The 141299-nt window shown below is 40.1% G+C and overlaps 9 protein-coding genes across 21 annotated transcripts in view; 4 read left to right on the forward strand and 5 right to left on the reverse strand.

Moving 5' to 3' along the window:
• neurod4 (neuronal differentiation 4) overlaps positions 1–2001 on the reverse strand; it is a 3215-nt gene extending 1214 nt beyond the window's left edge. Inside the window, exons 1-2 of the mRNA XM_067528608.1 lie at positions 1691–2001; positions 1–884 (exon numbers count right to left, since the gene is read on the reverse strand). The exon at positions 1–884 is cut by the window's left edge and continues 1214 nt beyond it. Of these exons, the coding sequence (XP_067384709.1) occupies positions 1–878 (878 nt within the window). The 5' untranslated portion in view covers positions 879–884; positions 1691–2001. The remainder of the gene's footprint in view (positions 885–1690) is intronic.
• A 6937-nt stretch (positions 2002–8938) lies between these two features.
• zgc:153867 (uncharacterized protein LOC337226 homolog) lies at positions 8939–16517 on the forward strand. 6 transcript variants are annotated; one of them, XM_067527584.1, is made up of 7 exons: positions 8939–9121; positions 12186–12213; positions 13574–13717; positions 13828–14001; positions 14178–14255; positions 14728–14776; positions 15846–16517. In XM_067527584.1, the coding sequence occupies exons 1-6, from the start codon at positions 8945–8947 to the stop codon at positions 14754–14756; spliced, it is 630 nt and encodes a 209-aa protein (XP_067383685.1). In that variant the 5' UTR covers positions 8939–8944; the 3' UTR covers positions 14757–14776; positions 15846–16517. The 6 variants fall into 6 exon arrangements, with proteins under 6 accessions (XP_067383685.1, XP_067383686.1, XP_067383688.1 ...); XM_067527585.1 differs by having other exon boundaries at positions 14728–14762; XM_067527587.1 differs by having other exon boundaries at positions 14728–14758.
• A 1799-nt stretch (positions 16518–18316) lies between these two features.
• Positions 18317–26266, reverse strand: c1ql4a (complement component 1, q subcomponent-like 4). Its single transcript, XM_067528545.1, has 2 exons — positions 25584–26266; positions 18317–19714 (listed from the first exon to the last, which is right to left on the reverse strand). The coding sequence occupies exons 1-2, from the start codon at positions 26127–26129 to the stop codon at positions 19535–19537; spliced, it is 726 nt and encodes a 241-aa protein (XP_067384646.1). The 5' UTR covers positions 26130–26266; the 3' UTR covers positions 18317–19534.
• Positions 26267–43791: 17525 nt separating this feature from the next.
• tmem9 (transmembrane protein 9) lies at positions 43792–46973 on the forward strand. Of its 2 annotated transcripts, XM_067528346.1 has the most exons (6): positions 43792–43918; positions 44034–44177; positions 45015–45106; positions 45252–45360; positions 45591–45722; positions 45829–46973. In XM_067528346.1, exons 2-6 carry the CDS (start codon positions 44085–44087, stop codon positions 45967–45969), a joined length of 567 nt encoding a protein of 188 aa, XP_067384447.1. In that variant the 5' UTR covers positions 43792–43918; positions 44034–44084; the 3' UTR covers positions 45970–46973. The 2 variants fall into 2 exon arrangements, with proteins under 2 accessions (XP_067384447.1, XP_067384448.1); XM_067528347.1 differs by lacking the exon at positions 44034–44177 and having other exon boundaries at positions 43807–43918.
• Positions 46974–47395: 422 nt separating this feature from the next.
• LOC137140175 (dihydropyridine-sensitive L-type skeletal muscle calcium channel subunit alpha-1-like) lies at positions 47396–67473 on the forward strand. Its single transcript, XM_067528344.1, has 45 exons — positions 47396–48376; positions 49753–49858; positions 52244–52383; positions 52605–52738; positions 53107–53259; positions 53360–53565; positions 53701–53804; positions 53901–54046; positions 54126–54207; positions 54294–54454; positions 54550–54775; positions 54893–55100; positions 55254–55374; positions 55485–55599; positions 55692–55791; positions 55899–55968; positions 56365–56497; positions 56582–56711; positions 56808–56867; positions 57257–57363; positions 57492–57579; positions 58205–58312; positions 58450–58502; positions 58593–58739; positions 59003–59204; positions 59320–59478; positions 60072–60182; positions 60258–60341; positions 60938–60985; positions 62151–62177; positions 62273–62398; positions 62480–62545; positions 62662–62753; positions 62857–63016; positions 63172–63299; positions 63384–63480; positions 63706–63808; positions 63890–63991; positions 64084–64217; positions 64402–64527; positions 64759–64958; positions 65038–65102; positions 65739–65785; positions 65872–65946; positions 66270–67473. Exons 1-45 carry the CDS (start codon positions 48192–48194, stop codon positions 66579–66581), a joined length of 5547 nt encoding a protein of 1848 aa, XP_067384445.1. The 5' UTR covers positions 47396–48191; the 3' UTR covers positions 66582–67473.
• A 784-nt stretch (positions 67474–68257) lies between these two features.
• On the reverse strand, positions 68258–78683 carry smc1a (structural maintenance of chromosomes 1A). The gene is made up of 26 exons (XM_067528345.1): positions 78279–78683; positions 77455–77643; positions 77066–77178; positions 76727–76930; positions 76112–76350; positions 75775–76033; positions 75207–75347; positions 75029–75111; positions 74820–74919; positions 74381–74488; positions 74078–74263; positions 73565–73744; positions 73293–73439; positions 72889–73026; positions 72681–72797; positions 72484–72590; positions 72226–72367; positions 71976–72121; positions 71708–71861; positions 71516–71623; positions 71089–71245; positions 70796–70950; positions 70527–70678; positions 70353–70422; positions 70117–70227; positions 68258–69167 (listed from the first exon to the last, which is right to left on the reverse strand). Exons 1-26 carry the CDS (start codon positions 78385–78387, stop codon positions 69087–69089), a joined length of 3696 nt encoding a protein of 1231 aa, XP_067384446.1. The 5' UTR covers positions 78388–78683; the 3' UTR covers positions 68258–69086.
• Positions 78684–78922: 239 nt separating this feature from the next.
• On the forward strand, positions 78923–83432 carry ribc1 (RIB43A domain with coiled-coils 1). Its single transcript, XM_067528357.1, has 8 exons — positions 78923–79061; positions 80004–80222; positions 80448–80665; positions 80772–80886; positions 81185–81303; positions 81887–82114; positions 82685–82851; positions 83009–83432. Exons 2-8 carry the CDS (start codon positions 80024–80026, stop codon positions 83088–83090), a joined length of 1128 nt encoding a protein of 375 aa, XP_067384458.1. The 5' UTR covers positions 78923–79061; positions 80004–80023; the 3' UTR covers positions 83091–83432.
• Positions 83433–84164: 732 nt separating this feature from the next.
• On the reverse strand, positions 84165–121399 carry l1cama (L1 cell adhesion molecule, paralog a). 4 transcript variants are annotated; one of them, XM_067528353.1, is made up of 29 exons: positions 121196–121388; positions 101621–101962; positions 100351–100365; positions 98712–98814; positions 98006–98208; positions 97048–97170; positions 96666–96836; positions 95289–95403; positions 94809–94993; positions 94110–94241; positions 93885–94031; positions 93695–93806; positions 93203–93363; positions 92950–93109; positions 92505–92629; positions 92270–92371; positions 91718–91915; positions 91564–91634; positions 91237–91462; positions 91012–91127; positions 90495–90711; positions 90271–90393; positions 89827–90003; positions 89612–89725; positions 89365–89514; positions 87450–87581; positions 86599–86671; positions 86419–86430; positions 84165–86159 (listed from the first exon to the last, which is right to left on the reverse strand). In XM_067528353.1, exons 2-29 carry the CDS (start codon positions 101748–101750, stop codon positions 85898–85900), a joined length of 3855 nt encoding a protein of 1284 aa, XP_067384454.1. In that variant the 5' UTR covers positions 101751–101962; positions 121196–121388; the 3' UTR covers positions 84165–85897. The 4 variants fall into 4 exon arrangements, with proteins under 4 accessions (XP_067384454.1, XP_067384456.1, XP_067384455.1 ...); XM_067528355.1 differs by lacking the exon at positions 100351–100365 and having other exon boundaries at positions 121196–121390; XM_067528354.1 differs by lacking the exon at positions 86419–86430 and having other exon boundaries at positions 121196–121386.
• Positions 121400–128515: 7116 nt separating this feature from the next.
• Positions 128516–141299, reverse strand: part of huwe1 (HECT, UBA and WWE domain containing E3 ubiquitin protein ligase 1) — a 54573-nt gene continuing 41789 nt past the window's right edge. For all 4 annotated transcript variants that reach the window (XM_067528352.1, XM_067528350.1, XM_067528351.1 and 1 more), the window contains exons 60-82: positions 140623–140991; positions 140207–140417; positions 139671–139795; positions 139366–139586; positions 138856–139247; positions 138031–138685; positions 137210–137924; positions 137003–137085; positions 135456–135612; positions 135227–135359; positions 134562–134764; positions 134225–134460; positions 133376–133478; positions 132816–132965; positions 132103–132348; positions 131900–132017; positions 131685–131825; positions 131308–131595; positions 131094–131199; positions 130805–130922; positions 130328–130509; positions 129480–129670; positions 128516–129367 (exon numbers count right to left, since the gene is read on the reverse strand). In XM_067528352.1, the coding sequence (XP_067384453.1) occupies positions 129265–129367; positions 129480–129670; positions 130328–130509; positions 130805–130922; positions 131094–131199; positions 131308–131595; positions 131685–131825; positions 131900–132017; positions 132103–132348; positions 132816–132965; positions 133376–133478; positions 134225–134460; positions 134562–134764; positions 135227–135359; positions 135456–135612; positions 137003–137085; positions 137210–137924; positions 138031–138685; positions 138856–139247; positions 139366–139586; positions 139671–139795; positions 140207–140417; positions 140623–140991 (5246 nt within the window). In that variant the 3' untranslated portion in view covers positions 128516–129264. The remainder of the gene's footprint in view (positions 129368–129479; positions 129671–130327; positions 130510–130804; positions 130923–131093; positions 131200–131307; positions 131596–131684; positions 131826–131899; positions 132018–132102; positions 132349–132815; positions 132966–133375; positions 133479–134224; positions 134461–134561; positions 134765–135226; positions 135360–135455; positions 135613–137002; positions 137086–137209; positions 137925–138030; positions 138686–138855; positions 139248–139365; positions 139587–139670; positions 139796–140206; positions 140418–140622; positions 140992–141299) is intronic.

Genomic DNA, 141299 nt, shown 5'->3' on the forward strand with positions numbered 1-141299 from the left:
GGTGTGTAGTTCCTCTCTGACTCATGGGGTGAGGCCTCCTGCTTCAAGGCAAAGGTGCCACTGATGCTAAGAGGGGGAGTGAGTGGGCCGTCGTATGGTGGGGTTCCACTGCTGCACTCGTTAGGGGATGGGTTGTCATATACAGGACCCTTAAAACTCTTCATGTGTAGGAGGTGGGATGCCTCTAGGGAGCCATAGGGGGGGCTGGGAAGGCCTGGGGATGGGTAGCTGAGGGCATGACCAGCCTGACCCCCCACACCCGAGCTGCCACACTTGTCTTCCAACTTGTTGAGCATCACTGGACTTGGTCCCAGCTGCAGGGAGCCAGCCACAAGGTTACTGGTGGGCTGAGAAAGCCCTTTACACAGCATCTCCACAAAGCCATGGCTCTCTGGGGACTGGCCACTCTCAAGCACCTCTGACAGAGCCCAGATGTAGTTGCGTGCCAGCCGTAAAGTCTCAATCTTTGATAGCTTCTGTGTTTTAGAGTAACAGGGCATCACTCTACGCAGATTATCCAGGGCATCGTTCAGACCGTGCATTCGAGAACGTTCTCTGGCATTAGCCTTCATCCGCCGGGCACGAAACCTCTCCTGTCTAGCTTTGGTCATTTTTTTCTTCTTAGGGCCTCTCCTTTTGGGAGCCTTTTCTCCATTTGGTCCAATCTCCTCTTCATCCTCCTCTTCCTCTTCCTCGTCCATGTCTTCACTGCCCAGTTCTGTGCAGGAGAGGATCCGGCCACCTACAGTCAGGCCATGATGCCCCCTCATTTCTGGGCTTTCCTCTCCATCTTGTGAGCTGCCATCCTCTTCCAGCCAGCCAAGGGAGCTCACCAGCTCACTCACATCTCCAGTTTTCCCAAAAGGTTTGGTCATCATTGTGATCTAAGGAAACATCGTATTAAATATCAGTCAGTACCTCCATACAACGTTTAATGTGTGTAAATGCATCATGCTCCTCCCTAAAATGTAAATGTACAATTTTGTATTGTAGCCACAAGAATTATGAACAGTGCCTGATCCAGTGACGGTAAACTGTGGCATGACATACTGAATGAGCTCTCTCGTTTCAGCACTGCAGTGTGGACAGCTCACTCATGTCACTTAGGTAGCTGTCCAAACATACCAAGTATTTGGTAACAAAAGTCTTATTACTTAAAATGTATTGTTTTGTGATATTATGAATAGATAGGTGGTTTTAGACGGTGGCTCTCCTGCTGTTTTGCTGTAGTGGTTTTAGAGACGCTGACAATCTGGGACACGACAGGATTTACCCAGCATTCAAAGCTCAAAGATTAAATAGACAACATGTAAAAAAATCACCAAACATGTAGACAAGTCGATTTAACGTTAGACAAAGTGGATTTCTTATTTATTTTTAAGTGATTTTTTTTTTTTATAAATGCAAACAGTATAAATCATGTAAGAATTTAAAGTTATTTTAAGTAAAACTGTCCCAGTTAATTACGGTGACTTAGAGCGTAAAAGTGGAACAGATTATTGTAATTTATGAATTCAGAACTTCAGATTCACAACTTTGCTAATGTGCTACGGAGCCTCATTAATAGTGTTTTATATTATAAATGTGTTTTATATTATTTTACTATATATATGCTTGTGTATATGTTTAGTAGATATATTTTTTTATATACAGAACCTAAAGCTAAAAATTACAATAAAATTAAACTCACCTGCCTGGATTCAGCGCTCACTCTTTGTGACGGAGAAGTAAAAACGGACTAATTTACAAAGATCAGCAACTGAATAAGTCCAGAGTTGCTGCGTTTCTTGCTTTACCCCTGTCAAAACTCTTCTGCTCCCTCAGATATCCATGAGCGTGCATGGAACTTTCATCTCCAAATGGCACGATCCGGCTGATTTTTTTGCCTTTACCACAGTAAGCCCCTCCCCCTGGCGCCCCACCCACCGTCAATTCGTCCAAACACGCGTGGCGGGCTCGTGGCCAGAAGCTTGAGCCATGTTAAATGTGATGTGGCCCATAGAGAGAACGCGCCCCAGCATCCACTGGGTACCAATTCCTTAAGTATAAATCAGGACTTCCAAAAAACATTAAGCAGGCTATGACGAGTCAGAACGGAAAATGCACCCACGTTGGTAACCACGTCATAAATATGGCCTAAATCATCTTAAACCATCAGTTGGAACAGTTTCTTCAACAACAACAGGCAGATTCTTCTCCCCACAAACACCAACTTGCGCACTTTTAAGGTCTCACTTGTAAAATTTTAATTTCACATTATATTAATTAAGTTAATTAAAAACATTAATTATCAATATTATGGTTTTCTTTGGGGCTATAAAGCTCGCCTCATCTCACACTGTTTTTGTGCATTGTCACTTCAGACCTTTGAATAGTTGTTGCATGGAGGTCAGTTGGCTGCTGTATGTAAGTCTCCCTCGTGTTTGTATTTTTCTAGTAAACCAGTTCTCTTCATGTAATAGAGTCTTGGGCGTGGGGTAAATATTTGAGATTTCAGTGTAATGTGCAGGGTTGCTGCCAGTCAATTTCAGCGTGTAACCCGCATTAAAAACTTAAAGCTCTATTTTAGCCCGTGGATGATAAATATTTGCAAATGTGGGACAAACCACAAACACACACAAAAACACTATTCTGTTGTGATGGCGTGTGTTTACAATCTTAATCGATTGTCTATCTCTTCATTAGTCGGTTGGATTAGGAATTTTCCACTTAATTAAACACAATGTTGTCCTGGTCTTCGCTAAGCAAAGAGACGCTCTTCCATGTGTTCTTATGTAAGTGATTTTGACAGCTTGGTGGGCAGAGAGCAGGTGTGTGCGTTGTTCAACCAGTCATTCAGTTGTTTTCTTCCATTTTTAGCGTCGTATTTCTGTCCGCAATCTGATTATCTGATCATTCAATCGATTGATGCAGTGATGAAGAGCTTTACTGCCAGGCTTTAGACCCACGAAGATAATGTGATCTTCAAACTTAGTTACTTATTTAGGGTTATAGTCACTGCAGGAGTAGTCTGTTGTATGTTAGGGATTTTATGTCTGTATAGGCTCAGTTGTTTCTTTATTGTTTTTTTTTTATTGTTTGTTTTCCTTTCTTGTCTTTTTGAGATTAACAGTGAGGAGTATTACTTGACTTTTTAACACTCGGCACAACTCATGGAGCGCCTTGAAACCTTTAGGTGGCTTTTGATGTTTATGCACTAATGGTATCTCAATATTGAGTGTTTTGCCCTGCTTTGATTACAAATGCCACGGCATAATAAACGCCCGCCAGTCCTCGTGCGTGGCGAGCCGCAGCGCAGTGGGGGTCTATTGTCATCACTGGCCATTGACAACTGGGGACTCGCGAGTCGCACGTGCCCCCGCATCGATCCCATTGTGTGCGCGACTGCGCACAGCTGCGCTGGAGACGGAGACTGAACTTTGTCAACTGCACTGTGGGCTATATCCGTGTTTCTTATTAGTCTGCGGTGTATTTCCACGTCCAGGAAATAGGATATGGTCACGTGGCCAATCGTGCAACATCGCGTTAACACAGGCACTTATCCAACGATTTATTGAACAGGGGCTAACAGATGGCTGCGTATAGGGAGCGCTGGGGGTGGGGGCATCTGTTGCTTGGATGCTCACGCGCCACTCGCCTGCTCAAGATGATGTCTCGTGCTGAACCAGCATTTATCCACCTCCTTAACGACCCTAATCTCTCCTGGTCAGCGCATTGGCTATAAAGGCATGTGGACAGAGTCAGAGAGGAACCGTGAGGTTATCCTGTGTCTTGCTTCGTGTGAACTAGATATTCTGTGTACAGCAACAACTCTAGACTAATGTGATGTCCCTAAAACTCCCCAGGTACATGCGCCTCTAACCCCCAAACACACATATACTACTTTACTGTCCCACGAGTTTAAGCGTGGCCTCCATCACACCTGCAGCCTACATGGGGAATTAGAGGCTCTCAGTCTCCCACAATTCCCGTCGGCTTAACAAATGACTGACTGACTAACGGAAAGGGAATTGTCCTGCTCCCATTTAATCCGTAACACAGATAGTCAGCCTGCTGGAAGAGGTCACAATGAACATATCTAATCTGGACCAACTTTTGATGAGTTTGTATGATTTCAATATTTAACTTTTTTTTTTTTTATCTTGTTGTGTAGTGGCTGTATTTGTTCCTAAAGATGTTTGTTTCTGGTGAAGAATTGGACAGCAATGATCTGTCCAAAACAAGTTTCTATTTGATTTGTCCCAGAAAATGCTACCAGTCCTATATTAGCTATTTGAGGACTGTTGTTGCTATCAATGGGGGTAACCCCTTCCTTACAAAAAACACTGCCACAAGTGAGTTGACTCTCACTCTTTTCCCCAGGGACTCAGAGTGGAATGGGAGGGATTTGTGCACTGTGCTGACAGATGGGTCCTTGTTCCTGTCTTTTTCTTCATTTCTATCTCCCTCTCCCTCTTTTGCTAAAACACAGACACACTCACACACACTAAGACTGCACGAATACAATAGGAATTAAATCTCGACACACATGCTCCCTGGTCTGCTTCTGAAAGCTGAGCCCCTTGTAGTGATCATAAAAGATGGAGAAGCGTGGATTTGTGAGAGGATCTAGCATGCTAAGGGGTGGGGGTAATGTGGCACATGGGGCTAGAGAGATGAAATTGTATTGCTGTTTCACTAAAATGTAGTTCGATATATATCCTTTTTTTTATAAGTTTTATATTTAGGATACTTCAGCATCAGCAACTTGCAACTTTATTGCTTGCAGTAATGGTGTGTGTGTGTTGAAGTCCCAAGGCCCAGTCCACTCTACTTGCTGCTAACTGAGGCTGAATATGCATTGCAGACTTTCCTGAGGGAGAGACTGATAGCCCCACTGTCTCTGGGCTGCACACTGGGGAACCACATTGGTCTGACACAGTCACACCTTTATGAATCATAAACTTTTAACCTCATTTAAATCTCTAAATTATAACGGCTCAAACATTTGTTCATTCTTTAATGTAAAACATTTGAAGACGACATTTTAGATATGTCAGAAGAATGTAAAAGTGCGTTTTTATTCATGTGTGATTTGTGTGATGGAGCCCATAAATGCAAGTCTGCAAATGTTTAAAAAAAAAAAGTTGACAAAAGAGCTGCACGCTGGAATATTCAATTTATCAACCAGGTGTTTTATAACCTAAAGGACAAAAAGTCAAACTACTATTTGGGCAGAACAGAACTGGACCGTCTCATGAGCACAAGGCCACTTAAAGTACATTGTATGCACATCAACACATAAGAAACACGATAACCAGACTGACAAAAGACAGTATATGTGTAATGTCTGACCACAGACAGGTGGGCATTTATCGTTGGGTGCTTGTGTAGGAATATAATCTCCTTAGTGACTTCAGCCCACCACACATGCCTTTGGAAAATGGGTTGTCATGTCCTTAAAACTATGATGTCAACAACTTGGAGTGTCTTGGATCACAAAGTGAGTTTTGATAAGATCTAGCAGCATTTCATCCAGGCAATATGAGCAGATTGTGTGCAGCTTATTCCTCTTCCTTTGGGCTAATGGATTTGGAACACATTCCAATCGGGCAGAAATGTAGCTACAGAATGGGAATCAGGCCTGAGGGCAATTCTCACTAAGTGGGGAGAGAGCCATTAAACAAAGGTGCCTGTGGTTTCATATTCAGGATACTTTACAACCTCCGTCCCAGGACATCATCAGTGTTTTTGGGTGTGCTGTTAGAGGGGGCAGAAGAGGGGGAGGAGGATCCATCTGCCATGCTGCTGGTCCTGAGGGAGACAGGCATATCCCAGGGGTGTTTTGCAGAGAGAGGGACTGAAAGGATTACACCCAACCACTAATCAACGGCAGTAATCTGTGGGCCCCCATACAAAATCCCCTACGATCCAAACAACAATTTGGGACAGGAGATAAAACCTCAGAATACAAGGATACAAGGAATACAACTGATGTTGAACGACCTAACAAACACAAGGACAAATACAGGTGATTTTTAATTGGGAGAATAAACTGTGGAGGTGTGATTGGCAAAGAGCCATGGTGTCTCTGTGATCAGGTGCAAGTGTCCCACAAGTGGCCTAGTCTGATTCCCAGTGTGACCATTATGCAAATACAGCAACTAGTCAAGCCGGCAACATATATTAGTCCAACGGATGAAAGCACTTTTCTAATCAAATCAGATTGCAAAAGGTTTTTCTTATATTGCATATCTACATTTAAAAATATTCACAAGTGTTTCACATGTGTTTTTTTTTAAAACTGGAGATTTGAGTTTTTTTCTGTAGACAGGAATGAAATTGAACTTTTATCCTGTCAGTCATTACAAGGTGTGCCCTAAAAAAAACATTTTCCCTGAGCCTCAGCCAAAGATTTCACAGCAGCTACCCACGCAAGGTGCAGCTGTTGAGCTGCTGTGGTGGCAAGTCTCTCCATCTGGAGAAAATAAAAGCAGGGAATCAAGTTGCCACTAGTTTCATCGTCCCTTGTCAGTATGTTTTTTATGTCCGTGGCCTGGGTGGGGTCTGGATCTGGTATTGGTCGGTTTAAAGCTCCACAGGACTATAGAAGAAGCTCTCTAATGATGGTGCCAGTCCTCCAGGGTATAGGGAACTGGAGCATCCTGGCCTGCACCTCCTCTACCTCCTGCAGTATGCCCATTGGCTAAGCAGCCTCTAAGCTGCCTATCCCCGCAGCCTCATTGTTTAGTGGGCCCGGCACTGTCAATATTAAGCCTGGCTAATGTGATCTAGAGGCAGCTGGAGCAGCCACGATTATTACCATGACACAGTTGACTGAGGGGTGTAATATCATTAAAAATAAATCAGGTGGTTTGGAGATTTGCTGTAGTGTGTGTTGGGGGGGGACTCTGAATGACACTGGGTGGGAGAATTGCCATAATTTCATTAGTCAGTTGGGGCACCTCAGAGGATCTGTTGAAACATTTCCTTTAAGCTGGAACAATTGAATTTGCTTTCAAAACACTGCACACGAAATGAAAGATTGGCGAATCTTCCAATTAAGTGTCAAATAATTTTTGAAAATCAATTTCAGATATGTTAAGAAATAGACAGGTGTCTGTCGCAAATAGTTCAATTTTCTAATTACAGCAAAAATTACAGATAATCTCGTTGAAACCGGACATAGGATATTTCAGTTGTTATTAGCTTTTTGCAGTGGATGATTATTGCAAATGATGAGAAAAACGTGAGGCGGTGCTAATCCCCTTAAACTGTTTCACACTGAGCTGTCTGCTCGGCCGACTCATCAGTAATCAGCTGGCTAGTGAACACAATAAATAAAATAATAACACAAGAAATAAAATAAACTCCTTTATTATGCCATAATTTGTGTTTTGTATTCCTTTTTATTGTTATTTTGATAATGGGCTTGATATGAGGGACATTTTTATTCTTTTTTCATCTTTTTAGTTTTTCCCCCTCATTTTGAATGTTCGATCTGCTATTAAAGCACCAGAAGCGCAGTTGGTCTCGCAGCAAGGGTCTCATGTCGCTATTGTTTTGACGCTGGAACCGCATAAACGGTGATTTCAAGGTCCATTGAACTTGCGATGGATTGTGACCAGAATCCGCTGAAAAGTGGAGAGCATCGATTTTTAGAGGAGAGGGGAGATTGAGGCCAGAAGTTGCAAATCTGTGTTACAGTGACGTTGCACTCAACCCTTCAGCAACCAAAATTGCCTGTTGTTATTATTATTATTATTATTATTATTATTATTATTATTATTATTATTATTATTATTATTATTATTATTATTATTATTATTATTATTATTATTATTATTATTTTATTGTTATTATTATTATTATTATGCTATATAACAACTTCACTCCACACAGACTTGCGATTCCATTTGTTTCTTGGTATGATCCAACGACCGTTTCTGTTGTTGAATACTGACCTCTAGTGGTTCCCTTTAAGACCACGTTCTCCAGAAGGCTGACCAGATGAAAAATCTCACTTACATTTACATTTAAATTGAATCATTTAGCAGTAGCACTTCCAACAATGCAGTATATTTTAATTTCATACAAAAGCTTACATTTTAAGACAATATTTAACCTTGCACTAGAAGTATAAAGATTCATAAAATGTAAAACTAATTAAAATATCAGTTTCTTGAAATTAAGCAAACAGTAAACTACCTAAATAATTAAAAAATGTTGCTCTCTATGCCACCCTAGAAGCTTGACATTTCTGTTTTGAATACAGATTTATGTTTAATGCCCAAATGCAACAAAACCAATAATAATAACCAATACAATTTTCCAAAATCAGTTACATGTTTACATCACTGCACTGATTAATATCACCAGCTATTTACTGCCTTGACAGAGAAATATCAGTTCCAGGGACTATGTTTGCCTGAGATTATAGTATTATGGTCATATTCATATGTTTCTGGGCATCAATGTCAGGAACTCTACAGGAAGCAGGAGGAAGGGGGTGTCTGGGGAGACGGAAAAATAGAACATGGATTTAGATCATAATCCAAAATAGAAGCACCCATTGTTAGCTGCACTGTCGATCATTCACAAGCCAAAACATTTGTTTATCATATTGGGACACCTGTTATAACACATTTTCATAGAATGATAAGAGTCCAACAACTCAAAACCTGCTCATTCCAGTCCCATCTAATGCATACATTCCTGACCCAAATAAAAGCATGTGCTATTTCTATCTCCCTCTTTATTCTACACACAAGCCTCCTACACTTTGCTTCATTAAACCACCCATATGCTATTCCATATTCCATATTCTGCCACTCCCTGAGCATCATCAGCATCATCAACCTCCTCTCTCCTTCACCCACCCTTCACAGGCTCATAGTTTCACATCTCCTTTCAGCAGCTACACCAGCATCTGGTACTGGGATCTAATACACTGTGCCTGTTCAGGATGCAAGGAATGGCTCCTAAGAGAGAATCCTCTATTAAGAAATCTCCTTCACCAGTGATCCAACCCAGACTGGGTCCCCCTTACCCCTGCCTACCTGAAGCTCCAAAACCAGCTCCAGAGCAGAAACCCAGGATGCTGCGTTCCTCAGACTCACCATTTGACCCAACTACTTTGGAGGTGAGTGAGGAAATATAATTTTTGAGACAAACCTAATGTGGGACATTCATAAAGGACTACTAGAAATAAATAATAATAATGTTATATAAATGCATGGCAAGTGTCAGGGAAAGATGCACAGTATTAATTATTAAAAAATATTATTTGCTAGCGTAAAAACATATATAGCTTTCTATGATTCTGGAGCTAACAAGAAACAGCAAACTTTCAGCATCAACCTGGAATCTTAGCGAAATGAGGTAGTGAGAATGAGGCTGTCAGTCAATGGCCTCCTTAGGGGACTGCCACAGTATGTGCTATTTCTTTAATAATTCCTTTAATAGCTTAGTTTTTTTTTACTTAAGTCAATAACTATTTAAAAATAAATAACACTGACTGTAAAGACTATAGACATATTTCTGAATCATCATACAATTGGGCACAGTATTAAAAAAAAAAATGGTGATTTAATGTGGACAGGAGGCAGCAGGTTACAAAATTCTATGCTGGTCCTGATCAACAGGTATTCAATTAGACAGTGCAACCTTACAATATAATTTGAATGATCCCTACAAAACATACATACATATAAATCATATAATTCTTTGAATGACTGGACTTATTGTAACTTCCAGTAAACATGTTTTTATAAACCCAATATCTCAAATGACTGGTGCCCACATTAGAGTTTGCACTAATGTGATTTAGCTTTGTTGGTGCTTCTGCTTTGCTTCCATTATCATATGCTTGTTAAGCTAAGTATGCTGCATGATTTTATAGAGTTAGACTGTCCCATTTATCCTGTGAGGATATGTGGGTCATGTTAGATTCCCACTTCTACTCACAGTGGGATCACAGCTATGACAGTCCAGAGCTATGTCTTGTTCAAAACAGTGCTTTAACAAAGCTGTTAGGAGATCAGTCGATGATCTTAAAAGTAATCCTGAATGGCCAGAAAAGCCAGGCAGACCTAGACTGTAATCACGCATTAGTTTCCCTAAAGTAAGGTCAAACACATCCACTACACAGGGACAAATATAATCACTTGAAAACAATGTTAGAATTAACCCTTAACATTGGGTTAAGGGCAAGTTGATGAAATATAACTTTAAACATATTTTAGCTTATGTTGCTAGCTATTTTATTTATATGCTGCTGTATTTAATTTATTTTATGGTTCTCTTTTTTCCTATTTATCTTATCATACATACGCTGCACTATTTTTCATTATTACTTGTTTTTTTTACTTATTCAATATTTTAACTACTTATCCGAGACCTGAGTACTGCATTTTGTTCCCTCATGTTTACATGCACGAGTGACAATAAAGAATCCTTTAATCCTTGAACTCTTGAGGTCTTAGTGTAAATCCATAAACACTCTACAATTTAAAAAAATAATGAATGTAAATGTTTAAGTAGTTCACAAAACATGTCTCCTACTTTACTGAAAAGTAAATTCTTAGTTTATTTGAATATTGAACTAGTGTGGTAATATTACAATATCAGTGAAACTATATCTCAGTCTGTAAATAAGCATCGAGATATGAAAATGTAGACCCAAAGACTGGGGCAGTTAACAACAATTATTGGTATCTAACATGACATAACAGTATGCCTTTTTTAATTGTATAGTTTGAACTTCATCTGCTCATCTACTCCATCATGCACTTATTTCAGCCAGACTACAATACTAGCACTGTAAAATGCATGTGAAGTGTGAATAATACAGCAATAAAGACCTTTTTCAAAATGCATTCTAAATCACAAACATAAAATTCTACTCAGTATTGTTTGAGATTAGCCTACAGTTTCTCTATGCACACTTGCAATTAATACTATTGCTTGTACAGTTTAAATATTACTTCATGGAGTGGACAACATAGTAAAAAGTTTCTGCAGAAACGTTTTAATGGACTGTCATTACTGTCCATTTGGGACAGTAATGTCCATAAAGGAGGTGACCCACTTGGGGTGTATCTGTCTATCTACATGTAAATTCCACACTTTAACTTAAAACTGTAAACTGAGCAGCATAACCTTTTTTTTTTTTGCTTTAGGTCTGTCTGCTTGATTCAAATCAAACTTTAAATGTTAATATAATTTAACACGCACACACACACACACACGCACATATATATATATATATATATATATATATATATATATATATATATGTAGGTGTCACCTTAGTCATAACATAAATCTTTTAAGGAGTTTTAAATTATATTTGTAATAGCTGAATTGTAAACCATGCCGAGCTTTGTTGCCATATATGGATGTTCGCTTAGCCTCCTTCCTGGACGTCGTGCGTGTTGTACGTCCTGACGCAGCTTGGCTACAGTTTTCTCACTCTGCCCCTCCCTTGGAGCCGTCACATTCTTTGGGTTGCCGACGCCTCAACACGTCCCTTCAAATTCAGTCATGGTGGGTTTTCTGTTCTGCTCGAACTGAGTAGTTTAAATGCCATTTTTGTATATTTAGTTTTGAGGTTCATTTTTAAGAAACAAATCTTCTAGATTTCTAAAGATATTAGGTTGCATTTGAATGTCTGACATGGCTCTATGTTCACTAGCGGAAGTGCAACTTTGAGAAGCTAACATTAACGTTAGCTAGGAGAAGATAAAGTTAACGATCACATTGTAAGATAATTAATACTGCTAAAATACTCGTGTGTACATTAGTGATTGCTGGTTGTGCTGCAGTATGGCATTATTTACTTTGGATATATCCAAGTTATTAAAAAATAGTTTTAAATCCAAAACCTTTGGGACTAACCAGTGCTAGTTAGCTTTTGGCAGTCAAAGGAACCATTTTCATGAACCTAATCTCTCTTTGAACAGTCTGACTTCTCGGAGGATCAAATCAGTGGTGAGTTTTGAGTTTGTATTTGACATTTTCCAAACCCTGATTGTTTAGCATGTTTTCATTCTTGCTTATTTTCGACGCTTTGCCTTGTATCTCTATCATCCTGCTCTATGCCCGCCTCGCATAGTTGTCTCTGCTAAGTTTTCCTATCCTTTTACATTTTCTATATTTTCCTATTATTTCATCACTTTCCACTTGCAACTCCTTGTCCTTTGCAGATTGAATTTAACCAGGATCAGATTCATGGTAAGTCAGTGAAGAGGGACTGCCTTTAGTCCAAATTTGTAGCTGATGGCTCGTGGCAGTCTCACAGTGTGATCTGCATGCTGGTTTTTCATAAAACGAATTGTTTTACGAGTGAATTAAAGTTGCTTGGCATGTCAAAATCAGTCATATAATGTTCTAACCCTATTTCAGGGTGTCTTGAAGTGTTTATGTATGTGGTTTGCCATGCATTACCAGCAACTGCAAATCCAAACATACCCCAAGTCCGTATCGGTTTTCATAAGTCTAGTTCTGCTGGATTGTCGTCATCTTTGGTTGTGTTACCTTGTCTTAAACTTTGCCTGTTATCTTTCAAACTGTGCATCTTCACAACTGTGTCCTTTTTTGGTGCTGGATGCAGTAGTGAATGGTTTTTGTCTGGGAGCTGCTTTGTTTAATCGTGGTTGACATAATAGTCTATAGCTAAGATCACTCTCCTCCTACTTTCCTCCACTCCTCTAATACCAAATATGGTGTTGGGAAAAGTGCTCACATGCATGAAGAGAAGAGGCACATTCCTCAGAGCAGGAAAAGCTCCAATACAGATCTTGAGCATTTTGGGGGGGATAAGTTGTTTCATAACATTAGAAACCGGAACTTGTGTAATCCAGCTCTGTCCCATTGATTGCTAAATTTTAGGTTTTTAGTGTGTTTGTTTGCTTAGCTTTTAGGTTTAATTAGAATGCCTTTTAGATTAAAGTTAAACTAATCAGGTTTGTAATCAATGCCAACATTGCATCATTACTGATAACTGTTTGAACATTGATATTCCACTTAAGAAAAATACTTGCGAATACCTTTGAAGGCTAGGGTCACTTACAGGTTTATTGACTATCCAACAGCATTTTAACATATTGCTTCAAAATAGAGTTGGGAAGCTGTATGTGGGTGTCAGGTGAAGTCTTTTAAAGCTTTTAAAGACCTGCAGTGCTGTAATTCACTGATTTTTATTTTTTTATTTTTTAACAATATAGGTTTAGGATACAAATTCTTGTTTTGGTATTTGTGTGGGATTTGTTGACAATAACTTAAATATTCCATACTTTAGATACATGACATAAGGTTTTTTAATAGAGTTGTACAGTTTATCAATCCTTGTCTGGACTATCACAGGTTCGTCAGAAAACCAGATTATAGATGAGATTAATATCTTGTTATAATTTGTGCTTCCCTTTTTTTCACAAATTGTGCTGTTTGTTTTTTTTGTTTTTTTTTTGGTTTCCATTAATTGCAAATTTACTTCCAGTCTCTGCATTGTTCCTCAAGATATCTGTAGATCTCTTTATTTCTACAATAGTCGTTTTTCCCACTCTAATTTGTTATGTGCCTCTGTATCCTGCAGAGTTTAAGGAGGCATTCCTGCTGTTTGACAGGACAGGAGATGGGAAGATCACCTATTCCCAGTGTGGGGATGTCATGCGGGCCCTTGGCCAGAACCCAGTAAACGCTGAGGTGCTGAAGGTCCTGGGCAACCCTAAGGCAGAGGGTGAGTGGGAGAACTAACTTGGTGGCTGTGATGTTCAGGCAAGACATTAAGTTGTCAATGTGGTAAAAAAAATGTTGCCTCATTTATTCGGTTTCTTTGCCTTTTTTCAGAGATGAACACCAAGATGCTTGACTTTGAGCAGTTCCTGCCCATGTTCCAGGCCATCGCTAAGAATAAAGATCAGGGCTGCATGGAAGATTTTGTGGAGGGACTGCGTGTCTTTGACAAGGAGGGCAATGGCACAGTAATGGGAGCAGAGCTACGTCATGTCCTCACTACACTAGGCAAGTTCTATTTTTAATTCGCCATGAATAGGTATTTATATAGAAACACCAATGTCAGAGGATTAATGGTTTCTTCAATTATTCTGACTTATCTTTTATTTTGGGTAATTTTATTTTTTTAATTGAAATTCTAAAATCATAGTAATATTAATAAATATTTTGCTTTACATTTTCAGGTGAGAAAATGACAGAGGAAGAAGTGGAGACGCTCTTGGCAGGCCATGAAGATTCAAATGGCTGCATCAATTACGAGGGTGAGAACATAATAAATTGAATACAGCAAGAACTGCTTCTGTGTGCGCTTTAGTTCGTTTGTCATTGTCATAAAGCTACGCAGTATTTGTTGTGACTGTCATATCCAGTCGGCAATTTGACTTGGTCATTCATTACGATGTACACCCACTGGCCGCTACACAATTATGCAGGTTTACGTTATGAGGTGCCCAGTGAATATATGTTTGTTTTGTTGATGTAAAATCTTTGCCTTTGAAGTCATTTGAGGAAAACAATTTGAACTTCCTTAAAGTGTTGATTTTCTGGTTTATAAAGGCAGTCACTAAGAATTTTCAGTTCTAAACATGTGGTCACTGTTTGAGTTAGTCTAGTAAAGACCCTCTTTATGTTATTGATTACTGTCTGCTGTATGTTCTAAATGTGTTTTCTCATTTTAGAGGCCCTATATAAATCTCATCCGCTGACACTGTGTTAACTGTTCTTCCTCCACAGCATTTGTTCGCCACATCATGTCAGGCTGAGGGCTGGTACGGGGCATTGGGTATACAATGAACTGGGAACTCCAGGCTTTCCATCCTTCCTATCTTCTTTATTTATTTATTTATTCTTGTTACACAATCCTTCCCCCATCAGGCAGTCCTTACACTAATCAGCTATAGTTGTGCTCTTCATATTGGCAAATGGAAACAATGTGCTGTTGCAAAGTAGATGTGCCTATAAGTTCCTGTGGGTAAGCCTGGTGGTCCCTGTCAGCTCTAGTCCTGAGGCTTTTACCCATGTGTAGCCTCCCACTGTTCTGTCTCTCTCACCTGCAGCCCTCTTCCTTGGCCCTTGGCTGCAGCATGCCCCTCTGCATGTGTCTGGAACTCCCCTCAGTTTCTAAGGGGATTGTGGACACACAGAGAAGAGACTGGTCTCATTCAGGGAAACCTTGGTGGCCACTGTTGAGTTGTTTGAGCTGATTGGTGTGGTGGTCCTGACGCAGCTTTTCTAATCTCATTTGCATGTTACTGGTGCTATTAAAATAGGCCTTTCCCTCTGTGTCATAGGCGCAGTTCTTTTGATAGACACAGAATTAGAGGTGACAGTTAGGTATATTTTTACATGTGATAAGAATGTAGCCACCAGCTTTGGGAGAGTGGACCAGTCCCTTTTTCTACTAACCAGAGAGTTGCAATGAGTTGCTTATATGCTGATTGTTTTCTCCTCTGTACTGATGGAAGCTGAGTTTTTTTTTAAGCTGGCCGTTCTTATTGGATTGTAGCTCCCTGTGTCTTTTTTTTTTTCCCTTTCTTTGCTTCTCAACTAGAGGAAAGCATAAAACGAGGATGGCTTGTCTAACCAGCTCTTCTTGGATCATAGACATGGCCAAATGCTTTGGCTGAATTGGGAGATGATTACCTCACCTCCTTCTCTCTGTTCCCACTTTAACCCTTCTTTCCTCTGGGTGAGCAGAATATAGGAGATCTGCCTCCAAATGCAGCATCCCAGGCCCACTAAAGATGGATGAGGAGTGGGGCTCAGCTCTGCATGCTGTACTTGGAGTAGGTCTCTGCCAGCATCTAGAGCATGAAATTTATATTTGTCTTCTTCTTGTGTCTCTTTTGCAGAACTCGTGAGGATGGTGATGAGTGGGTGAAGACGAGGAGCATCCCTTTGGTTTTGTTTTTTTTCCTTTTCACATGTACTGTCTTTTTGCAGCTGGCTTTTACAGTACCCCACCAACATTTTCAATGGATTAGTTTTCCACATTTAATTTAAGAAGTGCCTTTACATTACCTACAAAAGACCACCAATAATTATTTGCTTCCAGTCCATTCACATATGTGACCAATCTTTATGCATTCAGTTTTTGTGCTTGCATTTTTTGCAAAAACCTTCCAAGATGCAGCACTGGAGAAGACACAAATTGATAATGATACGCTGTAACTATTGATACTACTGTGTCAATGTTGTATGGGACTTTAATATATATATATATATATATATATATATATATATATATATATATATATATATATATATATATATATATATATATATATATATATATATATATATATATATATATATATATATATATATGATAATTTCAGCAACATACTATACTGTATCATTGGCTAAGACTTGCTTTGGCTGAGGAAAATATTCTGATTTTGCAGTAAATCAAGAAGGTCAAAGCCATTAATGTTATAAGGTAGAAAGAAACAGCTGTGTTCCCATGTTTTTAATTCTCCCCTTAATGTTGCTGCCTTTAAATAAATAAATTTCCTGAAAATGTCTTTTTTTTTTTTTCTCTCTCTCCTTAATGGATTTGTTTCACAGCAATAATGTATAATCTAAGAAGTTTCTGTGCTGGGTTTCCATTGACACAAGAGGGCAGTGTGGCTTCTTAAATCTACGTGAAAATAGGATTTTTATGCTGAAAATATAGTGTATAAAGCAATATATAATTACCTTGCTTTCTTAAGCCATATAAACACTTTCAAATCTATTATAAAGAACGGGTTTTGAAATTCCAATTCAATAAAGATTATCATTGGCTGTTACAATTTAAGTTTTCTACTGTTCATTTAAATTTGTAATAACTTTATGAAATATCACATTAAAATGTTTGTTGGTTTTTATTGTGACCATGCTATATATTTTCATTAAATCTATTTGGCAACAAAGCCCCACTACATGAATTCTAGCAGCCTGTTTGGTGCCTTCCTGACCTTTTCTTCACAACCCGCAACAACTATTTCACCTCATTAGGCACCACGGCTATCAGAGTGTGCAGCCTATGTGTGTGGGGTAAGGTTCGGGGGGGTGTCATAGTCCAGTGCTGAATAGGTTGTCCACTAATTACTCTGTGTGTGTGTGTGTAGTCGATGTAAGTCAAGGCTATTGATTATTTTAATCCTCCTATTTGTGAGTCTGTGATCCTCATGGCTCTGCATTCGACAGGGGAATCACTAATGGGCCTCAGCGCAGCCTGTCTCAGACCTCACCCCGTCCAATTAACTTTCAACTGGAATCGTCCAGGAGAGAGAGCCAAGGGCTGGGCCAAGGCACGGTGCAGCTACATCCCTCTTTCTCAGTTCAGGCACAACAGATTCGCCAAATCCTTTAAGTCTAGAATGCCATCAGTTCTCTCTAATTAGATATTTACCTTTTCAACAGTAATATAGTAACTATTTGAGATTCATGCTCTGCAACATGAAGATGTACCTCCTTCACTTAGGAACTGTGGCAATTTGAATAAAGTCCTGAAATTTACTGTATATCTTGAAATATACGATACAATGCCAGTAAATACTACATTTAGATTTACACCCTAGTATCATTTCAGGCCTGGTGTAACAAGGTATAGTTTTTAAACCAAAATTGTGTTAGTATCACACATAAACAAAGCGCATCATCTTGATACTTTGTCATATAGCCATGCTATATTAGATGATTTAGATTATTAGCATATGGACAGAGAAACAGAGCCAGATCTTAAAATGTGCATTTTGCTGCTTTGTTTGATTTAAAGTACGCTGTGTATCCTTCACATTTTGGCTGTAGGTGGATATAACTAAACATCTGATTGTGTTACTTGGAGATTTCACATTTCATAGACCAAACAATTTGCCAGTGAATCAAAAATATAATCCAGAATTTAATCGTTAATGAAAATAATTGTTAATGCCAAGCCTAGTTTACTTTTTGAAATTCTAGAAGTAATAAAGTTGGGAATTTGCTGTATAAGCCAGACAAAGGGAATTAACATGACTTTTATTAAATCTCTGTAGGATTATTGAATGAAAAATGTATCAATACAATTTATGGAAAATTTTAACCTATTTCTTAAATATATCTTTGTTTAATTATTTGTGGGCCTTCTAACATATTACATGGCACAATGTAAACACAGCACCAATTTAGTGTGTTTGCACAATTGATCTATATATTGTTATATTTAAAAAGCACATATTGGCTGGATTTTGTAGTCCTGGGTGTATTAAATAATAAAATCAATATAGAAGTATTAATGTTTGTATCTTAGCCAGTGTCTTAAGACATATTGGAAATCCATGTTAAAGCAGGCCTTGATCTCAGCTCTAAGTCCACGTAGCCGTGTCATGTATGTATGCACCTTTATTCAGGCCCTCACCATGCCGAAACAACACAGACAAAATAGGTATAGATGTTTTAATAGCAATATTGTCTACTCAACCTATGCAACATACCAGACTGGCCATCTCAAGATTACTGTGTTTATACATATGATGAAACTTTGATAGGGTCTCTCAAAAATAAAGAACTAATGAGGTATGGAAGTGTAATTACAGCAATGTCTCTGTAATTTATTTTACAACATTTAATGTAAATAAAACACTGCAGCATTCATTGAATTTCACTGTTCACACTGCCCCAGCATTTTACAGTATCTATATATCCACTCATACCCAGCAACACTCACACACAAACATACACACACAATATTGCCAATAAATGCACTTGGCAATTAAACTTTCATCAAACACAGGTGCCATCCATGAAACGTGTCTTTATATGATGCTTTGTAACATAAATGTTTTGTTTATCTTGCCACCTGAAATTCTGTGTCATGATGGGAAAAGGAAAGGAAGTTCAAACATCTGTGTTTATTCAGATATCATTATTTAATCAGAAGTTTACTGGTTCAGAATCAATCACAAGTGTGATTTAATTAATTTAGACTTGTTGCTTTGAAACATGGGGCAAAATATTTCACAAAGATGATCTTTAAACAGGCATTTTGACCCAAGGTCATTAGAATGGAGAGCGTGTATGAGGTAAATACTGTTTAGGCAACGGGCTGAATATATTAAGTGTGCATTTGTCTCAGTTTAGTCATCTTGATTATTGGCACCATCAACACTATTATTTTAGTGAAAACAATCGCACTGATGGTGTTTTTTATTTTCTAGTTCTCACAATATTAATTAATACAGAACACATTATAATATTTTAGATATTTCAGAGCGACAACGTGCAATTGTTATGTGCACTTATACTGTACATAATCTAAAATTCATATTTGCAGATGATGGGCGCCATTGAATGTGGGGTGGATCAAGATGACTGACTTAATATCACACAATTAATCCCACTTCTAATTTTCACTTGAACTAGTCTGTTGGGATCACAGAATGTCTGTATATGTGGATATTTTTGTGTGTTCATGTCTCTGCATTAATTTGCATACATACATGTATATAAGTGAGCGTATCTTAGTGTATCTTGGTCTTTTTCTAACCACTCCTCTCTCAGTGAATAGGGATTAGATTCAGTCTGGGTAGATGAGGAAGCCAGAGAAGGTGCTGTACTTGTTTGTGTTCCCTCCATGGACCTTCCCTCCATCCAGCTGCACACACACCTCATCACCCACATCCAAATGCAGGATCACACTGTTGGAGGCGTAGTCGTAATTCTGATCAGCGTCCTGAGCGATGGCGCTGGCTCTTACCTGTCAGCCACAGAGGACATATGCATTGACAATTAGAACATGGACAAAACTGAACAAACATTTACAAATGTCACTGCCACTTACTAAAAAGCTCAAAATCCTCAGCATCTCTTTAAAAAGAAAAACCAAAACATCACATTCTTATCCTTTATCACATACATTTTTGTCAGGCTTGGTGAAAATTTATTATTAACAGTCTTTACATGAGACACCCTCAAGTATGACACCTACAACACAACATACAATGTGGATAAACAACAACTGTGACCCTAAAGGTGGAGTGAAAGTACAGCCACTCTGCCTATTATTGATCAGCTGTGGCTGGGGATGAGGGCAGAGGGCCAGTGGATGGAGATCTGATTGGGTCGTGGAGATAAGCAGACCCACTGGGGACAACTCATTGTCTGTGGGGAAACTATAGCTCATCGAAGAAACAGAATCACTATCCACACCAGCTATTGACCTGTTGCTTATGATCCTGGACCAGCTCAATATGCATGATATTGAGTGGCTATGCCTAAGCCAGACAGTTTCACATTTACATGCAGTGTGAGAATTCAGTCTTATTGACCCAGCAGCAGTGGATCTTTACTTGTTTGTTAACACCTTTAATTGGGTTTACTCATTGTGAACATTTAAGTACAGTATGCATGACTATATTGTGTTACAAAAGTAGAGGTAACAGGATTTGTCAATTTATTTATTTTCATTTTACTTCTACTTTTCACAAGCAACACACTCATTTAAATATTATTACAAACAAAAATATTTTTAACAAATGCAAAAATTGTAATACACTGTCTATCCTGCAAAACTTTCTAAGTAGGATGTATCAATAATTTTGGTGTAGCAGCTCCAATCATATGACATATGTCAGCCATCAGTGGCCTTGTGTCTGGCTCAGTGTCCGTCTACGGGGGGAGCACTCAATCTATGTCAGCAGCCTAGACAAGCCACGCACATCTCCATGACAGCCACAGAATATAATCTGCAATTCAACTACCATCATGTCATTCCCATCACTGGGACTCCTTTCTCCCCATCGAGCACGCATCAATTTAAAAACAGTCAATCGCTGAGTAACAGAGCCTGACTCACTGTAGCTAACAAAAAAATGCTCTTTCCCCCTGTGCCCAAACATTTCGCCCTAGTCTGAGCAACATTGTTCACCTTCTATTAACTCTGGACTTGTACTGTATTGCCTGGACACTATCTATTGGTGTCCTCAAATCAAATGCAGGTCATGGATGCTCCTACATACAGCATGTAGGTGACCAGTGGTTTGGCATGTACCTGTCCGCTCTACACCAAATTGATTAAGTACCCAAAGAAGTCATCTCCTGAGGTTTTCCAGGTCTGCAACCACACACTAATACCAACCATTGCTGTTGTTGCACCGCTACAACAGTCTTGTTCCATTAGATTTCAGACACTGTAGTTCACATTGGCCTCTTGTACACATACATCTAATCACAAAATTATTTGTTACACTGATAGAAAATAAGGTTACACTGGAGAGATAAAATATACTCAATGGAATTTGGCATTAGGAAAATATTAAATTTCTTTTGTAAAATCATAAGAATGTTAATTATTCAGTCCCAAATTTTGTGGATGCTTTTGTTGTGTAAACCTTTTTTAATTAGTGTAAATAAACACTGAACATAAGCGACCCTATCTTAGGCCCCCATAAGACCAGCTTTTAAATAACAGCACCAAATCCATTGTCATCTCTAAAGGTTATATTGCTGTTCTGCTTCAATGTGTAGTGACAGCCAACACCACATTTGCATCTTTGGATGTATCTGACAGGGACAATGTTGTGACTTCCTATCGAAACCAGCTCTATGTGATCATGCTCATTATTTTGGCCAAACAGTGTAACAGAGAGAGGTATATAGGGAGATCTTTTCCCTCTCGGGCCTTCTCAGGTTCTCATGACTTAATGCATGGAAGTGCTGCTGAATTTGTACAACAGATAAATATTTATCACTCAGTGTAAAAGATAATTTTGCCAATATATGATATATGAATTGGTGCTTCAGCTGATGTCCCTGTGCATAAAGGAATAATGCAAGTCATCCATTAATGCAGATACCAGACAGGGAGGCATGAGAGAGCCGAGGTGGGATTAGGACAGGAAGCTGACAGAGAAGATGGAAACGACTGGAGGACACAGGCTGATCTGTGTGAACCAGGCAGCACACTGTGCTGATCCTAGAGGTAGAGGGTTTTGAGCCGTGAGGCAGGCCCCCCCCAGGGCTTGCCTGTGGCTGTCTCTGTCTCCGCCTAGCCTTTTCATTATAAGGCCTCCAGTAAACACACTTGGGAGCAGAGGGGGCCACAGGCGAGGAAGCTTTAAGGAGGGGTGGTGATGTGGGGAGCAGCTGCAGTGTCATTTTCTATACAAGTGGACCTGTAGTTCAAAAGACAGACAAGGATAGACAAAAAGAAGGACTAGGGGAAAGAAAACAAAAAAACAAAAACAATGGCCAGAGGGATGAGAAAAGTGTATGGAGGGGGCCTGGAGTAAAAGACTGATCAAGCAAGGCTATTTTGTGAGACCAGGGGAGATGTGGGAGTATATGAAGTCTTGTTTTTATCTGTGGTGCTGTGCTCCACTGGTAATAAAACTGACAGGATTCATTCACTGTGATATACTGACCTCTTAGAGCGGAGACAATAGAAAAGTAGCTTTTAAACTTACCTAAGGGACTCCAGCACATGGCTGTATGGTTTGGGATGGGGTAAGGGGTGATGTTGTGGAAATAGAATATTTATTGAGCAGGTTTTCCCTCTCCTCTGGGAGCACATGGATTGTATGGCGACAAACGACTGGCATTGAACTGTACCTTAAATTGCTATTACCTGACATTCAGTATTCTGTGGGCACAGTAATGGTAAAGCTGTTCGAAGCCTGAATAGGATTGACACGTTCTAATTATTGTGTTTCATTAGACGCACATCATTTTATTTAGATCGCTTTCAAACTTACAAGGCAACATTCAACTTGTTTCCATAGAACAAACTCTTTTCTGTATCTAACTCTTCCCTGTTCCTTGCTCTAAGACTAATTATATTTCACCTGTAGCACATCTATGTCTCTGGGAAGTTGATACAGGTACCGGTCATTACAGCGAGTGATGACATTTTAACACCACTGTGTGAAATAACTTGACCTTTAACAGAGCTATTAAAAGAGTCTATGACAGGTGAGAAACAAGGAAAAGATTAAATGGGAGCTGTGCCAGGATCTATTTATCTTCATTCATCTTTGTATTAAGACTATCACTATAGATATACAGTTGTGCACTTGCACTATAGAAATAAAAAGGTGTAGGTGAACAGCTCATATACCAGTTAATTAGGGTGACGCTACCAAGCTTGAATTTTGAGTATCATAAAATGCTTCTATCCCTGACAGTGAATTAAGAATAGAATGATAAAACACGTTTATTATAGCAGTGGCACCAATAAGACATATCTACCCATAAATATTTGTTTTGAGCAAAGCTGAATCAGTATTTAATCTTTAAGTAACATAATATGTTTCCATTATCTTCCCAAACTCAAATGTGATATTACTTTGTGTTCCTTAATTGCACATATATAACAGCTGGAGTTGATCAGCTGAGCAAGAATAGCACTAAGCTAATATTCATATCAAACACTGGAATTGTACTGTAAGTCAAGCAATTGAAGTGTGAGCCCCTTCATCAGAAATCCCCTAACTCTGAACCCTTGTCATGCTGCAATGATTTAGGAAACTGAGCAGTGTGAGCAGGAAGGCTTTACAAAGTGGGGATTTAGTGACGGTAATAGGTATTGGATCTACAGGAATCCCATGGCAGCCCTGTCACAGTCACCAAACCCTCCTGAGATAGCACATTCATGTCGTACGAGAGTCCGACAATTTGAACATTATTAGCAAAGATAGAGGCAACATTATATATAAGACATTCTCAGAAGAAATGTATTCATAATTATTTATGAATAGATTATTTTCTCATTTTGTAACGATCATCTGCACTTGGTGGATTGGCGCATTAACACACTTTGTGCTTTCTTTCTCTGGCTGACCTTAATCACTCATCAAGCTGAGACATGTTGAGTGGGTGTCCATTGGTCATCATGCCCGATCTTATCCTGGCCTTCACCACCGGCCTCCCTGATGCCTCATCTACCAGCCCACTGTCTCTACATCTCCATTAAGTCATCCATCTTCCTCTGCTCCACCCATGAACTTCACATCGACTCACTCATCTCATTTTGCTCTCCCTTTTACTTTCTCTAAGTGGACGTCTCGGCATGTCCCTGTCATGTTTAGTCTCTTGCAAGTCCTCAGTCTGTTGGAATGGCTTCTTAATAAATGGAAGTTTACCAATGACCCTGTCTGTTAAGGTGTAAAAAGTTACAACACAATCGAAAGGGCATTTTGGCAAATTTGTGGCTATTGCAATGCTCGTTTTTATTTAAAATCCCTAGTGGGCAGACAACATATCCAATAAAGCTTCAGCACCTACGGCAAAACTAAAACAGACCATTTGATTCTGGAGTTAGGAATGCAACCTGTCAAACACAGTGCCCATTTAGTAAACCCTAGCCGCTGACTGGCCTCAGGCAAAGTACCCACTTGCCTCGGGGTCTCAATAACTCTAAACATGATCAGATAGTCTGCAGTATTTCACTTATACTCTGTGTTCATCAACCAGCAGCTCTGCTGAGGTACATCCCTGTTCAGTGAGTGTTCTATTTAAAAAAACTGTTTAAAGAGGCCACCTGATGGGTGTCAGATGGACCTGGGTGAGGTTAAATAATTGAGCTGAGTGAAATGATAATTAATGGAGAATCAATGAACAAGCTCGGGAGGGGTTAGGAAAGGAAAGTATAGTGGGTGTTCAGGGGATCTAATCTAAGATGTCTAAATTATTTAGCAGCCTATGATGACTTGAATGACAACATAGGACATCAAACAGGCAGCCTTATGCATATTCACATTTGTGGCAGTATGCATATGCAATCAAATAAAATGGTTATGGATAATGATTTTAGGCATTTTGTTTTACATCTCACCAAATCAAATCTGAATGAACATTATTATATACTGTAGTCGCTGTGTACTGATGAGCTACACTATATGAGCCCACATTACAGTTCCACCTGCGTAGAGGGATGCCTGAGTAGAGTATTTGCATTTAAGTCCTTGATGAATGAATGAATGTAAAAAAAAAAAAAAACTTGAACATTGTTTTCCGAATTTAGAGCCCTCCTAAGAAATGACTGTGATTTTTCCCACCTCCATTCTCTTCCCCCCCTTCAGCCCCTCTGTCTTTAATTAGTGTCTAGGGAATGAGGGAGTGGATGAGTAGACTGTCAATTTTATATTCATTATTTATTTAGCTGAGGTGTAAACTGACTGGTCCACGTACTGACAGACATTTCTCCTGTGCTCTTTTGCACTTCTGTTTAGGCAATAATCAAGCTCTGTGTATGATACTTACTAATTAGTCTGTTCCTTTTGGCGGTGGTGGCTGCATTCTGCCACTTGTCATTTAGCCACAGTACATGTGGGAATGCAAATATCTGTGGCTGCGATTTTAGACTGTATAGCCTGAATTCCCCTTAATGAGGAGAAAGATTGCCGTTTCATTCTTTATGAAACAGCAGCGACTGTTATGTTGTTACCTGCTAAGAGGAATGTGTTCTGAATCTGAAGAGCTCAATGTTTCACAGGTGAATGTGAGTTACTGATAACACAGGATGGTCAAAAAAAATCTTTGGCATATTGTGTGTGTACATACGTACAGACACACACACATTACATTGTACGCACACCTTCATGCATGGACATACACACACTCTTACTAACCAAGCCATTCTTCTTCAGGTCTGCCCACATGCTGGTCCCATCACCACCTCTCATGAGAACATGGTAGGTGAAGAAATAGATGCCAGGCAGAGGGCAGGTGAACTTGCCAGTGCTGGGCTCATAGTAGTTACCTACATTGGTCACCACATCATCAAACTTCAAAATTTCATTTCCCTCGTGCTGCTTGCGTAGGCCTGCATAAAAGGCGATTTTGGGAGTATAGAGTGAAGGAGAATAACCACCAGGACCTGGACCTTGGGGGCCTTGTGGCCCTGGTTTGCCTGGCTCTCCAGGGGGTCCACGGGCTCCTGGAGGGCCAGGAATGCCTGGAGGCCCTCGAAGCCCAGATCGTATCTTCTTCCCGGAGTAATCCTGGGGTGGTGGAGATACAGCTGTCAACTCCTGGCCTGGCTGAGAGGTTGCGTAGGGGTCACAAACCATCCGGCAGCTTCCAAGCATTTCATAATGGCTCCCTGAATTTCCACTGTTCCCTCCTTTGGTTGTGTGGACCAGCAGGGGAATGGCCACCAAAAGTATTAGAACCATGGCCACACCTACAGCGGCTCCAATGACTCGTTTCCTGCGACTGAGCCGTGAAGCGGCCAGCGTCAGGAAGTCCTCTTCCCCCTTGGCAGGAATAGTGCCGGCCAGGATGAAGCCTCTCAGAGAACCAGTATGTGAAAAGCTAAAGAATGATGTGGAGAGGAGTGAGGGGTAAAAGTGTATGACTAAGCCAAGTATGAGAGAGAATATAAAATGGCAGATGCTCAGGGTGAAAACAATAGGATGAGAGTATTCTAAATTAAAAAATGATAAATGATAAGATGTCCGGGAGACCAGAAAGAAAAGTTTTCAACACCTATTTGTTTAAAAAGATGAAAACATTACAACCCAGAGTGAAGTAAACACGAAAAACAGAATCACACAAAACACAAATGTCTCAGCTTTGTGGTGACGCCCAACAAAAAATTATCAGATGAAGTCGGGTTTGGTTTTTTTTTTGTTTGTGATGTCTCCTGTCTTCCTCCAGTTCAGTTAAATTTTCAGCATCAAACAGAAACCATGTCTAGCACTGAGAGGGTAGTAGTAAAATCGGAGCTTATTAAAAGTATGTTGAAATGAAGGCTGGTGTTAAATTCAGCTCATTGAGGAAGGGGTGCAGGCAGGAGGAGGTAAAATTGCAGTTTATTTAAGAAGTCCACACCTGCAAAGCACAGTATTTCACTTCACATGGATGTCTCACTTAATGCCATGACTGTGAGTGACAAAAGTTCATCAGAGGTCTTTTCCTAATACGTTCATCTTAGGATTTCACTTTTTTCCTAGTTTGACTCTCCGCATTAAAAAAGGTGCTGTTAATAACAGTTTTGTCAACCTAGGAGTGCTTTCATAGAGTCCTCCTCTGGCTATATTTGGATCTGAAAAGGGATAGCAAACAAAAAATAATAATTAGCAATTGATTTCCCCCTTCTTGTAACCATACACACACATAATTTAATTGTATTTTTAATGCATGCATTCAACTATTGTAAAAACAAACAAAAAAACGTAAAGTAAAAATATTGTTTGTTAAATATTATGGTAATATTTTATAGAAAAATCGAAATCATTATTTCGTTCTTTATAGATGATACATGTAAATTACCTAAATATGCTAATTAAAAAAAACTATAGTCAATCAATGCCTCGTTTACGTTGAATCTAAAACTGCTAAAAGACATAAGAAAGACAGAGGGAAACTCACCATATGCTCTTTATAATCCAAAATGATTTGGTGGGAATAAAATTCCCTGTACATCAGTTCATCCCGCGTCCCACCAAAATGATGAAGGATTTTGGATCGCTGAAGTGCCTGGACAGCCGACGGGCGCGCAGGGGATGCCAGGAAAGTGATGAGAGTTTCTTAATCAGCGCATAATCCCCCCTTTTCTTTCCAGGTAGAGTTTAAAATGCAACTAACTTCAGAGGAAATTAAGCCCATGAAAAACCCACCTGAGCACTTTTTGACGCAATTCCAAATGAGAGGTGCACGCAAAATCGGACGCTCCTATCCAGAGTCCACAGTATCGTCTATCGCTGTGTTTGGTCCATGGGCAGTCCTCGACACCTGTTAGATCGACCCCCCCCCCCCCCCCCCTCTCTCTCTCTCTCTCTCTCTCTCTCTGTCTGTCTGTCTGTCTGTCTCTCTCTCTCTCTCTCTCTCTCTCTCTCTCTCTCTATCTCTCTCTCTTTCGCATCCACTACATAGTAGTAACATTTTTATTTTGCATTTCTGCATAAACTGCATCCAGAGTCATGTATACGAATACTGAATATTAACAATGACTATTATAAATTGTTGTGATGGCTAATAATAAGAAACACATTTTACACAACAATGTCTTGTGATTATTGTTGGTCTTATAGATGACCTAAAATCAAATGGCCAATCCATTTCACTGTAAACTTACTCAAATGCAGACTACACTAGATTTATTACTTTGATTTTTGTCTTGTTAGGCTGACATTTACCTGTTGTCGGAAGCAAACTCTTAACAAGCAAAATGTTTGATAAACTGTGAAAATGAAGGCAGATGTTTTCATCTTCTTGGTGCTATGGAAGGGAGGACAGAGGAGGGTGACTAAGTAAAAGCTGCCTCGGTATGATGTGTGAGGAATGGAGAGGAGACACTAAATGTTCCCCAGACCAGGTCTGTGTGTGTGACTCGCATCCCACTGCTATAAAGCCTCATTAGTGAGACACCCTGCCCCACACATTGTGCTGCTTTTTTTCCTATAGCTAAAACCTTTCACGCAAACACATACAGTGACTGCACTGTGGTGGATACGCACACAAACACACACGTAAACCAAATAGCCGTATACATGGACAACACATTTTCAAATCATTTGATATGAAAGGCCACGTTTCATATTCTTGTATCAAAACAATTCTCACTGTTACTAACAGCAGGAAAATATTATGATACCATAGGCTATAATACGTTTTCTTCTATTTTAAATACCACACAATATCACATTTTATTTCAGAAATTTCATTTCAGATCTGTAGCTCCTACCATAATTTCCTTGGAGTTTTATGTCACATGTCTGACAGGGACAATAGCAGATCTAGGAGTATTTAAAGTTTAATGGCTGAAGAGAGGGCAATAAGTCGACATAGAGTATTGATGATTCCCTTTTCATCAACCAACACCTCCTGGCCCTCCTCTTCTCTGATGTGATGACCACTGTCTGCCAATATAGCTTTAATTTAACCTGATCTGCCACTGGTGGATAATCACTGTGTCACTATGGATAGTTTTCCAAGGAGGAGGAAGGACTGAATGTAGTGCAAAATTGATATTGAGGGCATGAACATTTTGGGTATGATAACCTATGATACTTCCATTGGGATATGCTGGTACAGCTGAGCAGCCCAAAGACGAGTTAAATGGTGTGTCAGTCCCAGTTCGCAGGTCACTCAGTCTGCCCCCGTGAAACACTGCTCAGAGGTCCTGAGCAGTGTGGGGCGATAATCATTGCCAACAGTCAACTGCAATATGCTAGGGATTGGATTTTTAAAGCTTGATAAAATATTACTGAGATGATTAATATTGAAATATGTGCATGTCTTTCAGCTGTCTGTCTACCTTACTCTCCATTCTTTTCTTGATTTTTTCCCCTTAGTATTCGCACTCACCTGTAATTTTAAAAATATGCATTTTGTTGATGAAATGTGTCCTTTTTTATTGAATGCAATTGCTTTATCAGCTCACTTGCTCCAACTTTACAGGGACTCATACAGTCTCCATTTCCACCAATAAAAAAAGGCAACTGGAGAATCAATGCTGGGCTGTTTGAGTTATTAGTTTGTTTAATAATTAATTTCATACATTATGATACACCAAGAATAAATCCCAGTCTTTTGTGCACACGCCTGCATAATTCGAGCTCTAGGTTTTCTCTCTTCTGTTCTGTGCAAACAAGGAAGAGAGGAGCAGGAACTTATTTATGGACACATTACTCATGTTGTATTTCTCTTCTGCTATGCCTGTTTCTTAAAGACACACTAATTCTTCAATTCAGCCATCCACAGCAACATTTAAATAACTCTTTATTTTCTCTCCTTTTTTATTTGTGAAATCTACTGCACAAAACAAACCAGTTGTTTTCGAGCAGAATAGTAATGGCTCAGTGTTACATACTATTATATTATCTGTTACATATACTCTTCACAGGCATAGGTGAATTATTGTGCTTTGCTTGGAAATAGGAGCAGCATCACACAATTCACACCAGTGCAGTGAGTGTGACCGAGCACCACCTCTCGATGACATATTATTCTCAAAAAGCACATACCTGCTAGAGGGCCATCACTCCCCAGGGGACCACTGCTCATGTCTTCCTCAGTTAACACTGACACAAATTCAGCTATCAAGCTCCCATTCTCTTCTACATAGATTACTGTCTTGTAAATCAATTTAGAGGTCAGTTTGGAAACGAAGAGGTGATTTGAAGGAAGTCTAAAACCCAAGACGAGAGGAAAGATACTGGAAATTTTGCACATTTCACATTAATGTATGTACATCAAGACTGTTGATGTACGTACATTATAGCACATATTTTGTAAGATAATTCAAAGATAATTCAAAAACTAATATTAAGTTTGTTTATTCAGACCATCTGGTCCACGCATCACATTGTTCTTGCACTGTGGTATAATGTATGTATCATTATCTTCCTGCTGTAACGGTGCATCTCAGTACAGTAAATGCATATTTCTAAGTGCACAGGTATGGATGTGTCTATATCCTGGTGCTGTGCTGTTTCATTAGGCTCTGATTATGGGGCCTGATGCAGAGTGACAGTGTGCAGATTGAGTTGCACAACCACAACCAATTCTCTCTATTAATAACAGCCCTTCACACTGCCGTCCTGAACCACATTTATTAATCACAATTTGTCATCTGTCCGATGCTCCACCTTCTCCTTCTCCCTTTCTCTTCCCTACCCTCTTTTTTAGGTATGTTCTCCTCCTACTTCCTCCCAGCAGGGCCAGTTATCCTCTGCACCTCCCCATTCCCACCCCTCACACCAGCTTTGTTCGCCTTCAGCTCAGAGACATGGACCAGCATACAGAGGGATGTTCTCACTTTCCTTCCTCACACACACACACACACACACACACACACACACACACACACACACACACACACACACACACTCTCTCTAGCGCACTCACTTTAACTGCACTCTAGCCTGATTAATCAGAAGCTCTCTGGCTTTAATTGGCCAAATAACTGTTATAATAACTTGGATTGTGCATTTTGTTTTGGTAACAATTTGTTGAGGATTAATAAATTATAATAAAACAAACTTCAATTTATAATCAAAGAGTACTTGTGATGCTATTTGCGACCTTTACAACATATACAAACCGTGTACAGTGTAATGCATCATTATAAACATGTTCAACCATTTGCTCAGAAGGGAGGCAATGGCTTGTTGGAGAAAGAGATTCTTTTTTGCTTTAATCCAGTCATCTAGAGTTTCTACATACACAAAATGCTGACATTTAATAAATATGTATGCTGGCATATGTACATATCATAATATAGCATTGTTGTTGAGAAAATATTCCCAAAACTAAAATCACATTTCTGCTCATGTCCCAGTCAAATGGCCCTTGACCCCACTCAGAAAGATGATTTATGACTCAGCTAGTCTCTAAGGTCTTGGCTCTGCCACTCCAATTTGCAAGCTGCATTTCTGGTCATTATATTGACACTTTTCTGATATTCGTTTGGCCTGAACTGCAATTTCATCACGCAGCAGAACTTTTCCTCTACCTTCTTTCTCTAGGAGTTGCAACTATACAGACTGTATGCGGTGGCTCTGCTGCTGTGTGTTGAGGCTTTGTGGCACCACTGTTCTTCTAATTACACCACCTCCCACCAACCCTTTCACTCTTCAGCGCTACCCACCACAGCCCACAACCCCCATGCAGAGAACCAGGGTCCCTCTACTGTTTTATTTCTTTGATTCTCTGAATGGGTGTTTGGGGGGAAACAGAGCCGATTTTCATGTGCAAATGTCAGTCAGTCCGCTCCCAGCAATCACAGGCCCGTCTTCTCCAGAGATCGGAGCTTGAGACACAGCCTGAATAATTTAGCAGCTCTGTGCCACATTGCTTTAGGGTCGCAACCTTCTAAAGTGATGACAGAAATACGCTGGCTAACTTCCCCTCCTATTCACTCCCATTACCACTTATTTACCGTTCATGATTCCAGGCAGACAATGCAGAAGGCCACACTAGGGATGGGGGGGTGGGGGGTAATCATCAGTGCTGTATAAACTGTGTCATACAGCAGAGCATAACCAAACAATGACATTTTCAGAGCATCCCCATGTTGGTGGCGATCCCCTTCTGTGCCACACTGTGAAATAAACACATGCCACACACGTGATCACTCAAACCAGCAGTCACAGACAAAAGAGATGATGGGCACATAAACACAGAAAAGGTCGAGAAGTGACACACAGCAGGGACGAATGTCTACCAATATATGAAAGGTGTGGATTAAGATCTAGATAGTGGTGGCAAAAAACAGTCAAATCTTCTTTTTCAGCGAAGGAAAGATTACAGTGAATCTCAAGGTATGACAAGAGAAGCACAGAGACGTAAAGGACAGAGTGAAAGAAATTAATCCGTCCTTCCTTACAGACTTACTCTAAATTTCTATCATTCAGAGGGAGACAGGCTGCACTTGGTCTGACAAGGGTGGTCATCACTCGTCTGCAGCAGGGCTCTGACAGCAACATGACGAGGATGAATGGACTGTCCAGTTATCCCAACCAAGACACATGCTGCTGGAGAAATGATACATTTATCAGCCTCCTAATTTCTTTCAGTCATGACTCATTCCCATCCCCTGTTCAATTATCTTTCCGGTGTGTATTTTTCACCACACATCATGCAATCAGTACCTTGTACATAACATTTACCCCCAGATCCATGAGATTTTTCATCGTGAATAATTCTTATTCACTGATAAAACTGGCATTGAACTTTGTTCCTTATGCAACTGCAAACAGTAAAACAAGTCAAGGTGTCTCCACAGTACAGGGGGATATTGTTGGAATGTAAGGCAACAGCTGTGAATCGTGTGTTAGTGATGCAGTAGGATGTTCCCATGGAGATGTCAATTGCGATAGCCTATTAGTCCAGCCGATGAGATGCAGAATTGCTAAGAAACACTGGGAGGAAAGAAAGATGCCTCCCTCTAACCTGTTGTCATGTACTGTAGTCAGTCAAGTCAAACCTGGTCTGGTCAAACGTCTTTATGAAGAGCTTGGGGTATCAGTGGGCACGATTTGACCTTGTGTCACACAAGGACACAAGAAATCCCTCTGAATTATTGAGAGTGATTTTTTTGGTGACATATGGTTAGTGGCAGTCAGGAACGCCATGATAAATTGTGCCAAGCCAGAATTACACGTTCTCATTTTTTTGTATGTCTTTCTCATCCCACTACTTCCTCTGTCTTACATGACTGCATTCTCAAACTGACTTTTAAGGCAGCTTACCTAGAAGTTCTGTAATGAATCATCATGATAATAGTAGTGTTCACTTTAGGTTTTGTTATGCCTTTTAAGTCATAATTAAGGGCAAAATCTAAACCATGGATCTGTGGATTGAAAGCTTGTACACTATATTGACAAAAGTGTTCGCTCACCCATCCAAATAAATGAATTCAGGTGCACAAAGCAAGGTCCATAAAGACATGGATGAGTGAGTTTGGTGTGGAAGAACTTGACTGGCCTGCACAGAGTCCTGACCTTTGGGAACACCTTTGGGATGAATTAGAGCGAAGACTGCAAGCACTGTGTATTTCATAAACACACTCCTAAACCTCGTGGAAAGCCTTCCCAGAAGAGTTGAAGTAGTTATAGCTGCAAAAGGTGGGCCGACGTCATAGTAAACCCTATGGATTAAGAATGGGATGTCACTAAAGTTCATATGGGTCTAAAGGCAGGTGAGTGAATACGTTTGGCAATATATGGTGGTGTATGTTGATCAGTTTGTTGGTCAATCAGTCCAACTCTTTGAGTCAGAATAAAAAATTCCAACAACTGTGTATGTATTGCCATGAAATTATTAGTGTAAATGTCTACGTACATACAGACTGACTCTGGTAATCCACTCACTTTTCATCTACATCGACTCTGTCCCTTATTTTGTGTCTTAACATCTATGAAACGGATTGTTATTTCATTTGATACAGATTTGCGTGGCACCCAGAGGAGGAAGCCTAACAAGTCTACCTTCTGGAACTCAACAGGGAGAAGAGTTGTGAACATGTGGATAGATGCTCAGAATCTGGAGAGCTAAATGACCAGCAATGGCCAGTATATATGGCCCTGTCCTTGAGGTGTGGGATTTTACACAGGCACCGGGATTTCAGTCTAACTGCTAACAGCCTGTGGAAGCCAGTGAAGAACCTCCTAAAGGAAGAGGGCAGGAGTGATTTGGCGAGGATGAAAACGAGGCATCATTCTGAGTGGGAGGAGGGAGTAGGAGGGGAAATGTTTATTGTACATTGTAGGTGGAGTTCCCTTATTAAATAGATTAACTGAAGGATGAACATGATGCAGGGACTATCTTGGCTTTGATTGAATCAAATTGAATTGAAACTTTTAACTCCTTTCTCATTAAGTGATAACACAGCAAGACTATTAAGTTTGGGGTTCTTCAAGACTTTTTATTCGGCATGTTGCCCTCTTGCTTCTTTTTCTAGTGGCTTTGTTTTCATTTATACAGTGCACATACCAGGAGACCCATTTCCCCAATTCTAATTGTCATTCCCTGTTGCATAATGTTTCTAACTGACTGATCAGGTATCAGAGATGGAGTTCTTTGTGTAAATGCAGTCTGAATAATTCATACACGGCTGTCAGATAGAGAAAGAAGGGGCATTTTAGAAATCAGCTCACTAGGCCCCTGACCATGAATAATTGATCTAAACTGATTAAAGTTTGCTGTGATTACCCCTTACCTCCCCAACAGATAAAATGCCACACCTGTGTTTGCTGTCTCTTTACTCATTCTCCTCTTTCTCTCCTTCCTCTCACTCAAGCATGTTTCAATTAACCACATGTGGTCACAAAGTGTGTGTTGGAATGTTAGACACTTCCCTATTGTTGTTTGTCTCAAATTGTTAGTTGGATTTACAGCAGCAAGCGGAATTCCTTCTTCTTCGTGTGCATTAATAGGCATACTTCAGCAGAACTTCATTAAAAGTTTTGTTTTTCTTCAGAAAAGGTAGGCTACTGTTGAAATGTGCCCTAATGGAAAATACAATTAATCTATGCTCTAATTGCAGTTGTAAATATTAAAATATGATGAGCTCCCTTTGAGGAGCTGGATAAAAAATTCTCTTCCTCTCCCCTCAGGCAGTGGATCGTCAGATGCTAATAGACTCAAAGTTGTTTCAAACACAAGTGTAATCAAAACAGGCATACTGCCTAAAACACTGTAACACTTAAAAATGCTGGGCTCCCAGCATAGCTACCTTGATCAGCTTGTCCCTATTCACTGCACATCTGCAAATCCAGATAACACACATGCACAGACACATAGCAGATTCAATTCATGTTGGGTTTGCTTCTCAATTAACTTAACCTTCAAAGTCCAACTAAAGATGGTACTTTGATCCGTGTTCCAGAGCCGAAGAAAAAAAATGTGTGACAGAGAACGATTTGAAGAAGGCGAGAGGCAGGGAGCAAGAAGGCGTATGGAAGAGTGACAGCTAATGACAATAGCTACAAGCTCTGACCTTTAAAGTGATAACGCAAGCATGACGAACCAGGCTCAAGGTGACAGAGAAATTGGCTACTTTGGAAGAGGATGTTCCAAAGTAGCAAAGCTTTGTGTATCTGTGGTTTGGCAGTCATGGTACAGCAGTGGTAATGGAGATTATAGTTACCCAGGGGATCAATACCACAAATTTTTGTCAGCAGACAGTGGTTAACTATGTGAAAATATAGTTGAGGTACAGCAATTACTCAGACAAGTGGGGGACCATCAACATTACCTTTTTAGTCTTTATTTATCCAGTACTGTACTGTACCGAACACATGCTGATACACATACACTCACACACACACACAGTGTCACACAAGCACTGATTTTGCATGTTTAAGCTCACAACCTGCAAATTATATGTGGTCTTTTCTGGAATGCTGCATAGCTACTGACCATTTTTAAAGGTTTTCTCAAATAGATTGCCCTACTTTTAAGTCAGCCATTGTTTTCAATTATTAACATCTTATTATGAAAATATGCTTAGAATTTGCATGAAGTAGGAAATCAGTCACTCTGCATGAAAGGCCTTTTTTGATGTGTCAGATGAAAAAAGGCCATGATAGCAACTCTTATGGTACGATGTTCCTCTGAAATTGTCATGTGAGAATGCTTCACTGAAAATGCAGCTTCAGAGCAGATTTCTGATTACCATGGTCATGGTCTTAGTCAGCAGTACTTTGCTATCGTGCTAACACATTCTCAAAGTGGACAACTGTAATTTGTAACTGATGATAACAGTAGATGAAAAGTCAACAACACTTAGAAGCTGATAATCCCTAAGCGTCTGTGCCAAATCTCATGGAAGTTTCTCTTGAGACATTTCAAATACAAATCACCCATTTTGAATATTATCACCCCATTCCCAGTTTGCTATCTGGACCATAGATGTGGGTTAGATCTAGCTATATTTCAAAAGTAGACAGTGAGATACAGAGCAGTGTGAAAATTAAAGGCAACTCTTTACCAGCATGCCATGCTTTATTCTGTTTATGCTGGGTAAGTATTTAGCCGGGTAAGTGGTTTTGTCAGAAAGGGTTTTTGAAAGCCAATGTTTCATACTCTGAATGGAATTCTTTGTGCCATTCATGTCAAATTATAAGTGCACTGGTCATTTCAAAGAACTGGTTCCCAGCACTCTCAGATCCAGGTTTGTGAAAAGGCGATCTGATCTACAGGTTTGAATAAAAGAGAGGGTAGGGAGGTGTACAGGGAGGACATGTCCACTTCAGGTCTCTGGTGGAGGTCTTCAAGTGGCTGTACACTGTCTCTATCCTGTCAGCCCTGAGCAAACACCCCATCCTAAAAAGGAAGACGGGAAAAAACTACCAGCTAGCATCACACACGGCTGGCTTTTGCCTCACTAGCAGTCCACTTGTCTGCTCTCCCCTCCACAGAGCCTTCACAAGAGATGGGAGGAATACTAAGAGAGCAGGCATAGATTTTCTGCTGGTGGTAGTGGAAGAGAGGGAAGGCTGTTGGAGGGTGGTGGGGTTGACTGCCCACATCAAACTCCCCTCCTTTTCTCTCACCCTCTCCAATTCTCCTCCTCTCCTTCTCATCTGCCTGGCTCTGGAGGGACCCTCTGTTTGTCAGCCAGGCAGTGGAGCGTCTCCCAATAACCCCACCCTCTCCTGGTTCTGTCTTTTCCCTTTTCTTCCTCTATCTCTCTAAACATCCACGTCTTGCGTTGTGTTTCCCGTTTCTTTTACCAGTCCTTTTTCCTTGCATTACTCTGGTCTTTTATGCAGCCTCTTCACTCACTTGATGGAGAGCCTATTGTAAAAACCTAAATTGTCCACAGATAGCGCTACATATGATAGAGAGTATTAAACAGGGTTGCGTGACTGTGTTCTAGAGATGGTGCAAATGTACTTAATTACTAATGGCAATGCAAATGAGATGAGATGAGATTGATATAGCCAACAAAGCAATACAAGTTCTGTGCCACATCTCAATCATTGTAATGTTTTACACAGGAATATGTCATACTGCAGGTTATATGGACTACAGTCAATGTAACCTGTATAAAGACACTATACAGTGTGACACTATACAGTGTCTTCATACATGAAATTCTGAAAAATGTGTAGAAGCCCTTTGTGGCTCCAGAGGGAGCCGCATGAATTTAATAAAGTGCGTTGCTTCTATAAACAATGTAAAGACCTGAAAAGGCTGTAGTATAACATTTCCCCTATTCTTGCTCTCTGTGGCCACCTTGTTCTTTTTTCCTCAAAATTTTCAGTTAAAATCGTTCTAAGGAAAACTGTTTATGATTATTTTTAATGTACGTTTTTATTGCTGTAACCACTGCAGATGTATTGCATTTTCTCTGTGCGGGGGTCGAGACAGAAATTTCAAAGATGGATAAAGAGTTTAATATCCTGGAGAAATAGAGAAAAGAGAAAAAACATGGTTTATTTGTATGTTTGTGTGATTTAAGTGACATCTTAACTGCAGCCTTCCTTCTGAATTTATGAACCTTCACTTTTCCCTGGCAGATATCCCCTTTCTCTATATTCAGCTCTCTTCCTTTCTTTCCTCCCTGCCTGCCTCTCCTTTGTCTTCCCCTACCTTCTTTTCAGGCCCAGCCAGCCCAAACTCGCTCCACACGTGTTCCAAGATTATAGGGAGAATGTGGGGCTCTATTGATTTCAGAAGCTGTGAGATGACAAGTTTTGTCTCAGATCTCCCTGTTTATATCTGGTTCGCTGCAAGCCACTCGTGGTCTCAGATAAAGAGAGGAATATGGAATCAGAAAGAAAAAGCACCAGCGTTTCCTTAGTCTGAAACAGATGGTCCCCTGTAATTCTGTGCACACATATACAGGCATGTATACATCATAGTGTACATTGGTTAGATTTGTGTTTGTAAAAATGCCAGGGGCAGGCCATTGTAGCACACCATTGAGCTGCCAGGTCAAATTGTAGCAAACGCCAAAAGAGAGGAAGGTGAGTCACAGTGGCATTTGGAGGAGGAGACCCCTGTGGACAAAATCCATCATGCCTACAGATGTGACCTGCAGCTGGGGCAGGTGGATCACAAACTGCCAAAACAAGGGGATCACTGTCAATGGAGTAAGGTAATGGAATTGACGAGAGCGCTGCAACTCAACATGATGCCACTGAAGGAAAGCCCCTCTACCACACAAAACCCCCACCCATGCCACAGACAGAGGACACATTGGGTAAGGTCCCTCTCCATAGGATTAAACTTGACAACATTTTCTCTCTTTGTTTGATCAGAGAATCCCCTTACTCACTGTGATCTTTGATTGCTTTGCTTGTTTCCCCTTACTCTTTGAGGCAGCTGACACAGAAACACATGTCACGTATGATTTCTTTGTTGGTCTGTTTAGTAAAACACACCTGACAGACACACATCCGTTTTCTTATCTTATGCAGTCTTACAGTGCGTGCTGGTGTCACTAACATGTGGACATTATTGGCTGACAGTCTATTGACTGGCCTGCCAAGTCTTGTTAAACCAACTGGCAGCTTTTCCAAGACCAAAGCCTGCATCACATCCTTTTATACCGACAACAAACTTCCTTCCTTCCCTGCAGCTATTTGTCTACCTTTCAATTCATGTCACCTTTCATTTCTTGCTATTGTTTTCAGCTGTCTTCTTGCATGACCCCCTGGTCTCTCTTGAAAGATGCATGTGGATTTCTGGCAGCTTGCTGTTTTTTTTTTCTATCAACATGCCACAGTTCTATGATTAGCCAATAAGGTTTGCTTTGAAGCATCCTTGCATCTCTCTAAACATCATGAGCAACATCAAAGACCACACATTACAGGGGGCCAGAGTTCAAATGGTAGCCACTGCAATTCAAGCATCATCTCCCCTTTTCTCTTGTTCTCTCTTCTTCTGGGGTCTTGTTTGTCTGCAGAGCTGCTGAAGGAGAAGAGTAGCAAGCAGGGGAAAAGGAGGGATGAGGCAGCTTCACTTCCTGCGAATGTGTCCATCATGTGTCATGGCCGCAATTGGCTTTCGTGTTCTGTTTGGGTGAGTCTCCTGCTCCAGCAGTCTTTGTTTCCTTTCTGAAAATCTGTGTCCCTCAGAAGCAGGAGGCACTCTCTCGTCTGCATCCATTTCAGCTAAGCTCAGGGTAGCTGGACATTGCTCTCACCTTGCTGACATCAGCTCCTCAGCAGACACCTCTCCGCTGCATCGACACAGCAGGCCGACAGGCAGCTGTCTGTACGGATAAAGCAAGAGAAGACACACACTCTACACTGAGTTACCATCACTGCCTACTTTTTTAGCACCTTTGCTATTGCCACCTTGTTAATCTAGACCATTCTCCTGGAAGCATCTCACACTAACTCCGAAAAGGAAACAATACTGTTTAGTCAGTTGGTGTTTGTCTTTGTTTTTACTGAGGTGTGAATTGAGGTTAAAGTCATGATTTTTTTCATGCATTTTTTGTCAGCAGCTTACAACATTTAAAGTAAACACAAGGTGTCCTCTTCATCAGTTCATTTTATGATTAATTGTTGAGCCAAATATAGTGGACTTTGTCTCAAACACTTGAGAGATAGTATGTGTTTGATTACCACTGAGAGGGAAAATTCAGTTGCAGAGGCCCAAAACAAGCCAGTGGCTGATGAAGACAAATGTGCAAACACATGTTGGCAGAATTGCTTTTTGGTTGAGCGTGATCGGCTATACGCTCAAGAGGGCGGAACCAGGAGTTGTGATTTATAGTTTTCTGCTGTCCCTGGACCACTACTGTCTGCTGCCTCCCACTACTGTAATTACCATGTGTAATTACACTATTATTATTATTATTACTATTAGAATAGTACTGTTGCCCATTGCATCAGCAATAGAGGAGAGGAGAGGAGAGGAGAGGAGAGGAGAGGAGAGGAGAGGAGAGGAGAGGAGAGGAGAGGAGAGGAGAGGAGAGGAGAGGAGAGGAGAGGAGATGAGAGGAGAGGAGAGGAGAGGAGAGGAGAGGAGAGGAGAGGAGAGGAAAGTTATCACTTTTCCGAGATAGTCTTGTTATTCAAACCATGTTCTCTACAAAAGCATGATACAGAGGAAGAGTGCAGAGCAAAAAGACTCTGCAGATGATGTGATAAAGGTCAAAAAGGACCATGTTGAAAGGTTGAAGAGTGTATTGAAAGTGGGAGAATAAGAACAGAAAGAGGTATCCTGCACTGTAAGCTGTCCAGCATTGTAGTATGGTGTAAGTGTGATATTAATTAGATTTGGGGTTTTTTAAACAACGTGGAGGGTGTTGTGACTAGTTAACAATTTAACTTCAACTGCATATGTGGTTTTATTTAGCATTATGTTATTTGTAGATTACTTTATGTCCTCCTACATCATAGCTGCATCCCGTTCATGTGCTCCAAAGTCTGCTAGTCTGAATTTGCCTTGTGCCTTACAGCATCTCCTAGTGGGCACATTGCCCACTTTCTCCAGCCCCATGAAAACTAATGCTTTGAATAATCTGATTCAGTCAATACCTTGGCAAATAAGAGAACTCGACATCTTCTGAGCTTGTTTATCAGGTAGATTTCTCTGCAGTGTTTCCATTATGCATCATTTTTGTTTGCTGTTTTGTAGTCAAGGTGGGTGTACAGCTCACTACGCACAGATTTTGATAACACATTTGTATCTGTCTGCATCAATTATAGTTTTGCTTAGAGGCAATAAACCATTTTACATATTAGAGCTAAATTTCTTTCTTTTCTCAAATTAATCATTTTGGTATTTCTACCTAGAAAGGGACTGAATCACCTATTTCTTCTGCATGACAGCTCTGAACTCATAATAAGACCTGGCAATGTGCTCTGGTCAGTGTCATTTATGCTGTAATTGGCCTAAGGGTGTAAAGGGCAGCCATGAATCAAAGAAAACTGAAGAATAACTGGCTTACAGTGACAGGACTGATAGAGCAAAATGCAGGTCGATGCTTCAAACAAGTTTCAAAAGGAAAAGAATTTACGATTTATGATACAACATGCATTAATGCAACCAGACGGTCTGGTGATGATTACACGAATGAATAAATGCATGAGAGTTCATCTTGTCATCTTGTACCATCACTGTGCTTTCCACAAGGGACGTCCAAACACACCTTTAGCCTACAACTTGATTTTCTTAGGGTCCAAGTTCCCTCAAAACAATCGAATTGAATTGCAAAAATATTCTCATAATATGTTTTTAACCTGCCAGGAAGTCCATCAGCAGTACAGAGCATCAGTCTCTTTGGTTACAAGACAATACACTGTCTGAAGGCTCAACACTTCCCAATTCTAAATTATGATAAAAGATGGCAATATACAAAAGTTTGTAAGAGGAGTACATCCAAAACAATAAGTTAAATACGTTTAATAAAATGACACAAACGATCTCACTTTTTGACCAAAAAAGATCCAAGTAAAATCCCTAATCATGCCAATACTGACATATCTTTTAAGATGCACATTGAAACACAGCCTGTTTGATATCAACTATGTATATAACCTTGCCAAGGACCATCTGTGTTTCTGTCCCACATAAATAGTTTCAATATTCATCCATATTTACTAATTTATTTCACTGTTTACTCTTAAAGACAAACCGACATACTCAGGAGGGTTTCTACATACATTACACTTGTTGTTAGAGCAAATGCACCTAGAATCAACAAATATATTATGGACCACAGCTAAACAATCTGAAAGCCCATAAACATGGTGCTGGCAGCATTGCTGCTGTTTTAAGGGTTAAATCAAGGGTCACATGAATGATTGGGGTTATACGGAGGATGGGGTTGTGCTGTTCACACTGATATTATAGCTCATTAGAGAAAAAAACATGGTCTCAATCGATCTTAGTGGCCACAAGCTCAAGTGTTTCTGGGTGCATTTGTGAGCCATTGATTTTTTATGGCTTATTAAAAGTATGAGTATCTTACTATACACAGAGATGTGGAAGCAGGTTTAGCAGGAAATAGAGGTATTGATTGGTTCATGAAGCTAGGGTTTACATTTCAAATTCCACCATAGAGACAGGATTTGACACAAAAACAGTGCCTGACTAAAAGACAGTCCAAGACATTTTCAGACAAATCCTAATGAGTCATACATTTCTCTGTCCTGTCTTTAAAAACACAAAATGTAAATGTTATCTCATAATAGACCTTAATGATATTGATTACAACAACTATAGTAACACATTTTGTGTCAAATGACTGAACTCATATAAAACCTATGCATCTCTGTAGCTGATTGGGGCTAATGAAGTGTGAACGTGTTTAATTAAGTTTGCTCACTCTGACTTTCAGCATATATCAGCCCTCTTTTTCAATATACTGTAATTACTTCAACATGAGGTTTTACAACATTAGGCTACAAAACCTTATTTACATCAGATTTTTAGGTCTTCATTATACCCTGGGGATAAAAAAGTCATCTTACTCTACTCTTACATCGTATTACTGAAGATATCAGTAAAATCATCTTTCATTTGCAGGATTAAGGTAAATAGTCTGCACTCTTTTTTTTTTACCTTTTCGGAAGCTAAGGCACTTTAAACTGCATCAGCCACACCAGAAAGGCAACTTAGTTTACAAGATTGAGACAACTCTGTGCGACATAGATCTTTCATATTCATTTTATAAGGCCCTAGTGTAACCCTCCCAACCCTCCCAACCCCCCCAACCAGACTGTAAAATCTATCAAGCCAAATTTCAGGATCAATGGCTTTGGGCTTATCCCTTGGGGGGGTCACCACAGCAAAGGGCTGGATGCCCTCCTTGCCGCAGCCCTCCCATTTTAGGTGTGCTGTGGGTGCCACCAGGGTGGCTCTTGTTGGCTTGGCAGGGCGACCCCTGGTGGGGTGGGATTCAAACCCGCAGCTTTCTGCATCCCAACTCAAGGCTCTACGCTGAGTATTGAGGCACCCCGCCCTCCACATTTTTTAAGGGCCCACCTGGTGTTGGGGCTTTGTATAGAACAATGCACAATACAATGCATAATATTTTAATTGAATATTATTAACTAACTAATTGGGAAATGCTTTTACTGTGCAAGAGTAAAAAGTACAATGTTTGACTTTGAAACGAGGTAGTAGAAATAGAAAATAAGAAACCACTTAAAAGTCCTGAAGTGAAGTACAAATAGAGATTGAAAACTCAAATAATTATAATTTAAAAAATAATTTTATTTATTTTAGTCTGTCTCTATATGGCCCTGTGAGAGACTGGCGACGTTGGGACAGGCCCCAGACCCTATAACCATATAAACAACTAAAATAATAGATAGATGGATTTTTAGCAACATAATAATTAAATTTATTCCGGTTCATCAAATTTTTATTTCCATTTTTGAACAGTAGACGTCAGTGTCGCTACTTATTGCAGCTTTCGTCATATGTGACGACACCAGGAATGAGGAAGTGTTAGACTGGGCGATCTGCTGATAGGTATATGCATCGGCCTCTATATAATGTTCATCAACATGCTTGTTGCATAGCAAAATCAACCACATTCACTGTAAGTTATGGGTGTTTTTACTTTTGCTTTGACGAAAGTTTGTGTTTACGACAATGAAGCTGATCTGCTTTCTAACTAACTAGACTATTAACTAGTCTGTCTGGTGTTTTGACAGCTTTGCTGATAATCCTGCTCCCGTCGTGCACATTTCTTTGCCTGTGGTAAAATGTCTTCTGGCAGAGAAGGATCCTGGAACTTGATTTCGGCTGCAGTAGTCATTGTGTTTCTGCTGGACGCTGTTGTGTTTGCGCAGGCGAAGGTAAAACCTGGATACAGACTGGAAGCAGTGACATGCACAGACTGGTTGGCAGCGTGTCTGCAGGTTTTAAACAAAAGGAAAAAAACAACAACATTGGTCATGTAATAACCAATAAGGTCTTAAATATCAGATTTCAGTAAACACAAGCCTAAAAAAAACAACAACATGCACCTGTTAATCAGTAGTTGTACACCACAGGAGAGGCCTGACAAAATGTGGCCTAAACGTACCTTGTAAATAACTATTGTTGATATCATTACTATAAGATTGAGTCATAATAATCATAATAATAATAATAATAATTTCATGTTATGTGGTATTGCAAAGGGGTTGAACTTTAAAGGTTTTACATTTGACTTCCCAAATGCAGCAGACAATTAGCTTTAATCTTATAAATATTTCTTTTCAGTGCCATTCTATGTGTATGACTTTTCTGTACACCTAACTGAGATGGAAAAAACTAGTTTGCCAATTCAATGTCCTTGTAAAGCTTATAGGTGTAGGTTTTTTTGTACATTCATTTTTTTATAGTTTTGTATGTTTTCATTTGGTTGAAGAAGACTTGGGAAGCGTTTTTAGGGTTATCCTTTTGATTTAGTTGTGTTCACTTGTCAAACTTTTCTTAAAATATACATTTCTTGTCAGTCCAAAACATTTGTGTCTTTCGAACTGGAATACTTTGTGTATTTATTAAATAGTTTCTAAGTCTTAAATTTGCTGCCCACTGAAGAAAAGGGCTAAAGGCAATGTGAGAATATGTGGCACTGATCTATAACACTGAGTGAGCAGTTACTCAAGTTTGAAAACATTTTGACCCAATGTGCTTGACAATTGCAGAGTTTTGAAGATGTTCGCTGCAAGTGCATCTGTCCTCCATACAGAAACATCACGGGCCACATTTATAACAGAAATGACTCTCAGAAGGACTGGTAAGAGAAACACACCAATAGAAATTAAGCTCAGTATAAAGTTGAATTAGTTGCTTTACAGTATGATGATATATCTATCAGCTGTGTATACAGCAAATGTCACACATGTGGACACTACTCACTGCACAGTTTTGATGTTTTACAGTAACTGCCTCCACGTAGTGGATCCCATGCCAGTGCCTGGCCATGATGTTGAAGCTTATTGCCTGTTGTGTGAGTGCAAGTATGAGGAGCGAAGCAGCAACACTATCAAGGTATTGACTTTCTGTAAACAAAGGAAGGTGTTTTATTATCTAAGTCTAAAATCTGTCTCAACTGAGAAATTGTCTTACACCATTAACAGCATGGTTTTTAAGGTAATTGTAAAAATAATATTCATTGGAAAATCCTGTCAAAGACAAACAGGAAAAAATATTGCGTATTCCTGCATTGCATAATTACATTACTTTCCTCTTACATATGTGTGTTCACCTGCTTGTCATAGGTAACTATCATCATTTACCTATCTGTGGTGGGGGCACTGCTCCTCTACATGCTATTTCTGCTACTGGTTGATCCTCTTATTCGCAAACGTGACCGTTATACCCAGCCGCTGCACAACGAGGAGGACTCTGAGGTAATTATTCAAAGAAAAAATCTGTGTATGCTGAATTAAATAAAATGTGCAGTCTAATGTGAAGTCCTTGATTAAATTTATTTGTGCTTTTTGTGTGTACTTTTAGGAGATGCATCCGCAGGTAGATGGCGGCCTAGCCAGAGGAAACACAGTGTTGGAGCGGGTTGAGGGAGCACAGCAGCGCTGGAAAAAGCAGGTTCAGGAACAGCGCAAAACTGTCTTTGACCGCCACAAGATGCTTAGTTAAATTGTATGGTTGATCTCAAAACTGGTTTTGGCTACGCGACTTACCTGGGCTTAGCCCTATTACACAATTACAAACTACTTTGTCATTCTTCTGTACTGCACCCTGTAAACTAGTAGTTCCTCTCATAGAAAAAGTGAAATACTGATTTAGCAAGAGGGTTAGCTGCAGTTCTGCAGAAGCTGCATGGTTGTGCACTCATAATGTCTAGAAACTTCATTTTAGCCATTTACATTGCAGCTGATATGGAATGTTTCCACAAAGACGGAATCTTTCTGTCTATTTAGGTAGAATGTGAAAAGCTTTAAGGCTTTCTTATAAAAGGTTTTTGTTTGACTACTGTACCTGCTAATTTGGTGTTATATTAGGACGTTTTTTGCATTATAAACACAGAACAGGTAAGCTTTCTAATAGCGATGATAGAGGATTCTATGTTTACAATTTCTAACTTTGCACCAATTTAGATTAGGCCTGTGTCTTTTGCTGTTTCTCACCTTGTGTGCGTGAAGGAGATGTGATGATTCACAGCTTGCAAAACAGTAAAGTCTACTAATAAGTGTTGCCAGGTATGTCATCCACCACTGTTTCGCAGAGTATGATGGAACAGACTTTACAATGCAAAGACAGAAATAGAGAACTGGGTATTTTACAAAACTTTAATTCTCAAATGAATTAAATCTCTGCTACTGAATAGCTTAACGCAGAATATCTTATGTGCATCATTATACTGCTCATAACACTAAACTATTGACGCTCTTTGTTGGGGAATTTGTAATATGATGAGCAAAGTCACACTGACTCACATTACCAAATGCACGATGTGAAATGCTGAAATTAGCTTTTGTGCAACTGTCGTTGAAGTTTGTTTTTAATTGATTTCTAAGTATAATTTATATTGGTGGTATCAATATTTGATATTTATATTTATCTCAGTTCTACCTGCAGTATTGTACTGCTTATGTCTATACATTTGGCTTGATGGCAAATAAAACAAAAACAAAAACTAATCCTCTGGTTGAGTATAAGATTTTTGGTCATTCGTCCTAATGGCTGGGAAGATTTTTTTATTTATTGTTTTCCTTTTGGAAACGCTAAGCTATTATTTATCAGCACTAGGTGGTGACAAAGTACATAGTATGTTTTGGCCCGCTGGACGTTCATTTCGTTTGACAGTAAAACATTGTTTTACATTTACCGCCAGTTTTACCTTTTTATATGTTGAGGAGGAAACACTAATGTTACTAGTTGTGTAGTTTTTTGTATTGTAGTATTATTATTATTATTATTATTATTATTATTATTATTATTATTATTATTATTATTATTATTATAACTATTTAGGATAATTAACCTTTTTGGCTTTAGTTTAAATTATGTGATCTGAACAGTTTTAAATATTGTTTTACAAAAATCCAAATGAGTTATTCAAAGAAAATTTGACTCTCCTGGGTGCTGAAGTCTTTGATTTCGATTAGATGTAGAGTTTTAGCTGAAATTATTGTGTAACAGTTAATAATATTGACAACATGTTTCTGCTTAGAAATACATTGTAGTGTATTATAAATGTTGCATTAATTAATGATATAGTGCTTATAATTGCTGAACTGGGGGGCAGAGCAAATCGAATTGAAGGTTCCTCCAAGTGATGTCATTTGGAGGCATTGTTCAGCTAAAAGTAGAGAGAGATTTTGTTATTTATGTACATGTACTACCAAAACTAGAGCCATAAGAAGCAAGTTCAAAATCAGTGAAGGCATCCTTTAAGATACCACCCCCCCCCCAAAAAGCTGTCTTTGTGCTCTCATCTGCCCCTGCTGTCCGACCCTAACCCACCCTACCCTTGATCCTATCCACTCCTTTCTTCCACCTTCTACCCACCCCCAGCCCTTTTACCCATCCCCAAGCATGGCCTGTCAGTGGTTCACAGTCTAAATTTAAACTACAGCAGTGCCAACTGCTCCTCCAGCCATTGGACTCCTGTTAATTTTCTCTGCCAAGGGGTTTTTTCTGTCAGAGGCCCTCAGCCAGCAGGACAGGGCCACAGATTCAGCAGGAGAGGAGAAGAGGAAGAGAGAGCACGGTGGGGGAGCACAGGCAGGATCACCAGGTCTGGGAATTTGGGGGCCTTCACAAGGAGGAGTTGTACTCTGCCTCAGTTTGGGATTATATAGTAAGGAGGCGCATTTTTCCAGGACTGGGAGCCTGTTTCTGGTAAAGACATCAAGATGGCAGCCAACGCAGAAGCGGCAAAGCCGGTCATCATGAACGAGGAGGAGCTGAAGAGGAAGCAGAGGGAGAAGCTGAAGAAGCTACAGGCCACAGGAGGCAACCCTCGACCTGCAAGATCCCTCTTCCTCTTCACCCTTAAAAATCCTTTCCGCAAAGCCTGCATCAACATTGTAGAGTGGAAGTATCCTTTACATGATGCACACCTGCATACATCTACAGTATACATATACAACACAGGGGCAAGTTTGTTTTTTTTTGTAGACTTTAGCTAAAAAAAACAAGCTTTTAAACTACTACAGAAGTTTAATTTCTGAGTAAATAAAAATTATTTTTATCAGCCATGTTGTTTGCCTGTAATAAGCAAACTCCTTTTCAATTCTGTGTTAACACGGTCCCTCCACATTTAAAACTTTGATTAATCTCTATGTGCTTTGTCAAAATCTAACTGGTAGCCCTCATATATATTTATCCCACGATCATCCGAAACATTTGTCTTGAGTATAGAAATTATTTATATCTGACATATAAAAACAATAAAAGAAGCTGCCTCTTTAGCCTCCTGACTAGCTCAGATTCTGCTTTTAGGTCTTCTGAAATGCTGTCACACTGTGAGGCTTGAAGCCTGAGCACAGGGCAGAATGCTGAGTGATGTTAAGGCTCCTATAGGGGATTACAACCTGAAGTCCATTCCTGGATAATACATATTTTCCATCCAAAATAGAATCAGCCATCATATCTACCCAGTGACAACAGCGTTCTCTTCACAGCATTGTAAAATAAATAATAATAATAAGAAGAAGAATAAATGACATTATGGTGTAAATATTTTTTTCCTAAACTGTTTATTGAAATATATCCCCATATGTTTAACAGTGTTAAACATAGAGGGTTTTTTTGTTTGTTTTCAACTGCAGCAGTTTAATCACATTGGTATGTGGTTCTGGGACACAGGGCAGGGGTGCTGTCTTCAGAGCTAAATTACAAAAATTATAAAACTACCTGTAACTACATAAAACGACTTTACTTATTGTTTGAAAAAACAATCAACATCCCATCCATGCTCAGTCTTAATAAATAAGTGTGTTAAAGAACGGCACGGTTTTTATTCCTGATGATTGGTCTGTGTTTGGTTTGGTCGTATTCTTGGGTTGTGCAGCTGTCCCACAACATCACAGCAAGACATGATGCTGACCTAGCAGGGGCATTCTCTTAGAGAGCCCCCTATGGGTGAGAATGAAACAACACAGCAGACAACATTACAACCTGTCAACTGCTCACTGGCTACCCAGTGAGCTATTTAAAAAAAAAAGATGTTAAGGCAGCATGTAGAGGATCTTATTATTGTCTACAGGGCCGTAGAGCTATTTAATTTGTTTTGTTACAACATATGACATAAACAAGAAGGCAACTCGCACAGATTAAGAAATGCTGCTCATGTTTCTTACCCTTATGTTTTCACGCAGTATTACCATGAATTATTTCAAGTTAATTTCATGACTTTTTATTTTTATTTCATTTAAATGCATCATTGTCATGATCCTGAGTTTCTCCATCCAGAACCTTTGAGATCATCATTTTATTGACCATCTTCGCAAACTGTATAGCTCTGGCTGTTTTCCTGCCCATGCCCGAAGAAGACACAAATAACACCAACTCAAGCTTGGTGAGTATGAGGATGAGCAAACACCCTTTCTTTGATGTGTGTGTCATCACTCTCCGAGAGGTATTGCCCCTGTAATCACTGATATTTGTATTTCATATTGTGTGTGTGAGAGAGAGAGAGAGAGAACAGCTGTATAAATCACTGTGTAGCAGTTAGGTTTATGCCAGAACAGTCCAGGACTTTATGGTCACTGCTCTACACAACAAGCCACATTAAAATGCCTTCAGACACAACTCAGTTCTTTATTTGGAGTCCAATCTGTGTCAGCAGAGGAACATGTCATCGGACAGCTGTGCTGCTGGTTTATCCTTCAGCTGCAATGAATTTCTCCTCTGAACCTCAAAGAGAAAGAATATAACTGTTTGTGGGATGTGATGTGTGAAAAATGTTCACCTGCATGAATTAAAGTTACACGTTACAAAAATGTTTCTCATAATGCCAAAGGACAGATATACAATTATTCTATTTACAATACTTTTTCAACAGTAATAATAGAACTTAAATTAAAGATACCTCCTTGACAGTAGCTAGTGGCTAGTGTTTGACAACTGAACACTGCTGGTGTGTTTCCAGGTTTGTGCACACTCCTGTCAATCTGTGGGTAGCTAATAAAGTACAGTACAATCAAGTGACTTCACTGGGTGATGGAATAAGTTTGCTCGTATACAGTGTACGCATGTATTTGTTGTCTTTGTTTGTGATGTACCACCACTGGTGTCATGGTGTTGTTGATGCTTCTATAAGAAGTTTACTTCTACTACACTGCCTCTTACACTGTTTTCTAATGTAGAGCCATGAGGCACTGTCAACAGTAAACTCCACATACAAACAGATCAAAGTCTAGAGCAGTGTTGTTGGTACACAGTCACTTCACCTATACCCCAAACCACATTGCATCAGCAGGTATCTGCACCTGAAACCTTGCTCACCACAATGCTCCCAAATCCTCCTTACTCATTAGTGTGCCACTCCTCAGGGCGTAGCGATGTAAGAGGAGCCGGTCAACTTCACCCCCACCTTGCTGGTAGAAGTAGGTCAGCCCAGACAGTGTCACCTCACTGGACATTTGTGGAGATTCCACAAATGTTGTCTCATGTAACAACACTTATAATAGTTAGTTATGTTTTACTTGTTGCTCCACTTGGTAGAATCTGAATTGCAAAATTGCTTATGTTTAAAAATGTAGGTGTTGTTAATAAATGCAATTTTGGCCTTAGAGGTGGTAATTGATTAGGGGTTTGGGGACTGGCGCTGGGTGGTTCGGCCAAACAATATTAACCTGATTTGTTTAGAAGGATCAAAGAGAAATAAACAGCATTCATAATTTATAGTTGACAGAGCAAATTAACTCTCAAAGTTTGATTGTAACTGAAGCTGGGGCTGATTCCCTAGAAGCTCTATCATAATTTTATCATATTACAACTTCTCCTAGAACATTTTTATTTGTGTCAGTGCTGAAAAGTGGGAAATCTGTCTAATTAGGACAATTTTATGTAGCTTTTGTTAGATAATATGTGCGAGGACAAAACGCATCTATAACTTAAGTAAAAGTAGAAAATCATACCCATAGTGTTAACTGTCAGAACTACAAGTAAGTTGCACAGACTGTCCTGTTTCAGTATATTTAATAAAGTATAGTACGATTGGATCATAATTATTGATGAATTACTGTGCAATCATCACTAGTGATGCAGCTTCAAAAAGCAGGGCTTGTTTTAACTCCAGAGAAGTTTGTAAGAAGAGGTGTAAGAAACTCATTCATGGTTATAGGAGGCAATTAATTTCAGTTATTTTTTTTCCAAAGGGGGTGCTGTATTAATTTAAGGGTGCCAGTAATTTTGTCCAGTGCATTTTTTGGGTTCTGTGTGATATTTTTATAAAGTTTGACTTTTCTTCTCTGTTTTTGTTTTGTGTTGTTTCAATGCAAACAAAAATAATAAGCCTGTGAATACAAACTACACTAGAATTTATTATAATAATGAGAGTATGTTAAATAACCACATTTTTACAATAATTGCAGAATTCAAGAAAATGGTAGAATATTTGCCTGTTAAATGTACTGGAGTAGAAGTATTAAGTATAAAAGTAAGTCATTAACTGTTGTTAAGTACAGTAATTGAGTTAATGTACTTGGTTACTTTCCACCATTGCTCATGAGCAACATATCTTTTTAAACAAGGTGACGTGTGTTTAATTTGGAGCAAAATAAGCTAAGAGGCTGTCAAAGCTAAGGAGTTGAATAAATGCCAGTAACATCTTTGTCATAGACACTAGCAGGTGCTCACAGGCCAAAGCCATTCCACATTTTCTAAAAGATTGAACCTGCGATTGTGTCACATACATTTTGTAAGGTATAATTTTGTGGTTTGTGTTTGTCTTCTGCAGGAGAGTTTGGAATATATATTTCTAATCATCTTCACATTAGAGTGCTTTCTGAAGATAGTCGCCTATGGGTTTGTGTTCCATGAAGGCGCCTATTTACGGAACTGTTGGAACATATTGGACTTTGTCATCGTCTTCATGGGGTAAGATGAGCTCTAGGCCACAGGCAGATATCTCCGCTGCAAAGGGCCACAGCTTTCCTTGACCACTGTAACTAAAAAAAAACTGGTCAAAACTTGAAAATGGATTTGTCTATGTACAGTTGTGCTACTTTTTATGGAAAATAATAATACATTTCAAGTCGTCACAGCAACAGTTTTATTGAGGTACATGCATATGGCTCTAAATGCCTTTTTTCCTGCAGTCTCTTCACCTTTGCCTTGGACACTATCAATAAGATAGCAGATGTACCAGTGGAGAAAGGTGGGGGATTTGACATGAAGGCACTGAGAGCCTTCAGAGTGCTCCGACCCCTACGCCTCGTCTCTGGAGTCCCCAGTAAGAATGTGTGCTTGAATTCACTCATATCTCAGAAACACTGAAGAAAGGCAGATTTTTTTTTTGTTCTATTTTTCCCAGGGATCAAGCACATCATTCCACATTATTTTAAATCTGCCAGTGTTAGGCAAAATGTTTTCCATTGGTCAAATGTTAAATTAGGTTCTTTGGGTTTTTTTCAGTTAACTGGCCATTAAAACAGCAATGAAATACACATTATATAAAATAAGGACAAAGAAGAGAAAACAACACAACTCATAAAACAGCTGAACAAAACAGAGATTAGGATACTAAAGCCCCAAATATTCTGGAGACAGTGATTTGTTTCTACAGCATTGTACTATTTTGGTTTTACTGTGCACCTTTAGGCCTGCAGGTGGTGATGAACTCCATCCTCAAGGCCATGCTGCCTCTTCTACACATCGCCCTGCTGGTCTTTTTATTGGTTACCATCTATGCTATCATGGGACTGGAGCTCTTTAAGTGTAAAATGCATAAGACCTGCTACTACGTTGACACAGGTACACTGTACAATAAGTTATTATCTATACCGTTATATATTTTGCCTTGTAATCCACTAAAGCTTCAAAAATAATGTGTATTTCTTCTCTTTTTACACAGATATCTATGCCACAGCAGAGGGTGAGCTGCCTGCACCTTGTGCTCAGGCTGGTAATGGACGGCGCTGCAATATCAATGGCTCTGAGTGTCGGCCAGGCTGGGAAGGTCCTAACAATGGCATCACCCACTTTGATAACATCGGCTTTGCCATGCTGACTGTCTACCAGTGTATCACCATGGAGGGATGGACCAAAGTGCTCTACTGGGTCAGTAACGCCATGTCTCATGTGTTGTTTTTAGAGTGGAGGAATTGTGCTCTTGCCACCTCAGCAGGTAACTATGTGTTGATTGTGGAGAGCATATCTTAACAGAGGTCATTGTTTGTGTTTGTTGTCATTTAGGTTAATGATGCCATAGGAAATGAATGGCCCTGGCTCTACTTTGTTCCCCTTATTCTGGTGGGCTCCTTCTTTGTCCTTAATCTGGTTCTGGGTGTGCTCAGTGGGTAAGGCAAATTTTATCTTAAATACTTTATGCTGTTTGCATCTTGCTACTTGACATGTTGACTTAACTGTTTTTATTTCTTTTTTTCTCTACTCAGAGAGTTCACCAAAGAGCGAGAGAAGGCCAGGTCACGTGGTGAGTTCCAGAAGTTAAGAGAGCGTCAGCAGCTGGATGAAGATCTCCATGGCTACATGGAGTGGATCACTCATGCTGAAGTCCTGGATGCTGACCGAGAGGGCAAAGGTCAGCATATAAACCACCTCACCGGTCTTTCATCTCATATTCAGATGCTTTTGAATTACAACTGTTATTCTCTTGTCAGGACTGCTGCCTTTGACAAGTGGAGATTCTGAGACAGACAGCCTGTATGACCTGGAAGGAAAGAGTAAAATTGTGTACTACTAGTGAGTTAACTTTCAAATGCAGAAATGTTGACATACAATATCAACAGTCGCTTTGCATAATAAGCCAGAACTATTTTTGTGTTTAGCCGTCTAGCCCGTCGCTGGAATCGCTTTTTAAGGATGAAATGCCTTGTATATGTGAAGAGCAGGAGTTTTTACTGTGTAGTGATGTTCCTCGTCTTCCTCAACACCTTGACCATAGCGACCGAGTACCATCACCAGCCTGACTCGTTCACTTCCCTACAAGGTTGGTGATTAATATAAACACATGTGTAAATACATATTGTTTTTTTTTTCATCCCAGCTTCACAAAGTTGTGACTCTTTTCTCTTATCTCAACAGATGTTGCCAGTCGTGTCCTGCTGGTGCTGTTTGTCCTAGAGATGTTTGTGAAGATGTATGCTCTGGGTCCCAGAGCATATTTCATGTCTCTTATTAATCGTTTTGATTTCTTTGTGGTGCTGTGTGGCATCCTGGAGATGATCATGTTTTCTGCAGGGGCTGTGGCTCCCTTGGGTTTCTCAGTGCTCAGATGTATCCGGCTGCTGAGAATCCTCAAAGTCACGAAGTAAATACTCTAATACTCCCCCCTTAAAGGATCACCTAGAATATCTGTTGTCTGTTGAACATCTGTATAACTGTTGTAGTGTAATTTATAACACCTCCTCTCTTAACTGGTTTGCAGGTACTGGACCTCTTTGAGTAATCTTGTGGCCTCTCTCCTCAACTCTGTCCGCTCCATCGCCTCCCTGCTCCTCCTTCTCTTCCTCTTCATCGTGATCTTCTCCCTCCTCGGCATGCAAGTGTTTGGAGGGAAATTCAACTTTACAGACCACAGACCCAGACGCAGTAACTTTGACAACTTTCCTCAGGCTCTCATCAGTGTGTTTCAGGTGAAGCATGACACTTTTCATACACACACATTTTTTGCCTTATCTGTTTTGATTAGGTGATATCTTGTTAAATTAAGCAGTAAGAGTATCTAACCATGCTTCTACGCCTCCCATTTCAAAATCATTGTTTATTAATGTTTCACTTTCTTTCAGATCCTGACCGGAGAGGAATGGACCACTATCATGTACAATGGCATTATGGCCCATGGAGGGCCCGTCATCCCTGGCATTCTGGTTACCATCTATTTTATTGTCCTCTTTGTCTGTGGAAACTGTATCCTTCACATAAGTTCACAATGTTTAATAGATTTAACATGGCATAATACATAGCAATAAAGTAAACCAAAATCCCAATTTGTGTTTTCCTGAGCTCAGGGCGATTAGATATCCTCCTCAATGTTTTCTTGGCCATTGCTGTCGACAACCTGGCCGAGGCTGAGAGTCTGACTTCAGCTCAGAAAGAAAAGGCAGAGGAGAAGTTAAGAAAGAAACTACTGAGGTAAAATAAACAATAGTAAGTAAGATTGTCTGCTCTGTCTACAGTACACATTCCTCTTTTCTCTTTAATTATTTTCCCTTGTTGCCCTCAAGGTCCAAGATGCCTGATAAAACTGATGAGGAGAGGGAGAGGATAGCTAAGAAACTGGCAGAGCAGAGGGCCAAGATTGAGGGCATGCCCACCACAGCCAAGGTTAGTGCTGCTTCTTGTATGATGTTACATTTTTACTTTCAATGCTTATATATTAATCCAAAGCATAAGCAGCTATAAGACATATTTTTGTTTTTTTGTTTTTTCAGCTTAAAATTGATGAGTTTGAATCCAATGTCAATGAAGTAAAAGATCCTTTCCCACCTGCCGACTTCCCAGGTATTTTATACATTTCTCACCTCTGAACCACATTTCTCAGAGCTCTAGTTCTAGTTCTGATTGCAGGAATTCATATGATTAAACTGGTTGTTTACTAGTCCTGCAGTCCTGGCTGTGTTATAGTATAAGTAAAGTAACCCCTTGTTATTATTAGACTGTGCCAATTGATATTCAATTCAATTCATAGCAGGCTTTAAAGTTGGGCTACCTTCACACTACTCTGGTGAATACCATATAAAGCCTACCACATACAGTACAGGAAGTTTCTAAAAATATTGTTTTTCTGGATCTTTTGCATTTTCTCTCTGCCTTGCATGTTATGGTTTGACATGGCTACCATTAAAAAACAGATTTGTCCCCATTGAATATTCAGTGTTTTTTTCTTCTGCGTGGTAGGTGATGATGAAGAGGAAGAACCTGAAATCCCACTCAGCCCCCGGCCGCGACCCATGGCCGACCTGCAGCTAAAGGAAGAAGCAGTTCCACTCCCTGAAGCCAGCTCCTTCTTCATCTTTGGTCCTCAGAACAAGTAAGAACCTGACTGTCCTCTGGCGTATAACAACATGAAGCATTTGTAGTCTGTGCTTACGTTTCTTTATTCGCTGGTATCTAGGTTCCGTAAGCTGTGCTACAAGATCGTCAATGCCTCGTCCTTCACCAACTTAATCCTCTTGTTCATCCTCCTCTCGTCCATCTCACTTGCAGCTGAGGACCCCATTGATCCCAAGTCCTACAGAAACCAAGTAAAATTTGGGTCTAGCCCCACACAAACAATGGAAATGAACTGTTGAAAAAGGCCAAAAAAGATAATAATCCATCTCCCTGTGCCTTTTCTCTAGATCTTGGCCTATGCAGACATTGTCTTTACAACTGTGTTTACAATTGAGATTGTGCTGAAGGTAAAGTCATGTATATTTTGTGTTATTTTATGCCATATTTTGTTGTTGCGATCCATTGAAATTGACGTGCCAACTATTAGATACCAATGTTTTTCTTCTGAAGCTGATCATCAAATCTGATAATTGTGAGCTAAAGGTTACAGCTACCATCTCAGCTCACTTAATGTTGCTTCTGACAGACAAAAGATTTGTGAAACAGCATGATGAAAGCCACAGGATAGAGTAGAATCTTCCTTTATTATATGAAATAAAAGATCACAGTAATAGTAAAGTTGCTCTGCTCAGTTGTAACTACTTTTTTCAATGATGTCACTGACAGTACCGGTGGAAACAATTTCATACTTTGACACGTTGTTGCTTTGTTGTTTTCTGTGATGACGGACTGACAGATGACAGTATACGGAGCGTTCATGCACAAAGGTTCCTTCTGCCGTAACTCTTTCAACATCCTGGATCTGATTGTGGTCGGAGTGTCGCTGCTGTCTATGGGAATGGAGTGAGTTTACCTTTCGTTATTTTCACATAAGAAATATAGAACATCTCCACTTTTTCATTACATTTTTCATTTTTAGTTTTCCCAAACCTGAAATATCAAGGCTGCTTTTTGTTGTATGTTAAATGCAGATCCAGTGCCATCTCTGTGGTGAAGATTCTCAGGGTGTTGAGGGTACTGAGGCCCCTCAGGGCTATTAACAGAGCTAAAGGGCTAAAGGTAAACCTGCATAATTTTTAACCTGCTCAAATATTAAGTTTTCAAGTATTCAAATCTCGCTTAAATATACTATACAATAAAATACTCCCTTACAAGTAGACCTCCTCTATACTAGACCTTCCTCTTAAACCACACAAGTACTTGTTCTGTTGACAAATGGACCCTGTGAATAATATAATTGCAGAAAAACCTCATTAGATGAATTATGTTATGAGCCACATTTGTTTGCAGTATGTCAAGATGAGGCAATTTATGTACTTCATATGAAGTTAAGTACTTAATGTCCAGGGCCTATTCTCAGATTGAAGAGAAAATGGAAATAAATTACAGATGATATTTAGAAGATGATATCACAAGTCAAAGCCAAAAGGTCTTGAAACTCTATGCATCTTCAACAATGTGTTTTATTTTTCAAGCTTTGAAGTTTTGAATTAACTAGTTATTGAGGCTGTTGTGTAATAAAATGGACAATATTTCCCACTGAAATATCAGGCATAAAAAAGCACAGAATGTACTTCCAAATTACAGTTTAGTACTTGAGTAAATATAGTAACCACCGCACATTTCCAAAAAACCTGCACCATATTTTGAGTAACATGTTTTCACGGTTTGTCTCCACTGACAGCATGTGGTCCAGTGTGTGTTTGTGGCCATCAAAACTATCGGCAACATCGTCCTGGTCACCATGCTGCTGAATTTCATGTTTGCCTGTATAGGAGTGCAACTCTTTAAGGTAGATTATTTATAAAATTTGATACTGAGACCACATACAACATGATCCTGTAGAAGTCACATTTCCAGATTTATCTACTTTAAGCATAGAGGCTCTACTGAATAGCTGATAAATGTCACTAATCCTCTCTCTGCCAGGGTAAATTTTACAGCTGCACAGACCCATCCAAAGTGACAGAGGAGGAATGCCAGTAAGGCAAAAAAAATTTCACACTTCATAGATTTATGTATTAAAGCCATACTGCTATTTTAGAGTGACCATCATCTGCATCTGTTTCCAGGGGGTTCTTCTTGAAGCACATGGAGAATTCCTTAAAAGACACAGTGGTGGCTAAGAGAGAATGGCTCAACAGTGACTTCAACTTCGACAATGTGCTCAATGGCATGCTGGCTCTCTTCACTGTTTCCACATTTGAGGGCTGGCCAAAGTACGCTCAGTATAAATTTTGATTTAACAAATTGCATATTCGATGGGATTTTTCATTGAGTTAGAAGACAGAATATCTCATTATGTGGATATTGGTTTGGAAGTAATTCCATTGCCTGGAGCCAGAGATGGTAAAACAGACAATATTTCTGTTTTAATCTGCTAAATTATAGATTTAATCAATACAGATTAGCTTTATTGGATCTCTGGTCTTTGTCCTCGCAATTTCTGTTCTTCTCTCAACATCACTCCATTTGTTCCCAGACTATTATACAGAGCCATTGATTCAGCCCAAGAGGACATGGGTCCTGTCTTCAATAACCGTGTGGATGTCTCCATCTTCTTTATCATTTACATCATTCTCATTGCTTTCTTCATGATGAACATCTTTGTGGGCTTTGTCATCGTCACCTTCCAGGAACAAGGCGAGCAAGAGTATAAGAACTGTGAGCTGGACAAGAACCAGGTGCACTGAGACCCCTCAGGGATGGATGTGTTAACAATGAGAGAATCAAGTCTTTCCCATGGTAAAATGGCTAATGATTTTTCTTTTAACTCACCTTCTGTTTAACCCACTTTAGCGTCAGTGTGTGCAGTATGCCCTGAAGGCCCGTCCTCTGAGGTGCTACATCCCCAAAAACCCCTACCAGTACAGAGTCTGGTACATAGTCACTTCCTGCTACTTCGAGTACCTCATGTTCTTCCTCATTATGCTCAACACGCTGTGTCTGGGGATGCAGGTATGTAAATCAAGGTCAGGTTCCAACCTAAAAACACAGATTATTCTGTAGTGTGGCTGCTGACAGAAAGTTTTCAGTCTCAGTATTTACTATGTTTGATGTAAAGGTAAGTATTTCTATGCCAAATCACAATAGCTCAGTGTTTGTTATAGCATTTAATTAATGAGAGCATGAACATTTAAAGCACTATTGAAAATATGAAACACTGCAACTTTCCACCAAATCCCTGACTAATTATTTGGGGGGGATTTAGGAGCACATTAACTCGCAGTGCCCTACATATTCCTTTGGAAAGGCTTACTGTGCATGGACCAAACTTTCAGTAAACTTTCAGTATTTGGCTTGATTTATTTATGTTTAAATTTTACTCATAAATACCATGAGCTACAATGACTTGATCAAACAAGTTTATTTTTACTGACAATGAATAATAACAAACTTTTTTGTTAACTTTTTGCTTGTTTGTTTGATTGTCATGCATATTTAATGATATAGAGAAATTGTTGTAATGTTAAACATTTTTTCTTCACTAAACCTGCTTAGTTTCAACACAATGTTAAAATAACATTAAGACTGGCTTCCCTTCTGAACAGCACTGTAACCAATCAGACCATGTGACCAAGCTGTCAGACATGCTGAACTTGATCTTCACTGTGCTCTTCACTGTAGAGATGATTCTCAAACTTATGGCCTTCAAAGCGAGGGTAAGGGCTCCAGTGTTCCTCACCTAAATATTTTCCCACCCAGTCTACTGTCTTACTGCAATGCTTTATCTACAGGGTTACTTCGGAGACCCCTGGAACGTTTTTGACTTCATTATCGTTGTTGGTAGCGTTGTTGATGTTATCCTGAGTGAAGTCGATGTGAGTATGAATGACACAACATGTGCTTTTGAATCTGTTCTAATGAATTCCACAGATATCAGTCTCGCTACAGGTGAAGTCCGAATCGAGAAAGAGATTCCAGTTATAACGACACAATTTATTTATTCAACTCTCTGACAGAAGAGTATGTATTCGTGGCTCAACAGCTAATTGGTGCAGAACAGCAGAACTGGTTAACAGGAAATGGTTTGTACTGTTGTTGGCCACTTCCAGCTTGTCCCCTTTACACACATCCACTATCCGGATTCATTTCCATCTTCACCACAAATCCATCAAACCTTCCATTAGTCCCACAGTTATCCATTACAAGAGTCTGAGTGACCTGATGTTTTGTATGTGTTGTTTAAACACTTATTGTGAAAAGAGCACAGTATCACTGTTTACTCTCACTGTCACTGATTTTTCTGCTATTCTTGCACTGCATTGTACTCATCTATTTTTCTACACCCCATCCTCTCTTTCTCCTATTCACCTATTCATTCACTTATTTTTCTTCACCTTTTACTTTTTTTTTCATCACCCCCCCCACCCCCTCCACCCCTTCACCTTGCTCCTCATCTGTCTATCTTCCACAGACTGCCCTGGCCTCCAGTGGAGGGCTGTACTGTCTCCATGGCTGTGCTGTAAATATCTGATCTGCACTGCACTGCACTGCTGCATGAGCCTTGCTGTGTGAGCACTTCACTACGTTCTCTACTAAACTATAGCTGGGCTGTACTGAAGTGTGTGTGGCTGGTAAAACATCTCTTACTGTTCATAAAAACAGGTCTACATCCCAACAGTTTAAAAAATCACAGCAAGTATTAATGATGGTGTGGTTGACTCAGAACTGTCAATGTTTTGTCATCAAAGTGTGTGTATTTTGTTTATTTCGCATGAGTTACAAGGTGCTGCAGCTGTTTTTTCTAGTTTTGAGCAACTAAGACCTTATAGCTTTATAAGTTATTAAAAGTGGAAAATAGGTGTTTTTCATTTTAACCCAATTTAGTATTAATCTTGATATTGTACCATAATATTGTTGATAAATAATTTGTCTGCTGCCATTGCTTTAGAAAGTATTTGGATTCCTTCACTTTTTGCACAATTTTTAAGCTCAATGGATATAGATTTGTGTTTGTCTCATTAATCTACACCAGGTAACCAACAATAACAAATTGACTTATTTTTTTTTGCAAATTAATGAAAATTAAAAAAACAGAAGTATTCAGACCCTTTTCTGTGGCACTGAAAATTGTGAATCCTGTTTGCCTTGAGATAATTCTGGACTTTGACTGGAGTTAACCTGTGGCAAATTAATTTGTTTTTATATTGCTTAGAAATGCACACACCTGTTTCTAATGCCCCATAGTTCACACTACACTGTGTTAGTCCAAGAAATTCACTGTAGTGGTAAAATTTCTTGGCAACAAATCTTGGCCAGTGTGTAAAACAAGCACTGGTGTTGGTATTCCCTTCTTCTTGAAAGCTTTTAAGAAGGTGGGAATTAACCTCCCAAATCCAGGTATGAGAAGTTTGTAGAGACCAAACAAAGGAGACTGTAACTGTATGCCATGTTTTCTTTATGGTTTATTCTTTGTAGATTTGTGGAAAAAAATGACAGATTTATGCATTTAAAATAAAATCTACAACACAAAAAAATAGCAACAAGTAAAGGGGTATGAATGCATTTAAAGGTAATGACATTATCTTATTGATTATAAGATAATTATTATCCATTATTATTTTTATCATTATCATCATGATTAAAAATATATAACTTGTTTAACTCATGCAATCTACTTTGTGCAGGACACAAATCCTATGCAAGCTATTGCGGTAAGCCTAAACTCTCCCAATATTTATTTATTTTACATTTTCTGTTTTTCCTCTGTTTCCTTTTTCTCAGCTGCTCTGTTTCTTTTTGTCCCTAGGCTTCTGAAAATGCTTCTGTATCCATCACATTCTTCAGACTCTTCCGTGTAATGCGTCTGGTCAAACTGCTGAACCGCTCGGAGGGCATCCGTAATCTGCTGTGGACCTTCATCAAGTCCTTCCAGGTTTGTTACAGTGTGGCCTTGTCATTTTTATTCTCCACTCAGCTGCACTGTGGTGTCTGACTGTGTGGTTCTGGTCTTCAGGCTCTCCCTCATGTAGCTCTGCTCATCATAATGCTCTTCTTTATCTACGCTGTCATTGGGATGCAGGTACAGATTTCCTTATTTATAATAAAAGGAAAAACATAAAAAAATTCAGTAGGTCTGCATAATGATAAATCATAAGTTGATTACATATATGTAGATGAATTTACTGTGTCTTACAGATCTTTGGAAAAGTAGCTTTAGTGGACGGCACCCAAATCAACCGCAACAACAACTTCCAGACATTCCCTCAGGCTGTTCTCATGTTATTCCGGTGAGCCTGTCTGTGAGCCAGGGGGAGTATTGAAGGTTTGTGGTTGCAAGGTCATGAACTAAGCTGAGATCTCACTGTGGCTGCTGAACATTTATGTGTCCAGATGTGCCACTGGAGAAGCTTGGCAGGAGGTCATGATGGCTTCAATGTATGGGAAGAAGTGCGACCCCAAGTCTGACTTCCTGCCAGGAGAGGAGAACACCTGCGGGTCCAACTTTGCTGTCTTCTACTTCCTTAGCTTCTATTGTCTCTGTGCCTTCCTGGTGAGAAGCAGCAAAGAAGTCAACATTTATCATTTAACTGCATTAATATTTGTTGTTTTTAGCTACAATCAAATGACAAAAACATATCATTACCTTAAATATGTTGAATTAAAAGCATTTTTGTATAATTAGCTGTATTATCCTGTGTATTTCAGATCCTCAACCTATTTGTAGCTGTCATCATGGACAACTTTGACTACCTGACCCGTGATTGGTCTCTCCTTGGTCCACATCATCTGGATGAATTCAAGAAGATCTGGGCTGAATATGACCCTGAAGCCACGTGAGCCTGATCACAACAAGGAAATCCACATATTAGATAAGTGGAACAACCACCGTCACTCAGGATTTCTCTCTGATTTAACAGGGGAAGAATCAAGCATCTAGATGTGGTAACACTCCTGCGACGCATCCAACCTCCACTTGGCTTTGGCAAGTTTTGTCCTCATCGTGCGGCATGCAAGGTACATACAGAAAAAAATACCTTTACATGCTAACGTTAATTCATGTAATATGTGCTCATTTAAAAATATACACTAGGTGGAGTAGCAGCAATGCTATTGTTTTGTTAAAAAATTATTCAGATTACTACTGCCTTTCTTCCCCTCTGCCTTATCTTTCATTTTAAATATCTGTAAATCCCTGTTTATTTGTTAAAATTTAGTGTTGTCCTAATTCCCTCTCTCTAGCGTTTAGTTAGTATGAACATGCCTCTCAACAGCGATGGCACTGTCACCTTCAATGCCACTCTGTTCGCTCTGGTCAGGACGGCTCTCAAGATCAAAACAGAAGGTACAGAACATCAGTGTCTTTCTTATGCTGTTCGTGTGTTGGCATTGTATTGTTATTCCATTCATAAACAATTCTGAACAGGTAACTTTGAGCAGGCCAATGAGGAGCTGAGAGCCATTATAAAGCAAATCTGGAAACGCACCAGTATGAAGCTGTTAGATCAGGTCATACCCCCGATAGGAGGTGAGTGTATCAACATAAATTAAACTAGTTAACTGAATTTACCTCTACAGAGTAAATCATTATTTTACACCCTGTGACTGGTCTGGTTATAGATGATGAGGTGACTGTGGGCAAATTCTATGCTACATTCCTGCTCCAAGACCATTTCCGTAAGTTCATGAAGCGTCAGGAGGAGTACTATGGCTACCGGCCCACAAAGAAGAGCGCCTCAGGCCCAGAGATCCAGGTGAGCAGTCTCGTGTTTAACAACAATGCTAAAAAAATAGTTTTCTCTTTGCACTAGATTTACTGTTATCAATGATCACCTTAAAGTGTAAGACCTGGTGATATCTCAGCTGTTTATTTTTCTTACACCGGTACCCAACAGCATCCTTCTTTCCTCTTGTGCCACTTCCTCCGTTTTTCAATAGGCGGGTTTGAGAAGTATTGAAGAAGAGGCGGCTCCAGAGATGCACAGGGCCATTTCAGGAGACCTTCAAAATGAGGAAGAGATGGACAGAGCTATGGAGGAGGTTGGAGAAGAGCACATTTTCCAGGTGAAAATCATTATCCGCAACAAAAAAGACAGTGTATCCGTACACACATTGTGCATCATGGTTGTCCCTGGAAGAACTTTTTTTTTAAAATAATAACATGATCCCTGATGGGTGGAAAACGTTTTATACAGACACACTGCATCTTGTCCTGACTCTGTCTTAACATAAGGTAGAGAAACTAAACCATAATCCAGAATTATGCACTAACCTGTCTGTGTGCTTGTCTTGCAGCGTTCTCATGGTCTGTTTGGTAACCGGGTGGACTCATTCGCCACTGAGCCTGCCAACCGTCAGTCCCCACAGGTGACCAGCCAGAGGCCCCTCCAGTTCTCTGAGAGCCAGCCTGAGTCTCCTCCAAACTCCTCTGCCTTGGAGCCCACTACTGAATTTTTCCCTACAAAGAGCAACACTAACAACAATGCCTTTGCAGAGTGAGCATCATATAACATATGCATACTGTGATGACATTACAGGGCGAGGTAATTGGTGGCAATCTTTGTTGTGTTTCAGATTTTCATTTGAAAGAGAAGGCAGCCCTGAAGGGTCTTACAATCCCAGTGAGGATGTGGAGCCAGGTACGGGGGGCGAGTTCTTCACAGACCTCACAATAGTTGTAGGAAACTATAGTTATTTCATTATAACTATATTTCATTCGTTATTGCTTCTTTGTGTACCCCCACATATAAATATAAACACGCACACATTCGCATGCTACGTATGCACACACATCTCGACACAGTAGAAAGGTATTTTATTAAAGGTCGTTATGACAGGAACCCCTGACAAAACAGCCCTCTATAGTTGGTTATTTGCAAATTATAAAACTGATCTTTTCATAATATCTTTTGAATAACATATTAGCCCGACTCCCTTTATTCATAGTCTGTTTAAGGACAACAGACTTGCTTTCTTTTGTATTGTAACAGGTTTGACAGTGTTCTTCCAGCCACTGTCAACACACTGTAAACTTAGTTTGGGAATTTGAACCCTAAATATCAGAAAAGGAAATGCAAAAACATTGTTTGGATATATCTGATAAATAACTAATCGCGTTGCAAACTCTTTCCTGCAATAGATTATTTTCAATAATGATTTTTCTTTTTTAATTATCATTTTTAAATAGGATGATAATTTTGTCTGTATCATATTTGAACTCCATTTTCATTATCTTTGATTAAATAATTTTTTTGTTTGTTTTTATTTTTTTCCAGACTCCAGACACTCTTGGAACTTCACAGTGAGAAAAGACAAAACTCAGGTAATAGGTGTCTGTAAGGCTTATTTGGTGTACGGAGATGGCACGAGAAAGCATGCTCATTAATGTGTGAATGCTTTTCTTTCCAGTTCCCTTATGACCCAAACTACGGTGACAGTGAGAGTCAGAGCTCACATTCTGCAGCTGATCGGCTTGTCCAGGAGGTAAGAGAGAGAGGGTCTCGGGCTGTCCATCTCTAAAATCTAGATATCTACAATCACTTATAGTAAAAACTGTATTCTCACTAGCTAGAATTACAATTAAAGATATTCACATTAATGTTTTACTAAAAGAAATTGTATTTCAAGATAGCTATAATTCTGACTCCACTTTTCAAAACTATATTTATTATCTAAAAGTATAAGTGGCTTTATTACCTAGGCTGGATGTATATTGCAGATATCCATAATTCAATTCTTCCTTGTTAAAAAGAGCCTCTTATATAACGTACACACGACACTCTAAAACGTTACTTTTCATTTTCCAGACTCTGGAAAAGGGTGGTCTGGTGTCTCTGGCCAGAGACCCTGGATTTGTGTCCATCACTAAGAAGGAGATGGCTGATGCCATGCACATCCCCCTTTCTGAGATGGAGGGCGTGGCTCAGGGAATTCTTAGCAAACGCTCGGGCAGCATCGCCTCAGTGAAAAAAAGACGTCCCATTCCTGTCCCTCCTCCAGCTCCAGCTGCAGCAGCACAGCAGACAGCGGAGCCAGATCCAGCTGTGAGGAGAAAGAGACGTCCAATTCCCAGGATTCCCTATGTCCAGGAGCCGGCTGACGCTGACTCCAAAGTTTAGAGACTGCTAGTTGACTTTACATGGTTAATTTTACAAACGCAGGTGGCACTATGTCACCTCACATTATGGTGACAACCTTGACGCGAGGCATACATACAGGTTGGCTCAGGTTCAATATATTGTAAAATGCGGCTGAAACTCAATCAAGGCAAAACAATATATCTAATGATGAAGTTAACATTTTAATCTTCAGATTAACTGAAATGAATAAAAATCTCAGATTAAACCTGCTGGCACACATCTTTCTTTCTAGAGGTTATCCATTCCACAGACCTATGGCACAACCATGTAAGTCAGGAGTGTCTTAATGAGGCCTCAGTGAGTGAGGCCAGACAGTGACGGGTGACAAAATGTCTACTGTGATATACAGGAGAATACAGGAGAAAGCAGCCGTCTTTAATCTTCTATAGTTCTGTGAGAAAAGTCGGAGAAAAGATCCTTGTAACTCTCAGTGTATCCTGGCCCAGAAAAGTTTAACTGAGTATTCAGTTTATGTTTTTAAAGGGGCTGTGGTACTATCAGCACAAGTTGCTTTTTTGTGGAGCAGTGTCTTCTGATCCATTAGGACTTGCTGTCTTTTAGCTTTTTGTTACTGAGGTTTTCTCCAGCTCACAGCTGTTTTTGAACGCAGTTGTTAGGAGACAATTTCAGAGAGAAAACACCTTTGCTTTTATTTTGGGTTACAAAAGGTACATATTGACTGAAAAAATGATTATGACAAAAAGGCGAATTAAAGAGTTGGTTCTATTTACAGCCATGCTGTAGTCTGACAGTGCATGTGATTTTGTTCCCCAAGTCACAGTAAGACTATGTACAGCTACAGGCTCTGTGTTTGTTTATATGAATATATGTTGGGGCCTGTACAGAGAATGTTTTGTCAGCATACCTGGAGTATGGTGGATTTAGCTTGAAAGTTCACAGGGGCTTATTATCTCATTTTAATCATATTTGCATGGGCATGATTTATTGCACTTTCATATTTTGTGCCTAAATGCAAACACAAACAAGCCTCCTAAAGGACTGTTTTTTCTGTTTGTACATTATCTTATAATCCTGTGTTTTGGTGTCATACATGTTTTTCAAGGTTTTGGAGGTACCAGTAGTATGAGAGACTTTATAGCTCAGTCTTAGGATCTCATTAACTTCTGCATTTATGCCATTATGGTTGGTGTTACATGGAGGTTTCCACCATTGGCAAAAATAAATAAATAAATCATCAAAAATAACTTCACTGTTTGTCTTTCTGCTAGCAATCCAAAGATGAAGCTCTGAAAACTCAAGCTGGGATCTGCTGAGGAAAAAACCCTCACACATTGCTCCAGTAACTAATATCAAGGCTTGAGGTAAAAATACCTTGAAATGACTTAAACAGAGCCTCGATATGAAGATAGGTGCAAGCTTTGGGTTTTGCCCCTCGCAGAATCAGTGTGAAAAATAAGAGCCCCTATAAATAATCTTGTCTAACAAAGCAAACACTCCGCGCCTTATGGAATGGAAACTAATGCAGCAGCCTGTCTAGTGTATTTTGGCACATTCATATCTAAGATGAGAAATTTCCTTAAACTTTGCAAAATACATGAAGCCATCAAAAGCAGCATCTGGATGAGAGCACAGTGATTTCAGTGTCTGCTGCATACTTGCATTACATAACAATGAAAAGTACATGAACAAACAACTTAAATAATTCCAATTTTATTTACGGAAGCATAGCTATCAATAAAACAGATGTGACAGAATATTCTCCATCACCATGTGTCATTAGCCTAAGTCTGATTCAAAATAACCTTAGGGAATATAAAGGGACTGTTATTATTCATAAAGCCACATCACTCTGCACATTTCTTTTGAAATATTTTTTTCTAGACAGTTTTGACAAAGCACCACGATCTCATTATACCACTGTCATTTGCAACTAATTAGTGGAGTTATTTAGCAATCACATAAGTGAATGCATCCACCATAGCTTTACAAGTTTTCGGTAGAAGCGTTAAAAAAAGGAACATCTGAAAAGGCAAATGCATTTTATAGTACATGCAACAAAGGGTTTTAGGGCTTTAGAGCTTGTTGAAAACAGGGCCATAAACAGTACAAAAGTTTCAAACAAAAAAATTTGTTTCAGGTACATTTGACATTATTATGTGATACAAATACAATCTGTTAAAAAGGTTTGAGTCCCACTCATTTCACTAGATTATAATTTAAATGATTTTTTTGATTATTATAATCACTCTTATATGGCCAAATTGAGAAAGGGCTGGTTTGTATAAATGTACATCCATCCTGGTTGTCGCAGTTTAGAAACAACAACCTCCCCACAACAAAAGAGACCTCACTAATTCACTAATCTAATATCTCCAAAAATGCACAAACATTAAAAAAATGACAAGAAATAATATGTGGGACCTAATAGATACATGATCTCTGACTACAGAATACAGGAGCAATCTTGACAGAGTAAGCAAATGAACATCCCACTTGCCAAAATGCCAGTGTTGGTGTCTTGATCTATTCATTTGGATTTGGATTGGCATCAGGATATTGAGAAAGGTCAAAGGTGAGAACTTTGCTGATGACACAATCACCTTGCTGTAGGTGGAAGAGAAGGAAAATCAATTAATGTCATATTTCCCATATGCAAGTTTTTAACAAAACTTGGTACATTTTTATTTGGCTTGGTTGTAATGTAGTCTAAAAATTAGATATACCCAATGTGACTTCTTATTCTGTGCAACATTGACAACTTCTGTGCTAAAGACATTTCCCTACCTAGTATAGAAATAATTATTTACAATATTATTATTTCAGTTGATGACTTACCAAAGGGAAGGCCACAAAAGTTTCCCCCTTTCATTTTTTAAAAATTAGGCAGAGAAAAGCAGCAGTCTTTACATTCATAAAGTTGGAACCTGACAAACCATTTCTGAATGATTATTGAAATAGTTGCTGTTTACTTTACTACTTATAGTTATCAGCACCAGGTGATAAATAGCAATCAATTATTTAAGAAAGCTTTTCAGCTTTACTTTTTACAACTTTTTCCAAATCTATAAAATTAGTTTCTTCTATTTTTACTAAAGAAAGAAATTTTGATTACTGCATAGAACACAATTTAGTGCATTCGGTTTGAGAAAACATGTAGATAATTTTTAATCACATTTGTCTCTTGTATATGGCACTTTTTTCTGTAAGTTTTTTTTTAATTTCTGTTATTGTAACATTGTAACATTATGGGATATTGCCTGTAGTCAGCACAAACACAATTGTTTGGAACAGGTCTGATAATCATAACTAAAATTTCCCAAACTGTGATTAATCAGCACCCACGCAATTCATCGTCACTACAATCTCAGTTGAAGTTTATAAATATAGGCAAATGTCACTAAGTCAAAGCTAATGTTAGCATCTAATGTACAAACAATGTTCAACACCACTGTGGACCAAATGTATTATTAGATTTTTTCAAGAGAAGTGAATTGAATGCTCTCTTAAGACCTGCAAACATCTTATAACATGAAAACTAAATTGAGAAACATACCTCTGGATAAACACCGATGAGTGAGTCGGCTTTGGTGTAGAACTCCTCTTTCAGAGAAATGACGATTGCCTGGAAGTTCTGCACTGACTGGTCTTTGATGTAATTGGCAACCTTAGGAATGGAGGAAAATATGAGAATTAATGTGATGAGCAGGATGCATAAAAAGCCTTTTTACATCATAAGCAGTACTGATAAAAAGCTCCAGAAGCTAAATATAATTTAATTTGTGAACAGACCTTCCCAATGTTGGTGTTGTCCAGAGCTGCATCAATCTCATCCAGGACAAAGAAGGGAGCTGGTTTGTAGCTATTGACAAGCAGTAGAAATTATTCTAACAATATACCAATAGTGCAAATATGTACATGCATTTAGAAATTCAGAAATTGTCTTTTTTTCCTCTTCTGTTTCACCTGTGGATAGCAAAGAGCAGAGCCAGGGCAGCAACCGTCTTCTCTCCTCCAGAGAGGTTGTCCATGGGTCTAAACCGCTTTCCTGGAGCCACACAGTTATAGTTAATGCCGTCCAGGTACGGTTCCTCAGGGTTTTCTGGTCCCAAGAATGCCTTTAGAGGAAATGCATGTTTATTGAAAATGTGCTATCCTGCCAGGGCATGCGGGACACACACTGTACTCTGGCAATGAATTTATACAAACTATTGCAAGAAAGTTTTGAAATATACCTGAGCACTGCTGTTGCGAGAGAGGGCCTTGTATATCTCATCAATATTAGTGGCCACAGACTCAAAGCAGGTATTAAAACGATCAAACCTTTCCTTTTTGATCTGCTCAAAGGCTTGCTTGGCCTTCTTGGCTCTCTTACGAGCAGCCTCAAATTCTGAAACAAAGACAAACACAACCAAGGGATCACACGGAGATGAAATTATTAGGAGTTTCTAGAAAGACACTAAACAAGCATCACTGCTTTTCTCTTGCTAATTTAATCCTATCCACTAAAATCAGCCTTCCATCTCACCATCACTTGTTTCTTGGAACTTATCCCTGACACTCTCGAGCTTCTCCATGGCCTTCATGTTCGGGGCGCTGATCCTTTGTAGAATGCTCTGCTGCTCGTTCAGACGCTGCTGCAGTGTGTTCGTCTCTGCTTTGATCTCTTCCTCTGACAGAGCATCCTCCAGAAGGTCAAAGAGCATTAAACAAGGTTCAAAGCATGTCAGAAGTGTATCTTAAATTTCAGTATTCTTTTGTAATTGTCCCCCCTTTTTCTTTATCATATATAAACTCTTTGTAACCATGTACAGAAAAGTATTACATTGTTATTATTACCTAGAAAACAAAGTAACAGAAATAAAGAAACTGATGTGACATTAAAGCAACATGACAGTAAGATGGCCGTCTGGAATGTATACATTTAAGGCAAGTGTGTCACTTAGATTAGCCACCTTAAGGTCTTCAGACAGGTTGCTGTAGTCTATCTCAATGAGAGCCTCTTTAGCAAGAACACTGCTGGATGTCCTCTGGCTGTTCGAGTCATCTGTCTGGGAGCTCCCCTGAACAGTAAAACAAAATTACAATTTACTGTTGAAATTACATGATTTTACAGTTAAAGCCTGTATGAATGTGTATGTGTGTACCTCTCCCTGGCTGATATCATCCATTGTTCCAGAACGAAGAGGCAACCTGATATCTTGCATTTTGCAGGCTTGAAGCAAGTTGTGACGGTCACTGCGCTTCTGCTCCAATTTAGTCTCAATGGCTGTCACCTCCTTCTGGAGATGAGTCAACTCCCTGGAAAATACAACAATAACTATAAAATGTGATGTGACTTAAAGGGAATATGTATATTTATATTATAAAGAAAGAAAGATATTTAAGTTGATGAGTATGTCTACAGCCACTTACTTGTTGGCACCACCCAGTTTTTTGCGTATCTCCTCCATTTCATGGTTCTTATCATTGACTTCAGATTTCTTGGTGAGGTGCTGGTTCTTCAGGTCTTGCAGCTGGGCCATGGTCTCATCAATGATCTTCATGTGCCTGTGCTCTTCCTATAGAAAGAGGAAACACAACGTAAATTTAATTTAACTTAAATGTCAAAATCAAAGTCAAAAAAGTTTTTTGTTTGTTTCTTTTTTTTTTTTTTTGCTTTCACCTTCTTAAGCCTCTCTATTTCAGCCTCGTCCTTTTTAACAGTCTGTTCCCACATCATGACTTTCTCCTGGTCCTCCTTCAACTGGTTTTTCTCATAGTCTAACTGGATACCCAGACGAGTCTTCTGGGTCTCAAATTCAAGACTGAGGCAAAATGACAAATGTCAGGTTAAACTAGACAGAAATCCTGGAATAGTTTTACTGCCAATATGGGAAGAACTGACCTATACCAGAAGTGACAAATCCATTACAAAACTCACCGCTTTTTTGCAATCTCATTCTGCCTCTTCACCTTCTCCTCTTCAAACTCTCTGATGTTCCTCACTCCAATCTCCTTACAGAATTCCACAAACACCTCATCCTCAACCTGGAAAACAATATAATTTATAGTAATATTTCTGTGATGCCATATATTCATAAACAGGCTTTGAAATAGACCTTTTTGTGTCCATCTCACCAGGTTCATGCGGTCCCGGAGGTCAGTGATCTCCCTCTCACGGGACTGGATGATCCTTTTGATGTCATTGATGCGAGGGCCAAAATTTGCCAATTCACTCTCTAGCTTTGACTTCTCCTGCATGAACAAAAATGAACCCCTTCAATGCACAAGCCTCTACATTAGTACTTAAACTCAAGAAGAAAGTTGAGCTGTAAAATGTCGGGACCTGCATGTTGAGGGAGAGATGGCGGGTTTTTGTCTGTTCCAGGTCACTCTGAGAGTACTTGAGTCTCATCTGCAGACCGTGAGCTTGAGACTGCACCTGGCGAAGCTCTGCCTCCTTCCTCTTCGCCTTCATTTGCTCCTACAATCAATCAATCAACCAATGAATCAATCAGTGTAAAAGTAGAAAGCATGATAGGAAGTCAATTAGGCAACAACAAAAACTAAACCTCAAACAGAATTAATGTTTTGAAACTCCAGGTTATCCACAGGGCATCCACTGCGGACTAATATTTTCAAAATGCCCTTTACCTCACTGACTGGAACAATGTTACATTCTAAAAAGTAACAGACATACATGACCTACACTACAACCACCTTGGGGAAGATATTATTAGTAAGAGTTACCTTGAGCTCTTCAGTGAGTTTTTCTTTCTTTTCCTTGAGTTTATCCACTGCTTTCTCATCCCAGCGCCTGGCCTTGGCCTTCAGATCACTGGCTCCCCCAGATATTACTCCAGACTTCTGGAACAGTGTACCATCCAGAGCTACCGTCTGAAAACAGGCAGACAAAGAAGGTTAGGTGAGAGATAATCAAGAAGGCATCATAATGATCCATTCCAAACATGACATAAAATGTATCCAAAACCTCAGTTTAGGGTTTAACTTTAGTGAAGTACCTTGTGTCTGTATGGCCCTCCAAAAGCAATCCTTCTTGCATCTTCTACATTTTCACAGACCAGGGCATTGCCACATGCATACTGCAGGGCTTTCTTGATATGTGGGGGCTCATAACGAATCACATCAATCACCAGCTTGGCTCCTCGTAGTTCTCTCAGTTTCTCATCTGTTGGTTTGACCTTTCATAAGACAAGCAAAGTGTAAATGAAATGATTCAATTAAGCCATTGAACATTATAATTAGTAGCTCAACAAGATGTGTTCAACTAATTATGTAAATTATGTATTATTTGCAAATTATGTGTAATTTCAGCTGCATTGTCAAAGTTGTAAACTAAATTAAAGAACTGATTCTTACTTTGTTGTCATTTACACTGATATTAGAAATATTTTATATAATCCTCTTCTTCCTCATGTTTACTGAAATCTGACTGTCCCATTGACAGGTGCAGCTTTTTAAACCATGCAAAAGACTCACAGGGAAAGGTATTATCTGTATTTTCTGCTATTTACCTCAAGGTAGTCAAGAGGAAGAAAAGTCTCAGGCTCTCCTCTCTGCTCTTTAATGTACTGAATACAATCTCGACCGGTTTTCTCTGAGTCAACGATAATGGCATCCATGTTCTTGCCCAACACTTTGGTTACAGCAATCTGATATTTCTTCTGAGTGGGTTGGCACAGGTCAATTAGACGACCATACTGAAGAAAGAAACAGGGCAACATTTTATTTAATAAGTTACATTTAAAACAAATTTATTCAACATTTTTATTAAATGTAAAAGCCATTACTGTACTGAACTGTCAGTGATGCCTTACCACAGAGCCAGGGTAGAGTCTTTTGATACTCTCCATAATCTCAGCTTTTCGCTGCTGACGACTGTTCTCCTGTCTGTCAATTCTGGCATCACCCAGCTGCTCCATAACCTATAGCAAAAGTCAATAATATGAAGATGTGTTACAGCTTTCACAGCTAAATTTTTCACTTAATATTGTTAGCTACAAATGTAGGTATAGCTTATATTTTTAACAATAAGAATACCTGTGCCAGGGGCCCGGTACTATGTCTGCTGCCCCATTGGCACAATTTACTGGCACACCTAAAAATCAACTGCTTTTCGCTTGTTCCACCACAGCGGAATATGTTCCACATGTTGATTTGGCATGAATTTTTACACAAGGTGCCCTTCCTGCCACATTCCCCACATTTTATCCAGGTACATTTTACTGTCTTCTATTATGTGTACTGAGCCTGTACCTGGTTAAGCTCCATGTTGATTTCATCAATCCTCCTCTTGGCCATTTCCACCTCTTCAGTCAGCTCCTCCTCCATGCGTTTCTGTTCATCTAGTGACTGCCTAAGGGACAATGGGACAAACGATGTGAACAAAGGTGAAGAAACCTATTCAACAATCAAGATTGAAAACATATCACTAATCAAACATTACAAACTTGAGAAAAGCATACCTGCTGGTGGTAATATAATCTTCTAACTTCTCAATACGTTTCTGGTTTTCCTCAATTTCACGAATCTTTTGTTTGATTTTTGCCTGTAGAGAAACAACATAATATATGGTTGCATGCATTCAAATCCGTGCAAATATTTATTTTTCGGGCCCACGAAAAACTGGCATAATCTTATTACTTCTGTCTCCACTTTCTTCCGCTCCTCCAAGTCAAGGCGGTCCTGATCAGCCTTTTGGTCACGGTTGAACTTCTCTAGCTCTTGTGCCAGTGTAGCAGCACGTTTACTGGCCTCCTCTTTAAGACGATGGTATTGCTTGACCTGGAGGACAAACAGAGTCATATAAAATGTTAACAGACATCTAAAATAATACCCAAAAAATTAAAGTGAGAATTAAAAAACTTACACGCTAAACTTACAAACTAAAATTTGTATGTGATAGATTTATACTTATACCATGAAATGAATGCCAAAGGACTGAATATATACTGAGAAACCGTGACTATAAAAAGCATTATGTTTTATTGATGACTGTGCAATTATGTAGGATGATTTAAAACATAAATGTACTTAATTTACTTTCAGTTCTATTCAATTCAATTTTATTTATATAGCGTCAATTCACAACAAAGCCATCTCAAGGCACTTTACAGAATACAGTTCTACCAACAAAATAAAATCATGTACCTCATCAGTTATTTACAATTCAATGTAGGCCCTTACGTGTGAATACTGTGGCATATCAAACCTGGTTTTCCTCCAAGGTGAGGTCCTGGCCTTGGCTCTGTGCTTCCTCTTCCATGCGCTCCTCGAACTCCTGCTTTGCCAGCTCCACCGCCCTCATCTCTTTATCCAGTTCATCCATGTCTGCCTTGCGTTTCTTGTACATCTTCTGTGCATTTTGCAATGACTTGCGTGCTGCCTCAAGCTTCTTGATCTTGTGTGCAGTGTTCTCTTTGGCCTTGATGTACTGCGGCCTCTTCTGGTTCAATTCAGAGTCTTTTTCTCTGTGGGTAATGTAATATTATTGACGAAGCCCTGTCTTAAATTAGCAGACATTAAGCACGCTGTTGTTAGTCACTTACTTGATTTCTTTTTCAATTGTCTGTTGTTCCCTCATGAGCCTGCCCAGTTCCTTCTTCTTATCCTTCAGCTCCTCCTCAACAAAGTCCATCTTTCTACGGTCCTTCTCTATCTCCTTATTCCTTTGGCCCAACTCTTTGTTCAGTTTCTCAATTTCAGTCTCATTGTGGTACAGTTTGAAGAGTTGTAACTGAACACTGGCCCTGGCCACTTCATCCTTCAGACGCTGGTAACGCTCAGCCTGGTAGAATTAATTAGACAAGATGATAGTGTGATGAAATAAATTCTAATGTAAAAAACAATGTCCAAAAAAGTTTCACTGGAAATAACAATAACGATTAATGACAGTTTGTTACAGACAAGTAACATAAATCATGTAATACAAACTATGCTGCGAATCAATGTAAAAAAAACAAAACAAAGCTAGTAAGATGTATAAACAACAACAAAAGGTATAGTTTTCTGTAGGTCTAATTCAACATGTAAATTCTGCAATAAATACATGTTAACATAATTTGATGAAAGTTATATAAATAAAGTATTTCCAATCCAAGGACACAATACAAAGTAATGTCAATCCAGAGATAGAGCTTTTGAAATTAACACAAAGGTCAAACCTCTTCTTTCTCCTGCTTGGCTTCTTTGCGCTCAGCAGCAATGTTTTTCTTGCGATGGTAATTGAACTGTGTGTCTTCCTCTGCTTTCACCATTTCCTTCTTCCTGCGGTCGTATTCCTGGGCCAGCTCTCCAGAACGGGAAATCTCCTCAAATAATGCGGTACGCTCCTTAGGATTCTTCATGGCAATAGACTCCACTGCTCCCTAAAGGAAAATTAATTCAAAGGCGGGACACCAGTGAAGGCACAGGCAATAACACCTAAACCTAATCCAATATCAGGGCCAGGGCTTTACAAAGAATGCATTTCTCTAAGAAACCTTTTAGAATTTCAGTCTCACCTGAAAGACCAGGAAGTTTCTAGCCTTGATAAGGATGCCAAGTTTTTCTAACTCTTCACTGTATTCAGGCAGGCCCACCACCTTATTGTTGATGCGGTACTCAGAGGAGGAACCTGATGCACACATGATATTTATTTGTAGCGGCTGGAATCATAAAAACACTGTTGTATCACTACACTCATGTTACATTTCTTTCTTTTTCTTTTAATTCTTTCAACTTTGGTCAACTTGAGAGGATTCAGAATACACAAATATGTAAGACTATGCTATTTAATTTCTGGCATAAGCGAGAGAACAAAGTTATTATAACAACAGTTTTGATTTTACAGAGAGAAGTATGACCGAAGAAACTGAATAATTCCAACATGTCTGCCAATAGGTGTTCATACCAATGATGACCCTAGTGAAAGAACGTTCCTCTCCATTGTCTTCCTGGTACACCATACTGACAAAGGCTCTGTTGGCAGCTGGCTTCCCTACAGGTGCTCCATGAATTAGATCCTTCAAAGTCTTGACACGCAGGTTACTGGTTTTCTCCGCCAACACAAAGCTGATGGCATCCATCAGGTTGGACTTCCCTGTAAAGCAGCAGTGAGGTTTAGTGTGATATACAAATTGAACATAGAATTTATTTATTATAAAACACATAATAAACACTTTCAAAATGTTACACAATCAAAAAAAAAAGGTTTAAAAGAGTTCAACTTAATTCTCATGACCTTTGAAAATTTACATTTATGAATTCAATTTAGTATTTGTCAGTAATTTTGTTTTTGTTATTTTAATGCCCCGGATGTTTGTTATATCCCATTGGTTGGCATGACAAGTGGTCCTTCCAAGCATGTTGGGCACAATTTTTATATGATCAAAAGGATGGTAAACCATAATTCTGACTGAGAATTTGGTACAACTGTATTTGCAACAGCAAAACAAAAATAATCATGCATAGACAACATTGCAGAAGTCAACAAGTCGTGAAATACAACACAAATTGAAACACAACAGTAACAGAACAATGCATGTTTCGATTGGTATGAAACTGCTATCCAAAATATACTCCGTATCGTAAATTATATGATGGATCAACCAGAGGTTATATCTGAAGACTGCGGAGCATTAATGCAGTACCGTTTCAGCGTTAACGTTAGCTACTGCTAGCAAGTAGGTTGCATTATGCATTGACTACTAATTCATATTGGCTATCATAACATACCAGATCCATTTGGCCCGATGATTGCGGTGAACTTGTGAAAGGGTCCAATAATCTGTCTTCCTTTATAGGACTTGAAGTTTTCAATCTCTATTAGTTTTAAGTAACCCATCTTCGTTATGTATGTAACGATGTCTTGGGGGAATTCTGCACAGTGAATTAGCTAGCTAGTAAGCTGCCAGCCAGCGAATGCTAACAACTAGTTGTTTACCGAACAAGCAATTTTAAAGTCGAATCATGCAAACAAAGAAATTAACTGCGCTGTTCAGAATTTTGCTGGGCTATGCATAAGTCACATTATGCACTGGCTTTTTAACATAATAATCTAAACAGCTCCATAATCGCTATCAAACAGCCGCGATATAGTTGTGACAACAATGCGCCATTTTACAATCCAACAGGAAAACCGTGGAGCGCGCGAGACACGAACTCTCACGGATTGTCGCGAGACAAAATCGCTCTGTATGGCACGCTACTATATGGTGCACTTTAGGGTCTGTTCTGTGGTGTTGTACGGATCCTTGAAAGTTAACATGTTTCAGTCAGTGACGCATTATAAATGATGTAAATTTCTCAAAGGCTTCACATGTTACACACGTGTAATTGACACTGCTCTCGTTTATTTCTAACGGGACAAAGTGTGGAGATGTTACTATGGTTACCAGAGCATCCAAACACAACAGACCTAGAGCAGCGAAGCGGCTTTCTTCACTTGTATTTTATGGCTGTAAACCTAACAAATTTCCTAATCAGTCTATTTTGCGCACATTCTTAAGGAGTTAAGAGGTAAGATTTACTTTAAATCAGTCACTAGTGGTTGTCTTCAAAAAACAAAACAGCAACAAAAAGGTTCACAGACAGTTAGCCCTGCAGCCTTTGGTGATGTCAGGTTGTAATAGGATAAAATCTGGATAAAGACAGGAGTTCCACCAGGGTGTGAGGGTTAATTTATTACGTTATGTATTTTCTAAACTAAAACAATCCGTGGTGGAGTCAAAGTGTAATTTCTCATGTACATTACTATTTTGAGATCTTTCAATTAGCTATTTATTTTCTACTACTTTAAACGTCTAGCTAGTTCACAAAACGTTTGAGGCAAATATTGGACTTTTAACTACATGTAATTATCATGTATAGTTACAAGTAACTATCAGTAACAGATTCTCCACACAAATGGACAACATTTCATCGAAAACAGTATTGACAGATATTGTGAAATCACAACCATAAGATATTTAAGATATAATTATATTATAAATAAATGACATGTCTTCAAGAGACTGGCAGTAATTGTTAAATAAATACATCCACCTTGATAAACTGTAAAAGTAATAGCTGCCTACTCATACATATATTAGTAATAATCTAACACTGTAACTAACAATTGTAATATTCTAACTATATATAATTCAATTTTAAACTGAATAATTATAACTTTGTAATAGTACAGTACATCTCATGGGATAGCCACTGTATTGGATTGCATTAGATTGCAGTGCATTGTACAGATGTACCTTATGAAGGGGCCAGTGAGTGTACATATTTGTATGTATAATACACTACCAAAATGCCTTTTTTGGGTACAGTGGGTACTTATTACTTTTAGTACTTGAGGAAAGAATTGCCTAAGTATGCTGCTGAATGTACAACGTAAGCAAAGCACCTTAGTAGTTCTCCTACTATTGTTAGCTATAAATAATGATGTCAAGTTGTGTGTCCTCCCTTCAGGCTCACTAGAAACTCTGAAAATGTACAAAGTGGATTTGCCTGTAGACCAGTCCATAGAAAAGGCTGTGGAGAGGCGAAGGTCTGCAGAGAAAGTACGCAAGGCTAGAATCTTTAACACCCGCCTCCGTGTGATGGGCCTCGACCTTGACACGCTGAACCAACAAGTTGAGGAAAAAAAACATCAGCAAAACATGGACAGACAACGTGACATAGCCTTCGGTAAACTATGGGTAGAGGGAGAAGAACACTTCTGCACAACAATTCTGAATTTAATTCAGAAGTGTCTGAATTAAATCAACCATTGTTGATTGAATGGACCATTGTTTATCCTGTTATGTAACAAGAAATACTGGGCCACATGTAAGAGGACCCTGTTAGTTATGAAATTACCTTTCACTAAAAATTAGCATTGATCAAATATGTATTTATTTGAATATACTGCAGATACGCTGAGAACATATCACGATGATCTACTGCTGCAGCAAGATATTGATGAAATAGAGAAGCGAAATGCTTTGCACATGGACTTGACCCAATACTGGGCTACTCATCAGCGTGTTGAAGACTCTCGTGACGCTGATCTAAACTGTAACCCGAATGGGGCACTCTCAATCACCGTGCCTGAGGCTAAGCTGGGGCCGGCCAGTATGCAAATCTTTCAGGTAGGCTCCCTTTGGCAGGCAGGCCCATCAAGAGCAATGAAACAAAATCTAGCAAATGTTTAAATAAGAAATCCCCTGAACTACCACGTCCTTGTTTTATGTCCAGGGGGAGGGTTTTGGCGCAGAACAAATGAAGAGAGAACAAATGAAAAACACAGAAAGAGATCTGCGAGCACAGAAGGAAGACAATGAGAGGAGGCACATGGGAATCAAGCATAGAGGTAAAAAGAGACGAACGCAAACACGCACACAGGAACCCGCACACACACTGTATTCACTGATGAGCTTACACACTGTATGCTCCTCTGTAAATCACAGACATGATTCATGCTTTCTTGGAAAACCAATCACACATGCCTACGCACAGCCTTTATTGCCAGGTGGCACTGATGTATGCTCATCCCAAAGACCCGTTATGTATAAGTGTGTCATTGAAGAGCTTTGTATAATGGGCTATACCCAACACAGATGTGAAAAACACAGTCTGTGATTTTCAATTCATGTGTACGTGTGTCACAGACTTGCTTGCAAGCAAGGAGCTGATGCATCAGGACCTAAAGAAGGTTCAGCAGGCTGCACTAGAGGAGGAGTATAAGATAGCCACCCGCATCGCACTCGACAACTACAATCAAGCTCTGGTACAGTACATGCATCTGCACACACAGATGCTCAAACACCACCTGCTGATGTGAAAGCTCAAAACAAAATCCAATGGGGGTTTGGGCTGTGACATGGTGTTCTCAGGTGGGATTTTATAATTAACATTGGTAATTGAAAATGTTAAGTGATGCGTGCACACACTTGCTGCAGGAAGGCGGTTTTCATATTAGTTGGTGCCAAGCAACATGCATGGTTAAACCGCATTAATGTATGCATGGGCCTTGTCTGTTTATAAAAAGCTCTTCTCTAATTTGCCTGAATGCACTTGACTGAAACCTCCACTGGGAGACATTATTATAAATCCTTCAGGTCATGCTATTTTTAAAAGCAATTATGTGATTTCTCTAGTAACCACTCACATGCATGATGCACAAGCAAATGTAACTGGCTGAATTGATCTCGGGAGGGCATTTGTCAAATTGCTGTCTCCTGACTGCATGCTTAAAGACACCACAAATTGGAGGTTTGGTTATGCAAAGGTCCTGCTTTTCTAATTTTCAAGGAAATGATCAATCAACTGTCCATGGATCATATGGCCTCACCACAAACTATTCTCTGCAGGCTGCAGAGCAAGCACAGAAACTGAAGGAGCAGCAAAGGAGAGAGGAACAGGAAAATCTTGCAGAGGTGTGGCACACACTGATGTCCGACATGATGACAGAGTGTGCAGAGGCAGCAGAGGGAGCAGCGGGTGGAGGGAGGGTTGTGACAGACAGATGGAAGGGAATGAGCCCTGAGCAGCTGAGCGCCATCCAAAAGGAGCGAGAAGCACAATGCCTTCAGAGACAGGTACTGGAGTCACTGGGGTCCAGATGCAACTTTCTGCAAAGGTCCTTCGAATGCTGGTTTGTAAAATACATAACATAAGATATGTCAGCAAGTGTTAGGCTACCACAGATCTCCACAACCAGAGATGAACAGCATTCTTTTGCTGATGAATGCCGTTCAAAACACTGGTCAAAATAGTTTTCAACTGGATTAAGATTAGGTGATTTCAAAGAGCAAAATATGATTTTAAATACCATAGCATATGTTTAGCATAATTTTCATACTCAACCTCAAACCCCTCAGGGACCCTTTGTCTATATAGATCTAAATTTATGATGTCTCAGCACTGATTTATTCAGGTTTGACCTATCATTTGTCATTTGTCTTTGTGTGTACTAGAGGTTTCTTATGTCTATGGTTGTGATTAGCTCATCAAAGAAGGATTTTTCCCTGTCTTGTATTATGAAAAAAATGTCCAGTATTTAAAAGTTTGTATTCATAACAATAGTTGTAAAAAATGTTTAAACCCAGTATTGCAAAACACTGCCACTTAGGTCGAGCATGTAAACATTTATTTTTTGCCATCCTCAGAAACAACGTGATGCCGAAAGAATTCAGGAGGCAGCTTGGAACTTCCACCTCCTGAAGCTGTCCAAAGAAGAAGAGGAGGAAGACATGAGAGCAGCAAAGCAGAGGAGAGAGAGGAGAATTCAGATGGACCAATACAACATGCAGCTAGCCGGGGAGCAGCAGGCATAGTGAGCACTGCTTGCACAAACACACACACACACACACACACACACACACACTGTGCATACACTGTACAAACACACTGTCCACACTTTTTAGATTTAGGTAACACTTTCTGGAGACTGTTTCTTAATGTGTGTTTATTTGTGTTTCTGTCTCCCCCAGTCAGGAGTACCTGAACAAGGATCTATATACCAACAAACCCACTAAGGGCTACTTTTGTCAGTTCAACACAACTTCCCGCTGACCACCACACCCAGGCCTTTCCTCCTGTGACAATATGCTAATAAATCTATTGACCTCTATGAATTGAATCCTGATTAATTTATAATTAATGCTTTATGTAAAGTCTTACAAATGCACAGATGTTTGATTAGCTTATAGTGATGACAAAAAAGGGACCCTCTTTTTGGTACAGATAGTTCCATGTACTTTATTTTTCAGTCATATCTCCAGTTACAGTAGTAGATTCATTATGCATTTACAGTTATATTGGCCCCATACGCAATAAAAGTCCACCTGTGGATCAACCCTAATACATATAGATACCAACAGTGAACCCCACACTCCACAAAGAGGCACATCTACACCTCAGTACCAATACACACACCTCTTCCCCTTTCCCACCCCTATATTTCCAGCCCTCCCTTTTCACTCAGCCATTGTTGTTTCAAATCTGTTTGCTTTACTGAGTTTTGAAGAAGCTTCTCTAAACAAACCAATTCACTTTTTAGTAGGTTTTTATCTATAGAAAAAGGGGGTAAACAATAGTGACAAAGCAAAGTCGTGTCCTCAGCTTTCCCCTTGATGCATGAAAAGCAAATAGAAAGTGGCAGTCAAGTGAGTATCTGTGTGTGTACACTCATTTAAAAGCTAACATTTGCCCCAAACACTGACAAACACAGATGTTTAGCAGCAGATAGTCTAGTTAGAATATTGGCATATTTACTGTCATTCAATGCTCCTTTATGAAAATAGATTTTTAAAAGCTTTATTTATCCTGAGACTGTTTGTGTTATCAACCACAGGGAGATTATACACACTTTGTTTAGTGCCACTAGCCTTATTAGACTTTGGGTATTCTTTACCTTTGGGTGTGTCAGATGATATTTGGTCATTGTCAAGTTTTTATTTGCGTGGGGAGAACTGAGATGCTGCATATAAGTACTCCCTGTGGCATGCACAAACTGGCTGTCTGCCGCTCACAACTGCATCAGAAAACGCCACAGATATTCACTGCACTGCAATGTATGGTTATGGGGATGAACGTAAACTTAGCTTTTATTGGAATGTGACTATTATTACCACTAAATGACACTAATGTACAGTTTTTGATTTTCAGAATTTGAAATTTTTGCAATCATCCATAGAACAAAGATTTGTTTTTGGGTTTGTTTTTTTTGTCTTTTTTGTTTAGTTTTTTTTGTTTTTGTTTTTTTTCTCAACTCCGAGCTATTTTTGCTAAAAGAGCCAAATCTCGCTGCAGTAACATCAAAAATGAAAAATTTGAATTCACAGCAACAGTACAAAGAAGGAAACTTAGAACTTGCAACATTTTAAAATTAAGGGATTTTAAACCTGCACTTGTTTCACATTTTCATATCAAACATGAGTAAGTTCATCAAAATGATTTTTGAGGATTTATCTTGTAGGTATTTACATTCTGTGGGAAAAAAGGGGTCTGTCCAAGTAATTACCATGATTCTTTTTTAAATTGCATGTGAATACAATGTCTGCCCAAAAATAATACATTCTCTGTGTTTGATGGAAATACCAACTGTTTGCCTTCATTATACATTAACTGGCAATCATTACACCTGTCTACAATATTAGCTTGCATTGAAGAGAGTCTGAAAATAAATCTTGACAGTTTGTGGCTAAAGACTCTACTTTTTAATATGTAAATATATGTAAATACTGCAAATTATTTGAGTTGTATGAGATGGACAGGTATGAAGGGATTATTAATTAGAGACAATGATGTTTTTAATACAGTATAGAAAGAGACAAAGACAGATACAGAAAGCTACACATAGGTCTCGACACAAATGTACAATATTGTTTTCAATAATGACATTACACTTTTGGTGGGAAGGCGAGAGAGTAATGACATCAATCTGTTGCTCTATGCAGACCCAGCAGGCACAGAAACTTAGGAGCATGTACATTTCTATAATACTGTATTATGGCAAAATAGATAGATGTAGATGCAACTATATACACCAGACGCTACTCAGCATTTTCACAGCAAGTTCCCCTTAATGCATCTAATGTTATTATTTGTAAGAAACTTGGCTTCTCTTTGTTTTACTGAAAACATCTTTAGCTATGAAATATGACATGAGGTGTATATAAAATAGTTTAGAAAAACAATATGAAAACAAAGACGATAAAACTTAAAATGGCAAATAATGAAAATAATGTTTTTGTTGTCAAACACATTTGTAAAAACAAATAGAAAAAATGTCACTGGCAAATACAATCTGGGACATCAAATTGCATTAGACATACAAAAGCATGTGCGAATGAATATAAGAAATGATAAAGGTATAAATTTTAAGACTTGTTGCAGCAGCATGTGCTGTCTATTTCCCCACATTAGGGTTTATGATCATCCTCCTCTTACAGTGTACACCTGTGCATGTCTATGAGAACAAATTACATTCCCATTGATACTCCTACCTGTACAACATTCTGTCTTTATCGTTTTATAAAGTTGTTTGCTGAGGAAAATAGAGAAGAAAGGCAGAGAAATCAACATAGTTAGTTTAGATTTGCTGTAAACTATAGAGATACAGTAAATGTGGTTGAAAGGGGTCAAAGGACATCTTCACGTCAGTCATACTTGTATCAATTTGTCCACTAGTTTGGACACTCCTTTGGTCAAAACAGTCCAGTCAATCAGATAACTGCAAGGGGCATCTGAATAGTCGATAAATTGATTGTGTATTAGTCATCAAACTACAGATCAATGAGTCAGTAGGGAACAGGAGCATATGGGCACATATGTGTTGTCATGTTTTGGTCTGATGGTCCACAGTAGATGGGTGGGGGTTATTCAAGGATGGTGACTGAGTTGGGCATGCCATTGGTGGCCGGAGAGACAGCGGTGGGATTGAGCGGTGAGTTGTCTGGCAGGCCATGAAGTGCCTCTGGTCCCTCGCTGGGCCGACTGAACTGGCTGACCAGAGACTCATCCATGTTGAGCTCCATAGTTATGGCACTGCTGCCGTTGAAGTCCAGGTTGTCCACGCTGCACAGTTTGCTATCCTCACACAGAGATGGTTGGCTGGTTGTTCGCTTCTCCTCAAGATCACTAAAGTATTTGAGAGCACAGAAGAGATCGAAACTGAGGTATGTTATCACAAATCATGTAGAAAGTTTATTCTACAAGCTTTTTCTAAAGAAAAATGCTCTACTATATGCCAGTGTGCAAGCTGAAAATACTAGACCCTCAGGGTTAATGTATTGATTAGTTATTTGAAAGAAAATAAACTATTTTGATAGTCAATATTGGCATTGGTTGGGGATAATAAACAAGTGGATGTGGGAAAGCAAGTCACATTGCAGCATACCTTTCTAGAGATCTGCTTAGCAAGGGCAGGCAGTGAGGAGAAGAGGGACAATGAAAGGGTTACACAAAGGGTTAGAAACAGTGCTGAGGGACTCAGGGGCGTGTTAAGAGTTAGGACTGAAATCATCTATAGAAACATAATGCAACGCTCAACAACATATTGTGCATTCAGATGACAAACCTGTATGCTCCAAAAGTCTCATCCTTCATAGCTCGTGCTTCTGAGTCCATCGGGCCCTCTTCTTTATCTTTCACTGAGGGGAGAGATTAGTGGGTTGCATTATCATCGAGATCTCAACCATGTTGTTTTCTTTAAGCCACTGTCACAGATACTGATAATGACATTCTGCCAGGCAGCAGAAAAGTCTGTAAACAGTTCAAAAACTGACATTCTGTGTATTTCATGTCGTTGTAAGTTTTTTAAAATAAATTCCTCATCTGTCTTTTAGTGTAATAACTACCACTTTAAACATATTACAATTCTAAACTATATAAATTAATATGTGTTGATATGTATGCCAGTGGTTATTGGATTTATAATTCAACTAGTCCTTGCCTTCAGCACAGACAATGGCAGACACTAATTTGCACCTTGTGTGGACAGGGATCAAAGGCCGGTAGCTTTCTCTGATTAGCTAGACAGTTGCAGGTTTCTATTACTTTGGTTTTTGATTATTATTTCATAGTTTTTTTCCCATTTTCTTTATTTAAAAAAATTATTTATTAAAATAAAGAACTTTTAGGTTCAGATGTCTGGTTTACTACATATTTGATGTGAACGTTGCAAGGGAGAATGTTAGCCAAGTTAATCTGTCAGTTTCTTTCAACCACTTGAATGATTAAAGAGTTATGTTTTCACAGCAGTTCTCACACACTTTGTTTACACATAGACTAGTCCATTTAATACATTCCTACAAAAACCTGCTCAAGACCGTAAAATATTTGCATTGATCAACACTTAATAAATTTTTGCTTAGTGTTGAGTTTACTAACTTTTAGTAGAAATGCTTAACAACACTGGGTTGCACTTGCCTGAATACTTCCCCCCTTTACTCCTCTTTATGAAGCAGAGAATGAGCAGTATCAGGAGCAACAATACAATGGCACTGACAACACCGATGAACCAGCCCTGCGTTGCGAAGCTTGGCTGCACCTCCGTCACTCCTTTAAATTTAAGGAGTTGGAAATAAGAAAGGATTATTGTAATAAAGAAATACAATCAATAAAAGTACAAAGTATATTAAAAGAATCAATAGAGCAACAAGAATAAATACCTCCCCCATTCACCTTTCTCACTGCTGATGACTTTGCCAGCTTCTTCTTTTACTAGGTGGCAGCCATCAGCATGCAGTTATTAGTCTCCACTAGACTGAGAACCCAGTTCACTGTCAACATACCCATGCTCCTCCTCTCAAGCCATCTTACCACCTATCCTTTGGATTCCATCCCCTCCAATCTCCAAAAAGCAACTGTAGCCACACTAATCCCAACCCCATAATTAATACATCTCTCACAACAGGCACGTTACCATATTTAAACAGGTCCAGGTTATGCAACTATTAAAAAGCCCCTCCCTTTTCCCCTTTCTAGTCGAAAATCCCTCAATAAAGAGTCTTCAATCACATCTGGCTTTCTCTGAAAAGCCTCCTTGATATCAACCAGTCTGGCTTCAGGAGTGGCCATTCTCCAGAAATGGTCCCTCCGATGGTCGTTTAATCGTTGCAGGCTGCCAAAGCTGTGGCTCAGTCTGTCCTAATCCTACTGGATCTATCTGCAGCTTTTGATGTGCGCCAACAGATCTTCCTTTCAATACTGTCTGACTTGGTCATCTCTCATACAGCTTTGGCCTGATTCAAGTCTTACCTTTCTGGTGAAGATGTTTTGGTAGGGACAGGTGTTCAACTCTCTTTCTAAAGGGCTCAGGTCTTGGTCCTTTTTTCTCCATCTATACTAAATCCATGAGTTCTATCATTTACTCATACAGCTTTTCCTATTATTGCAATGCTGATAATACACAGGTTTTCCTGTTCCTTTGCCGAATGACTCCACAGTTTCGTATTGCATTTCTGCCTGCATAACTAAACCCCTTCAGATAATCCAAAATGCATTAGCATGTCTCATTCTTGATCAGCCAAAGCACATGTCAAACCTCTGTTCATACCGCCACACTGGGTTTAGTAGCCACCATTATTTGGTTCAAAGCTCTGACTCTTACCTACAGAGTGGTCTTCTCAACAGAACCCTTCTATCTAAATCCCCTTATCCAGGTCTACAGTCTCTCTTGCTCACTGCAATTCTCAGACAAATGTCTGGTGGCCTCTACAATGCCCAGAAAAAGATGCAAAGCAAAGCCCTTTAGCTCAGTGGTCCAACAGTGGTGGAATGAGCTATGACTCTGCATGCTCAACAGCCTTAATCCCAGTATTCAAAATAGTCTTTCACAACTTTCTATCTCTTTAAAATGTAAGAAAATAAAACAACAAACTTTCTTTTCTTCTTTTCCTGCTTTCCTATCTGGCACTTGTGCCTCACAAAACTGAAACGTTTCTTCTTGCATTCAATGCTTTCTCCTTGACTTAGATTTTATGTTTGGTTTGTAACTCACTTTAAGTCGCTTTGGATAAAAGTGTCTGCCAAATTACTAAATGTAAATGTGATTCCACAGCAAAATAGACATTCATTATGTATTCTGACAAAGCGGCATTTCACCAGGTAACCAAAGAATACAGCAAAATAGCACAAACAAAAACAAGTAATGGATAATTTCATACGGCTAACCAAGCTCTCTTTTCTCAAAAGTCTTTGAAAGCACTTCACATGCAGAAGAGAGCACTGCAAGACACTCTCTGTTCGATCAGGCTTTTATATTTAGATGTGGGAACCCCAGAGGAGCACGCAGAGAAGATGAAAGAAAAGAGGATGAATTAAGAAGGAATTCTCTTAGTACCTGTTCCTTCAGTCTCTATGTCCGTTTCCCAGAAGGTGTTGTTGCTGTAGGTGAAGCGTAAATGATAATGAGAGCCAGGAGTCAATCCCTTAAGCTGGTAGAAAGACTGAGAGGAGTTCACCCTCTCAGTCTTCTTCCATTTACTGCCATCTGCAGAAGCACAACATGAACCTCAGATTTATTTTTTGGAGTTTCATTGGAGTTGTATTGGAGTTTTTCTATGGACACATTAATGTAGATCTTATACCATTCTTTCTGAGGTAATGGATCTGGAAGCTAACATTCCTGTGTCTCTTCTTGGTCACCCAGCTCAGGTTAACTGAGTTTTCCCCGACAGACAAGCTGATGTTAGCAGGAGGTGCTGAAAAACATTCAGACAGAACAAATTAATGATCTCATATAATTTGGTCTCATAAATGACATATTTATAATTACAAAGAACACAATAAATTGCTTATTTACTGCCATCCAAAGTGGTGGCACCCTCCCTCATGAGGGGCTCTCCATCCCCAGCAGCAGTTCTCCCCCTCAGGTAGAAGCGGTAGTGGCTGTGACGGTCCAGGTCCTTCAAGGTGAGGTGGGTGGCTGTGGGATCGTCTATTGTCTCTACCTGCATGGGGCTCCCATCGCTCTCCACAACTGACCACAGAACAGTCAAAAACATTCAATCACTTCTAGATCCTCAACACATCGTTATGGATGACATGTGACTGACCGATCATCACCATTCGGAATCTAAAGCGTTATTGATTTAGCTGGAAATATAACATGGGGTTAACTAACATGGCTCTCACATGACTTATTTGTTACATTAACTGATGTCTCTGATGCTGATTATGCTGAATCACATAAAATATGCTATTTTTTGCATTGAATGTATAAAGATTGAATCTAAATGATGCTCACTCTGTTGGTACTGCAGTAAATATCCAATGAGGACTCCATTGGGGTGGCCAGGAGGCATCCAACGAAGGGTAATTTCTGTTTCTGATGGGCTGTCAAGCATCAAGGACATGGGAGGACCAGGAACTATCAACAGAAATAGACCCTGAATAAAATGCACTTGGCTTAAAGCCACATTTTTGATACCCTCCCAAATCTCTCTTTCTTTGTCTCTTTCTTCATCTCACCTCCCTCTTCAGTGTCGAAGGACATTGGCTCAGTGGAAGGTCCCTCTCCCTTGCTGTTGAATACAGTGACAGCAAGGCTATAGTGGGAGTAGGGCCTGAGATCACTGATTACTTTTTTCTCCTCATTAGCCCCAGTCTCCACCACCACAGTGCTTTCTGAGTCCATAGCTCTTTGGCCTCTGTGGTGGCCCCTGGAGCGAAGCCGAGTCAAGTAAATCTGGAACCACAATAAAGTGTTTTTTATTTTTAGCTGTTTGAAGGATAAAATATGAACAGATGGTTAAATGGAACATTTAGGAAGACAAGATAAGCAGTACAGATACAGTTTTTTCATTTTGAAGGTGAAATTATCTAAAAAAAAAGGTTATCTTCTTCACAACCTTGAAGCTAAAAAGAACTCCGAAGCCACTACCAAGCTAAGATCTTTCTGTCTCTGCTGTAAACTCAAAATATGAAATATTCATTAGGACAGGGGTTGAATATGTTGGGACAAGCAACAGAGATACAGGATGAGTACCTTATATCCTAGCAGGAGTCCTCTGACCGTCTCTCTTTCTATTGGTGCCCAGATCACTTCGATGGTAGTGCTGTTAATTAGTTCAACACCGACATCCATCGGAGCCTCCAATGGAACTGATGGAACAAAGGTGGGCATGAAGGTGATAGGTGAGAACGAATACCAAGTCAAAGAATACCTGCAAAAAGAGCTGAAACTGTTCAGCAACTACTTAAATTATTTTACCATTTTCTGCTGAGTAGCCAATAACTGGATCTGGTTCAGGTCCCTCCCCTATCTCATTGACAGCCTGAACTTTGATCTCAAAAGCAGAGTAGTTGCCAACATCTTCAACGATGAATGGTGGTGACATTGTGTAGTTAGTGTGCCAGTTGGGCCCACTACCCAACACTCTCCTCCACAACACTTTGTACTTGAACTCAGGTCCATTGAAATTGCGTTTCTCCATTTCCTGTAATGGTGGGAATAGTAATCAATAAAACACAAAGTCATTCATTTTAAAGATTGTTGACTATAGCTTCGCATTTTTGTTGATTCTGGCAACAGCTGTACCTTCCAAGCTATTACAAGAGTTTCTGGGACTGAGGACTCACTCCTAATGTCTTCAGGGTTATTGTCTGGGGCTGTGATTAGAGGGAAAAAATGTGTATTATTAATTGCATTTTACTTTAACAATAAAGGGTTTTAACAAAACACTGGCTCTTACCTTCAGCAAGTGTGTTGTGGATTTCAGATGACTTACTGGGATCACTCTTGCCTACTTCATTGATGGCACTGACCCGGAAACGGTAGGACATGTAGGGCCATAGTGGGAGGCTGGCATGCTCATTGTTCCCACTTACCCTCTTCAACTGTTCCCAACCCCTTTCCTTCATGTCCTGGTCCTCAAACTCAACCACATACTCTGTAGAGACAGAGAGGAGTGTTGGAGAATGACCGGAGGTAAACAATAATGAACAATAATGAAAAACATAAATAAAGTGATGAAGTCATACTGAGACATGAGCTTCACAAAAGTCGGATGTTGCAAATTAAATAATAATGAAACCAGTGCAGCTTTTTGAAATGCCAGAAGAAGATAAGTGCTGTTGGTATGTTGCACTGAGTATTCCAGCAGGACCCGATTTGTGTGTTTATGTCAGTGCACATTCTCACTTTGTGGCACTTATAAAAAAGTTATGAAAACTCAGAGGAGCAGAAGTAATGTATTTTCGGAAAGCATTTTGAGCATTTAACAGCTGAATATGACTGTTTAAACCTTGCACAGGGCTGTTGTGGTTATTTCCAGGAGTCCAGCTGAGAGTCACTGAACGAGTTTTAGGTTCGGTGATCTGAAGCCGGACAGGAGGGTCTGGACGATCTGAGGGGGACAGCAATAATATTTCAACAATATATTTAATATTTAAACTACCTGCATACTGCTTAGCTACAGCTACAGGTTAGACCTGTTATGTACTCAGATTTATTGATCCTTGTATGATCAGTGATCTTACCATATAAGATGAGGGTGCCACTACTTTCAGCCATGTCCAGCTTAGTGATGACCTGACAGGTATACACCGCTTCATCATCTGGATTCACATTAGCTATTATCAGGTCTGGTCCTTCAAATGTGTATCTGTAGATATACAGTACATCACATAATAGTTCTCTTCATCTTCGTCTTTCCTTATGATCTCCTTCCTCACTATAATTTTCCTCTCTACCTCATACAAAGAAATATATATATATATTATATATATGTAGATATATAATACAAAGAAAGAACTATTTTAAATAGGATTTTAGGCACCTAGCCTGTTTCTTATTATGCATTGCTTTAAATCATCACATGTTGAGCACAAACAAATGGAAAAAACAAAACTTTATTATCTGTCTGTTATATTTCCCAATATCCTTATTATTTTCAGTCCTCTAATGCATAAAACCCAGTCGTACTTTTCATCACTGTGGGACTCATACAGCTTCTGATTGTTCTTTCTCCACTGAATGAGTGGAGAGCCAAGTTTGGGGTCAACTAGGGCAAGACAGGTGAAGATTGCTGTGTTTCCAGGCTGCACCTTCAGAGCTTGTGGAGGTGACAGGATAACGGTTCTGTCTGGAGGAGAAAGCAAGGAGACAGAATGCTGAGGTGCAAATAGCATCAGTTTCTAGCGGGCACAGAGTGCGTATATGTGTGATTCTCACTTACTGAGCACTTCCAGCTCTGCACTGACTGACAAGTTGCCGTTCTGTACAGAGCAAGTGTAGAGGCCCTCATCATCACGGGTGATGTTAGAGATCTCAAGCCCACCATTGGTTAGCAGGTTAACTCTTGGATCTGCTAGAAGGGGGGAGGTGCTGCTGCTCTCCCTGGAAAATGCACATACACACATGTAGTCAAAACACATATTAAAATATTTGCAAGCAGATTTCGAAATATGATTTCCAGCAGCTGGAACTAGCCAGTTTAATTGCCATGTGCCCATTTTACCAAAAAGAACAAAGCTTAGTTGGATACTTGTCACACTGAGAGAATTCACAGTAACAGCCCAGATGTGCAATCATTTGGCTGTTAATTTATGCATATGAAGAGCTACCTACGCAATATCACCTCCGTGAAAATTGTTAATATGATAATTTTCTAAAAAAACACTGGAATACAAAATAAAATACAATATAAAGAAACAGTCATAGTTCTCACCATGTGACTTTAGGTTTAGGGGAACCAAAGGTCTCACACTCTAACATAGCTTTCTGGCCTTCTGTAAATGTGTACGTATTACCATCCTCAGTAAGGATCTGTGGAGGCAGCTCTGAAACAACAAACAGAGTAATGAGACACACTCAGTCGCATACAAAACTGCTTAATAAGCAACACATGAAACACTGACCAACTACATAGACATTGGTGTTGGTGAGGATGGTTCCATGGTTGTTGGACGCCCGGCACTGGTAAATGGCAGTGTCCCCAAAGTTGACGTCACTGAGGATTAGAGATCCACTTGTTGTCAGAGTACGTCTAGAGTCCTTATCGATTTCTGTAAAAAGTAGACACTGTCAGGACACACATATTGCCCAAGGTTGTTTGTTGAGATATATATATTGTTTCTACTGACCTGAAATGGGGATCCCATTGATGGTCCAGCTAATGGTAGGACTGGGGATGCCATCTGCCTGGCAGTCAAGTCTGACAGTCTCACCTGGAGCATAAAGCTGACTGACTGGTTCTTTGATCCAGTAGGGAGCAGCTAAAATGGCCCAAAAAACATGCATGATTAAAAAAAAGTATTATCAATTTACCACATATTATTTGGATATGTTAATATGTTGCTGAATCCTGGTAGCTACAGCCTTTCTGAGTGGAGTTTGCATTTTTTCCTGGTGTACACTGGTTTTCTCCCGCAGTCCAAAGACATGCATGTTTGGTTATTGGGTGACACTAAAACTGCCAAAAGGTGTGAATGTGATTGTGAATAGTCTGTCTCTAACTGGCGACCCATGCAAAGTGTACCCTGCCTCCTGCCCAATGACAGATGGAATAGGCACTGGGATCCCCACGACCCTAAACAGGATAAGCAATTTGAATAATGGATGGATGTTGGAGGAGAGGGTTCAAAGAAAACAAAAATAATTCTGGGCTGGTCATGTTTTTTGAAAGCTAAACATTCATAATTTATGGAAAACAAATATTATCCTCTCTCGATTTTGCATGTAAAAACATAAAGGAAACTTTCAGTAAGAGCTCTTAAAAAAATACAAAAATTTAATGTAGTGCCAACAAAAAAAAAAAACCTTTTAAAAATAAAATAAAGTACCTTCCACAATCACAGTGTAAGTGTGGGTAATCTTCCCTTGGGAGTTGTTTGCTTTACACTGGTACTCGCCCGCATCATTCTCTGAGATGTTGTTGAAGCGCAGGCGGCGTTCAAACATGTCTTTAGATGTCCGAGATTCAGATAGCTCGCCATCCTTTCTATGCCATGACACATCAGGAGTTGGACTGAAGAGAAAGGCAGAGGGGTGAAAGAGGTTTAGCGAAAATGAAAAGATCAAGTAGTGAGGGATGCAACCTAAAAAGGAGAGAATAGAAAAAGTGCATAATGGTGGTTAAAAGTAAGAGGACGTGGACATAAATAAAGAAGGATGGCAGAGTCAACAGATAATTGAAAGGAGAAGATACATGAAAATGAGAGGACAGCAGGAAGCAGAGTTTGCAGGACATGATAAAAGGAGAGGATCTAGTTTTCTGATTGATGGGTTCATAAACATGTATATATGCACAAACAGACACTCACAGGCCTTGGACAATGCACTCAAGCTCCACAGTTTGGCCCCTGAGGGTGTGGTAAGTACTGTGGCTTCCAGTAGGTCTCATCATCTGGGGCCTCTTGTTCCGTACTACTGAGTTGGCTGGAGAAAGAGAGGTGGAAACACAATATTCCATCTTTGAAATATTCATTCATATGTGTGGATCATTGTCAGATTGCTGTGCTGCTCATACAGCAGTCACTGTAGACACACACACACATAGATGCAGGGCTTGGAATCAAGTGGAGAAGAAACACAACATCATCATACAGATTTCACACAAATAAAAACACACACACACACACACACACACACACACACACACACACACACACACACACACACACACAGGTCTCATGTTAAAACGTGTTAATCTTCCTGACCTCTAGTTGGGCCACAGATGCTGGCAGCCACATCTCAGTGTGAGCTGCATCTTATTACCACTGGAATGAGAAGGTGATGGCCCCCCTGCTGGTCCTTGGACTGTATTTGACACGGTCACTACTTTAGTCAGTTTATAGCTTATCACCCCATGGAGATGAGTTGACTTTGGTGCAGATATGAGGACTTAGTGGTTCTAAAAATATTGATGCTAACTATCAATATGTGCCAATTTAATATATACACACGTAAACTTTACTATAACGTCTGTACACACAAACAGCAGGGATTTAGGAATTAAATTGTTGGTCTGTCAGTCCTTTTTCACCAGTTAGTGTCAAACTGAACATTTCAGCCTGTGTTGGATGTGTTGCAAGGGTTGGTGCACATATCCCTGTTTCCCAAACACTGAATTCCACTGAAGGCTGACTCCACTTACGCCACCTTGAGGCTGACATTTGGGGTTTTGAGAGAACTGTTTCAGCAGCTATTGGATGGATTTCTGTGAAATTTGGTAGAGATACTTATGTCCCCCTTGGAAATGTAGTAACTTTAGTGATTCACTGACTTTTCATCTAAAACATAACAAGATAAACATTTTAAACCTTACGACTTTTGGTGACCAGATGTCTTCAAATTAGTGACACACTATGCTGTATGTTGTGTTCAGGGTAAATGTTAGCATGCTAACCTGCTAAAGATAGTAACTATGTAAAACCTTCTTCCACTGGAAGAACACCAGCATTTTTTTTCATTTAGGGAAATCTACTGTTCGTCATTATATAAGAAAACGTAACAATAGCTAGTTTGACCTAGACCTCTATACAACCTGTTTGTCCATCACATTTTACTTGTTTCATTTTTGAATGAGGATATTCTTAGCTTAATGATACATTTTATGGAACTCAGTCAGATTCAGTTTCAATCAGTTGAATCAAAGTTGTCGTTTTGTTTTTTGTTTTTTTGTCCAGAGCAGAACTCACAGGGGGTGACAGTCAGAGTGATAGGCTCCTTTGCCAGAATGGTGCGGGTTGACAAATACTGGACATTGCAGGTGTAGTCATCTCTGCTGTCCTCTGTTGTCAAATGGGCAAAGTAAAGATTGCCATCTTTCCCTACTACCACTCGTTCACTAAGCTGGATATGGTGTAGCCCTGAGGGGAGAAGGGGAGAGAAGAGGTGAGAAAGAGAGAGAAAATTATGGCAATTGAGAAACACAGAACCCCAATAACGAAATAAAAACAGTGAGAGAAACTAGTTGATGAAGGCATAGAGACAATAAACTATTCCTAGTCTAAGTGTCAGATTTACTGAGAAGACAGGAAGGATGTAATGGCAGGAGAGATGGAAAGGTAATGTACTCACTCCAGTCCATCCAGTGAATGATAGGCTCCATAGAGCTCTCTGGCGGGTTACACTTCAGAACAATACTGCTTCCCTGTTCAGACTTCACATTAACCTTTTTTTCTTTTTGCTGCAATGGGAGAACTGAGAGAAGGCAAGACATGAAAAAATACACACATGTTGGTTTGTGTAAATACACAGATGCACACCAACAACTCTTCGCAGATTTATAGTGTTACATGAAGATCCATGTCACAGTTTAATTTAAACATGCAATACATCGAAAAAGACGTTATTCATAACTTCTTGTGTTCACCAGGTTGTCTTTTGTCTTGTAGAAGTAAATTGATGTGATTTGTGAGTCATATGTATTTGCTCCCCCAATCCTCCCTTCTGCCCATTGTTGATAACCCCACAGGAGCTACTGAAGAGTGCTTCACATGACATCAACTCAAGAGCGTTTCTGGGGAAACCGTTGTCAGGGAAACTGTAAAGGAAGGAGGTCACCCAGGAGTGAGCCAGTCACACAGGTGGATGGATACCCGGAGGTTCTTTTGCCCAGGGGCCCATGTGTGGATGTGTTTGTGAATATATGCTGATGATTATGTTATTGCATGTAATTATGTTCTGGGTGACAGTACTTGAAGCTCTCAGTATGAGCCTCCATCTGCTAACAAATGAGCTCTCTATAAAGCAGAGCAAGACAAAGGTTTATACACTGTCTCCACTTACAGTTTGTAAATCGCTGTTACTGCTGATAAAACCAATGGTAACCACACAGCTCTCTAATCTAAACTTTGAAAATATTTACAGGAGCATTAACACTCAAAGTGATATTTTTAAAGATATGAAAGCCTATTAATTTGACAGTTAATTTAATTATCTGAGTATTTTTAATTTCACAGATATTACTCCGTGTAAATGTGTCATTTTTCTCATGAGGTTAAAGTCACATGATTACAAATAAGCGTGTTCATACCATCAATGGTGAGTATGGCCTCATTAGATACAGCTGTACCAAGCTCATTGGATGCAAAGCAAACATATCTCCCTTGGTAGTGCTTCAGTGTGTCCATAGTGTTACTCAGCGTGTAGAAAGCAAATGAGCCAGTGTTCTCTGAAACCTTCAGCTCAGGGTCACTGCCTGGGTCAAACTCCTCTCCCTCCTTTGTCCATCGGAAACTTAAGAAAGGAAAAAATAAATCAACAACACTCAGTCAAATATTATGGTTTAAAAACGAAATAATTTCCACACTTTTAAAAGCACGTTGTAATACAAGATCTCTTTATATGTCACGGAATTTGAGGACATGAATTACCGATGCTGCAAACTTACACAAGATGCACCAGTGAGACTCATATGCTTGTGCTGTGTAATTGTGATATTCCTCTTTTACTTGGCAATTGGAGCAGTTTTCCACTTCAGAGAAGCTAAGATACTCTGAAAAGATTGCTCGAGGGCCTAATGACATTTATCCCTTGTTGAAATGAGAAGTCTGACTGAGAGAAGCTGTGTTCTCATGTAATACTAATATGTAGATGTCAGCTGAGCAAAGACAGCGAAGGCCACTATTCTCAGTTGTATAATAAGTTAGCCAGTGGCTAGGCTGATCTATGACAGATAGAACATTTTAGACCAAACCATGTTTTGTTCTTTTTGTGAGGATGTGTGTTTGCTGACTAACATGGGTGGAGGGTTGCCGATGGCTTCACAGCTCATGACAAGGTCTTCAACACTAAAGACGGTGACGGACTCCGGCTGTGTGGTGATGATTGGAGGCCTCTTGACTGCAAAGATCAAAACCAATTAGTGCCATCACAGTACCATCAACAAACCTACTATACTATATGTGATGACACACTCTCAAAAACAGTGATGCAGTCCTTACACTTTCACTTTCATGCTCCGTGCAATTGTAAAAACTATGACTTACACACACTTACTGTTACACCCCAATCTAGCATGCACATATGTGTGCTTATTGGTAACGGTTTAGTTAACAGGACAAAAAACACCACTCTTTTTTTTTTTTTTTCATTTTAGCAGGTGCTGATAGGTATACTTGGTCAATATCATTTAAAAAGACTCCCCAGAGAAAGAAATGAGATGTAGGCTGACGAAAAGACTGAGAGCAAGAGAGCAGGCAGAGAAAATGGGTTGAGAGGAGAAGCAATTGATACAGCATAATGTAAAATGGAGAGCTCATGTAAAAGAGATATATGGCACAGTGCTCCCCGGGAGACTGAGCAATAGGGGGAGAGAGGAAAAGAGAGTGGGGGAAATGAAGCAAGGCTTTTGAAGTAAAAAGTAAAGACTACCTCTCTTTCTCTGTCACCACTGTCCATGATGGCCATAAAACTAACAACGCTGGGCTGCAGTGTGTATACTGAACGAGCAGGTTTTACTTTTGCTTATGCTCTTCATTGTTTTTATGTTCTACTTTTCAGTACTTATGGACAAAAAATTTACAGAAATCTCCACACTGTTTTTCTCCACACAGGTTTAGTAACTATAGACTGTTCGCAGTGGAGTAGAGGTCAGATCTTGATACTTGTTGATAGGGTCTTTAATTTGAGTTTAAGGGAATGAGACAGAGCCTGTGTCAGAGATGCATTCACATTATAGAGGTAGGTGGGTAAAGGAGGACGCAGGATGGAGAGTCATGGAGATGAAAGTCATGGAGATGAAGAGCTGAGCAGACAATTGAGATGGATGGAAGGAAAGCAAAGAGAAGGCCCATTCAAAACAACAGAAAACACAGCAAAGGGAGGTGACGGAGGAAAAACCAAGAAAGGGCAGATTCACCGAGATTTAGTAAGGTAGGGAGAGGGAGGGAATTTAATGAAATAATTCCCACTGATAGAAGTCCTATTTCCTCAGCTGATCAAATTAAAGTTTGAGCTGCAGCCTCTGCTCCGTTATTGGCAGAAGAAAAGTAGAGAAGCCGGTGCTTAGAGCTTTAACTCCTCTTTATTTCCCTGTGTCTTTGATCTGACAGCCCTGTGGCCTCCTTACAGACAGCAGCTCCTTCACACTTCCTCTTTCCTGCTCCTACAGGGATCTCACCTACTGGGAACCAATGAGGCTAAACACACACCTGAATACAGACTAAGGCACAAAGAAACCATCCTCATATACAAAACTTGATAAAACACCGAAACAGATGTGCAAACACGCCCTCAACAATTTATCACAGTGCAGCACAGTGCAAAATGAGTTGTGTTGTGTGTGCTGGATGGAAAGGAATAATGAAAGGGTTTCCATAAAGCTTTTCCAGAACCTGGACTAAACAGAGAGTCATCAATATAGTTTAAAGCACTTACGATCACTGATGTGGTCTGTTAGTCCATAGTGATGGCCAGAGACAAGGCAACAAAGAAGTTATTAGTTACATTAAACAAGAAGGAGAATACTGTATATAGACAGGCTGAAAAGAAACTGAGAGACAGACAAATAGATAGATAGATAGATAGATAGATAGATAGATAGATAGATAGATAGATAGATAGATAGATAGATAGATAGATAGATAGATAGATAGATAATGGTTTACTCATAATTGAACAACAATTATACTATATGGACAATAGAGCAGTGTAATGTCTCCTATAATGGAGTTTAGCTTTTAACCCCTTTCTCCCTGACACAGATTCTAACGCATCTCCTGTATTGATCCAAATAACTTCCTCAGTTACTCTCATTGACAAGAGGCAGAGGCTTGGTGATTAAAAGGCAGGGGACACTTTGACCTTTACCATCTCTGACGTGCTCCGTCTTCCTCTTCATCATCCTCCTTTCATCCTTTTGGATCGCTCACCTCTGTGTCACCCCGTCACTTTGGGAATTAGATCGGCATATTTACTGCATTTTATCAATATTTGGGGAGTTGTGTGTGTGAGTGTGTGTGTGTGTGAGATAGGTTGTTTGTTTATACACCCTTTTAAAATCTATGTGGGCGGTGAAGGACTGACTCTTTGCAAGTAGTCTTAGACAAAGATTAAACAACAAAAAGCTGCAGTGGAAACAATATTCTCTATCTCTCCATTTGAGCTCTGTGGGCAGACCAGCACCAGCCGTGATGATGAAGATCAATTTCCCTGCAGGCCCACAAGTTCAACTGCATTTCAAATGCCCATATATTGTATCAAGGAGGAGGAAGAAATGAGAGCAAGTAAGGAAACACCTTGCTGGATTATTGTTGTATAACTCAGGTGCTGATTAAATTATTCCCTAATCAGATTCTGGTTTGCACCAAGGAAACCAGATCAATACTGAGACTAATCAATGCAGTATGAGGGGATCAATTACAAAGTAATTAGATGCACTGCAGGCACAGATGAGTGCTAACCAAAGAAACATCAGATCAGTGTAGTATTTTGATCACAATAGCACAATCCAACCCTGAATATTGAGGTTACTGAAAGAGAAACGTGTTCATTGTGCTCATTTGCACTAATTAATCCTGATGAAAGATGATTATTAGTGTGCTTTGATGAATCAACAGTGTAATTACCACAACAAACAGATCTTTGAACCTCATGGAAGCGTTCAGCTACCTTTGTGACCAATGGTACAGGGCGAATTGGTACTCACAATTGGATGGTATGTGTATGGCTGCTTGGCTGGGCAGGGCAGCAAGGGAGAGGAGGAGAAAGAGGAATGGGAGGAGGCGGGGGGATGACTGCCCCCTACTGCCAACCTGCTGTTGCTGCGTGTGAGGCATTGCTCACTGTCCCATCAAAGTTCCACCTGCTTGCACACACGCACAGTAAAATGCACACAGAAGGCACACACACTTGTGCAGTGCAAGTGTGAGGCTATGATTTTTTTCTCAAGGAGGCCTTGGCTTCGCCTTGTACGTCCCTCTTGTCTTCTCCCTTTTTTTTCCCGTCCCTTTGTTTATGTCAGGTCCACGCCCTCCTGCTGGTCTCCTCTCTGAAAGATAAAAGAGATGGGGGGGGGTGAGAGAAGAAGAAGAGGAGCAAAGAGTGGGAGGGGCAGAGAGGAAACATGTGTCAGGATGGGAGAAAAATTACCCTATGCCATGTGGTCAGACCTATGGACAGACTGACACATGGCGGTAGGACACAGATTGAGAGTTAACAAAACACTTCCTAACAAAAAACACCAACAATGCTTATCAGCGAACCTGTTCTTGCAGAAAAAAACCCCCATGGTTAATTACATGAGCAGTGGCCGATATGGAAGGGCCAGTCAGCAGGACAGATGGACGGAATACCACAGCAAGAAGCTGAACATAGCCTCCTAGCACCCAGATGGGCTGCGGACAGACAGTGGAAACTGATCAAATCTCAAATCAGATAATACACAAGAAGGAAAAACAAATAGTTGATAATTAGGTTGACTGGTCAGGGCTGTATTGCATGAACTGAACAGCTCGTAGTATACTTGGATGATAGTGCTGTGATAAATGTGCAATAAATATATTATCAGCCATGGGGAGGGAGGCAAACCACTCCTGCTAGGAGTCTATCCGTTCTCCATCTGTACACTTGGAGTTGGTCCCCCCTAGAACATGCAGACTGTCCTCCCCCGTGGCACCACGTGGCGCAGCCCGCTGACTGTTTACACTACTCAGTATCACACAAAAGAACTGTTATAGCACACCATGATTAAGACCTACATGTGAGACAAAAGAAAATGGCAATAATAGAGAGAGCATGCTATTTTGGCAGCTCTTCAATAATGGGAGCCTGTTTGAAAGAGGGTTGGCTCTGCAAAATGTTGTTTGTTGGCAATGCCAGAACAGAGTGATGGGTAACCTTGGAGAGAGAGGGAAGGTCACAGAGGAGAGACGATGAAGATGATAGAGAAGAGTGGTGAGCGAGAAGAGGGTGGAGAGTAGTAATTATCATTAATTTTCTTTTGTCTAGTGGTTAATAGCTAGCCAGATGATTGCTGTGGCTATTTTGTATGCCACTCAGAGTAAAATTGAGTATAGAATCTTAGAAACAGAAACAGGAATGTGGGATTTGTCTACATCAAAAGGGTCAAATTAGATTAAATTAAAGACCAAACAAGCTAAGCACTTGATAAGGCAGTTTAAACTAACAGCATTGGGATTAAATGAGCCATTACACTCACTTGCTTGTCTTGTCAGAAGAATAGCACAACAAGCACAGTACGAGGGAGAAGAGGGAGGGTGAAGAGGCTTCAGGGGAAGATAAAAAGTTTAAAGAATTAGTTTGAGGCTAAAAGAGCAGGGGTGGTGGGAGAGGTGGAGGTGAGAAACGAGAGGGGCAAAGTGAAAGGGAGAGTGGGATGTGATGGGAGGAACAGAGAGATGTGGAAGGTGGGGAAGAGGAGGAGGAGGGATGACAGCTGTGACACTAATCCTATACAGCCACTTGTAAACACACACATGTGCTCTTCCAATCAGTATGCATGGTTTGTTCACATTCTTCTTGTTCCTTTGTTTCCAGTCCTTCTTTCACTATAGACTGAAGCTATAGTGAGGCTCGTGAGGATGTTAGTAATGCTGTTAATGTGTTCTAAGGTGGGAACTGGCCAATCAGTCCCCCCCTCCAAACCAACAGTGAAGGAGAACTGAGTGGAGCAAAGCAGGACACTGATGAACAATGTGGGACGTCATTTCTTATCACACCACCAATCTGGGTGGGACTGTATTGTATGTGCACAAACCTGCACACAGGGCAGAAAGAGACACACCTTGTCTGGCCTGAATGAAGATTTGAGACAGATAAAAATGCACGGTCCAGTGGGCTGCAGTCAGAATGTAGACCTTGCCACGGAATACTCCCATCATGTTGAGTAAGCGCAGTAAAGAGGAACACTATAATGGGTTGGGTGGGGCTTGTCAAGGAGAGACTGAGACAGACAGAGAGAACAGTATGGAAGGTCACCATGTAATGGGGCCAACCCAGCCACCCAAACATGCTGATAGCACAGACTGATTTGACCTGAGACACACTAACACACTAAAGCATACACACATACGCACACTTCCCAGCTGTGTGCACGGCAGGCAGCCATGTGGCCGCTCCATTATCACAGAGGTGAGACACACTGACATTAAAGCAGATGCCTGATTTCACTACATCAGGGTGTTCGCTGTGCAGCTGTCAGCGTTCCAATCCCAGCCCTGTTACCTGCTTCATTGGACAGGGTCAAAGGTCGAATGTGCAATGGTTGCTTACAGCTGTGCTAAGATGACCCGTCACAGGGTCTCTGAGTGCCTTTGAAAAACTATTATCACCGCTGGGGTCTCTACAGAGAGCATTAGAAATCTTTCAGTCATTGAGAGGTGTAGTGTGAGCGACACTGTGTAGAGATTTGAGGGCGTGGCCATTTATTTTTTCCAAAAGAAAACCCGAATGCAGTGAATTAGCCGCCTACAGGCAAACCGATGCAGGCAAATCGGCCAAGTCAATTTTGCAATTCCTTCAATTATTCATGAATTACTGCTTTGAGGCGTTTTGCTTACAAAAACACCAGTAACCCCAGCATTTTGTCTTACGCTGTTAGTAGAGTTTTACTGCTGATCTACCACTGAGATGTGTACCCCATTTGTCATCCATTAGATAGAAAATTACACCCTTCATTCCTCTGCAAAATGTAGTAATTAGAATAAAGTTGACATGTTGGGCGTTGCCAAGGACGTCAAGAGCTGAACAGACTGTCTTATCTGTGGCCGGGAGGGGGGCAAGATCAAATCATGTTCTGAGTTTCTCTCATATTCTGATCCCTGTCATGCCAGCCACCCACATGCACATGAGACACATTTACTGTTTGCAAAATATCTTCACGTACTGACTCTATGTGGAGCTGTTGCATTGATGAATTTAGCCTGGTATGTTTCCTCCAACACAGTGACTCATGCACGTATAGCACTGATAACGTGCTGCTCCACTGGATTCCAGTGTGTGTGCCTGAGAGTGTTTGCGTGTGTGGTGCATGTTCAAACATGTGTGCAGGTCTTGTGTCCTGTCATGCCTTGCTTTTAAATATTAACTACCTCCAGCTGTGAGGATGTGTAGGGGATGAGGATGGGAGACAGTAGGAGGGGGGAGAAAAATAAATGAATACATGCCCCCCTTTACCCCCTCCTCTCCCCCAAGGGTTCGTCTGTCTGGAGAAACATCAAGCTGAAAAGAGACGAGCAGAAGGACAAGGTGAAGATGGAAGGATTTAGAACTGAGCAAAGAGAGTACTAAGACAACTGGACTGCTGAAGTTACAGGAGAATGACAATGAAAGAGTATCAGGGTCAACAGAATGAAATGAAAAGGGGGATCTGAGTAACAAGATGATGCTGGTGGGGGGCAGAGGATATGGCCCCCTACATAGTAAATTATTCATGGAAATCTTTTTTCCTGTCGGCACAATTTGCCCTATATTCACCTAAATTCATAATTCATTCACACCCCTCACCACTCATTTGGTTTGGTCCCAGACTGATGCTGTCCATTTATACCTGGTGGCTTTGGTGTGCCAGTCTGATTCTTTCCTACGCACCCTCCCCTCTTCCTCTCTCTGGCAGGGTCATACTTAATGCATGAGCCTGTTGCAGTGAGACAAGTCTCAGACCCACTTTGTCGCTACAGGAGAAAAATACCACAAATCATGTGAAATAATACCGGCTACCTGTTTCTGCCCTGCTTCATGATTCACTTCACAAAACAGACACATTTTTCATCATTCACCACAATGAACATTACATTCCTGACAAGCTTTTCTCACGTTTTCCTCAAGTGTTTCTGCTTACTAGCTGGGTTTTACAGTGGGAACTGTCCAAGAACCAAGAGTGCCCATTTTCTTGTCATCTTTTTATCAGTCTCCACTTTCTCTGCTCTCTCTCATCTCCTCCATAACTGACACTAAAAGCTTTCTTAAATTCCCCCTTAATAACTTTTCAAAATATAATTTCACAGTCCCTCCTCCTCTCCTCATCTCTTCAATCTATATACACCCTTTCTCTCCATCAATTTCATAACTGCTGCAGTAGCAGTTTGTCTTGGACAACACACAGTTTAAATTTGCAGCTTCAATGAAAACTAAGCACACGGGGAAACCAATATTACCCGCAAGCTGGTACTCATTGTTTAAAAGGGCAAGTAACGTGTTTTAAGATCGATGATCCATGTTCAACTCCAAATGGTAATTTACCTATGGAAAAAAAATTTGCAGAGCTAAAGCTTATCTGCAATCAGGATACACAGACAGCACATTCATCAATACCACTATTAGCATAAGCATGACCATTATAGATACTCTGCAACTTCCACTGGTGTCAAATGCAGCATTAGAACGTCCTCTGTGTCTCGCTCAATTTCCAAAGAATACACCACATTCCACCCCCAGCGTGTTCTGTCAAGGGTTAGGGGTTAATATTGGTGTGACACAAAGCTGGAGAAAATAAAGGTTGTCAGAGGAGCCATGAGGGCAACTGCCCACACTCTCTCTATTTGGGTTGCCATGACAACAGGGTCCACACAGTAGACCCCCTTGTACATACAAATTCAGTTATCCACATACATGGATGGACAAGTTTGCAGTTCCGCTTAGATATGCACACACACGTACGCAACGATCATTTGCTGGTGCACGCTTACAGACCACCCACAAACACATATTCAAACACATTCATGTACAAATACTGAATGGAGACATACTGTAGTTCACTGACATGTGCACAGGACAGAAAGTGTTCAAATTACTCAAACATTCATTAAAGTTAAATCATTTACAAAGTTAGTCAACTAAAAGGTAAACTACAAACTCTAGACTTCCCAAGCCATCTCAACGTAATTACCTTGTAAACCATTAAACACGTGCACAGTCATCCCTCCTATTGCCAAGATGGTAAAAGAATTTACCTCCTGTGTGATTTATTTATTGGTGTTTTCCCCCTTAAGACACAATGGGAATGGTAGAATAAAAGAAGTGAATAATTCAAGGAGCATGGAGTGGACTCATTAAGACATCTGCAAGGGCTGGAGAAAGGCAAGAGAGGTGGATGAAGGGAAGGAGGGATAGAGGTGGAAAAACCAACAAAGAGAAAGAAGGGCAACACCGGCGGGAGATCAAAGAGGGAGGCTGACAACAAAGTCGACAACAAGAAGTCTGAAAAATTAATAGAAAGTGAAAACAAAAAGACGAAGAACTGGGACCAAAAGAACAACGAGGGTAAAGATGGGTAAAGAATGAAGTGTGAAAGACAGAGAAGAGTGAGATCTGGTTATCAGATCACTGAGCAGTAAAAGCTTTGTAACGATCAAAAGTAGGGGTACCACCCTAATGTAATAGTGTATCAGATTGCCTGCACATGTCTGTTTGCATGCACGAGCCTTCCTGTGTGTTGCCGTGTGTATTGGTAAAGATCAGCTTGTGCGTCAGCAGGTCAGCTAATCTCTCTTGTCAGCTAATGGAGCCAGTCTTACAGATTGGAGTGCTGCCTCTCGCTCTCTCTGCTTATAGCATCTTAGCTGCCGCTCACCTAAGTCAACAACTGATAAGGTAATTTGCTTTTGGCTTTTCAGTCACTCTGTTAGTTACGGGAAACAGAGATGTATGATATCAATACAGTTTTTCTCAGATAAACTTGCTTTGGTGCGTTCCTAAAATCAACTTTTACATTTGTAAAAAGAATAAGTGCATTTTTCAAAACAATAGATCACCAGCAAAAACCGTTAACTTTCTCAAAATTCTTTATCACTCAAAAGTAAATATATCAGTGAACATGTCAGTGCCATCAGAAGGAGAAGTCCTTTTCTCAGTCAATACATTACATACAAGTAAAAATGCTTATTCATGTTTTCATAAAAACAGAGTATTTTCTGATGTAAACTATTGCTTTTTAAGAAAGCTGAGGTTTTGTGGACATTAAATTCAGAAGGATGCACTCCATGGCATTTATACATTTCAACAGTATAATGTTTCACACCACTGCATGTGGGAGATGCAAAAGACTGGAAAGGATTCACACCTACACATTAACTCGTTTTATTGAAATTGAGATGCAGAAAAAGTGTTTTACAACACTACATAGCACAAAAGAAATAATAGTTGATATATGTCATATGTGTCACCGATTACATTTGATCAACCATTTTTCGTGCACTGACCTAAGTAGTTTTGAGAATTTCATTTCTGATTTGATAAATGAATCAATTAATTGAGAAAAACTATAAACAAAAATGTAAAACATATATAATGGAGCAGAAAAAGATGGGGTTTGTGATTTTGAATAGATGAAATCATAACTATAGTCCTTTAGTGTCAGCTAAATAGTTCCAACATATGGGCAGTGCTGCGACATTAAACGTCTTACAACATGCTAGAAATATAGAAAACTGATCATGCCTTCCGATTGGAGAAATAAACACAGACAACAAGAAGACAAATAAAATAATTTTGTTTACTAAATGATAAACATGTGTCCATACAGTAAAGAGTTAATGGTGTTAGCTTGAATAAAGAGAGGCAATCATGACATTATGAAATTATGTGGAAGAGTTATTAGGAATGACCTCTTCGCATCCCCTCCCCGTTGCTTTTTATGTTTCCTGCTCCATCCTACAGTGTGTGCTTTCTTTCTCTCTTTATCTCTCTCAGTCAGCCTCTCCCCTTTTCTCTGCATACTCTGGAGCTAACAGCCTGGCTTGTGTTTTTTATTATTTTGACGTGCATTTTGACCTTCACTGACAGTCTTTTTCCCTGCACCTTTGTGACAACTGTTTGGGAAGTGACGTTCAGAGGAGATCCTTCAGGAAACGTGCATGCCTGCAGCCACTTATCCCTTAGAGAGAAAAATTAGGGGAAGATCAAACTAGAGGGATCGGGGGTGGGGATTTTAGGTGTGTGTGTGTGTGTGTGTGTGTGTGTGTGTGTGTGTGTGTGTGTGTGTGTGTGTGTGTGTGTGTGTGTGTGTGTGTGTGTGTGTGTGTGTGTGTGTGTGTGTGTTTTATTGAAATCACTGGAGATCTAACTAGATCCATGCAGTTCAGTAAAAAGATGCTGACATCTATAGTATCTGTTAGTGTTAGCACTGAAACCAGATGCAGCATATGACCAATGTTGGAGACAACAAACCATATATGCAACAGAATGCAACGGCGTGAATGGAAGCATGTATGTATGGTCATGCGTTTGCCTTGAGGTTCATCAAGTGAGAGATGCAGGTGGGGGTAGGCTGTTGCCAAGAGTGAAGTCAGAGGAGGTGTCATGCAGTCCGTCATTCAGCAGACAGAGGGTTGGAAGAGGGAGTGGTCCCTTGGGCCAGGTGGCAAGTGGCTCATATAGCGATGGAGGACACAGTTGTCAAAGGCATGTCATGTGACACACAAGGACACCTTGCTGCCTCTGCAGGAAATATTTGCATGCCAGATCCTGAGGAGAGGGTGGGCTTGTGACCTATGACCTTAATCACAACAGGTTACACTAGAGATGGTTATGTTGCAGTGAAAAGAAATTTGTACTTTTTTTAAAAGGAAAAATCATAATAAAATTGGATGATGTCTCTGTGTTGCAGAAAAATGTCTGTTCGTGTGTTCCAGGTCGTTCGCCACAGGTACATCATTTTTAAAATATTCTAAAAAGGTATTTTTGCCCCCAAGCTTCTCCACAGACAGCTTGCTAAAAGGTAGACTTTGCTAGAAATATTTATCAAGGTCTCCTTAGATCGGATGTGATGCTGTCTTTTCTTTCACTGCAGGGAAATAAGCTGCTGGCAGGGCAAGGTCATGCATAGTGCTTTGCTAACACATTTGCATGGAAAGGCTCTAGTGGCTAAACGACGGTGGCAAAGTGTCTGGGTTTTTTTTCCTCTCTATAACCTGATACAAGGTTTGTACAAACCTGATACAAGGTTTGCAGAGACAATGAGTCACACATGAAATTATAGACAGTACATTGATGAAAATATATGTACATAGCTGCATTTATGAAAGAAATGAAAAAGAGAGAAAGATGAATGAGTACAAAATTTCATCAACAGGAAACAAACCAAAAAAGCACAAGAATTAGTTAAATGACTACAATAGAGTTTAGGAAACCCGCTCACAGGACCTGGTGATCTGGTCTCCAAAATAATAAACCAGGTCAGACAACGGCTTCTTGGATATCCCATTAACTGTTAAAAGTTGCAAAAGCAGCACTTCCCCTTAAGTGCTCCTCATCTAATCAAATACAAGGTCTTCTGGGGATGAGGCAGGAGCTACAACACTCCTAAACAGCTAGTAAATATCTATGAAGTGGAAACAGAGTGGAAGGATGAAGGTGTGTGAAGGAATGAGAAGGAACGAGAGAAGGAGTGAAGAAAAATAATGGATATTGAAGCTCTTTTAACACTGTGTTTCATGTCCAGAATTTGAAAAAATCACCAATGCTCCAGAAATTTTTTAATCATTTATCAAAGCTAACTTCACATTCCAGTGCTCTGTATTCTTTTAGGACACAACTAAAAGCCCATTTTATATAAGGGCTCACTCTGAGTGAGCAATGTTATCGATTTGTTTGTTGTCCAGTATGGAAATCACTTTTTTCTTCCTGCTGTGTTTGCACTTTGCTATATTTCTTTTATGCTTGACTCTGTCGTCACACTGCAATGACAAGTCAATGTTTTAGCTGTGTGAATTCAAGATTCAGACAGATTTGCTGAACTTCCAATATCAGCAGACTTGACGTGATCTATGTCCAGGTGTAGTGATTTTCAAGGTATACATTTGCATTTGTTAATAAGTTGCTATTGTCTAAGGCTTTAGTGGATGGACCTAAGGTCAGTTAATATAAACTGTGACATCTACTGTTCTAAACCCTCAAAGAACCCTACAAAGTACATTCCTCTACATTTATTGCAGCAGTAACTGCATTTGGTGCAGGACTGCAGTTTTATCTTGCATAAGTTTTGATTTAAAAAAAAGATACTTTCAGACTGTTATTATATAAGTGTGTTGACTGGCTCAGAAAACCATGCCCCACTGGAGCTGCAGTTTGTCTCTTTATCAGCTTGTTTCTGCCTCTCTTATCTTTATGCGTCATCAACACACACAGGAAATCAGCAAAGCTAAGATATGTGAAGTCTCTCATACAGACATCCGAACACACAAACACATACACACAGCCCTAACATCACATAGCAGCAGACTAAGAGTTGGTTTTGGTAGTTATTTGGCAAGACAAGTCAGTTTGAGGGAATTTGCCTGCCATTCAAATAGGGTTGGGCCAGGATAAAAGACAGCAGGGAAACAGAGTTTGCATGGTGATATGGCTACTGGGCTTCATTGATGGGTGCAGCTTATTAGTACGCACCACCTGTTTGTGTGTTTTTGTTCCTTTATCTGTGCAAGCAATGTGTGTGATTGTGTGTGTGTGTGTGTGTGTGCAGTGTCTACAGCTAGGTGTCAATACTCCTGTCTCCCTTTCCTGTTCTCACCCTGCTATCACCATGACAACCTCCTGACTCCAGCTCAGCCGCGCACAGCAAATATTTTTCCCCCTCCCCTCCAACACATTCCTCCTCCCCACCCCATCCCCCCACCCTCTCTCTTTTTTCGCTGTCTCTCTCTATCTGTTGTCTATCTGCACTTTACACTCCCTACCTTCATCTCCCGTCTTCTGTGTCTCCATCTCTTGCTCTTTCCGCGTCTCTGCCTTTCTCTAGTCCCCTGTTGTGGCTACATGCTACATACATGAAAGAGCTCCTTCTTCCTGACTGTTGTCTTTGCAGAAAATCTATCTTTTATTTGCACTCCACTCTTTTTTTACTTATGTTCTCTATTCTCTGCCCCCCTGCTGATTGACTCTCGCACTTTATATTACTAACAAACTCCCTGTTTTCTCTCACTGAACTCTTTTACCTCACCCCTCCTTCCCTACAGAACAAGCTTATGGAACAATGCCTTCCATCTGTCCTGTACTGCATCTTCATTACAATCAACCACCAAGATCATACACAATGTAATTACAGGTAGCATTCTATCAACCTTTGTTATCAACTTCTATCAAGACTGAGAGAGACTGTCCAGTCCAAGGGGAAATTTGCAGGCTGGCACAGTACTGATACTATCCCTCGACCCTAAGTGGCTGACTAACTCCCATCGCATCTGTTATCATTATCATCAGCAAACCATTTCTCCTCTGTAACTAAATCCAATTATTACCAATGGAGTCCGCAGCAGAGATCTATTTGAGGCGGAGCGGCTTGCGCTCAGCTTGTGAGGAGGGCCGGGCTCCATCAAAGGCTGCAGTGTTATCTGAGGCGTACAGCCCTGTCTCTGTTGCAGACCCTAGTCTCTGCAAATCCCCCTGCCCACACCTCTTTACAGCTCCAGCCCTTCCACGCACCAGTGCGTAGTGGTGCAAAGAGATCAAGGACACGACATTTTCTGGAACGCGCAGTAATTTTCAACAAGGAGCAATATGAAAGAAAGTAAACAGACAACCTGTTCCAGTCTGTATATGTGTGTGTGTGTGTTTGTGTTTGTGCGTGTGTGTGTGTTTGTCTTCTCCTGTCAAATATTTAAAGGAAATGACAAGTATATCTGGTTTTATATTATCTATACCAGGAGGCAGATAGAGTTAGTAAGCAAAAAGAGAAAAAGTAAGGATGCTTTTACATGTCTTCTCTTTTTTTTATGTTTTTTCTGCAGAGCTTTGCTTCTCCTCAGCCTCCTCTCTTCTCTTCTCTTCTCTCTTCCTGCATCATCTGTTTTTTCTCCCTCATCTTCCTCTTGGGGTATTGCTTCGTACAGTGTAGCCCCAGCTGTGGCCACAACTCCATTGCTCTCCCTTGTCTCCCTTTCCATCCCATTTTGCTTCAGTTATGAGAGATGACAGAAAGCGTTCGGCCCCAACTCCATTGAGAAAAAGGAAGAGAAAGAGACAAAAACAGAAAGAGATAGAGGAAAGGCCACAGGGATGCATTGGTGACCTTTTCCTGCAGCTAAATAACCAGTTGATGAACAATTCATAGAGAGTTAGGCCAACAAGGTCTGACAATCCACATATATGCCAATCACAGACACAAAACTAAGATGTTAATGCCCACATTCAAATACATACGCAACACAATGCAAACAAAAGCACCTTCTAACAGAGAAAGTAGACCAGTGGCAATATTCTAGAGCACCAAATCCCCTGGTATGGTGGCAGTTCTCTAAATCATCTGCATCCCATGATAGCGCGACTTAAAATGTGCTGATCATGCTGGAGCCTATATAGGACACAGACACAGCATGTCAGCAACTCCTGCCAGCTAATATAAACCAAACAAACAGAGCTTTTGCATGACAACATATCTCAAACACCTCAGATAGTTTTTTTCCTTTATTTAAACTGAGGGTAAAAACCAGTTTCTTTCACCCCTGTGGAGCCTGATGGGGCCCAAAGACAGGCTATGGGGATAAAACACAGGGCACAGTGTGTATGACAGCCTCACGGCTAACATTCCTGTCACTAACATTTACTGTTTGACTTTCTCTGAACCACAGGCTGGTCCAATGTTTAATAAACAGTCATAAATAAAACACCAACTGTCTGGACCACTGGATGGAGGATACACAGAAGGAGAAATGAAAGGACAGAAGGAAAAGAATAACAAGAATCATGATGATGTATGGTACAAAGATGAATGATATATGGCACCCACTGAGAATGAAGTCATCACCATGCTGAGCCCATGCTGATATAATCCTGTCGATTCTGTCTGTAGGCACTTCCACTATTTGTGTTTGGGGTTGTGTTCCTCTTATTTAATTAGCATCACACACTTACTCTGTACACAGCCTAAGAAGATGCAGGTGAGTACTTGAATGTGTGTGTGTGTGTGTGTGTGTGTATATGTGTACCCATGCTTGGCAGGTGTGGATCTGCCTCTGCACACACTGACATTTTAATCGCTACAGGATCTCTGTCCTTTACCCTCCCATCCCTCCCTGCTCTGTGTATCTTCCTTCCTTTATCTTACCACATTGTCATCCTTCCGTAACCTCCACACTTTCACACCTTCCGCTATTTGCCCTGAGCAGGATCACATTTTAATGTTATAATCAACATTATTAAAAGGTTACTGATAATAAAAGGATCTTTTTTCCCTCTGCTAGCACTCCACTTTTTCTCTTACCTCCCGTGCCCCACCCAACCATGAAAGGCCTGGAGGAAGAGATCTCTGCTTATGTGTATAATTTCCTCATTAAGCTCGTTAACAATGTCTGGGCCTTCATTCTGTTCTCTCTTCTCTCTTTATCTGCAAGTGGTTTCCTAAATGCTCCTCGGCTTTTCTCGCTTCTTCTCCAACCTTTCCCTGATGTGACATCTGCACCGCCGAATAAATCTATTTTTCTTTATTGGTGCTCCTGTGTTTTCTCTGGGGAAATGTGTCTTTTATCTTTTCCTTGTATTAACAAGCAGCCTCACCCCATGTCTCCTTATCGCTTCCTGCTACATCAGTTGGTCCTCTTTTCAGCACAGACTTCAACAAATGATTTACAAAAATTACTACACAAAAGTGCTCCTGCAAATGTTGCCAAAAAAAGCAAAAAATCCACAAATGCTCAATTCATCCCGCTGTGCAACAGAGTGCGAAGGCTGCTGTAAACAGAGGTTTATAGCTAAATATAGAATCTCATTATTGCAGCTTGGTCCTTGTGTGAAGCTCTCTCTAACACCATGCCCAATTACCCCTGATCAATTCAGAGAGCAGACTCAGACAACTCCAACACAAACCTGATTTAAACACACAAATCTACATTCAAAAGAGGCTAACAAGAGCAGGTTCACAGAAAACAACATCACATCTTCAGTTACATGGTGTGTGGAGTGTGTAGCAGAGGAGCATGGCCTAATTTAATCTGACCGTGAGCAGGTAAGGATAGATGATGAGAGGGATGTAGGTCACAACTGATAAAGAAACAGCAGAATAGGTTATATAAACTCTTACATCACTCTTTAAAGTCTGTGACATACAACTAATTTGCAACTTGGCCAAATACGCATAATGAGATACATCCCAAAACAATCCAAAAGCTGAAGGCACTAGACAAGTTGCCACACACAAAATGCTTATTTTTTCAAGTCATTAATGACAAAGAAGAATAAAAGAGGTAACAGAGTGCACAGACTGTGTGATTCACTGTGACAAGTGACAAGTTTGTTTTGCGATCTTAGTGTTATATTCACATCTGGGGGATTCTTTATGCCTGAAAGTGAAAGTCCATTGAATGCACATGCACCTTTAATTCAAGCCAAAACAACCATTTATGGGCTTTTTGGAACAATGGGTTTTCTGGTGACTTGCTGGTTAATATGCACACCCTGTATTCACAGGTCCATGGATTTTGGCCCCTCTCTCTCCTTCCCTGTGTTTTCTGTCCATCTTCACCTCTAACCACAAATTAAAACAGATAAGTCCTGCAAGAAATGTCCTTTTATGTATTCTGAAAGTCGCCCATTCAGAAGGAACACAGGCAAACAAACTTTGACACACAAAACAAGCCCCATGAACACATTTTTCTAAATCTCATCTGTCTCTAGTGTGGGCTGACATTTCTTTACTTCTTGACATTTTCGTTTTTTAATCTCTGTACTTCAATCTCTCTCCTGCTGTTCATAATCAGTTTTCATTCTCTGTAGCTCATTTCTTACAACCATCCATCTTTATGCCTATTGTCTGACATTACCCTGTCTTAACCCTTTATGCACCTTGTCTGCGCTCCTCCAGCCAGTGCCTTCATGCATGTGGTGGGTGTAGTGTGTAATAGGATGGCACAGTAGGTGAGATTAAATTGGGCCAGTGTATGGGGATTACAACCCAATCAAAACCTGATCCCCTCCCACTCTCTGTAATCCAACCCTAATGAATATACCAAGCCTGACACAGCAGATAAAATGCCAGTGAGAAGCTACAGTCACAACATCACTGGGACATAGAAAAGAGAAACATACAGAAAGCCTGTTTACTTACATCACCTGCAGTACTTGAAGATACTGTGTCAGTTCAAGTGTGCAAGGGAAGCTCGTATTTCATACCCCATCTATTTCAGTTATGGTTAATTCAAATGAAGTGTACGTATAGAGTGGGGATGAGCCAAGTGAAACAAAATCAATACACTTAAATGTAAACACTCAAATAAGCCTTTAGATTTAGAACAGTATCAAACCTCAATGTGCTTTACATGTAAGAAAATGAGGAGTCACATGGAGTGGCAAGCAGCCATATTAAATTCCTTATGCTTACTTTAAACAAAAACAAAAACTGCTGATCTTTTGATCAAAATATTTCAGCGGTACAGAAAAAGCCTTTCAGAAGTTTAGCAGATTAGTAAATTGTTAATTACACAAAGTGCTAAAGTACAGTACTCTATATTATTGAAATACATTATGCTCTAAAGTTTCATTAAAGATGCATATGTTGTCTCAGCAGTTAGTCAACCAATGTGGTCATGTCCCATTATTAAGATGTCTGTGCGATGTAATCTCAGCCAGATGACTCCCCAGTTTATCAAATGCTGTACCAGTATTGACAAACACCTTAAATTAGCTATTTTGAAATTTAAGGATGCTATCCTCCACTGCCATACTAAATACATCTATTAAAAGCCCACAAAACAATTAAAAAGCTTATTAACTTGGAGTTACAAAGTTACAAAGGCTTCATGGTGGAAAGAAAATTAAATCCAACAGATTTCTGTGACTCAGAAAGGGTAGTAGATAACCTAGTAGCCATTTCACTGACTGATACTTATTGTATCTTACCAAAGCCTCAGTTATTTTTTATTCATTCATTAGGGTATCTTGCACTGGCCACTGTTAATGGAGACTTGTGCACACACACAAAAGGACAGAGGCACAGTTCCCTGTGACAGTTAACAGAACACTTCTTAGAAACAGATACATGCAGATGGGAAATACACTGAACACAGGATCAGTTTAGTCTAATATTAGTCACTCATGTGGACAATGAAGGTTTTTGTCAGCGCTGACTTGGGTCCAGGAAGAAGAACGCAAGGGGGAATTCTCTGAGACAAAGATATAATTTTGTCAGAAAACAAGTCCCAGAGGTTCATGTTTCCCCTAATTCAAATTCAATGCAAAGTGTAGTTTTATGGCTTTGCCGCTTATTGCTATTTTTTAAATTTACTTTATTTAAACGGTGTGCACTGAAAAATTCAAAGGATTAAAAAAATCTTGCTTCATCTTAATAAAATAAAGTGACAGTGTAGATTATCTGGGGCCTCCCATTTTGTTATTGGTTTGGCACTAAATCATTTTCTCCTGGTTTCAAGTAATATCAGTTATGGGGATCTAGTTGTGTAAATTTAACAGCCAATCTCAAATTTGTTCCCCAGGAGAATTCAACAATTTCTTCTCTCTCATACCATCACTTCTGAAAATTGTAATAAAGTAATTCCCTAAATTCTTCTCCATACATAACACCTCTATTTGTGGCCTAGTCTCCATCACGGGTTCAATTGTATAATAGCGTTAAATTTATGAGTCTTTGTCTGAGAGCCTCTTTCTGGGAAAGCTAATAGGATCCTCAGTCATTATTTTGATTAAGACCTGATGTTGGCTTCACCGAACACCACAGCATCGAATACTGATAGGACAAGTGAAACCAAAGAATTGTGCGGTGGGAGGAGGAAGACAAATGAAGAGATGCAGGGGCAGTATAAGTTGAGAGGTTTGCTCTGGCTGAAAAGACAGCAGGATTCTACAGTGATGACTGGAATGAGGTGGTTCAGAGAAATTGTCATGACAACTCTCTTCCACTTTGTCTTATTCTCCAAACAACCTGCTATTTCCATATGAGGCTGCTGGATTTTACATCAGTCCTTTCCATCTTTAGGTTTTCCTCCCTGTGTGTCTCATTTTACCTTTGCAAATTTCACTCTCCCCCTCAGTCGTCCTCCTTCCCTCCTCCTCAATTTTCTATAACCATTTACCCATTGCTGTCAATCTGCCTGACCCTTAGCTCCCTAAATCACCAAAATGTATTCTCCACCAAACCCTGACAGCATGTCGACACGATCCCCCACTTGACACCCAGTGGGCTGACTCCCATCTGCACAGCCTAAATCAAACAGCTTTCAAGCTGCAACCAGGGAGGGTGGAGTGGGGAGAGAAACTGACTCTCCATCTTGACAACATCCTGAAGGTGCCATTGCAACTGCACAGACAGACATGCAGGGCACTGAAAAGACACACACTCACAGGAACATAACTCAAGGGAGCTAACTCACTTACAAGCCTTTGAGTTTGTGCTTGCGAGTTTGTGACTTTACAACTATTATTCTCAAAGGAGGATAAAAAGGAAAGCAGAGATGAAACACTCTCATTGTTGACACTTCTGTCTGAGAGATAGCTCTCTTTTTTAACCCTTGTTTTACTCTGTCTCTGCTTTAATGGCTAAATCCCCAGAAAGTGCAGTGTGCAGGCTTTGATCAGTGGCAGATGCTTAAGTAATCAGGCCACTGTGGGAACATTAGAGAATCTTTAATTTGGTGCACTGCAGTGTGTATTTGCAAAGCGTGTGTTTGTGTGAGTTGCAGAAGTTGTGCTGGTACAGATGTGTTGAGCTTTGTGTGTCTATATATTTGTGTTTGGGTAGCAGGATGACTGGCAAAAGTGCCTGGAGGCCTTAACAGGTGGCTAAGGAGCGAGGGGCCAGTGCAGCACTGCTCTTCCTCAGGATTGCTCCTAACTGTCAGTTTGAGAGCAGATTACTCCTCAACTCCTACATGTCACCACCACTTCAGCTACTGGACTAAATGCATTTGGAAACAGGCCAGACTCTGACATAATCCCATAAAAATGAATATAACAAAGCAATTCATATCTGCTTCTGTATCTCTCCTTCTGTTTCTTTCAATCTCTCATGTCCTATAGCAGAGAGCATGCAATAAAGAATGCAAAGTGTTTTGCCTTTCGAAAGGAAGTGCAGCTTCTCCTTCCCCTGCTACACCATTCTCCCATGCCCATTTTCTTTCGATGCAGATCTCTGTCCCTCTGTCCTCACATAAATCCCTGTTTTCATCAGTCTCTTTGGTAGAACAGCTCAATTAACCAACCCGCTTCAGAGGGGAGATTACATTCTGCACCATACTGTAGCGAAGGTAATCATACACTCCAAGTCTGACAACAACGTTGCTGCTACAACAGCAGCGCGCAGCCCTGTCTCACTAAGCTCCAGCTGCTGCGACCATACAAACCCCACTGCATTAAATAGTATAATAATGTGGCAGGGGGTCTCTGGAGCATTGCTGCCACAAGGAGGATGTACTTATACACACATACACACACACACACACACACACACACACACACACACACACATTTACTACAACCCACTTTCTTCAGCAGCAGCTGTATTGTAATCTTTTGTGTAAATGTGTGCAGTGCAGTGTGTTTATGGATGTTGTACAGATGGTAACAAGTCATTTTCAGGCGCAAAGCCTTCCTACCCTACCAGGTTCATCTGGGACAAGCTGCAGGCTACTAAGACATGGAGAAAAGGGAGACAGAGTACATCCACTACACCAAACACTCACATGATGTGAGCAGATGCACAAAGATGTGTACATACCTACCAATACATGTCTTTGTACATGTGGCCATGTTTTTGTGAATCCAGTCTATTCTTTGTGCATTATAACCGTGAGTGCATGATATCAAAATATGCATTGAAATGAGATTTTCACGAAAACATCAGAAATAAATAAACAACTTACATATAGAACAAGATCACAGTAGCTGCTTTTGGCAGTACAGTTTTCTACATCAATAACACAACTGTTGAAGCATTGTCTATTTTCTGCCTGGTAGAGCAAATATGTAAGAAGCCACAGAAGGTACAAGCAGGCAGCTGCATGGCATACAGCCAGGTGAGTGCCTATTTTTTCATGGGCACACCTCCACAGTCTCATGTGTAGGCTGCCCCACCCTTATTTTCTCTTCCCGTGACATCTCCTTCTATATAAATACCTCCCTCATCATCTGCCTCCTGTTGATATCTGAATCTGTCCTTTTTTCCCTTCTATTTATCCTTTAGATTACTCCTTCTCTTTATTCCCTCTAAGATTTGTAGTTTAAGGTTACACAGCTCTGTCACTACTAAGGCAAAAAAAAAGACTCAATGCAGCTGCAGAAGATAAGATTGGTAGACTAGAAAATGATTGTTGTCTGTTCTGCTATGCTGTTCATCATACAGCTGAGTATCATCCTGCACATCAATGAAAATCGAAGCAGCAAAATGCAATCACAGGCCGTAGTTAATGGTAAGCAACTCAGTTATTAGCTTGGGGAGGGGGATGTGGAGAAGAAAACTAATAATCATATTAAAGTATCGAGGCAGAAGGACAGCAGTTTGCAGAAAAATGCACAGTGCAAGATGAACTGCAGAACAGAGCATTAAAATAATTTGCAATATATAGTTTTCACATTTGATTGCAAATTGTAAATATGGCTGGCGATACAATTTCTGCAATGAATTTATGGTGATGCAACAGATTTATAATGCAGCTCAGTACATTTAAACAATCATTTGGGCACAACTCAACAAACATTTTCTAACAATCTTGAATAACAATTATACTGTAATGATGACCAATAAAGTGCTCGGCGCAGTGGTACAATGGCGCATAGCACTGGTGTGTATTCAGAATTAATGTAAGATGAGACCCTGTTGCATGCAATGTACTGAATTTTCAATTATTGACAAAAAAGAAACAAAGATAAAAAAGACTTAATATTATCTCCTGTAAACTGCTCTCCACCAACAGGTTATTCATGACATCTGGTTTCAACACTAAACATTTCCTCAAATGGTTAAAAGAAAATAAGTGCTACAGTGTTGTATAATTAACCACAAGTAATTATGCAAATGTTGACATTTGTCATATTTTTTTTCAATTAAGTGTGTTGAAATTGCTGCAGGTTTATAGTTTTTCTAAACATCAACACACCTGATAGCATGAAGATAAATTCACAGAGAGATGACATTTAAAGAAGAGGACATTGAAGTGATTTACATGGTCCTGTGATCTTTCACTGCCAGTGGAAGATAAGATTAAGGTGTGATTCCAAAACAAGCCACCTCCACCTAACAGCCTAATTAATCCGCTCACCAGGTCTCCACTGCCTCCTTATCATTAAATGACAAACTGTTCATATCACCAGACAAAGATCCGCTTACCTCCACAACGATGCTACTTTCCTTCTGGCAACTCTTTGCGTCCTTTTCCACACTGGCTTCCTTATCTACTTGTGCCTTTTCTTCCTCTGTGAAATTGATTGTGCCCTCTCCTCTCTGCTGATGCTGCAGTGATAGAAAAGCACTCCCCCCTTTAGCCGTTCTCTCTCTCTTTCCCTTTCTGGCTCTCATTGGCTGCCTGGTGGAGGTGACATCACCCTTCTTCTCTGCCTGCCTGCCTCTCTCCTCCTGTGTTCCCTCCCTCACTGTGAATTCTGACCATTATTGTAACCCTCCTTCTTGTGCCCTATCTATTCCCCCTGTCCTCTTTTTCCTCCCCGTATACAGTATGGATTATTACATTACCTACATTCAGCCAACCAGTGCCAAGCACAATATTTCACAGTGCACATTAGCATAAAGCACACACCCTATGGCCTCTCAGCTCTTCTTTTCCCTTCTTCTCTAGCAGCAGTCTGAGAGCCAATAGACTACAAATGTGAAATAAAGACTGGATGAGGTTTCATGTTAAAAATCCTTATGCTACACTAGGCTCCACTAATGTCTTCTAACCGATTCCATGACAAAGACGTTATGCACATTATAGTGTAATCAAAGGCGTGACTGGGATACATGTTATGCAACACTAGTGAATAAAAATGTGTCAGGAATTACCGGTGTCTCTTATCTTAGACTGGGGGCCAGGCTGAGAAGGTTCAGGGTACTAAAGGGCTGGGTAGTCCAGCAGCTCTGTGGGAGAATTTACTGTTCTAACAAGACAACATAACTGTTAAATATCATCGCGTGACTATGACTCTACACACATTATGATTCATGCTTTTGTTGGGGACTTTGTCTTTGTGGCTTGTCGTCTTTTCATCTAAAGATATTATGACATCATATCATGACTGTCTAGTGCTTTGAGTTTTTAGTAAACAACCACAAAACTGACATCAACACCCACATCTGCTTTAATTTCTGTTGATTTTGCAATGTTACACTAATGTGGAATATGGAACATGGTAGATTACACCTACTTGACATCATTTTTGTCATTGTGAGCATTTTTGATAGTTGTTTGCAGCCCTATAAAGCTGCTAGCATGGGGGTTGATGTTATAATATTTTAAGTGGGTTATAACACTTTATAGACCTTAGTTAAATTAAGTAATACTTTTACAAAACAGTTACATTTACTCATTTGGCAGATACAAAGAGACTTACAAGTGAGGTACAAGGCAAGCAAAAATCTAAGCCAAGGAGATAACATCAAACCACAATGCTATCAGAGGAAGTGTTTCCATTACATGAGGTGCAAGTGCTGCACTTGCAAGCTCAAGCAAGAGCAGAAAAGAAAAAAATTAATAATAAAAATTGTGATAGAAACATAAAAGCACACTCATTGCACACTAGTTTCTAAGAATAAATCCCTCAGAAAAGCTCAGGTAAGTCGGGCAGCATGTCCAGTCAGAAAACCCCATTCCCAGTGAGCTGCTGTCATTTTTCTTTGTGCCTCTCCAACCTAAGGGTGCCAGAGTGCCCATCTGCCGTTGGTGCTGCAGGATCTGCCAGGAACACAGACAAAAGCTTCTGCAGGAGCCGACAGCCTGGGAAGAAAGATTGATGACGCCAGTTTATGTAGGTGAGAATCTCAGAAGAGGATGGATGGAGGAGGAACTGCTGAGACTTCAGGGTTCAAACTGGACTGGATGCAGGAGGAAAGGAGGAAAAACTAAGGGAGCTTCAGAGTTTTAGAGTTTAAAAACAGTCACTGACGGGTCTGCGGTAAAAATGAGAAAACAAGTGGTGGATAGATAAATTGTAATAAAGGTGCAACTATTGATCTAGAGACTGAAATTTTTTTAACTAAGAATGAATTTTGCAACATATACAACATGATTGTACAATGAGAAAGTTAGAATTTGAAGTATCAGGAAGAAGTTATTAGAATTGAATAGTTTGTAACCGGACTCATCTCATCTCTGACTCATTACAGTGTCACATCCTCTGTTCAAAAAAAGTCAATCTGTGTTGAGAGGGCAGGTCTAAGTGGAACGTAGAATTAGTGTCCAGCTTATGTCTCCCTCAGATGGATCAATACAGATAATGTCCCTGCTGTCTCTTTCTTATTGTTTTACCTACTAATAGTTAGAGTTTCACATCAAAAAGATTTGGGCAGGAAAGTAATTCCCTGTGCCTAACCTCTGTAGAATCCACTTATCTGGGAGGACACATTTACCTCAGCTGTCACTCATTCACATCTTCAGGTCGGGCCTTTATTTAAACCATTCATCTCTGAGAGACGTCTTACCTGCCCTTGAAAAAGCATTCTGCACATTTTCCTTCCTCCAGACTCTATAGTAAGTGAGTCAGCTGGCAGACTGGTGCTGAGATGGAATGATATATGAGGAGGAAAATGGGAGCATGTAGTGAGAGGGGGAGAAAAGGAGAAAGGAAGGCTATGAATGAACAAGGCAGAAAAAAACAGATGCAGTCAGCAAAATAAGTAATTGATACAATATAGTAAATGGCTGCAGTAAGGGTGTGGAGGCTCAAAGAAAGAGCAGGAAACAGGATATTCTGACTCTGAGAGGGGTTGTAGACAGAATATAAATAGTAAAACAGCAAAATAGTTGTCTTTAGGATTTGTTTGTTAAAACAAGCTGAGGAAAAATAAAGTACAGTTGCAAGAAAAAGTTATGGCACCAGCTGCTGTTAAGTGTAAATAAAACTATGCAAATATTTTCTTCATTTCCGTCTGTTATAGCGTTTCAGCTGCTCAACAGTTCAGAGCCAAATGTGGCAAATTAGTTTAATGGAGGGCAGGTCTGGACTAGGCAGGCCACTGTAGGACCCAGACACTTTTACTACTGTATAGAGCTGTGCTGTTGAAGTACATGGAGAAAGTGGCTTGGCTGGAACAAGCGAGGCGTCCCCTTGAAAATAACACATGTGCATGGCCAAAATATAGCAATGGTGCATTCACAGATGTGCAAGTTACCCATTGGTGTGTGCAAATGCAACCAACTGTACCATTATGCATAATGACTTTTCATCTGTGCAACGAATGACAAGGCGATTTGACTGTGGGATCACAGGGCAGTACTCTATTACGCCTCAGTTCATCTTAAGGAGCTTAATGGTGGTGTTTGTAGGTCTTTTTAGTAAAGAGTTTTTGCACGGTAGAGTTTTAAACATGTGGCAAAGAATTGGGTTATCTGGCATATTACCCTTGGTTGTATGCACTTGTGCAGCTCCGGTGCTGTAATTTTAACTGAGCAGTTGAAAATTTTTATTTCCTTTGGGATAAATAAAGTATCTATCTATCTATTGGTCTTTAGAGGAGTTCCTCAGCTCGTGCAGTAATCTCCACTACAGTATTGTGCCTGTTTTTAAAGCAGGGTCATGTAAGGCCTCAAAAATCACCATCATCCTAATCATTGTAGGCTTTCAGCCTCGTTCCTTGCCCACAGAGATTTCTCTAGACTTTCTGAATCTCTAAGTAGTATGTTTAGTTTAGTTTTAGTTTGTGTTAATTGAACACAACTTTTTTAGTCATTTATTGAAGTCACACACAGAAAGAAAAGGCATCCATGTGACAATTTTACAAGGAGAAAGAGTAAGAAGTGGCCAGTGAGAGGTAGATTCCATAACTCTCGGCCCCTACAGAGTTTATCCACTGACTAAACAGTTTCTGAGTTGCTGAAAGGGCTGATGTTTGAAGAGATCCATTGACCGTGTTAAAGTCATTAAGGGGTCAGAAAGTCAACCAGAAGTCTCTGACCTGGCGTTAATCACTCACTAATTGAAGGGAAAATACTAAAAGTGGCCTGGCTGTCAGATATGACCAGCACTTCACTCACCAGAACACATCTCATTAGGCATGTTAACTACATGTAATTAGCTATGACTTAGCCTCAGACAAAAATGTAGTGGTATGCCAATGGTTAGATCACGATCAAAAAGAAGTTATTGTTGTAGGGAAATCAAGACGAATACAATAAGACACAAGTGAAATGGCGATTTGCAGCTTATGTATACTCAAATTCTCATCTTTGATATTCAAATGACCATTTTGCATAGAAATTGCTGCTGCACAAACAGTTCGGCCCATTGAAGAAAAGAAATGACTGTGAGGTTTAATAGTTTACAGTCGTTTACTACAAAGCTTGTTTCTTTCAAAAATATGAATACACTTAATCTTTGAATGTGCCTTATGTCCCTTTGTATTACATCTGCGTATCATACAGGAATTACATCAACCCATGATATGCATTTCTAAATGTGATGTTAGAGGGTAATGATGAAAACCAAGACAAGATGTAGGATCTTTTTGCACTGTGAACATTTCAAAACTACATTTAAAAATAATCTGTCTTTTCCAGATAGTGCCATAGAATTCCTCTGTTTGTTGCTAGATTACGTCTCTCTCAGTTAACAAGTTTTCAAATGATAAAGTTCAGTACATGACTACATTACACGATCTGTTGTAGGCATTTCATGCAGCAGCTTGTCTTCTCTAAAATGCCACAAGGTGCCCACTGCTTTGCCACTGAGGGCAATGGAGGGTGGAAAAGCAGGAGACTGCAGGGGGAGTGTGGTAAACAGATAGTGACCACGGGTACTTGGAAGCTCAGCGATATAAAGACTATGACCTTTACAGTAGACAAACTGTCAATTCTTGTTTGGGTCTGGACTTCACATCCTTGTGTCTGTGACCAAAGCCCAGTTGATGTGTATCCACCTCAGCCTAGGTTTTTTGTTTTTTCACAACTGACTTTTTTCTGAAGGACAAACACACACAAATGCATTAATGTGTCAGTGCATCCTCCTATGTTAAGAATAAGTTCACTCTAAATTCTGCTGCTCTCCTCCTCAGTCCTTGTCCTCACAGGCAGAGCAGATATAGCAGACTAATCAGAAGGTGATGACAAAGCCAACAGATTTGCAACACTCAAAACACCCTCCCACCTTCTGCGCCCAACCCACCATACCACTGTCAAACCCCAGGGCTGCTCCTGTCCACATCGGTATGTCAAGTTTCTTCTTCACCTACACATTTGCAGTACAGGGTTCACATCATCTGTTGTTTAAAAACTCAGAACAGAAAGGAAAAATACCCGAAAAAAACACCACAAAATTATGGCAACAGTATGACTCTAATTAGCAAGTTTCCGCTTGGGTACTTTATATTTGGAACATCTATCATGAATAAATTACACTGAATTAATGTGTGGAAACAATGACAAACTGTCAGTGTGGAGCTCACACCCTGTAAATAGCAATCCTGCTAACTGGTTTCTGCTGCAAACGAAGTCAGTGTTTACTGATTATGAATATTCATCGAGTCTGTTTTTCCCCTTCGAGTAATTTGAAGGATCCTGCATGAAACCCAACTGGTAAAGAAGTGGGAGTTGAATTTTGCAAAGAAAGGGGCAAGTACTATAATCAATTTTCTGCAGCATAAACATCTCTTTAGTTAATAACACTAAACCAAATACTCTAATGAACCGTTTTTTGTCCCTTTGCCCATTTGCACTCTAGCTAAAACAGCTTTGATCAATTTCCTCTGAGTGCTGCAATATAGTGATTTATTCCATAGACACTGAGGACAGTGGCAGTAAAACGTATTGAGGCTGAGAGCTCTCTGGCTCATACACAAAGTAGTCATTATTAATGAACTCCAACTGCCTTTATTTCTTCTTCCTCCATAATCTGTCGTTCCACCATAACTGATGAGGAGGAATTGCTCATTGTTTTTTTTTCCAAGTTGTTCAAGTTTGTTTTCAAAATATGTTCCAGGTTATTTTCTACTAGCTTTCAAGCTATTTACCAGCCATTTATTTTTCATACTGTAGTAGGTTTTTAAAATTGTAACTCACATGCAGACTAAAGACATCAGTCACTAACAACACAAAATTATTGCAGCACTCACCTCCTAAATTTTTCCTGGAGCATAACATGGAAAACACGAGGGATTGGCTCTGCTGAAAATTAAAATGCACTGACATAGAGCATCTTGTTCACAATGATCCCCACCCAGTGGATGGGAGTGGAGCTAAGCGCAGCATTAAAGCTCATAAGTATTATATAATAATGTATTATAAGGCAAAATGTTTTATAGGCCAAATACACGGCTAAGGTTAATTATTGTTTGTCTTTAATTGCAAATCAAAGAATATGTAAACCAAGAGAAAATTCCATTTTCACTTTCTACATTAAAGAAGTTGAGGGGCCAAAATTCAGGGTAGACTGTAAAACTAGGGCTTAGTTTGGAGTCTAAAATTCCTACATGACTATAGCTTTATTTTTTAAATTTTATTTATCACACCTTGGCACAAACTAAAATTGAACAAGGCTGCTTATTATTCTGCAACCGGTGTGTAGGTTTTCACAAGGAACTGAGGGAGGAGTAGGGTTAAAGAAAGCAGCATAGGAAAACTGGGCAGGAGTGGTGGGCACTCAGGGAGAGATCCACAGGTGCAAAGTACAGACATGCAAGGGTTCGTTGGAGGAGAGAAGTGTCAAACAGAAAAGGAATAGCTGACATTAATCGAGCCCTGAAATTCAAAGTCCAAGAGGGCCTTGCATGCCTGTAGAGCTCTCCTGAGTGCCCACTACACCAGTAGCAATTAATAGCACACCACTACTCCCAGTTGAATTTCAGGGCTCAGTTGATAAGTAATGCAGTGATCGAGTGACTTGCAGAATACAGGAGCCTGTCAATAGTTAACTAAAACAGATCACAATATAATGTTTAAATACATCTGTGCTTTTCTTGCTATAAATTTCTGCCTTAACACCCATGATGTGCGGCATGAATGAGCAGATTTAATCACCAAATGATTGCTATATCATCTTTGCACTGAAAATGCCAAGAAGGGGCACTGTAGGTTGTGACATAATCAACAGTTATATGTGAGAGTGGACGGCTAAAATGGGTCAGTATCAATGGGAAAAAGAGCACCGCTGAAATGAGTTTCGGTCATGTTCCAAAACGGATTATTTAACCCAGCAACTTCACGCAGTTCATGAGAAATGTGCTCTAGAATGGCATAAGTCATTACAAGACATTACTAAGCATAAGTAATTTTGTCATGTGGGACAGCCTGTCTGACTCACTGCTTGGATCAATGTAAATTAAGTGTGAGATTGATATCCCTTGTCAAAGATTTACTTGGGGCTCAGTTGATCTTGACTAACACTGCACATAAAAATATTCTGAAAGTTCAGGGAAATTCTGGTGTGTTTAAATGCTACATTACATTGATACATAAGCTGTATAAAATCCACAGGTAAACACTTTTAAAAGAGACAATAGACGCAATTTTATGCATTTATTCATGTAGTTAGTTCACTCTGGTTCAAAGGCTCAAGGCTGGGTCAGTTATTTAATAGCCAAAAATACTCTAGAATTTATGGTTAACGTTTTCACCTCCAGGTCTTCTCTTCATTTTTGTACCATCCTTCCTTAAAAATGCCACAAAACTTTGAAAAGTGCATTTTTTGTGAATATCTCAAACTTCTCATATATCCCCCATAAAAATGTTCCCCATCGTCAAGGCTTTTGAGGTCACAAATTTGCAACAAGAAACAACCAACATTTTTCCCCAAAGGTTTTATAACCATGTTCAAACAACATTATATTTTTTTCTTTTTACACAGCCAGAGAACAAAAAAAGATTAAACATAATAAACTCCCAAACCTTTGTACAGAGAAATCAAACTAAATGAAGAAAACGTCTCTTATATTAGTCCATGTTTTATCCTCTGAATCCACTCTTGCATTTGCCATTTAATTGGGAAGGGAGACACACAACTGTGTCAAAATGAGGCTCTCTGGGTTGTTTGCAATGTCTATCAGTCCATTTCACTTTCTGGTTTTATCTGTTTTACATGGAATTCAAACCAGGAAGTCTAGGCCATTCAAAAATTAAACCAGTAATGTCAATGATAGTGTGTGCAGTGTGCATGTGTGCGTGCGTGCAAAGGTTATCAGTATGAAGGTATCAGGAGTAGGCAAATCTAACTCAAGTGTTTGTATGCATGTCTGTGTGTTAAGAGATCCATCGTTTAAGCCAGTCCGAATCCCTCTGAGCATTCCTGAATGGCCAACAGCAGCATATGTCTCAGCTTCTCATAGCTCTCATAGGCTGGGAGGTCTAGCTGGTTAAAGCTGAGGGTGGAAAAAGTAAAACAATCAATGAATCAAAATGACATTTCAACAACTCCGTATCTTTCAGACTGTTTATGAAGATTGATGCTTTGTAAAATTCTGTTATCTTTACCAGGTATGAGCAGATGGCAGGCGGTCAGTGGAGCGATCGTCGCGGTGAATCTGGAACTTCTGGATGCCGTTCATGCCCTCCAGAGCGGCAAAACCCTGAAGAGGCACCTTGGATGTGCCAGTGACAAACTGTAGGAACTTGGCTCGGTCCGCCTGGTCAAAGGACCGCAAGGCCCTCCAAAACCACTGGATCTAAAGTTGGGGGGGGATGCAGGTAGAGATGTGTTGCAATTTACACTCACAGGCCACTTCATTAGGTACACCTGTACAATCTAACCCAATCCAATCGCTCTGCAATTAATTTAGGTTTTACAAGGTTTTCATTTCTCAGTTTATTACCTAGGTCATTGGAGAGTCGTAGTACTAGAGTGGATTATTAATTATTAAATTAATAAAAAAATATTATTATTATTAAATTATTATTATTAATTAAAATTAAAAATTAAAAAAAATATATTATTTTTTAGTAGTCCTTTTTTTTGGTCCGCATGTTGATTTGGCAGATGCCCTTCCTGACGCAACCATCTGCAATTTCTACCGTGCTTGGGACTGGCACTTCTTTTTGCTCTTATTTAAATATTAAATATATTTATATTGATATAACATAGGGTGAGCAATAACCTTGTTGAGACAGAATTTATGGCAAAGCTGCTGTACTAGATTGCATTAGGTTGTACATGTGTGAATAAAGAAGTGGCCAGTGAGAGAAATTTTGCCTGTGTCATTCTTCTTCTTCAGGGGAAAATATAATAATATGGTTATGGCTAAAATCTGACATTTAAGATATGCTTCTGTTTATTAACACACTACTGATTACAACCACCACCACCTGCGTTTATGTAGAAATACCTGGATTGAGCTGGACTGGTATTTGTGATATTCAGTGTTGGCCTTTAGATCATCAATGTCAATAGTGGGAAGGCCAGAGATGAGCAGCTCCAGCTCCTGCTCAGTGAAGATGGAGATCAGCCTCTTAGGAATGATCTCATAGAATCCCTCAAGGAAGGCAGCCAGTTGCTTGCGGATTGCACCTTAAAAAACAAAAAAAGAAAATAAAAAAACGGGGGGTGGGGGAAGATTTATTTTAGCCAGATTATCCTGCTTATAAACATCAGCCATCTTGTACATTTAAGTGTGCTGCCATCTAGTGCTCTGTTTAAGCCATCTATGACAATACTTGGATGGAATACAAAGGCATATCTTTATTAAAAAAATAAAAATATATCCATCTGCACTGGGTAATTACTTTTGTTAGTAAGTAATGCATAAATACAAACTCAGTGCTTACAAAGAAGGAAATATCTGATAAAGTAACCACCATCTCACCTGTCATCTTCATCTGGCATACCAGATGCACATACTCCTTTTTGTTTTCCTCCGTGACCAATATATTGGCTCCATTTGGCTTTAGGTCTCTCACTTCACACACTCCAAACTCCTGGACCTATATACAGAGAGCACAACATGAAGTCACAATCTTACTTAGAATTAAACTTTGCAGCATGTTTATGGGATTCAAGGCCTTAAGACCAAATCCCAATTTCAACAGTTAAAAAAGGAAAAACCTGACATTTCCCATTTAAAGGCATTTTAAAATTAAAAAATAGACACAAACCTCTGTGCTGAATGTCAGCTCATAGCCCAGTGTGGACACATCATTCTCCAACAAGTACACCAAGCCCTGGAAGAATGGGTAGTCTTCACTCTCCATGTCAGTATACCTGTAATTTGACAGAAATACATTATTGACATTTAGTATTGCAATAAAAAAGACACGATTTGCAGCAAATTATATTGTCAATACATTATTAAACAGTTAGCTCAAATACCTGACACTCTTGCCCAGGATGTGCTTGTAGAAGCTACGGGTGAAGTAGCACTCCAATAACCGGTTATCATAGACTGCCTTGGCCACCACGCGACCAACAAACTTAAAGTAACTAAGGTGGTTGGGGTTGCAGTGAGATGAGGGGTTGATGGTGTAGGTGACGCGGTCACCTGGTGAAGTGCGGAAGAGGGCGTACATGGGATTAAACATCTCACGGGAGATGATCATGTACCATTCTCTCAGCAGGCCACCAGCATCCTGGCCCTCCTCCCCTTCAAAAACAATGTACCTGTAGTGGAAGGAGCAGAGCATGACTTTGGTAGAGTAGATCTGAATGTAGCAGACATGCAGGTGGGTAGAAGTGTTATAGGGCCTTACAGTCTATTCTTCATGTCCTCTGGGCTTTTCCGGTGCAGTTCCCTGTAGGAGTCCTCAAACACATGATCTCTCCTGACATGCACAGCCATGTCCTCCTTCCTCAGACCTTCATCTAGTCGCTCTAACTCTTGTCGGAAGTACCTGCAGAAATGTCTGGTCAGTGGTATAGAAAGCCAAGATTTGTCTATTTAATTATGTAAAATAATCCATCTTACTTTCTCTTCACATCAAAGTCCAGGATACGTATATAGTCAACTAGTACTGCAAAAGGTCCATCAGCCAAGTGAGTGGTGGACTGGCGCAGGATTTGATTAAGCACCGTGCGGTGAGTTTCTAAGAGGAAGATAAGGGGGTCTTGTCAGACAGTGTGATACAAATCCGTGTGATAATTGCCCCCATTGAAATCTTTTAGGCTCACCAGCAAAGCGGAGGAACTTCTGGGTGTCTGGTGGCAGGTTTGAAGAGATGTGCATGGAAGATGGTTCCCTGGAAAAGAACGGATCTAGGGATGATGGTGTGGCTGGTGTAAGAGGTGCTGGTGATAGTGGCGGAGGTTCATCTTTAATGTGAGAAAGCTGGCTCTCCCTGGTATCCCTCACAGGAGGTTTGCTCTCTCGTTCTGTGGCGTGGACTAAGAAGAAGGCCTCCACTGCAGGCTGGAGAACTAGGGGAAAATACATTAAACTAGTGATGGGGCAAACAACACTGAAGCGCTGGTGTGTGTATCAACCACAAAGAGCAAAACCTCATATTGATGTGTGTATCGCTTTGAGAAAAATCACATGACCAATACAGCTGCTGTGTCGTAAAGGAAGTGAAGCGCCAAATTGTGTTTGTCGAAGCACTACTTTTGACTGTATTCATGGTAAAAGCAGGAGAGGAGACTTAGTTTGGTGCCATTTGTATTAGTTTTGTTTACTCATTATTCACTGACATTTTTGGAACCATTAAGAAAAAGGTAGTTTATACAAACAGTCTTAACACTGTTTCAGCACAGGGAACTGTGCCACACACTCATGACATGTCATCTACCAATTACTACATTAAACACACATAATTCAACCGCAGACCTTCAGTAGATTTAAGGGTAAATTACAATTAAATGCATTTTATCAGAAGATTTATACCTACCAAGCACAGCATGCTGATCATGGGATTCCTCCAGCTCTTTTAGGCACTCTCCAAGCATGTCCCATAGTTCATCCAACAACAGCTGCTCGCTAAGCAGAGGGAGGTCTGGAAGTCTCTCCTCACTCTCTGATTGGCTGTTTCCTTCATCATCTACACACAAACACATAAAATAAAAAAATCTAATACAGATTGAACTGCTGTATCAGTTATGCTGTTTGACAACACCAGTTAATAGATTAGCCATTTTTGGCAGTTAAGATTTATTTATTGCTGGTGGATAAGTCACAATTATATCATATAGCTAAGATAATGGCTCCATCTGCTGTACATACAATTAATCCCTGTCATGATGTACCAACTTTTTAAAAACTAAACCCAAATAATTTGTGGGAATTTATATCCAGAAGGGATACCTAACCCTCGTCAATTTTGAATAATGTGACCACTAAACTAAGTTATTACAATGCAATTCATATTAAGTTTAAATTTCTTGTAAAGCAACTGGACTATTCCGTGTGTAAAAAAAATAAAAATCCTTGCGATTTGCAAGCTAATTATACCAAGTGGTGCGGAGTCCTGCTCTAGAGGAGATGGTTGGTCAACATCCATTGGAGAGTCATCTCTCTGGGCTGCCTGGGCATCTGATATTGACTGCACTTCAGACTACATACAGGACGAGGAAGGACCAGAGAGACAGAGGTGGAAGAAGAACAAAACAAACAAAAAAAACAAACAAAAAGAATAATTAGTGATTACAAGGACTGTTTTTCATAGTATTCATTGTGACGTATACTGCCATGCAGATGAATTTCCAATAATCCATCAAGAGAAGACAGGAACTGGAATGGAATGAGTAGAGAAGAAGGAATGGGCAGAAGCATGAAGCCACATCAGCCAGAAGACAAAATTGGGGGAACACAACTAGAAGCAGGCAGCACATTCACATCTAAACCATTTCAATAATAAAACATGTATATGAACAGACTGATGTAGAATGCAGTCAATCAATGGCACATCTGTCTTTCTACTGGGGCTGTCTATGCTCATTATGACAGTGGTGCAGACAATGTCTGTGCACAAACCCCTAAAAGTAGTTGGCTTTAGGATTACTTCACACTTGTTTATATGTAATTTAATGCATTAAAGAAAAGTGAATAACAGTAGCATTATTTACAATCTAGACAGGTTCAATGCAAGTGATGGGTTAGAATTTTCAAAAATGGACACAGCTAAGCTCATTAGCTACGAGAGTAATTTTTATTACTCAAAAGTAATTTTCTTACTCTAATTAACTATACTGTGAAGGTTAGATTATGTTGATTTTTTTCTGTTTTCAAATGGCTTCCTACTGTAAGTGTATACAGTGTGTGAATAGGAGTATGCCTGATGTCAGTGTAGCCCATGCTAACCGTGGAAGCAGCAGCCGTGCCAGCAGAGGGGGCAGCACCAGTAGGGGCATGGGGGGTTGCCACTGAGGATCCGGCAGTGGCGGTGGCAGGTGCAGAAGAGGCTGAGGGTGGGGGGGCCTGTTGGAGCCGGCGTGCCCGCTGACCCTCTCTCACCATCTGGATTATGGCGTCAGCTTCTGCCTCTAGTTGACGGACTGCAGCCTGGATACTGCTAGCTGAGCCCAAACTAGTGGAGCCTGGCCGTTCACGATAGGGAGGACAGGAGTTTTATCAGAACACATCTATCAAGATATTGCACAGATCATGGTTGTTGTGTATATATGTAACAACTTCTTACCTAATCGCCCTGTCTGTTTAGCTTTCTTGTTGGCACGCCGTGTGTCCTCACGAAGCTGAATAATAACCTGCAGCACTCGCAAGAAAAACTTCTGTGTCGATGTCTTAGAGGTTAGTGAGCTCATACAAGGAAGCTGTAGTTCACGTCCTCCAAGTGTGCGCTTCTGTGCAGCCACAATTACCACACTCTCTGATCCATCAAACCTGTAACCCAACCACCAAACTGTGTGAATTATGAGAAATCTTTCAATGCAAAAACAGGTGCAAAAACAGGTGTGTTATTTGGGCTAGTTAAAATACAGTTTAGATAGGGGGTCTCCAACCATTTTTACCCTGAGAGCTACTTTTATGAAATGAAAATGGCAGAGAGCTACTCATGTTTTGTAACATTTATTTTCATAGCTTATTTCAACTGGTAAGCTTTTTTTCACTGAACATTTACAAAGTGTTGGTATCCACAACTCACATTTGGCATCAAAACATCAAAAAAAATATTGTATGCATTTTCGCATTCAGTATGCATTTCTTTCTATTGTATTCTCTTACTGGTATGGGTACTAGCGGCGGCTTTTTGCATGCGTAATTCATTTAATTTTCGAGCGGTATCTTGGAGACCCCTGGTTCACATAGAATGTCACTGGGTGGCCAAATTCATCATTGGCTAACCTGCTGGTCATTTTGCCTTTCAGTCTGGATGAGATAGAGGAATCCTCAGGAGGGGCATCAGGTGAATGCGAATCAGCTTGAACTCGTCTTTGCTGCTCTAAGTTGTACTCTCTAAGTTCAGCAAGTAATGTTCCTGAAAGAGGAAATGTACAAACATGTCTATAGATTAATGTTCTTTACAAAAAAAGGAGAATTAGAACTGGCATCTGTGTAGTTTACCAGCACTGACCTATCTGTTTGCAAAGGGTGTATCCCAGGTGTCTAGCTCCACTAAGCAGCAATCTGAGCACAGTGTCTCTGGTGGTACCGTCTCCTCTAGAGAGCTGCAGCAGAATATTAGCTGCATCCTCCAAACCCTCCTCTGAACATGAGTGAGAAGTTAACACCTTTAAAAGAGGAAGAAAAGGGTAAGGTGTTAAAAACAGATTAATTGGCTGGGGTTTTTAAAGACAGAATTTCTGGTTTGTGTCACAGTTCAGCTGTGTCTAAAGCTTCTTTCACACATGAACTCTGGAAAATGTTTAGGAGAATTCAGCACGGGACATTGTCCAGAGAGGCCTTTCATGTCTCCCACAGCGGGAGATTGCCGGAGTGAGAAGCATCCTCTTGTGAAAATCTGCACGACTTGTGTGTGTAATCAGCGTGCAAAGGAGGCACAATTTGATATAAACCTAGTCTGTGGAAAATTATTTCATTTACAGCACATCAGAGTTGTGCATCTAATATAAAAAGGTTCAATAACTCGATTACAACAACAGTTGAGTGATAAAAATATCACCAACATGCCCAAAGCGCTATTTCACTCAGACATTTTTGTTCACACATGGACCCCCTCCTAAAAAGTTCAGGATAACGTCAGACTTCCGGTGCATGTCTGAAAGGGGCATACTACAATTCTGTGAGGACAATAAAACTGTAGTTATTGTCACTTTTACTGGTCAAGGCCTCCAAAAAAGGGTCAGGAAAGCTGCAACACTGCACATTTTTAAAAATCATGGAATCCCAGTATGCACACGTGTTTAGGAACATGTCGTATTCAAATTAAAATAAGAATACTACAAAAGTTAATACCGTCACTTTTCCACAATGGATAGATGCTAAATTGCTGTGCCTGAGACTGTTCAGAGAGAGAGCATCTACACTCCAATCTAATAAATTATCCAATGATGACCCAAGAACCTTGATTGGATCTAACATGTGACTTTTTTGATTTGTTGCACCTAATCTGAATACTAGGGCTGTGTATTGGCAAGAATCTGGCAAAAGCTTTAATTCAAGGTGTTGCAATAACCGTTTAAAAATTATAGCCATTTTCATAAACATCCTCATTTTAGGTGGTCTATAAATAATGGATCAAATGGCTGATAAGCAGTTGCATGGCCAGGTATGGCCTTTTCCTTTGTTACTACATGACTAATGAAGCAGATGAAAGGAGCCCCCCTTGAATGGAACAAGCTTTTCCAGTTAAAGATTGGCCAATTTTTGTTTGGGGAATAATGCCCTGCAGTGGATACTTTGTCATATGTTTGTTTAAAGAGAAGATGATTTAATAAAAAATTGAAATATGATTAATTAATTTAAAGGTATAGTTGTAGTAATTTAAATGTTATATTAATTGAAAAATACAACAGAGCTTAATGGGAACATAATCTATAGATTAACTGAAAAAAACAAAAAACAATAGATTAATCGACTAAAAAATAGGCATTAGCTGCAGCCCCAGTGTGAGTGTGAATAGTTGTCAGTGTGTAAATGGATGGATGGTTTTCTTCCTACCTCCACAGAAAGTTGAAGCTGTTTCTCTGTGAGTCCAGATGAGGCCAGCTTGTTGTCACTCTCCATACTGCCCCTCTGTTTCACTGTTTTGGCAAAACACCAACACATAATATATTGTTATTTCTATTAAAATCTGCGGCAAACAAAATCCAACAAATTGTGCTTTTGTTTTAAACAAGTTTTTATTTAGAAATAAATTAACAATACCTGTGGAGGTTGTTGCAGAAGATGTGGGTATAGAGATGGTCGCTGAGGATGTTTGAGAGGCTGCTAGACTTGTCCCTGAGGATGCACCCTGGGCTCCACCTCCTGCAGAGGGCCCATGGCCTGCTGCAGTGGGCTGTGTAGAGGCCACTGACACTGAGCCCTGTGTTGTCACTGGCGCTGTGGCTCCTGAGCTGGTTGCGGTGTTGGGGTTTGCAGCCTGTGGGGTGGGATGCCCAGCAGGTACCTCTGTGGCCTTGTTGTCAGGCAGGGCAATGGATATGAGGGAGAGCAGGCGCAGCAGCTTTTCAGTGAGCAAAGAGCTCCGTCTGATTACAGGATGGGACAGCATGTTCATCAGCTGGCCTAGAGGGGAAGTCTCCAGGCTAAACTGGGCCCCATCAGCCTCTGCACTGCCCCCAAAAAGAACAGTCTTCATAGAGGCTTTGCCCTTGCGGCTGACATTCATGTTGTCCAGCTTGACCAGCAGGTCCCAAAAATCAGTGGAGATTCCCAGAGACTGGGGAGTAATGACAGATGAGCCCAAGGAGTTCTGGGTATTTGAGGCATTAGAGCTGAGGTTGCTTTGAGATTGTGACCTGGAGCCCCCACCTCCACTCCCTCCCCCAGAAGAACCTGAACACAGTCGAGAGTCCAATTCAGAAGAAGATGCTGATAGATCTTTACAGCGCTGCTGAGTGAAGTGACTGGGGAACACCTGCAAAACAGAAAAAAAGATAAAAATCAATTATAAGCTTGCATTTTTACATTCTAGAATATACAAAACGATAACGTGACAGATATAAAAGAAGATAGACTGTTACCTTAGCTAGCTGGATAAGTGTGTCCAGCACATGTCGGCAGACCACTGGAGCAGCTTGTGGGTGGATGTGGACAGTGGAACCTCCACCTCCAGCACAAGTGACACCTGCAGCAGTGCCTGACACTGCTCCCAGGGTTCCTGATCCTGTGGAACCCCCAGCTGAATGCCGGTCAGCATGCTTCCTACCCGATGCTCGCTGGATCTGGAAAATGTTTGTCCGGCAGCCCAGGGCTGCATCCATAGAAACAGACAGCCAGGAAAGCTGGCTGGAGCTGCGAGACTCCACCCTGTTTAATAGCTCTAAGGAGGAAGATGATGAAGTTGACAATGAAGAAGAGGCGAGAGAGGAGGCAGCTGTGCTTTTTCCTCCACAGCCTGCCTGGATACTCCTCTTGCCACGAGAATCTTCTAGGCGTGAGGTCTCCAGACACACCTCACTCTCACTACTACGTTGGAGAATTGATAAAAGGCTTCGAATGACCCACCCACGCGTCTGAGAGTGGTAGCAGAGGTTCCTGAGCACACGGTGCAAACGACTTGTGTTAAGCTTCGGTTCATCCACAAAAAGCAAAACAAGCAGGCAGGACAAGGCCTCGTGATCCAGCAACAATCTACCACGCAGACGCAACAGAGAGTCTACACTGGAACTGGATGGTCTGAAGAAACAAACCAAAAAATAATTATTACGTATTCAGTTTTCTGCCTGTTACAAGTGCACTCATTTGATCAAGGCAACCTTTAACATTTTTACTAACATTACTGTCACTTGCAAAACAAATGTAAAAGATTCTGGAAATCTGGAAATTGGATCATTGACTCCTCTTACCTATGATTTGTTCCTCCACCCATCTGAAATGTGCCTCCTCTCTGCACAGCTAATCGGGTATACTGGACGCCACGGTTACTCCCTAACCGACTAGTGAAAGCTGGAGAGCGCAAAATGGCTGAAAGGGCTGAAGATGAGCTATGACCAAACAGCCTCTCATGCATCAGTTGCCTCTGACGGGCCTCTTGCTCTCTACGCAACGCAGCTGCTTCCGCAGCGATGTCTGGCGGCATGACAGCCAACACACTATCCTCCATGTCCTCTAAGACACTACGCCGGAGCTCTGAGGGCAGCGTCTGAATGAACGTTACTGGATCCAGAGGGGTGTCTCCCTGTGGAGGCTGCTGGGCTAGCTCCCTGCGCTGCTGCTCTGCCCGTTGCTGGGCAAGAACCTAAGATGACAAGTGACATGTTTCAATTTCGGTGACTTGTTTACCGTTTGCTTGAAAATCATATTTTAAGCTTTTTTATTAGCAGGCCTTTTGTACTGTAATCTTTTAAGTCCCTTACCTCCTCCTGGATGGCAGGTGGCAAGGCTGCCAGGAACTCAGGGCTGACCTCTGTAACACCTGGTCCTCCCAGTACAGGTGCAGTAGAGGAAGGCAGGTTGGGGGCGGCAGAAGGACGAGAGGGTGGCCTGATGCCAAGCTGATTTTGCAACACTTCACGACGGATGTCTTCAGGAAGAGCTGCCAGAAAAGAGGGATCCACACCCTCTGGCAGGCTAATGCCTGGCACAGCAAAAACATCACAATATTGAGATGCAAAATTTTATTTTTAAATACTGGGGGATAAGTGGAATTATTTAATTTTACCTGCAAGTGGATCCTCCTCCTCATTGCTAGTGGATGGGAGGGGCTCTTCCTGAATAGCCTGAGACTGGCTATCAGCGCTATCGCTACTTGGCATTGTTTCCCCAGGTGATGAGACTGAAGTGGAGCTGCAAACATAAAAGAAAGAAAAAAGGAAAAACTGATTTATACAGAATATAGAGTACATTTATAGAAATGAACTTTCAGAATCTTATTGTAAGTGATGATTTGACTGGAACATGAGATGACTTTGACAAGCTACTTCTAAGGATGATGTATCAACTATTCTTACAACCACTCAAATGCGGGATGTCACAAATTTGGTATATAAACTTTAAAAGTCAATGGAAACTAAAATGCCGGGACAAAAAGGTGGACAATTCAGCTATTTTTAATGTATTTGTGTTGCATTTCACAAAAAAGTTAGGCAAAGTTGGTAAGACATTTATAAACTAAATTTATGGTTAGGTGGCCAAGAGATCTAACAAGTACAAAATACATACATTTGTCCAGAGATCAAGAGGACACCCTAAGCTTACCCAGTCTCTGCATCTGTCTGTCTGTCAGTCAGCCCACTCTCTCGGCTTCCAGACAGCTCCTGTGAAAGCTGTGCAGTCTGGGTAGGGTTGGAAGCAGCTTCGTCCTGTATGGCAGAAGCTGGACTGCTAGTATCCATGGGTGACCCTTCCAGTTGTGACACACCTACTACCGTAGGTTCTGATGTCTCCACAATGTCTGGGCTTAGGGAGGCTGATGCAAAATACCAGTTAGAGTAACAGTAAAGGCATTATGTCATCCAAAGCATTGTAGAAAAATTCCTTGAACAAGTAATTTCTATTTCAGAATTTAGAACAAGTTATAATACATATTATTTATGCTCAACACATCATTTACATTACAGATGTGCATCTTTACTGCCATTCTAAACAAAAGAGAGATTTCAAAGTTAGTCTACCTTCCCTGCCTTCCTCCAACGCTCCTCCTCCACCACCTCCACTGACGCCCTCACCAGTTGTGGGTGCCGGGGACATTTCCATCTGAGATGCCTCAGCTTCACTGTTTGGTCTATCAGTAGTCGACAAGGGTGGAAGACTTGCCCCTGCCAAAGCAACCAGTGAGCTGGCATGCGACTCAGCCAGTAGAAGGTCAGCAATTGGCTGGTGGACTTGCTGACTTATTGCAGTCTCTAGGGAGACTAAGGCCTGTTCATGAGGAGCAGGTGTGGTTGGGGTTACCTCTCCAGATGGAGGAGCAGTGAGGAAACCCTCTGAGACCCTGTGCGGATCAAGACATGACACTGTTCCACCCTGAGCCTGCTCACCTTCTGCAAAGCCCAAAAAGAAAATTCATGTAAAGACAGACTGAAAGGATTTTGACATTTTTGATTGAGAGAAAGAAACCAGTTACTTGTCATCATTTGTCAGTGGCTAAACAGATTGACATACTATTTTAAAGTTCTCACAGGCCGAAAGAAGAAGTAAAACAATATGAATGTTGATAAAATTCTACAATGTAAATAGCTTCTGCTGAGGAAGGCAGTAAGTTGTATAGTTATCTCCTGAACTGGGTGCACAATCTTGATCCCCAACAACAACACAACTTACTACCTCACCACAGCACCGCCAGCTGCAG

Source organism: Channa argus, chromosome 13 (genome assembly GCF_033026475.1).
Source record: "Channa argus isolate prfri chromosome 13, Channa argus male v1.0, whole genome shotgun sequence".
NCBI lineage: Eukaryota > Metazoa > Chordata > Actinopteri > Anabantiformes > Channidae > Channa > Channa argus.

Bases quoted from the DNA above. Each gene is read 5' to 3' on its own strand.
- zgc:153867 (XM_067527584.1), top strand. From the start codon at position 8,945: ATGCAAGGAATGGCTCCTAAGAGAGAATCCTCTATTAAGAAATCTCCT. The intron at 14,002-14,177 runs GCAAGTTCTATT...TTACATTTTCAG, and splicing joins TCATGTCCTCACTACACTAG to GTGAGAAAATGACAGAGGAA. The intron at 14,256-14,727 runs GTGAGAACATAA...CTTCCTCCACAG, and splicing joins TGGCTGCATCAATTACGAGG to CATTTGTTCGCCACATCATG.
- c1ql4a (XM_067528545.1), bottom strand. From the start codon at position 26,129: ATGGTTCTAATACTTTTGGTGGCCATTCCCCTGCTGGTCCACACAACC. The intron at 19,715-25,583 runs GTTAGTAAGAGT...TGTGGCTGACAG, and splicing joins ACCTGAAGAAGAATGGCTTG to GTAAGAGCCAGCGCCATCGC.
- tmem9 (XM_067528346.1), top strand. From the start codon at position 44,085: ATGTCTTCTGGCAGAGAAGGATCCTGGAACTTGATTTCGGCTGCAGTA. The intron at 45,361-45,590 runs GTATTGACTTTC...TGCTTGTCATAG, and splicing joins GAAGCAGCAACACTATCAAG to GTAACTATCATCATTTACCT. The intron at 45,723-45,828 runs GTAATTATTCAA...GTGTACTTTTAG, and splicing joins ACAACGAGGAGGACTCTGAG to GAGATGCATCCGCAGGTAGA.
- LOC137140175 (XM_067528344.1), top strand. From the start codon at position 48,192: ATGGCAGCCAACGCAGAAGCGGCAAAGCCGGTCATCATGAACGAGGAG. The intron at 58,313-58,449 runs GTAGATTATTTA...TCTCTCTGCCAG, and splicing joins TAGGAGTGCAACTCTTTAAG to GGTAAATTTTACAGCTGCAC. The intron at 59,205-59,319 runs GTGCACTGAGAC...AACCCACTTTAG, and splicing joins GTGAGCTGGACAAGAACCAG to CGTCAGTGTGTGCAGTATGC.
- smc1a (XM_067528345.1), bottom strand. From the start codon at position 78,387: ATGGGTTACTTAAAACTAATAGAGATTGAAAACTTCAAGTCCTATAAA. The intron at 75,112-75,206 runs GTAATAAGATTA...GTTTCTCTACAG, and splicing joins GGAAGAAAGTGGAGACAGAA to GCAAAAATCAAACAAAAGAT. The intron at 71,624-71,707 runs GTACACACATAC...TTTACTGTTCAG, and splicing joins ATGATATCAGCCAGGGAGAG to GGGAGCTCCCAGACAGATGA.
- ribc1 (XM_067528357.1), top strand. From the start codon at position 80,024: ATGTACAAAGTGGATTTGCCTGTAGACCAGTCCATAGAAAAGGCTGTG. The intron at 81,304-81,886 runs GTACAGTACATG...TATTCTCTGCAG, and splicing joins ACAACTACAATCAAGCTCTG to GCTGCAGAGCAAGCACAGAA. The intron at 82,852-83,008 runs GTGAGCACTGCT...TGTCTCCCCCAG, and splicing joins GCCGGGGAGCAGCAGGCATA to TCAGGAGTACCTGAACAAGG.
- l1cama (XM_067528353.1), bottom strand. From the start codon at position 101,750: ATGCCTCACACGCAGCAACAGCAGGTTGGCAGTAGGGGGCAGTCATCC. The intron at 93,110-93,202 runs GTAAGTGAGAAT...TTTCTCCTCCAG, and splicing joins TGCAGAGCTGGAAGTGCTCA to ACAGAACCGTTATCCTGTCA. The intron at 86,672-87,449 runs GCAAGTGCAACC...CTCTCCCCTCAG, and splicing joins TAAAGGGGGGAAGTATTCAG to TGAAAGATAAAGAAGAGGGC.